This window comes from Melozone crissalis, unplaced genomic scaffold (assembly GCF_028551555.1).
Source record: "Melozone crissalis strain CALT ecotype California unplaced genomic scaffold, PUWL_Pcris_2 ptg000029l_1, whole genome shotgun sequence".
Lineage (NCBI taxonomy): Eukaryota > Metazoa > Chordata > Aves > Passeriformes > Passerellidae > Melozone > Melozone crissalis.
In genome coordinates, this window is record NW_026535807.1 from 18,987,481 (window position 1) to 19,130,466 (window position 142,986).

The 142,986-nt window shown below is 45.8% G+C and overlaps 4 protein-coding genes across 6 annotated transcripts; 2 read left to right on the forward strand and 2 right to left on the reverse strand.

Moving 5' to 3' along the window:
* Positions 1–19,001: 19,001 nt before the first annotated feature.
* TSEN2 (tRNA splicing endonuclease subunit 2) lies at positions 19,002–29,134 on the forward strand. The gene is made up of 12 exons (XM_054280984.1): positions 19,002–19,066; positions 20,005–20,194; positions 20,914–20,995; positions 21,957–21,993; positions 24,332–24,821; positions 24,918–24,995; positions 25,427–25,477; positions 26,116–26,254; positions 27,228–27,264; positions 27,934–28,045; positions 28,427–28,516; positions 28,929–29,134. Exons 2-12 carry the CDS (start codon positions 20,021–20,023, stop codon positions 28,986–28,988), a joined length of 1,350 nt encoding a protein of 449 aa, XP_054136959.1. The 5' UTR covers positions 19,002–19,066; positions 20,005–20,020; the 3' UTR covers positions 28,989–29,134.
* Positions 29,135–29,440: 306 nt separating this feature from the next.
* MKRN2OS (MKRN2 opposite strand) lies at positions 29,441–34,121 on the reverse strand. The gene is made up of 4 exons (XM_054281077.1): positions 33,925–34,121; positions 33,011–33,060; positions 32,331–32,493; positions 29,441–30,312 (listed from the first exon to the last, which is right to left on the reverse strand). The coding sequence occupies exons 1-4, from the start codon at positions 34,119–34,121 to the stop codon at positions 30,063–30,065; spliced, it is 660 nt and encodes a 219-aa protein (XP_054137052.1). The 3' UTR covers positions 29,441–30,062.
* Positions 34,122–34,204: 83 nt separating this feature from the next.
* Positions 34,205–45,416, forward strand: MKRN2 (makorin ring finger protein 2). Its single transcript, XM_054280976.1, has 8 exons — positions 34,205–34,288; positions 34,984–35,112; positions 35,805–35,950; positions 38,991–39,307; positions 41,428–41,642; positions 42,959–43,069; positions 43,506–43,650; positions 44,733–45,416. The coding sequence occupies exons 1-8, from the start codon at positions 34,263–34,265 to the stop codon at positions 44,883–44,885; spliced, it is 1,242 nt and encodes a 413-aa protein (XP_054136951.1). The 5' UTR covers positions 34,205–34,262; the 3' UTR covers positions 44,886–45,416.
* Positions 45,417–47,759: 2,343 nt separating this feature from the next.
* RAF1 (Raf-1 proto-oncogene, serine/threonine kinase) lies at positions 47,760–90,256 on the reverse strand. 3 transcript variants are annotated; one of them, XM_054280856.1, is made up of 18 exons: positions 90,235–90,256; positions 78,192–78,247; positions 69,190–69,405; positions 68,408–68,520; positions 67,318–67,420; positions 65,568–65,725; positions 64,564–64,662; positions 62,985–63,138; positions 59,841–59,868; positions 59,623–59,750; positions 58,452–58,569; positions 56,298–56,382; positions 55,045–55,221; positions 53,944–53,990; positions 52,278–52,396; positions 50,546–50,677; positions 49,906–50,040; positions 47,760–48,946 (listed from the first exon to the last, which is right to left on the reverse strand). In XM_054280856.1, exons 3-18 carry the CDS (start codon positions 69,394–69,396, stop codon positions 48,806–48,808), a joined length of 1,944 nt encoding a protein of 647 aa, XP_054136831.1. In that variant the 5' UTR covers positions 69,397–69,405; positions 78,192–78,247; positions 90,235–90,256; the 3' UTR covers positions 47,760–48,805. The 3 variants fall into 3 exon arrangements, with proteins under 3 accessions (XP_054136831.1, XP_054136830.1, XP_054136833.1); XM_054280855.1 differs by lacking the exon at positions 90,235–90,256 and adding an exon at positions 89,619–89,719; XM_054280858.1 differs by lacking the exons at positions 64,564–64,662; positions 90,235–90,256 and adding an exon at positions 89,619–89,719.
* Between the last annotated feature and the right edge of the window lie 52,730 nt (positions 90,257–142,986).

The window sequence follows — 142,986 nt, forward strand, 5'->3', positions numbered from 1 at the left end:
TTTGACAGAAAGCAAAAGGACTGGGATTTGATGCTGTTCTGTGGAGAAGAATTCATTGATATCCACTGAACTAAACAAGAACTTCCTGCTGCATTGCTTACATTATGGTCACCGTGGTTTAAAGGCCAGAAATTAGAATGGATTTTATTTCTGTCTCTGTTTATGTCCTGTGGTCCCAATGACTCTTTTTCCTTGCTTGCTTTGGTTTTGGTTGCTTTACATCGTTGTTGTAGCTTTGTTTCTTCTTCCTCAGGAGTAAGGCCTGAGAGCAGGCCCTCTCCATGGCCTCACAGGAGGGTGGAGAGGAGCAGACCCTCCATGCCATCACAGGAGGGTGGTGGGGTGGCGATCTTCTCCCTGGCATCACAGGGGGGTGGAGTGGAGCATCGAGTTGACCAGATCATCTCCATGGCCTCACAGGAGGGTAGAGAGGAGGAGCAGGCCCGCTTCATGTCCCCACAGGAGGGCGGTGAGCAGCAGATGTTCTCCATGGCACCACAGGAGGCTGGAGAGGACCAGACCATCTCCATGGCCTCACAGGAGGGTGGTGAGGAGGAGCAGACCTGCTCCTTGGGCTCACAGGAGGGTGATGGGCAGGAGATCTCCTCCATGGCATCACAGGAGGATGGAGAGGAGATGGCCTCACAAGAGGGTGGAGCGAACCAGACCACCTCCAAGCCCTCACAGGAGGGTGGTAAGGAGCAGTCCTTCGCTATGTCCTCACAGGAGGGTGGTGCCTTCTTCTCCACGACCTCACAAGGTGGGCAGGTCTCACAGGGGGGTGGAGAGGAGGAGCAGGCCCTCTCAATGGCATCACAGGAGGGTGGTGAGAAGGTAGGAGAGGAGCTGTCCTTCTTCGTGGCCTCACAGGAGGGTGGAGAGGAGGAGCAGGTGTTCTCCATGGCCTCACAGGAGGGTGGTGAGAAGGGTGGATAGTAGCAATCCGCCATGGCCTCACAGGGCGGTGGAGAGGAGGAGCAGGCGTTCTCCATGGCCTCACAGGACGGTGGTGAGGAGCAGGCCTTCTCCATGGCAGCAACGGAGGGTGGTGAGAAGGATGGAGAGGGGCAGACCCTCTCTATGGCATCACAGGAGGGTGGAGAGGAGCAGGCCCTCTCCATGGCAGCACAGGAGGGTGGAGAGGAGGAGCAGGCCCTCTCCATGGCCTCACAGGAGGGTGGAGAGGAGCAGTTCTTCTCCATGGTCTCACAGGAGGGTGGAGAGGAGCAGTCCTTCTCCATGGTCTCACAGGAGGGTGGAGAGGAGCAGTCCTTCTCCATGGTCTCACAGGAGGGTGGAGAGGAGGAGCAGTCCTTCTCCATGGCCTCACAGGAGGGTGGTAAAGAGGAGCAGGCCTTCTCCATGGCAGCACAGTAGGGTGGAGAGGAACAGGCCCTCTCCATGGCCTCACAGGAGGGTGGAGAGGAGCAGGCCCTCTCCATGGCCTCACAGGAGGCTGGAGAGGAGCAGGCCCTCTCCATGGCCTCACAGGAGGGTTGGCCTTGCCAGAGGTTTCCAGAGAGCACCCAGTGCCACCCTGAGAGAGCAGGGGCACTGCAGGAGGCCACACAGGGAAGCTGCTCTGGCAATTCCAGCCCAGCCAGGAATTCCCAATTATCTCCCATCCAGCCCTGCCCTCTGGCAGTGGGAGCCATTCCCTGGGTCCTGTCCCTCCATCCCTTGTCCCCAGTCCCTTTCTGTCGCAGACATCTTTTATGAAAAATCCTTCCCTTAGGATTTTTCCTCCTGAGAAGCTGGAAGCCTCAGGAACAAAATGTAAACAATGGTTATCTGCTGCTGTGAAATGCAACAGGTGCATCTGTGATTGGTCTCATGTGGTTATTTCTAATTAATGGCCAATCACAGTCAGCTGGCTCGGACAGAGAGCTGAGCCACAAACCTTTGTTATCATTCTTTCCTATTCTATTCTTAGCTTAGCCAGCCTTCTGATGAAATCCTTTCTTCTGTTCTTTTAGTATAGTTTTGATGTAATATATATCATAAAATAATAAATCAGCCTTCTGAAACATGGAGTCAGATCCTGGTCTCTTCCCTCATCCAAGAACCACTGTGAACACCGTCACACCTCTCCAGCTCTCCTGCAGCCCCTTTGGGCTCTGAGCTCTCCCTGGAGCTTCTCCTCTCCAGGTGAGCACCCCCAGCTCTGCCAGGCTGTGGATGAAGCTCAGTGACCAAATGTTCCCTGCTGAGAGCTCAGGGGACATTCCCATGGGGAAGGACACGATGGGCTGGGTTTGCAAACACAACTGGAAATAATGGAACACAGTGAAGACAAAAAAACTTAGGTCAAATCATCAGGGAATGCTGCAAGACCATAAATCAGAGGATTTTTTTTTTTTCCCATGAAGTTCTGTTTCTTGGGATCTTAAAAGAAAATGTCTCCTGGTGTTTAGGGTAAACATTAAAGTCACCTAATCTTCCTGAGGTGCCCCTTTCTTACACAGGAGTTTCTCATAACTGGAGAAGGCCCTAAAGAGGAGTCAGGGGTTTGTCCATTGCATGGAATTCCTGACATTTCTCTCCTTCTTTTCTCTTCAGTCATTTCTCTGCCCTCAGATTATTCCCTCCTTCCTGGCAGCCATGTGAGGAGCAAATCAATGTTTCAGAGCCAGGAAGGGTAAAGGGCCCAAGGGTGGGATTGTGCTGGCACTGCCTGTGTCACATTGAAACTCTAGGAAGCTTCAGAAACACTGAAGTTTTCTTTATGGCAAGGAACTCTTCTAGGATTTATCATTCTATTTATGTTCAGGTCAAAGAAATACACAGAGGCAGATTTTGAAGCCTTGAAAGAAGCTTAAAAAAGCTTCATAAAGGCAGAGCAGGAGATGATCCAGATCAGGTTTGCTTTCAAAGTCCTCTGTGATTTTCTCAATTTTAGCAGAAAGGAGGAATTCACTTCAGCACCATCAGAAAATTTAGTTTGAGGACATATTGACATTAATGATCAGTACAGACATAAAGAGACCCAGCAATTTTACTGTAGAAAACTGCCCTGTGTGGGCTAAAAATCCTTTTTATCCCTTTCACCTCTTTTCTGCTTGTAAACATTGCAGCACTAGTTCCATAAAATGAACATTCTGGACCCTTGTCTGGAAAAACATCTCCTAGAATTAATGCCATCACCGTTGTTCCTGTGTTTTAAAGCATTCATTTGCTGTGACTGCTTGGATTTTTGAGAGCAGCTGATGCACCAACACTCCCCTGAGGACTGGGTTTACTCCAGTTTCCAGATCTGACTGGAAATTCTGCAAACAGGTGGGAAATCCCAGGTCCTGGTGATGCCACCAGGGGATTTTGCTGTCCCTGTGTGTCCGTGGCACTGCCCAGGTCAGCACTGAGGGAGCTCCTGCTCTGGCAGCTCCTCTTTGTTTTGGCTGTGCAAGGATAAGATCCAGCACACTCCTGGTTTGCTTGGGATAACTGGGCACCTACTGCCTGCTTTCTTCACTGAAAAATAGAATTTAACTGTGAAAAAATGGTAAAAATGGTGTTTCACAGAGCATCCTGCACAGCCACCCCTGAACTCCAGTTCAGCAGCCTGGACTTGGCCGTCCTGGTGCAAACAGATGTTGTTGTTGTATCTTGAACAGGAAAGTCCATATATTTAAGCTATTTCTGTGCATTGGCATGATTTCACATTGCAGAGACTAAACAGTGGGGTTTGCCTTGAGCTCCTGATATGGGGAAGAAGCAGGAGTGAGATTAAACTGGGCAGTCCAAATTCCAGTGAGGGGCTGCAGATCTTCCCTGCCCCTAAATCTCCTGGCTGAAAAAGGAGAGGCAGAGCTGAGCTGGGTGCCAGGCACCTTTCAGGGCTGGGTGGATCTCCTGTAGCCCTGAGTGAGCAGCTGGCACTGCAGGGAGGCCACAATTCCCAAATCCAGCTGGGTTTGTGGGCACAGAGCCTCTCCTGCTGCATCCATCCAGAGCTGGCAGCCAGGGGAGGATTGTCCCCTCTGAAATGTGGGGTAACCTGGCTGTTGTTGGGTGAGAACGAGCTCAAACCCAGGCACTTCAGGCCTACTTGTCAAATTTCACTCATTTCTCCCACAGCCTTGGCTCCCATTCTAGCAGACAGAAATTTCTGCAGAAATGCAACATTTGACATTCATTTTTCACACCTTCCTTTGAAGCAGGAGGAAAGCTCACACTGCAGGTTAGGTGAAGGTCAGGGAAGGTGCAGAAGCATCACCTGTGCCTGCATGTCAAAAGGTAGAAAACACTCAAAAACCACCTTTAAATTCCACATCTCAGACACTCAAAGCAGTCCTACAAGATTAGAACTACCTGGGCTCTAGTACAGTTTAGTAATTTCTAAAATTCCTAACTTCTTTTTTTTACTTTTTTTTTTTACTTTTTTTTTTTGGCACATTTGAATACTTCAATTTGCCATGCATAAAAATCTGGATTTCCATGGGAAGACTTTGATTAAAAGTGCTTTAGAGAGCCTTTTCAAATTCCTGCTGCTCGCCTAGGAGAGCAGAGCATTCCTTATGGAGCAGGGAGGTTTATAGGCATTTTAAATGTGCCTTATAGATTTTAAATGTGCACTATAGATTTTAAATGTGCATTATTACATACTTAACAGGTTGAAGGAGTAAATTTGCATTTAGTTAGATGCCACCATTGCTGTGAGTACATAATCACTTGGAAATTAATTTTTGGCAATTAATTGCTTTCAAAAGAGTCTTAAAAGGAATTATAAGAAATAATAAGTCTCAAATAACACTACTGTTCTCTGTTAATACCAAAGTTAGTGGAATGGGAGTGACTTCATTCCTTTTTGCAAATAGAGGAGTCAGTAACTGAGGTGTTCCTCATCCAGTGCCTGTCAGAATGGGCAACAGGACCCACAATTCAGATTTTTCATCTGCCTAGACTCTGGTGCCTCTAAAAGCCTGCTGGAAAGGTGTCAGAAATGTGGCATTTTTGTGAAAGTCTGTGAGGAAAGTGTACAGGCCTTGCACAAGAGCAGTTGCTGGTTTATTTATCCCAAGTCCTGGAGTGGAGCCACATTTTAATCAGCCCCTGCTCTCCTGGGGGCTCAGGCACCCATTGCAGGAATTGCTGCAATCCTGCCCCACTCTTGCAATGAGCTGGGGTCAGAGTTTGCAAGAGTTCCCTAAATTCCCATTTCTGCCATCAGGCTGTCACTGGGTAACCCTGCTCGTAACACAGATGGGATCCAGCACTCGCATCCCAATTTTTTTTGCCTGAAAACAAGGATATTTCCTTTGTATGGTTCAGGTTTCCTTTGTATGGTTCTGTAGTGATTGGCACATCACTGTGATGGGTGTTAGAAGACAATAATCACATATTTATGTGTATAAGAAATTACACTGAGCCAGCACTCACATCCTACTTTTTTTGCCTGAATCCAAGGATATTTATATGGTTTCTATAGTGGTTGACACATCACTGTGATGGAGGTAAATAATCACATATTTATGTTTATAAGAATTTACACTGACCCAGCACTCACATCCCAAGATTTTTGTCTGAATTCAAGGATATTTCCTTTGTATGGTCCCTATAGTGATTGACACATATGATGGAGGACAATAATCACATATTTATGTGCATAAGAAATTACACTGACCCAGCATTCACATCCCAATTTTTTTGCCTGAATCCAAGGATATTTCCTTTGTATGGTTCATATTTCCTTTGTATGATTCTGTAGTGATTGACACATCACTGTGATGGGTGCTGGAGAGCAATAATCACATATCTATGTGTACAAGAATTTACACTGACCCAGCACTCACATCCCATATTTTTTTGCCTGAATTCAAGGATATTTGTATGGTTCTGTAGTGACTGACACATCACTGTGATGGAGGTAAATAGTCACATATTTATGTGTATAAGAATTTACACTGACCCACCACTCACATGCCAATTTTTTTGCCTGAATCCAAGGGTATTTGTATGGTTCCTGTAGTGATTGGCACATCACTGTGATGAGTGCTGGAGAACAATAATCACATATTTATCTGTATAAGAATTTACACTGACCCAGCACTCACATCCCCAGATTTTTGCCTGAATCCCAGGATATTTGTATGGTTCTATAGTGATTGACACATCACTGTGATGGAGGACAATAATCACATATTTATTTGTACAAGAATTTACACTGATCCAGCACTCGCATCCCAATTTTTTTGCCTGAATTCAAGGAAATTTCCTTTGTATGGTTCATATTTCCTTTGTATGGTTCTTGTAGTGATTGACACATCACTGTGATGGAGGTAAATAATCACATGTTTATAAGAATTTACAGTGACCCAGCACTCACATCCCCAGATTTTTGCCTGAATTCAAGGAAATTTCCTTTGTATGGTTCCTGTAGTGATTGCTGGAGAACAATAATCACATATTTATGTGTATATGAAATTACACTGACCCAGCATTCACATCCCAATTTTTCTGCCAGAATCCAAGGATATTTGTATGGTTTCTATACTGACTGACACATCACTGTGATGGGTGTTAGAGAACAATAATCACATATTTATGTTTATAAGAATTTACACTGACCCAGCACGCACATCCCCAGATTTTTGCCTGAATTCAAGGATATTTCCTTTGTATGGTTCCTATAGTGATTGACACATATGATGGAGGACAATAATCACATATCATATTTATTTGTACAAGAATTTCCACTGACCCAGCACTCACATCCCAATTTTTTTGCCTGAATCCAAGGATATTTGTATGGTTCCTGTAGTGATTAACACACCACTGTGATGGTGCTGGAGGACAATAATCACACATTTATGTGTATATGAATTTAACACTGACTACAGACATTGCAGAAACTTTTTGGTTACCAAAGCCTGGCAAGCTTAACTTGGGTTCTGGAGCACAGGAGCAGAGTTTTCCAAGCTCCCTGCATGTGCCCAAAATTAAAAGGTTCCAGAGGTCAGACTAAGCCCTCAGATTCCTCCATGTCAGCAAAGCCTGGTGACCCACCTGCCACAGGGACTTTGTGCAGGTGTGGGTGGCAGCAGCTCTGTCTGCAGGCTCAGGGGGTGAGCTGAAACCAGCAGTTGTGTTAACTCTACACTGTGAGAAAAAAAATTGACAAAAATCCACTTATGAGCTGTCCTGAGGCAGCAGCACTGAGAGCTGACTTGTTTCTGAGGGGAGCTGCACTTCAGCTGAACCAAGCAGCTCCAGGTGGATCTCAGGGGGGCTGGGGAGAGTTCCAGCCCTGCTGAGAGCCAGGTGACAGCAGAGAGGATGCTCTGTCCCCTGATGCTGTGACAAACACTCCAGGCTGACCACCCAGCATTGCTTGCAGTGTTGATTCAAGGGGATGGGAACAAGAGGGGAAAGCAGAGGCTGGAGCTGGGCAAATAAAAACCCTCCCCAGGAGAGGAAAACCATGCAGAGAAAATCTGCATCCCATGGATCTCTCCTTTTAAAATAAGGGGAAAACAGCCTGCTCAGAAAAACTGCACCAACAGCCTAAAAAAAAATCTGTATTTCCCACCTGGTTCCCAGGCTGTCATTGGTGGAGGTAAAACTTTTGTGAGGTGTTTCCTGTGTCACACACCCTCTGATATTTCAGTTCTGAAAGGGCAGAGTGGGGGCTGTGCCCACCCTCCCACACTTCCACAGAGAATAAATAAATAAATAAATGAATAAAATAATTAATTGATAAATTGATAAATTAATTAATAAATTAATAAATAACAGCCTGTGCCAGGCAGTTCTGCTGTGAGACCTCTACCAGGCAAGGAAAATGAAATTCCTGCTCGCTCTGAGTCTCACACCAGGAAATTAAAATCCTGGAGCTGCAGAAGTGGGAGACGCTTTCAGCAAGATGAGAGCAGCTCTGAGGAGCTTCAGATGGGATTTCAGAGCCCCTTGTGACAGAAAGGAGCTGAGCCACAGGAGATGGATGAGCTGACAGCCAGAGTTCAAGTGTGGGGAAGTTTATTTGGCCTGCACACGTCCTGATTTCCAGCCTGCTGTCCATCCCCTTCTTGGGACTAAAAATAAACCTCCAGACACAGTAAAAAAGGCATTTGCTGGCACTTGGGCCTGATTTAAGAATTAAAAAAGAAGGAAACATTAGTTGCATTTCTGGAAAAAGCCCTTAATCAGCAAACCAGAGTTCCTTTAAAACCTCACTATGGTTAATTCTCCTTCCTTTTACGAAGCAGTCTTCCCCTTCAAGCTTCAATAATAATTTCTTTTCCCAACAAAAGACAGAAATAGTTTCAGAACAACTTTTACTCATGTTTACTGTGGCATATCGTGCTTATAAAATCTTTTTAATCTGTAACCATTTAACTTTTCTTGGCGAGATAAATCCGGGGCCATACAGATATTTTGTAAACACCACTCCAGCTCAGCATCTGAGTCAGAGCAGATGATAAAAGAAAGTGGCATTTCAGACAGCCTGGGGCTTGCAGGGCAGCAGGACACATTGGGAAAGAATTTGGGGACGAGGCAGAGTTGAGAGTTCAGGATGTTGTGCCCTGTGCTGCCATGGGGGCATCTCTGAGCTCAGCAGCCCTCCCTGGGGAAGTGAGTCAGCAGCAGCCTCAGAGATTTCAACACCTTTGGTATAAATTCCATCCATCTGTCATAGGAACTTTACAAAACTCCAGCTGACTCGGGGGCTGTGAGATTTCCAGGGAGGAACTGTGAAAATGCCCCAAAATCTGCATGGCAGCAGCCCTGGGGGCTCCTGCAGCACCAAGGTTTGAAACCCACCAAACTGCTGGGGTTGGAAACAGCCCCTGGCCCACAGAACAAAGCCTGGCTCTCTGAGCCTGATCTTCACCTCTGATTTTGCTGTGCCAGAAATTTGCTGTGTGGCTCAGGGAAGGTGCAGAATCATCACCTGTGCCTGCACCTAAAAAGGCAAAAAACACTCAAAAATCACCTTTGAATTGCACATCTCAGACACTCAAACCAGTCCTGTAAGGGCTGGCAGATTTTCAGATATTGATTATTGCCTCTCTTACTTTTTCTGATGTTTTCCAAATTATTATGTGTTTTGTATTCACTTGTAGGAACACACAGAAAAAGCTTTCCAGATTTTTAGTGGGTTTTTTAAATCTTTTAAAATCCTCCCCAACTCACAATCAGGGATGTGAGATGCTCCCAAACCCCACAAAAGCCCCACAACTCTGCCCATTCTTTCCAGCCTGCCTGTCCTTTACACAGCTTGATAGATGGAAATGAGATTTCCCTGCTGTTTGCACTTCCTTTTATGAGTTATTTACTTTTTCTTTTTTTTTTTTTTGAACCTGGAGCCTGGGTTTGAGACACTCCTGTGCCCACAGTTGTGCTCCTGGGGAATCCAGTCCGTGGCTGTTTGTGGTTTAGTCATTGTTTAAACAGCCCCACATCACACAGGGCTGTGTGAAGAGAGCTGGTCTGCTTTATTCAGTTTATAGCTCTGTCCTACAGAAATAAAACTGCTTATTTTTGACATTATTAGACTCAAATTTGCCACAGTTGCTGCATTTGCCACAATAAAAAAGGCAGGGCCAAAATAAGTTCAAACACTTCTGTGAGAAGATTTGAAAGCTCTTTGCCATTATTTCTTCCAGAGTCCATTCCAAGGAAAAATCAGCCCTTCAGTTCCAGGTTTGTGACAATATTCAGAATATTGTCAGAATATTCTGAGCTGGAAAAAGCCCACAGGAATCACCAAATGTGGATCCAGCAGCAGATGGGTGATAAACCTTCAATCCCACCTTCCCAACCAAGAGCAGCAGGTGATGGGCAAATGGAAAAGGGGAATTAAGGGAAAAGGGGATTTAAGGGAAAAGGGATTTAAGGGAAAAAGAGATTTAAGGGAAAAAGAGATTTAAGGGAAAAAGGGATTTAACCTGCCCTGGAATTCAGGAGGAGCAGAGCACAGGAAGGGCAGAGCCAAGGAAGTGCAAATGAGACAGCCAAGGCATCAGGAGCTGCTCCCTGGGTTTATGGCAGCAATTGTTTGCCTTTGTGTGCTCATAAAGGCATTTCAAATAAACAGAACATTTCCTACTATAGGCCACGGCACTGTTTTCTTCCTGGTAAAAGTTTCAAGAATACCAGAGGAATATTAAGATGCTGACATGTGAAACTCAACAAAAGAAGCAACGAGCCTTTTCCTGTTATTAAACAAACGGAAAGTAAATATTCCAGATTGGGATAGATTCCATAAGAGGATGTTCTGGGTGGTTTTTTTTGTATTTAAAAACATATATACCTTTGGCAACAAGTTGGTTTATTTATTTCAGTTCTTAGAATGTGATGATTTGGGGGTTTTCCTTGATTTGTTTGTTATTTTGTCCTTCTGTCAGCCATGACAGATGACCCTGGAGAGCATTTGGGATGAGCTCTGAGACACATTTCAGGTAAAATCTGAGCTCCACAGGATTGTTGCTGTGCAGAGAAATCTTAAAGCACATTCCTGGATCAGGCACAGTCCAAATCACATGGAGTGACACCAGATTTTGGTTTCATTCTGTAATAAAAGAACCTAATCTGCTTCCTTAGCATTGTAAATGAGGTAAAAGTTTTGGAGTCAAATTCAGTTTTAGATGTTGCACTCATAGCAATGGGAATTATAAATCACCAGAGCCTCGTCTGCATGTGGTCCTGGAAGCTGCCTCCAAATGCTCTGGCACACAGCATTCCCTAAAATTCTAAAATATTAAATATTCTTTAACAAAAATGCCTGGGAAACCAGAAGAAAAACAGCAAAGAAAAAGGAAAAGAAGAAAAAGAAGAAGAAGAAAAAGAAGAAGAAGAAGAAGAAGAAGAAGAAGAAGAAGGAAAAGAAGAAGAAGGAAAAGAAGAAGAAGAAAGAAAAGAAGGAAAAGAAGGAAAAGAAGGAAAAGAAGAAGAGAAAAAGAAAAAGAAAAGAAAAGAAAAGAAAAGAAAAGAAAAGAAAAGAAAAGAAAAGAAAAGAAAAGAAAAGAAAAGAAAAAGAAGGGAAAAAAATAAATAAAAATAATAAATGAAATACACAAAAAGAAAAAGAAAAGAAAAAAAAATTGAAAGAAAAAAATAAAAATAAGAAAATCTGCTGGGTTATTCCTAGAAGGGAATCCAGTAATCTTAAATAAATCCTTATTTACAGCTCCTTGGAATTCCCTGGTATCTGAATGAAATCCCTGCTCTCTGGCCTCTTATTAATGAATGGGGTTGCAAATGACAAAAACAAGCAGTGAAAAACACCTTCAATAAATGAGCACTAAAGGCTGCTGCCTACAGTTTGTTTGAAATTGGGAGCATGAAAAAGTCCCTGAGTGCACAAAACTCTGCCTGCCAGCATCCATTAGACAGCCAGGAAAAGTGGGTAAATATTAGGCATCAATATTTGAAGAGAAATGTAACGAGCAAAGCAGTTATTTGACAATTAAGCAGGTGCTTCTAAAATTCTGAGTCGCTGCTTTAGGGCTCTGTGCTCACCTGAATGCAAAAAAAAAGGCTGTGCAGAGAAAAACTGGAAGTCAAATTAAAAAAGACTTTAAAACCCCTCTAAAAGCCTGGAAAGGTTTTTCTGTTTGTTCCTACAAGTGAATACAAAGCATGTAATAATTGGATGTGGAATTCTTGCAGGATCCATCCCAGAAAAACTGGAAGTCAAATTTAAAAAAGACTTTAAAAACCCACTAAAAATCTGGAATGCTTTTTCTGTTTGTTCCTACAAGTTAATACAAAGCATGTAATAATTGGATGTGGAGTTCTTGCAGGATCCATCCCATTATCCTATCCCATCCCAGAAAAACTGGGAGTCAAATTAGAAAATACTTTGAAAACCCCACTAAAAATCTGGAAAGCTTTTTCTGTGTGTTCCTACAAGTTAAAACAAAGCATGCAATAATTTGGAAACATCAGAAAAAGCAAGAGAGGCAATAATCAATATCTGAAAATTCTGCCAGCCCTTGCAGGACTGGTTTGGGTGTCTGAGATGTGCAATTTAAAGGTGATTTTTGAGTGTTTTGTGCCTTTTGAGGTGCAGGCCCAGGTGCACCCCTGACTGATATAAAATCTATCTCCCATTTCCATCTGGCAGTGGAGCAGAACAATTGCTGTGCATTCTGCAGGGCTGAGTGGAGCCCTAAATGAAAATTGCAGAAACATGGACACCTAGTGGAGACTCCCAACCCTTACTGTGCCCTTCCCAACTGGATACACACCCAAAAAATGAACTTTTGCTGCTCATCTTGCTGGAACCTGGAGGGTTTTGTGCCCAGCTGTGTGCTGAGCCACACGAGGTGAAGGTGAGGGAGTCAGGATTTGGCCAAAGAGAGGATTTGCCTCATTGAGCAGCTCAGCCAGGGACTGATGGAGCAGAAAAACTAATGAGGCACGCAGAAACAAATGGTTCTGCAGCTAAAGGTAAATAAATGTGGCACTGGAGCTGCAGGGCTGGGAGAAAATCAGCGGGTTTGAGTGCCCTTAATTCCCCTGGAGTGGCCAGCTCAGAGCTTTGGCGTTTGTTCCCAGGGGGAGAAGGGAAGCAGGGGCTCTGGGGGGCTGGGGCAGAGAAAATCAATGTTCACATCATTTCAGTTAATTAATGGTCACATCATTTCAGTTAATTAATGTTCACATCATTTCAGTTAATGTTCACATCATTTTCAATTAATGTCCACATCATTTTCTAACACATCTGGAACAGAAATTGAGGGCAGGGAGTGACTGGGATGGCCTCAGAAGGCCCAGATGGGATGGGATAATGGGATGGGATGGGATGGGATGGGATGGGATGGGATGGGATGATGGGATGGGATGGGATGGGATGGGATGGGATCCATGGGATCCATGGGATCCATGGGATGGGATGGGATAATGGGATGGGAGGGATGGGATGGGATAATGGGATCCATGGGATGGGGTCCATGGGATCCATGGGATGGGATGGGACCCATGGGATCCATGGGATGGGATGGGATCCATGGTATCCATGGCATCCATGGGAGGGGATGGGATAATGAGATCGGATAATGGGATCCATGGGATGGGATGGGATGGGATCCATGGGATCCATGGGATGGGATAATGGGATGGGATGGGATGGGATGGGATGGGATGGGATGGGATAATGGGATAGGCTGGGATGGGATGGGATGGGATGGGATGGGACGGGATGGGATAATGGGATGGGATTGGATTGGATTGGATTGGATTGGATTGGATTGGATGGATGGGATGGGATGGGACAATGGGATGGAGGGATGGGATGGGATAATGGGATGGGATAATGGGATGGATCCTGCAAGAATGCCACATCCAAGTGTGTTTAATTTCCAAGAACCCACAGTCACTGTCCATGTCTGAAGCAAACACACCCATGCCATTCTCATCTCCAAAATCCTCTTTTCTCATGCTGCTCCCTTCACTGCCATCCTCCTCGGGATTGCTGCTATTATGGGATTCCTCCCTGGGTTGATGCTTGGCCAGTATTTGACTTCTCTTTTTTTGTCTCCTGTGAAAACCATCTGAAACTAAGCAGAAACCAACCTTGATTTATTTCTTTAATAAACAAAATTAAGATGCTGCATGTTAATAAAAATGAAAAGTATTCCCTAGTTGTTGGTGTTTTTTTAAAGTTTCCAAAAACAGTCCCATATCTCTGTCAAAGTTAATGTAACCAGAATTTCCATGGGAATTTCTGTCAGTCTGGGGAAACTGGAGCTGGCTAATGTAAATAACTACAGCCCATCCTCCCACTGCTGTCTGCATCACCTTGTGAGAAAGAAAATCCAGAAAGGAGAGTGTCATCATGGGGGCTTTGTGGATTGCAACACGGATGGGATAACAAAATTTTACAGGAACATTCTGTCAAAGCCAGACAGAAATTATTACAATGACAAATCATGACTTGAATTTCATGCAAAACCCTTTTATTTCTTGGCACGGATTCCAAAATTACCTAAAGACACTGTAAGAACAGATCATTCTTTTATGATTTTATGAGTGGCTTTCTGCATGGGCAAATAGTTTTACAGGCTGACATTTCTGTTTCTTTTAATAAGCCTAAGCATGTAAAATATGTATTTAAGGAGTACCTGGCCTGTATGTTTTGGCTGAGATAGGACTGAGAATTAACTCCCAACTGCCTCTAAAACCCCCAAACACTCAAAAAAACCACCCTGGATAACAAAACCTCCCTGTGCCTTCCTGCACATGGCAACTCCATTTTACTGGTGTAGAAACTTCACAGCACAGCCCCTCGTTAATATTAGCTGTTAAATATTAGTTCATATAATATAAAATGAGCTCCTGTTTTATAAGGGGAATATTTCTTCCAGATGGGCTTCACAATGAAACAGTGCCTGTGGAAAGACACAAACCACAGGCAGGCTGAGAGAGCAGCGCTGCAAATGCTGTGCGGATTTTAGAGGAAATCACCACGTGTGTGGTCACAGGAGGAGTTCAGTGAGCCTGGCAGGGACATCGTGTCCTGCCACTGGAACTGGTTTGCAGCTCTGTCTGAGAAATCCTGGGGCAGCACAGACAGGAGCATCCTCCCCTGGAAAGGCACTGGGAGTTCAGAGGGGTTCCTGTGGATCTGACATGGATGCCATAACACATCTGTATTTATATCCATATTTCTGGGATTTATATCTGAATTTCTGGGGCTGGCAGTGCAGACAATGGGGCATTGAGAGTCAGGCAGCAAAGGCAACTGTGCCAGGGTTGAAGGGTCGCAGCCACGGTGGTTTAGGGGAGAGTCCTATCAGCCTTGGCAGGAAGCTGACATTGCCTTGGACCTTAATTTAATAATGCAATAAATCAGCCCAGTATCAAGAAATGCTGTGTGCAGTTCTGGGCCCTCAGTTTGGGGAGGACATTGAGGGGCTGGAGCACATCCAGAGGAGGAATCGAGGCTGGAGAGGGGCTGGGAACACAAAACAAACCCTGTGAGGAACCCCTGAGGGAGCTGGGGGTGCTCAGCCTGCAGAAAAGGATGCTCAGAGGTGACATCATTGCTCTCTACACCTTCCTGAAGGGAGGTTGTGCTCAGGTGGGGTCGGGCTCTGACAGAAGCAGAGGACACAGCCTCAAGTTATGTCAAAGAAGGTATAGGTTGGATATCAGGGAAAAGTTTTTCACAGAAAGAATAATAAAGTGCTGGAATGCTCTTCCCAGGGAGGTGATAGAATCACCATCTCTGGATGTGTTTAAAAAAAGACTGGACATGGCACTTGGTGCTACAGTACATTTGAGGTGTTAGGGCATGGGTTGGACTTGATGATCTTGGAGGTCTCTTCCAACCTCATCATTCTGTGATTCCGTGATTCTGGGATTCTGTGATTCTGAGATTCTGTGATTCTGGGATTCTGTGATTCCGGGATTCTGTGATTCTGGGATTCTGGGATTCTGGGATTCTGGGATTCCATGATTCTGGGATTCTGGGATTCTGGGATTCCAGGATTCTGGGATTCCATGATTCTGGGATTCTGTGATTTTGAGATTCTGGGATTCTGCAATTCTGGGATTCTGGGATTCTGGGTTTCTGTGATTCCATGATTCTGGGATTCTGTGATTCTGTGAATCTGTGATTCTGGGATTCTGGGATTCTGGGATTCCAGGATTCTGTAATTCTGTGAATCTGTAATTCCGGGATTCTGGGATTCTGGGATTCTGGGATTCCGGGATTCTGGGATTCTGTGATTCTGGGATTCTGCGACATAGTGAGCAGTTGAATGCTGTGGTTGAGAGCCCTGAAGCAGCCGGGACAGCAGGGAATTCCCTGTTCCCGGTGCCATTCCCAGCACAGGGAGGGGCAGAGCAGGGATGGCAGGGCAGGAGCTGCACCCTGCAGGGCACAGCTGGAGCGCTCCAGGGAGCAAAAACTCGCCCTGAAAACAGCCAGCAAAGCGATCTGCAGGGCTTTTAGCGCAGCCCCGTGTCTGGAGGCAGGATGAGCTTTATTTGTTCTGCTCCTGAGTGTTTGTTCAGCCTGTGAAAAGCCCCGGTGAGGGACACAATCCTCACTCACAGGTACAACATTGTTTTGCTCCTCCCATATCCCAGTGGTCCTGCAGGACCATGCAGGTCTGTTCACATATTTACTAGGAACAAACATTTAAATCCCATTTTACGTGTTCTTTTTTTTTCTCTTGACTTTTTTTTACTTATTAAATAATTAAACCATATATCCCTACATTATCCAAATCATTTATCATCAATTGTGACAGTGTTCACAGGGGTTCTTGGATGAGGAAAGAGACGAGGATCTGACTCCATGTTTCAGAAGGCTGATTTATTATTTTATGATATATATTACATTAAAACTATTCTAAAAGAATAGAAGAAAAGGTTTCATCAGAAGGCTGGTGAAGAATAGAATACCAAAGAATGATAACAAAGGTCTGTGGCTCGGCTTTCCGTCCGATTCAGCTGGGCTGTGATTGGCCATTAATTACAAACATCTAAGATGGGCTAATTAAAGATCTACCTGTTGCATTCCACAGCAGCAGATAACCATTGTTTACATTTTGTTCCTGAGGCCTCTCAGGCTTCTCAGGAGGAAAAATCCTCAGGAAAGGATTTTTCATAAAAGATGTCTGCGACAATCAATACACTTTCAATTAACCTTCCTCTATATTTCCTAGTGTCAAAAACAACAACCAACCATCATCATCACTCCATAACCACCCCAAAACAAACATAGAATTAACCCCAGAACTAATCCCCCCCCAAAAAACCAAACAAAAATACAAACAATGGTCATAAATCATCAACCAATCACACACCAAATTTTACATTCTTGTAACTTATAAAAAGCAAGACACTGAAGATGTCAAGAGGCTGTCACACACACCCAAGGACAACAGACTTAGTCCTAACCTTATTGTCAGTTTTTGCTAGGTATGTACATGCAAGTATCCATGCTCCAGTGTAGACACCCTGGACACCTTAATTTCTGTACAATTTCTAGACTGGGTGATTTCAGCCTTGTGCTGTTGTGTTGAGACACAGATTCTTTCATTGTGGCTCCTGACAGCCGGGTGACATTCCTGGCTTCCTGGTGACCTCGAGGGCAGAGCCTGTCACTGGGTGCTGCCTCATCATCATCAGCAGGGACATGCAGACACTGCTGAGAGTGTCTGCACAATTATTGATACAGAAATTGATAGATAAAGGAAACGAGGTGTGACTCATGCAACGCTTGTCCTTCAGACAGCAAGTTCTGGCTGCAGCTTATCAGGGACGGGAGCAGATAATAGGTGAAGAAACAGGAGTGTGAGTGAGTTAATTGAGGGGCTGGCCGTGGGTTCTGTCCAAGGCTGCAGGCTGATAAGGAAATGTGAGTGGCCTGTAGCTCCTCGTGTTTTGTCTGCTTCTCCCTGCAGGGAACGTCTCATAGTAAATGTGTCTGCACAAAGAGAAAATCCAGATATACTAGCAGAGATAAACCTGCTTTCATTCAAGTGAGACTTGGTTTGACCAATTTAGGAGGAATTTTGAATCAGAGTGACATCTTTGATGCTGGGTCACTTTCATTTTGTTGCCTGGAATATTTTAATTCGGGTATTTCAATGGCAGAGCTCTGAGAATGAACCTGAAGTTGCCAGAGCATCTCTGTGCTTTGTGACAGGAACACATCAGGCCCCTCCGAGGTTTGGCTTCAACACTTTTTATGCAAATCAACATCAAAAAAGCCCTGAGCTGGTGTATCAAGCACACTTCTGCAGGCAATAACTGTGAGAACACAAGCTGAGTGTTCCCATGTTTTGTGCAATAATTCCTGTCTGGCCTTGTAATCGCTATTGCCTGCCCTTTGGCTCACCATAAAAAAGCAGGAATGAGATAAAATACCTCCTAAAAGGATGTATTATTGCAGCTTTTCATCCCTGGTCTCTGCTGGGAATCAGAATTCTCTGCTGAGTGTCTGGAGCCAAATTGTCTCACTCCTCTTTGGTGACAGTGGCACCTCCCAGGTGCTTCAAACAGGAGCAGGTGAAGGTGTGACCATGGGTTTGTCAAGCAGGGCTCAAGGTGTAGAAAGAGACCTAAATAGTGAAAATGCTTTGTATTTCATTCAAGTGCTTTTATTTTATAGCTGCACAAGCCCGTCGTGCCGAGCTGGCTCTGAGCTGCGGGATCAGCCTCAACTGGTGGGACAGCGGTGCCTTGTCCCGGGTGCCACCGAGCCACGGGCTGTGTCCCGGAGCCAAACGAGCAGAACATTGTCCCAATCTGTCTCTAACTAATCATCTCCGTGTGTGCCTCCTGCCTCTGCTCACGGAGCTCATCTCTCACTCCAAAAGCTTCTCTCACTTTGGTCACACTAAAGCCTCCAATGTGATTTGTCCCCGGGAGGGACATCAGCACATCCCGGGAGGGACAGCCCCGCAGCCCGTCTGGGCAGCCCGGCAGCGGAGCCGGGAGCACATTCCCGGTCCTTCCGTGCCGGGAGCATCCCTGGCTCGGGGCCGGCAGCCGGGGCCGGACACCGCGTCCCCACCTCTGCCGGGGCGGGACACGCGAGCGGGACCGGGCCCGTCCCGCGGGGATGGAGCGGGACCGAAACCTCCATCCTGGACCGGGGATGGAGCGGGACCGAAACCTCCCCTGGACCGGGGATGGAGCGGGACCGGGGTGAACCAGGACCGGAACCCCCCGGCAGGGACCGGATCTCCCTCTGGGCTAGGACGAAGTGGGACCGAACCCCCAGGCGAGAATGGAGCGGGACCGGGGATGGAGCGGGGCGGGGGGGGTTAGATCGGGACCGGGAATAGTGCGGGACCGATGGGCGGGGATGAGGTGGGGCAGGGATGGAGAGGGACCGAGGATGGAGCGAGACCAGGACCGGAAGCGGGACCGGGAGCGGGACCGGGGCGGGGGTTAGATCGGGACCGGGAATGGAACGCAAAATGGGGACGGAGGGGGACGGGGGATAGACCGTGACTAGGGATGGAGCGGAACCGATGGGCAGGGATGGAGCGGTACCGGGAATGGAGGGGGGCGGTACCGGGGGCGGAGCCGGGGGCGGAGCCGTTCCCGCGCGGGCTCAGTGCGCAGGCGCGGTGGCGGCGCGGCGGTGACGGTGACAGTGACGGTGCGTGGCGCGCGCGGGCGGCGGGAACGGCCCGGCTCGATCTGCCCGAACCCACCGGGACCGGACACTGCCCCCCAAACCCACCGGGACACCCCGGGACCGGACACTGCCCTTCAAACCCACCGGGACACCCCGGGACCGGACACTGCCCTTCAAACCCACCGGGACACCCCGGGATCGGACATTGCCCCTCAAACCCACCGGGACACCCCGGGACCGGACACTGCCCCTCAAATCCACCGGCACGACCCGGGACCAGACACTGCCCCTCAAACCCACCGGGACACCCCGGGCCGAGTGCGGGTCTTGCATCAGGGTCTGGCTGTCCCGGCGGGGATCAGCTGTCCCGTCAGCCTTGAGGGGATCCATGGCAGCCCTGAGGGATCCCAGCGGAGCCCTGAGGGGATCCCGGGGCAGCCCTGAGAGATCCGAGACAGCCATGAGGGGATGCGGGTCAGCCTTGAGGGTATCCCAGGTCAGCCCTGAGGGGATCCCGGGTCAGCCCTGAGGGGATCCCGGGACAGCCCTGAGGGGATCCGGGGCAGCCCTGAGGGATCCCGGCGAAGCCCTGAGGGATCCCGGGTCAGCCCTGAGGGGATCCCGGGGCAGCCCTAAGGGGATCCGGGGCAGCCATGAGGGCATCCGGGGCAGCCCTGAGGGGATGTATTTTACTCCTTTATTTCTGGAGTTTCCTTCATAAGCTCTGGGCTGAGGAGCAGCCCTGTCCGCTGTGCTGGGGATGCCCCAGAGGCAGATCCGAGATCTCCAGCACATCCCTGCCTGTTTGTTTGGTGACAGAATTGCAGAATGAAACCTGTGTCACCCTGCAGCATCCACTGAGAATGTGCTGCTGTAGGAGTATTTTGTATTTGCTGAAATACAAAAAAATGGGCGAACCTTAATTCCCAGGTGTTAAATCTTTTCTTTCCACTCCTTAGGAGGATAAAATAAGACATGGCAGAAGCAGTTTTTCACCCCCCAAAAAGGAAAAGAAGAGTTTTCGAGTCCTACAAGGCTCCCTTTCCTGTAGAAGTGGGGGGGAAGGATTTCAGACTCTGCCAGGCTGAGATCATCAACAACAACGTGATTGTGAGGAACCCCGAGGATATTGAACAGCTCTACAACAAGGTGCTGCACCCTGTTTGCACAATATTTGTAGTGTTTTTAATGCAGGTAAAACACAACACTGGTTCAAATCTGCTGCCTTTATCTTATCTGCTCCTTCAGCCTCCTGTGATTCTCCATATTTCCTTTCTCTCCTGAAATCACTGCAAAAAAAATATATTGTGCGTCAAATGTGAAAAGTTTCTTATCCAAGGAAATAAATGTTGGAATGAATTGACATTGTGAGCTAAGAAACAGCTGCAAAGCCTTCATGTTTATGTCTCCTTTCAACATTTCATGCAACTTTTCAAAGCATTTTCTTGTTTTTAAAGATGAGGAGGTTGCAATATTAATGTTTTATAAGTGCTTGTATAATTCTTTTAACTTCAGAGTGATTTATTCCTGTGTGAAACAAGCTGTGTTCAGTTTTTTGTGTCTGAGTACCATTCTAATGCAGTGCTATCTCCTTGGTTTCAGGTGTTGTTTTCAAACATTTCCTGGGAGGTTTTAGATATTTAGAGTTCAGGGAGAAGACCCAACACTCTCCAGGCTAAATGGGATTTAAACACTTGTTTAAATCAGGTTTAATACTGAACCAGCAGCTAAACAAGCTTTAGGCAGGGCTGACATGCTGCAGGAGTTGAGCTGTTTGTTCCAGCTGATGCCACTATTGCACAATTTATAAGTGGGAAGAAGTTGATGTGTGTTCCATGAGGTGATTTGGGGTTTTCTGTCCCTTGCAGGGCTATTTTGGCAAAGGGATCCTCTCCAGGAGCCGCCCCGTGTTCAGCATTTCAGATCCTCAGCTGGTGGCCAAGTGGAGAGGTAAGAGGGGGCTGTTTGTAGCCCAGCACTGCTCTGGGAGCTCTTCTCACCTATTGAAGGCATATTTTTATGAATTACATGCAGAATAATTTGCTGGATTGGATCAGGTGAAGGATGTCTGTCTCTCCCCTCACTCGTGCCTAGGAAAAATCCAAGAGTTGGAATCCATGTGGATAATTCCTTAGTGCATTCACCCAAACCTTCACTGAGCTGTTGCTTGGGAAGATTGAAGTAAAGGGATCATCCTGGGGCTTTTTTCCCCCCTATTTTCCTTGGGTATAATCTGCAGCTTTTGGTGTCCCTGAAATGATGAGGGAAGGATTGGTGAAGGTTTCAGTCACACCCAGCCTGCTCTCAGCTGTTTATGTAAAACTCATTTTGTACTCACCTCTGCCATGACACTGAAGTCCCAGAGGCCATCACTGGATTTTATCCTGTCCCTCCATAACTGTCTGGAGAAAAAAGTGTATTTAATTCTCCTCTGTGCAGGCTGTGACGTTTGTGCCTTTCTGTCACTATAGTACACAAAAAACACAAGCTCACACTGCTGCTCTCAAGGTGAAGGAAAAGGGAAGTTTATTTTCTGATTCCAACATTTATAGATTTCCAAGAGTGACAGCGTATTGGAGGGTGACAGTGCCACCTCTCCAATGACACTGGTCAAACCAACAGCCCATCAACTTTCTCCTCCTCCGTAAAAGAATGCAAAGCAATGAGTTATTTACAGAAAGTGTGTGAGAAAGTTCACTACAAGAATGTCAACATCAGAAAGCTAAAAAATCTTTAAAAAACCAAAACAACACTTTCCTGGTTCTGCTGTGTCCCTGCTTGAAAAGTGGCACCAAAATGGCTTTGAGGGCTGAAAATGGGGACAATTCCCAAGTGCAGATCACCCAGTGACCAAAATCGCACAAAACCATTTTTCTGTTGATGAAACAATGTATGGTTTTTCTTTACACAGGTGTTAACACAAACATGCCCATAATTACATCCCAAAAGTAAGTGAATTTGCTTTTTTTGGTGTTTTTAGGAAACAGATTGTTGTGGTTTATATTTCTCACACTGGGTTTCAGGTTCTTGGCTGTATAAATAATGAGGTTGACTTGCTTCCATTTCTTTTCTGATTATTTCATTTATAAATCACTTTAGAAGTATAAATAGGGCAGGGGATGATCCTCAGGGTGGTTTTTCATGCAGGCTTGTAGGTGCTGATTGCTGAACAGCAGCCAAAGCTCAGTGCCTGCACAGAATGGGTAATTAATTAATAACAATTACAATTAATTAATAACAATTACAAGCATAATAGACATTCTCCAGGTGAGGAGCAGGAAAAGAAGTTTCTGGGGCAGGCTATTTAAAATATCTCTTCTATATCGGGTTTTTATCTTGAACTTTTACAGTACTTTGATATTTTACCTTTTTTAAGTCTCAGTTAACATTGGTAGTTTGTACACTTAGCAGAACTTAGTGTTGGACCACATATTTATTTTTGTTCTGCTTAAATAGTGTATAAAATATTAAGCATGTGCAGGTGAGTTACTCAGTTGGTTTTAATCTTATGATAACTAAAAAACTTCACTTAAATTTGAAAATTTTGCTCTCAATTTTAGGTAAGAAAAACAGTAACCATATTATTACTAATGCTGCTACAGCTACTGCTGCTTGCAGAGGCTGAGCATCAATAAAGGTGTGATTTGATTGGTGCACAAAATGTTCTGCAAGTGCCAATTAAATGGTAATTAAATGATAAGACAGAGAGGAATGTCCTTTATATAACAAAGAGCAGAGCCCTGAATCATCCAGCTTTATCAGGAGCCTGCACTTGTGTTTGTGTTGACACATGGAATTTGCATTTAATGTCCTTGTTACCTGGGCTGAAATTACTGCCTGAGGATTTTGTTCAGGGAAATCAAAAATGCTGTACAAGATTTTCACCTTCACAGAGTGAAGAGTCATGTTTCGACTGACTTCATGTTATTTTAATAACATTGAATGTTATTAATAATTAATTAATGTTATTTTCCAAGAGAAGGAACTGAAAAGGTGCTAAAAACTCTGTCATGATTGAAAACTATTAGAAGTAGTAGCTGAAAGTTGTAAATATGTCAGTGGTGGAATTTTTGTAATTTCTGAGGGATATAACTGAGGGGTTTGGTTCCAAAGGGTGGTTCCTGCTGGAGAGTTTTCCACTGCTGTTCCTGCTGTGCCATTGCAGTTTCCAGGGCAGTTACAGCAGAGTTTGCAGCTCCTGCTCTCAGTCCTTGGCTGTGTAAAAGCTGAAGTGGGAGGGTTCTTGGTCCATGTTTCAATCCTGCAATTCCAATTCCAAATTTGTGGGGAATTCAGCCCCTGGGAGAAGGGATTTTCTCCCTGGTGAAGCTGCTGCTCCTTGAACCTGCCCAGCACTTGGCAGGGCTCAGCAATGCTGTTTGCTGCCAGGGAAATGAAAAGGCCAAGCAAAGTCACAGCAGGCAGCAGAATCCTAGTGTTCATGAGGCTCCCTAAAACACTGGAGCCCCACAGCATGGATCCCATGTGTGCCCACAGCTGCTGGGGATGTTTGTGCACTGTGCTGAGCCTTCTGGGGTTTGCAGTGTTGATTAAAGGCTCCATCCCTGCAATTCCTCACTTCTGTGTTCAAACTGAGGGGTTTAGTTCCAAAGGGTGATTCCTACTGGAGGATGGTGTTTCTGCTGTGCCATTGCAGTTTCCAGGGCAGTTACAGCAGAGTTTGCAGCTCCTGCCCTCAGTCCTTGTGTAAAAGCTGAAGTGGGAGGGCTCTTGTTCCATGTTTCAATCCTGCAGTTCTAATTCTAAATTTGTGGGGAACTCAGGTTTAAGGCTTTCATGGGAGAAGGGATTTTCTCCCTGATGAAGCTGCTGCTCCTTGAACCTGCCCAGCGCTTGGTGCTCATGAGGCTCCCTAAAACACTGGAGCCCCATTTGTGCCCACAGCTGCTGGAGGTGTTTGTGCACTGTGCTGAACCTTCTGGGGTTTGCAGTGTTGATTAAAGGCTCCATCCCTGCAATTCCTCACTTCTGTGTTCAAACTGAGGGGTTTAGTTCCAAAGGGTGATTCCTTCTGGAGGATGGTGTTTCTGCTGTGCCATTGCTGTTTCCAGGGCAGTTACAGCAGAGTTTGCAGCTCCTGCCCTCAGTCCTTGGCTGTGTAAAAGCTGAAGTGTTCATGAGGCTCCCTAAAACACTGGAGCCCCACTGCACTGATCCCATGTGTGCCCAGAGCTGCTGGGGGTGTTTGTGCACTGTGCAGCACCTCTGGGGTTTGCAGTGTTAATAAAGGCTCAATCCTGCAGTTCCCCATTTCTGTGTCCCCAGGTACCAGCGGCGTGTGCGGTGGGCTCAGAGTGTGCTGCAGGAGCAGGGCCTGGACAGCTGCTCCATCAGCAGGATCCTGGAGAGTTACACCCAGCCCCTGGGGCTGCCCTTCTGCACAGGGGATGGGGATGGACAGGCTGGGCACAGCTGCACCACAGGGAGCCCAGGAAATGCAGAACTGGGCAGGAAATCTGCTGGCAGGGAGGGAGCCCAAAGCCCTGAGGGACAGGACCAGCACTCCCAGGAGGGAGGAGATGCAGCCCTGGATCCTGGGAGAGCCTCCAGGGACCAGGAACAGGAGCACCCCAGGGAAATGGCTGAGGATGCACACCCTGCTGTGCCCTGGGGCTGTGAGGGGAAGCAGAGCCCTGAGCAGAGGGCTTGGGAGGAGATGGACTCAAGGGAATGTGCTCCAGAATATGTGCTGGTGCAAGAGGAGGAAGAAGGCAGCTCCTGTCCTGAAGATGACTCTACTCATGCACAAGAGAATGTAAGAAAAAAGATCTAATCTTTCAGATAAAGCTACTTTCAGAATTCAATATTTTTTCCAGTTCAACATATTAATACTAGCCAATTTTTCTTGTAGCTTGTCAAGAAGGAAGTATTAGTATGCAGAAAAAACCCATTTAGGATTTTTGAGTACTTACAACTCAGCTTGGAAGAGGTATGTGTCAAACACAGTGCAAGTTAGTTTGCTTTTCATCTGAAAAAGTAAACCTTAATCTATGTCACACTGCCATTTAAAATATGTTTCTAAAATACAGAGTCCTGTGTCTCCTAAGGACCTGGATTGTCTTAGTCATTAAACTTGGCTTTACTATGCTGTGCTAATTACATGAGGTGGTTAAAAAATAGAGTCCAATCCTGTTTGCTTTAGGTGAGTAATGCCACTGACACAGAGACCTGTGACAGGACTGGAATACAACATTTGTATGAATCCTCTTTCAATTCTGCTGCTTCTCATTATATTTATGTGTCAGTTTTAATGACATTGTAGGAAATTAATGATTGAAGCCTTTGTTCTTGCAAGACTTTGTGTATAAACTACAGGAGGAATGTAGCTGTCACTTAAACTGCCTCTGTTTGTTTTTTCAGGCTTTTTTCTTGGTCTATGCTCTGGGATGTTTAAGTATTTATTATGGTGAGGTAAGAGATTGGATTCATTTGGGATTACTGGGGATGCTTTTCTCTGGATATGGTTTGGTCTGAATCTTCCCCTGTGTGGCAGTGATTTGTGCTGGTAATTCTGGAGAAGGAAATACCAAACACAGGGATTGGGAAGGTTTTCTTACAACTAATGGTATTTCTGTTTAGGAAATACAGCTCTGAAAGCTTTAAGTTTACCAAGACAGATATAATGAAGCTGTCTGTCTGCAGAGAAAGGATTTTTGCTGTAACTTAGGCAGGAAATACAGGAGAAATAATATGGTAAATAATCACACCTGACATGGCAAAATTGCTTGGAGTTTTAGATATTCATTCTATCAAGCTATTATTAATGTAATGCCATCATAATTCAAACTTGTGCTTTTAGTTGAAGATTTATCAGCCTTTCCTTTAACAGGAGTGTTATGGGACTGATTGTGAACTGCCTAAAAGAGCCACTAAGTGGAGCAGCAAGGCCTGCCTTGAATGCAGGGGTTCTGTTTCACTGCCTGCAGTTCCTGCTCTGTGGCTGTGTCATTTGGTATTTGGTGCTGTGGAATTTGGTGTTTGTCATGCATTTGTGCAGCAGGGCATGGCTGGTTTCTCTCAGTGCAGTGACCTTGCTGTGTGCTTTGCAGGAGCCCCTGAGCATCGTGAAGCTGTGGGAAGTGTTCAGTGAGGTGAAGCCTGATTTCAAAACCACCTACATGGCCTACCACTACTTCAGGGGCAAGGGCTGGGTGCCCAAGGTGGGGCTGAAGTATGGCACGGACCTCTGTGAGTACCTCCCCAAAAATGGGGCCATTTCCTGGCCACCCCTCCTCCAGGGGCAGAACTCCAGAGGGGGGTTCAGTGAGGAGCTGCCGGACTGGATGGAGCAGCCTTTGCTGCTTGCATTGGCAGGAGGACATTTGGGTTAGCAGTGAAGTTGGGATGTGAGTGGAAAGGAACATCCCATGTCCAGGAGGTGAAGAGAGTTTGGAAGGCCTGGTTTGCTTCATGAGGGTCATAATTCCTACAGGATTGCACTGAAATTCCCTTCCCAACTTTCTCTGTCCTCTCCTAAACACATCTGCTGCAGTGTTAACAGAACAGGTTTGAGTCCAGATCCCAATCCACACTGAAGTTCATGCACCTCATTCACCCAGTTCAGAGCAGCTGAACTTCTGCTGAACTCACTGCCAGGATTGTTTCTTTGTGTGGGGTTTGGGGGAGCTAGAAATGGACTTGGCTTTTTTCTGTTATTGGTTGGGGGTTTAATATTCCCGAAGTAATTAGTGGTGTCCTTGCTGAGGAGCCCAAGAGCTCCACTTGGCTCATGTCAACACAAGCAGTGCAGCAATTCCAGAACATGCACTGAAGTCAGGTGTTTATGGATGTGTGCAGCCCAGCAGGTGTTTTAGTGCTGCTGAAGTGGTGACACAGCTTGGGGGGTGCTCAGCAAGTCCTTTAGGTCAGGGTGTAGCTCTGGCTGAATTCATCATCCCTGCCAAAAAATCCCATCCTAAACTTTCCTACAATTGCCAATTCCTCTGGTTCTGCCTTGCCTTTGACCTGCCTGCCCTGAGTCACTCTGCTGCTCTTCCTCTCTCCACTTGCTGGGACAACCTAACTCTGAGCAGAATTCACAAGAGTTGAGGTTTTTTTCTCATGTAATTAAAATTTACAGAACATTTGACAATTTTGATGGGCCCTGGTGTTAAACCCATTTTAACTCTGATGTGACTGAGGTGTTTCTCTTTCGTTTCAGTGCTGTATCGGAAAGGGCCCCCGTTCTACCATGCCAGGTTTGACACTCCTGTTTCTGCCTCATTTCCTTCAGTTAAATTGCACTCACACCAGTTTAGCATCTTCACTGGTTCAGCACATACTCATCACTCACAACATACTGTGTTCACACCGGGAATGTGAAAATCCTTTCAGCAGAGGAGCTAAATGACACCATTTCTTTGAATATAAATAACAGGCATTCAAAATCACAAGCTGCAGTTGTGATTTAGTTATGATTTAGTACTCATGTGATGATGGACTCTGAAAAATAATTGGATTTTGTAATAGTGACTTAGAAAAATACATGGTCTGGGTAATTTGGGAGAACTTTTAAGGGATGATAATTGTCTTTATTTGTTGGCTAGTCAGGTTGAACTCCTAGGTAATAAATTGGTTACAAATGTCAGCTTGGCATTAACAAAGAGAATGCTACAAACATCAGAAGGGTGGGAGGGAATGCACCACTGGGCACATGCACAACTTCAGTATTTCTCCTCTTTTCCTTATAGAAAGACTCAATATCACAGCTTGCAAACTGGCAGATTGTTTAAAGCCAGTTTTTGGCCCCTAGTTCTTGAGTTGTCCTCAGAAAATGCCAATTTCCTTTCTGTGACCTGTCCTGCCTGCTGTGTTTTCAGAAAATGCCAGTTTCCTTTCTGACTTGTCCTGCCTGCTGTGTTTTCCAGTTACTCTGTCATTGCTGAGCTGGTGGATGATAATTTTGAAGGTTCCCTTCGCAGACCCCTCAGCTGGATGTCGCTGTCTGGCCTGAACAGAACAAATGCAAATGCTTCCAAGGTACAAGCTCTGGGGTAAAACCAGCCTTGGGATGGTAAAGTTTGGCTCCAAAGGGCAGGGATTTAACTGAGGCTGGGAAGAGAATCCTACTGCTGAACAATATGTTGAGCTGCCAGTGGGAGAGAAGTTTCCAGGTGAATCCTGGAAGAATTGTTGTTAAATAATAATTATGAAAGTTAGCCATTTGTAGGAATGTTAGAAGTTGTGTGAGGAACAGCAAGACCTGAGGGACCCTTGTTTCCCGACTGCCACTTGTGTTTTTAAAGCCCTTTCCATGTCCCAGGATTTTCCTTTTGAGACTGGGATTTCCCTGACACTGTCAGTGTGAGCTCCATGGTGCCTCCATATCCACTGAAATTCTGTGTTTGCTCCTGCCCACAGGAGCTCATGCTGTGCTACTTGATCAGACCTTCTGACATGACTGCAGAGGAGATGGCAACCCCAGAGTGCATGAAGAGGATCAAGGTTCAGGTGGGTGCTTCCTGCCCTTCCACAGCTCCCTGGGAGAACTGTGTCTCCTTCTTTGCCTTGAGTTGGGTTTTGCACATAAAATCAAAATCCTTCATGCCCCAAGTCATGCAAAGTGCTTTGCAGGATCTCTGTAAGCTGAACATCTCCTGTGTGAATGGGAATGTTGCTCACAGTGCATGCAAACATTTAGGGAATCCTAAAACCCTGTGGAGATGGCAGGGCTGAGCTAAGGTCAGAAATAAAAGGGGAAAGTGTGAGAGTTCAGCTCTCTTCAGGAGCAAACAGAGTCATCTACTGAAACACCTCAGTGGCCACATAACGCACATAATCAGTTTTACAGACCTGTCCCCATCCCTCACTGATTTCCTGCAGCTTTTGGGGTTTTCCTTCCTAATTGCTGGGTTTGTTTCAGGAGCTGATCGTGTCCCGTTGGGTCTCCTCCCGTGAGCGCAGCGAGCCCGATGAATTTTAACTGACTGCACAAGAAAACCTTTTTAAAATCCACTTCTTGGTGGTTTTCACCTGATCTCATGATGAACTGCTGCCTCAGAACATTTTCCACCAACATAAAATGGTGTGTATAAATGCTGTTTAAAATGAGGTGTATCATGTTTACTGGAGAGAATGTTTTACTGAAAAATGCACATGAACAGATGAAAAGCTGTGTCCCAACTCAAAATATAAAAGATAAAAAGGTGCATGTTTGAGTGGTGGTTACACTGCAGTCATTAGGAACAGTATTTCTGATATTATGGCAGCACAAACCTGACTTCAGTCTTGGGGAATTCAGATTGGGATTTGGGACCCTGGAACTTACTTCTACAATCACAGCTCAGAATTGAGGAACTCTTCCCAGAATTTAAATTTATTCTGGGGCCTGGGCACCTTTCCCCATCTGAGTGAGAAGTGTTTCTTCCCTTGGGATTTGCAGCTTCACACTCAGGTATCTGAACTCCACCTTGGCTTCTTTCCTTTACCTTTATTTTACACCTTGGCTTCTTTCCTTTACCTTTATTTTACATCTTGGCTTCTTTACTTTACCCTTACTTTACACCTTGGCTTCTCTACTTTACCCAGTTCAGAATGGAAAAAGAAATCTGACAGGCAAAGAGGCTGGATTTATTTGTTGGTACATTTATTAGTAATTAACAGACAGGAAAGGAAATTAACAGTCAGACAGGGATGGGATTTAGCAGCACACAAACACATGTTCCCTTTTTTCACTCAGCAGTAAACTATATGGCAGAAAAGGCCATTTTGGTCTGCTACAGCTGAAGTTCCCACAGTTCATCTGTAAATCCCTGAACTCCACAGCAGTTCTGATTTCTGCTGTGAAGTGTTTTTGCAGAACAGAGCACACAGTGAATGCTAAATCACAAAACATTTTTCCACAGGAACAGTTCCATGGAAATTCCCTGTAGTGTGTACATTGTGTGTGTGTGACTTCCCTGAAATGCACAAGCTCAGCACCCTGAGGTGCAGGGTTTAGTTAAAGGTGTTTTTACCCACACTAAACCTTAACCCCTGAGCTGCCCCTCCTTTCCCATCACTCCTGCAGCGGGCCGTGGTTCCCGGGCAGGCCCTGCTGCTCCTGCTCAGCCAAGGGCACGATGTGGATGTCGCTGTGCTCCAGCAGCCGCTGCAGCCGCAGGTAGCGAGCGGCCTCCCGGGCGCGGGGCAGCACGAAGCGCTCCGTGAACTCCGCCCTGCTCAGCGCGGCCCCGCCCCGGCCCTGCCGCACGCGGTTGATGAACGCCAGGGCGAAGGTGAAACAGTTGTGCTGCTGCTCCTCGTACCTGGGGAAACGCCTCACTCAGCGGGGCAGTGTCACTGTCACACCCCTGAGCGGGGCAGTGTCACTGACAGACCCCCTGAGCAGGGCAGTGTCACTGTCACACCCCTGAGCGGGGCAGTGTCACTGTCACACACCCCTGAGCAGGGCAGTGTCACTGTCACACACCCCTCAGCAGGGCACTGCCATTGTCACACCCCTGAGTGGGGGCAGTGTCACTGTCACACCCCCCTGAGCAGGGCAGTGCCACCCACCACCATCCTAAGGAGCATTTACTCCAGGAATACTCTCCAGTTACTCCCCCTCCCTCCCAGTGCTTCCATATATTCCTCACAAGTGGCACCTCCCGGCCTGAACTCTGTAAAAATGAGAGCTGCAAGGCTTGACAACAACCAGTTCCTATTTTTTTATACTTTTTTTTGGCTTTTACCTTGTTAACCTTTGCTCTTCCAGCGATTGCTGCAGCCCTTTCCTGCAGCCCCAGAGTTAACTCTGTGTGTGCCACCACGGGGGAGTGGGAGCTCATTTCAAACCCTACCAGTGATTTCTCTGCCACCCTGCAGTAAGGGAAAAGCTCTCCAGAAAACCAGATTGGGCTTGGCCTGAACCCAAAAAGGAGTTACAGGAGTTACAGTTCCTGTCCACTGAAAAAATAAGCAGAGGATTCAATTAAAATTGTTTTCAGTTCAGTGGTCACTGGTGTGGCTGTGGGAAAAGGAAAAGCAGGGAAAGCCATGAGAAGGCATGCGCACATGTCTGCCCTTCTGCCAGGGATCTTTGGGTGTCAGGGCACTTTTAATGTTACTGGGGACTGTAAAAGTGACACAAGTTCTGTTGGTTTTACCACCTCTGTAAATATTAGAAAATTTGATTTCAAATAGAAATTTTATCTTCTTTAGGGGGGTAATGTTTGATCCCTGAAATTTTACAGTCAGCACATAGAGAATTGCTTAAAAATGCTTTTGATTTGATTTTTTTTTTCTTTTATGGTTGCATTCATTCAGTGGCACCCAGGCAGGCTCTGAGGGACAATCCCAGGAGTGCTGCTTTCCTGCTCTGTCACCAACAGAGCAGAAATCAGCCTGCTCTCCATCTCTCACCACAACATCAAAAACAACAACTGGGCAAGAATGCATCACTGTGCTCAGATTTTAAATGCAAATATACCTAAAACTGCCAGAAAAATAATTACGGAGTTGTGCCTGGACTTTGGTACTCAGCAGCATGCAAGTGATGTTTCACTGAACTGGGGCTTTAGTGCAAAATTCCCTAAACCTCTTGCTTTAGAGCTTTTATGTTCCAGCAGCTGTTGCAGTGTGCTGTAATGTCCCATTTTAGACTTCCAGGTCACCTCCCAGGCGTGCCTGTACCTCTTCCCCCTCGCCCCCTTGCTGAGTGAGTCCTGTCAATCAGGCTGAACATTCCAGCAAGGCGTCTGTGGTTGGTCAAGTTCAAAGGATGCCCCTCAGGCCTGGGGGTCATTGGCCTGTCTAGGTGTCATTGTCCCCTGAGACCCTGCCCCTCTCACCTGGTTGGTGCTCACTTGTACCTCCCCTCCCCCTGTCCCTGAGCTTAAAAGGTGAATCAAGCCATGTGCTCGAGATTCTGTTGGAGCAGTTGCTCACATTCAGACCTCGGTAACCATGGAATAAACCTCTGGATTTAAACCCTCCAGCAGAATCCATCTCCTTTTCCTCCTCACCATTCGCCTGAAGCTTTCCTCCTGAGGTAAACGAGTTCTTAACAAGCCTGGACTTGTTCAGTGCCCAGCTGCAATCTCCAGCAAGCTAAAGGTATCTCTGGGGTGATTCACCACAGTGCTGCCTTTGGCCCAGCAGCGAGGGTCAGACTGGCCCAGGCACAATCTACTTGGTAATATTGGGATCCATATTCCAATAAGCAGCTGAGTTTTACCTAAAGTTCAGCCCATTCTGTGCAGGCAGGCCAGGCTGGGCTGCCAGGAATGGAGTCCTGAGTGAGCCCAGAGCCCACCCCAAACCCAGCCCAGCTGCCAGCACACACCTGTGGGGGAGCCAGGCCTCTTCCAGGGAGAACTCCTGCAGGAGGCTGTCCCAGGGCTGCAGCAGCTCCCCCACGTCAGGCTGCAGCAGGGGGACGCTGATGCACTGCTCCCAGCCCCTGGCATCCCTGTGCACGCCCTCCTGGTCGTAGCTGTACACCACGCCTGCAAACACACACACACAGCTTTCTTCTCACCCAGCTTCCCAGCAGCAGAGCAGGAAATGCAGCCCTGGCTCCCAGCAAACACCTGGGCTCGTTCTCACAGCGTGGTTTGAAAAAAGGGTTGGGTCTTTTAATAATCAGAGCAACAATCAGGCTTCATTTTTAACGCCCCAAAGGAGACAGGCTTTGTATGAAATGTACATCTGGAATGATGTTGTACAGGGTGGGCCTACTCTAGGTAGAGCCCAATAGGATTTGTAATGTGGCTTTTAAAAATGATTTTTAATTAGGGGTGTTTTAGAATTAGCAAGAACTGTGTTAAACTCAATTAAAGTGTAATTCCTTTAAAGCAAGCCTAGCCTTTCATTCCAAGGGTGGAAGGCACCTGTGTATTCCATTCAGTGCCTGTTCAATCCATTGAGGGGAATGGATCTGCTCTGGAGCTGTGCTGCAGGGTGAGACCATTCCCAATGAGCCTATCCCGGGATATCCCGAGCTGGCACACCCGCGCTGCTCACCCTGCGAGCTGCTGATGCCCACGTGCAGGTCACTGTGCCCGTCGTAGCCGCTGCGGGAGGGGCAGAGCGGCGCTGAGGGACAGCGGGGTCCGGCACAGCCCGGCAGGGCTGCCCCGACAGCTGCAAGGGTGACTGCCTTCCCCAGAGCTGTGAGCCCTGGCCCACCCGCTCCCCTTCCTCCCTTCCCTTCCCTTCCCTTCCCTTCCCTTCCCATTTCATTTCCTTCCCCCTTCGTTTTCCATCCCCTTTTCCCGCCCATTCCCTTCCCTGCCCTTTCCCTCCCCATTCCTTCTCACGCCCGCCCCTTTCCCATCCCTATTCCCCCTCCCCTTTTCCCTCATTCCCCATTCTCCTCCCTCTTCCCCTCCCGTTCCATTCCCCATTCCCTCAGTGCCCGCCCCTTTACCAACCCCTTTCCCCCTCATTTCCCTCTCAGTGCCCGCCCCATTGCGATTCCCCATTCCCTCCCCGTTCCCGTCCCATTACCCTGTCCTTTTCCCTCCCCATCCCCTATTCCCGTGTCCCGCCCCGTTCCCATTCCCCATTCCCCTTCCCTGTCCCGCCCTGTTTCCGCCCCGTTCCCATTCCTGTTCCCGCCCCGTTCCCTTCCCACTCCCATGTCCCTCCCCGTTCCCTCCCCATTCCTCATTTCCCATTCCCGTTCCCATTCCCCATTCCCCATTCCCACTCCCCTGTCCCGACCCATTCCCGTTCCCATCCCCTGTCCCGCCTCATTCCCATTCCTCATGTCCCTCCCTATTCCCCGTTCCCGGTCCGCCCCGTTCCCTCCCCATTCCCATCCCCATTCCCACTCCCCTGTCCCGCCCCATTCCCATTCCCGGTCCCGCCCCGTTCCCGCCCTTTCCCCTCCCGTTCCCGCCCTTTCCGCTCCCTCAGCGCCCCCTGGCGGTTACTCCAGGAAGGTGCCGCGGGTGGGCCTGACGAGGAAGGCGCGGGGCTGCCCGTGGCCGTGCCTGAAGGGGCTGTCCAGGCGCACAGGCGCCGAGGCCAGCCCGGCTCCGCGCAGGTCCCCTCCGCACGCGGGGCAGCGCGGCGGCGCGCGCCGGCAGTACAGGAGCGCGCGACAGTGACGCACGCGCAGCACCGCCATGGCCCGGCGCGCCGGCCTAAACCGTCCGGCCGGAAACGCGGCCGCGGGGCGGGGCGGGGCCTCGACCACGCCCCCCCCCGTGCCGCGGAACCTCCGTGCGCGGCGTGAGGAGCCGGGCGGGCCGGACAGTGCGGCGGCACGATGAGCACGAAGCAGGTGACGTGCAGGTGAGCGCGGCCCGACCGGGCCGGACCCGCAGAGCCCTCAGAACCCAAAGCCCTCACGGCCCGCAGAGCCCCCAGAGCTCTCACGGCCCCCACGGCCCTCACAGCCCTCACGGCCCGCAGAGCCCCCAGAGCCCTCGGCCCTCACAGCACTCACGGCCCTCGGGCTCCCTGCGGCACCGCCTCCGCCCCTGCCCCGCGCCTCGTTCCGCTCTCACGCCCCCCACGTTCCGCCCGGGCCTGGGGCCCTCAGACCCCTCAAACACCGGCCTGGCCCCTGCCCCGCTCCTCACAGCCCTTCGCTCCGCTCTCCCCCGTCAGGACCGGCCTGTGCCGAGCTGGGGGTCGTGGTTGCCCCCTTGTCCCCCCCTGTCCCCTCCTTGTCCCCAGCCCTGCGCTCCCCGGAGGCTGCCCGGGGTCCCGGCCGGGGGTGCCCGGGGAACAGGCGGGGTCAGCAGGGACGGCTCCTCCAGGGCTGCTCGGGGAGTTTTGTTCATGAAGGGGCGCTGGGGTCCCGAGGGGCCGCCGGGCAGTGCTCATCCCTGGCGGTGCCATGGGCGCTCTGCTCGGGCACAGCTCGGGCTCCGGGGCTGGGAGTGCTCTGCCAGCCCCGCTGCTTCTGCACAAACAAAGCGCAGCAAAGGCGAGCGCGGCGGCAGCGCCCGCCCTGAGCGAGCCGCGTCTCTCTCTCTCCGCAGGTATTTCTTGCAGGGCGTGTGTCGGGAGGGCAGCAAGTGCCTGTTCTCCCATGACCTGGCCACCAGCAAATCCTCCACCATCTGCAAGTACTACCAGAAGGGGCAGTGTGCCTACGGCTCCCGCTGCAGGTGAGCACCGAGCCGGGCACCGCGGGGGCTCCTGGGCAGGAAATCATTTCCTAAATGTGAGTTTTGCCCTCAGAGCCTGAAGCAGCTTTCACCTGCAGCGGTGCAGTTGTGGTCTGGCTCAGTGTCAGGGCGTGTTTTGCTCTGTGGGAATGGAGCTGTGGGGGAGGGCTCAGCAGTTCCACAGCTCTCCCTGGGGTCTGCAGGTAAAACTCCCAGGGGAACGCTCTGAGGAGAACCAGGCATGGACTGATCCCTGCAGCTCCCTCAGCTCCCTGCCTGGTCTGACCCATGTGCCAGGCCGGGGTCAGGCCCTGGAGCTGCTCTGGCTGCTCCTGAGGGCTCAGGGAGGGCCTGGCTGTGCTTCTGCTGCCTGGGGCACACCTGGGGAATATTTCTGTCCCCTGAAAATATTGCACACTTGGCTGTGTCCATGGAGCAGCTCCTTCACTCCTCTGGCTGCTCCTGCTCTGCTGCTGCCTTGTGTCCCCAGTTCTGCTGGAATGTGGCCCCATTTTCCCTGCTTTCCCTGGGCTGTGTCCCCCCAGTTTCCCTGCAGGGTGTCCCCAGTTGGCTGGAATGTGTCCCCCCGGTTTCCCTGGGCTGTCCCCCCGGTCTGTCCGGGATGCCATCCCCCCCTGGTTCAGCCGTGTGTCCGGTGTCCTGGTTTGTTTCCCGGTGCCGTTTCCCCGCAGGTATGACCACGTGAAGCTGCCCCCGGGCGGAGCCGCGGCCCAGCCGCCCCCCGCGGCCCCGGGCAGCCCCCGGGCACCCCCCGAGCCCGGCGCCGGTGCCCCCCGCAGCCGGAGGGAGAAGAGGACGCTGGTGCTGCGGGACAGGAGTGAGTGAGTGGGAGCGGCTGTGCCGGCCGTGGGTAGGGAGGGACAGAAGGACGGAGGGAGGGAGGGAGGTGCTGTCCCCGGTGCTTATCGGAGCCCCAAGGGCAGCCCCAGCCTTGGAGGTGACAGCTCCCACCGGGCTCCCTGGGGGAGGGAGGGAGGGAGGGGAATGTTCTGTCCGGGGGTGTCAGGCTCTGCTCCCGGAGCTGTGTGAGCCCCCAGGCCTGGGGAGCTCCAGGCTGGACATCAGGAAGAGTTTTGGCATGTTGGGGGTGCTCAGGCATTGGGATGGAGCCCTCATCCCTGCAGGTGTGCAGGTGTCCCCTTCAGTGAGAGCTGATGTCTCCTTTCTCCATAGTATAGTTTTAGTATAGCATTTCTTTCAGTATAATAGCATAAAATAATAAATGTGCCTTCTGAGAACATGCAGTCACATTCTCACCTCCCGCCTCACCCTGGGCACCTCAGACCCCCCCAGGCTGGGCTGGCAGAGCTGCCTGCAGGAGCAGCAGGGTGCCCTGGGTGTCCCTTGCTGCAGTTCCCTCCATCCCACAGCCCTGCAGGGCAGCTCTGCCCCCTCTGCCCTCCCTGGTCTTGTGCTCAGGGGGCACAGAGGGCTCTGGAGCAGCTGGGGCCTGGCAGAGCTCTGCCCCTTGTGGGAATGCTTCATTTCCTATTGAGAATGGGATGCTCTCATGTGGCAGTGTCCCTGTGTCCCAGTGCTCCCAGTGTCCTGCTGTCCCAATGTCCCTGTGCTCCCAGTGTCCCTGTGTTCCCTGTGCTCCCAGTGTCCTGCTGCCCCTGTGTCCCAGTGCTGACCAGCAGCCACAGACCCTTTAGGACACCTGTGCCATGAGGGGCTGGAGCAGCTGTTGTCCCTGCAGTGCCACCTCAGTGAGGGGCTGCACTCAGAGCTCCCATCTTTTCCCATGGATGTGCTTCATTCTGGGCTTTCTCCCTCAGGTACAGCTCCAGGTCAGTGTCCCACTGACCACACTTGTGCCTGTCTCATAAATGCCTTTATCTTCTGGCTCCACAAAAAATGGGTTCCAAACATGCTCCCCCTCCCAGAGAATCTAAAACATCCATTTAGGGAAGTTTCCTTCTTTGAGCATCTCAAGTTACAAACATGCTGAAGGAAAGGTGGGGAATATTTTCAGTCTTCTACCCAAACAGTCTTTTCTGCACAACTTTTACTCCAAATGTCATTGAAGTGACCATCAGTTCAAAAGGCTGAGACATCTTAATTTGTGTTCTTGGCCTCCTGCTGCACTCCCAGAGCAGAGTTTGTCTCTGCACAGGGGAGCAATGATAGAATTTGTTTTATTTTTAGGGTTGTGCTTTGTTTTAGGGGGTTGGCAGTTGCATCTAACCCCTCCCTTTATTACAGGGTGCTGGGGCTGGTTGTAGCAGCAGTTGCAGGGTGTGGTTGACTGGTAAATTTGGGGGTTTCTTTTGTCTCCTTGTGCTTGTTATGGTTTACTTAGGGGGGGTTGCTCAAGTTCAGAAACAAACACAAGCCCTGGGTGCCCTGAACTGAGCAATTCCAACTGGAACTCCCACTAACCACACTTTCACCTGTCTCATAAATGCCTTTATCTTCTAGCTCCTCAAAAAATGTGTTCCAAACATGTTCCCCCTCCCAGAGGAGGTGTCCTGGGATGCTTGGTCACACCTGATGATCTCAGAGCTCTTGTCCAGCCCTGGTGATTCTGTGGTTTCCAATGGGTGTGTGACAGAGCACCCCTGAACAAATGCTGAGCTCCTCAGCAGGCAATCCCTGTGATCCACGAGCAGAGGGGTGTGATGGTGTTCACAGGGGTTTTCAGGTGAGGGAAGAGACAAGAATGTTGACTCCATGTTCAGAAGGTTTGATTTATTATCTTATTATATATATATATTACATTATAACTATACTAAAAAGAATAGAAGGAAAAGTTTCATCTCAGAAGGCTGCTAAGCTAAGAATAGAATGGGAAAGAAAGGAATGATAACAAAGGCAGCTGGCTTGGACAGAGAGAGAGAGAGAGAAATCCAAGCATCTAGAGGAGACCAATCACAGATGCACCTGTTGCATTCCACAGCAGCAGATAACCATTGTTTACATTCTGTTCCTGGAGCTTCTCAGCTTCTCAGGAAGAAAAAAATCCTAAGAAAGGATTTTCATAAAAAGATGTCTGTGACAGCCCTGGGTGCCCTGAACTGGGCAATTCCAACTGGAACTGCCACAAAGCTCAGTGCTAACGTGGGAGGAGGTGTCTGTGCTGCCTGAGGTGACAGATCCTCTTCTCTGGGGAGGATTCTCACTGCTGGGGCAGTCTGAGGAGGGTTCCAGTGTGGGGAGGTAGCAGAGCATCTCTGTGTCCAGGGCTGTTGGGTCACACCTGGTGATCTTGGAGGTTTTGTCCAGCCCTGATGATTTCCAGTGGTTTGTGACAGAGCACAGCTGCACAAACACTGAATGTTCAGCAGGCAGCCTGGGGAGATCCCTGTGATTCATGAGCAGAGGGGCTCAGAGATGAGACCCCACTGGGGAGGAAGCTTTAACCCTTAAAGAGTCAGGCACTGCTGGGGCTGAGCATGGTGCCTGTGCTTGTCCGAGTGTTTTGCAGAGACAGCCAAAAACTCCACAACTTTGTGAAAGTTGTAAAGCCGATATGTTTATTACAGCGCTGGACGCGTGTGGGAATCATTCCCCTAAAATGACATGTGTACTTCTGGGAACTTCAGGTCTCTTCTTATCCCCCTCTCAAATACACATGCATACAATTTCACAATGGGTTCATTCATATTCATGTTTACGAATTTCACGTGACATTTGCTGCTAGTTCTTTATCAGAAAGAATTCCTAGGTCAGGTTGATCTGCTCTCATAGTAGTCTCCCTGTCTATCACCCTCTGTCTCCCCCCACCCCCTTATCTCTGTCCATCATGGAAGCAGTTTCCCTTGAGCCTAGGCCTTGCAGTCAGGCTACGCAGATTTAAAGACGTACATTTCACCTGAATCAGAATTGAGGAGAGTCTCTGCCGTGTCTCCCGGCAGAGCTGTGCGGCTCCAGCGAGGAGCAGGCGCCGCCCTCGGCGGCCGGGGCGGTGCCGTGCTGCCCCGAGCCCGGCGGTGCCGAGGAGGAGGAGCTGCCCAAGCCGCACTCGTACCTGGAGGCCATCTGCAGCGGGCTGGAGGAGGCGGCGCCCGGCGGCTGCCCCGGCGCCCCGGCCGAGCAGCTGTGCCCCTACGCCGCCGCCGGCGCCTGCCACTTCGGGGAGCGCTGCCTGTACCTGCACGGGCAGCTCTGCGAGATCTGCGGCCTCCAGGTGCTGCACCCCTTCGACCCGGAGCAGAGGAAAGCCCATGAGATGGTAAACGGGGAGCTCAGGGCAGGGCTGGGGCTGCTCTCAGAGTAGGATGAGTACAGCAGTTAGGAACAGCATCAGGTGGGTGAAAAGTGTTGTAATGTAGGAGTCTGAGGCCATATATCACCTTGTAAACTGTAGGATTGTCTTGGTTTGCAAAGACAGGAGTCTGCCAAGGAAGGAGAGCCTCTCCGGAAATGGAGAATGTAAACCCTCCCCACCCCTCCAAATTGTATAAATTTTAAATGAAGGGGCTCTGAGGCAAAATATGGCAACAGGACTAACAGTTCTTAAATAGGGAAAGGAAAAAAATAAAGGATAAAATAAACAATGCAGTGCACTAGAGCAGCACTGACAGAGTCAGAACCCAACCTAACACCCTGTGGGTCAGGGTGTTGGTGGCAGTCCCATTGGAAATGTGGCTCAGCCCTCCTACAGTGTCAGGGGTGGTTCTGTTGGAGCAGGGGGATCTGTAGAGAAGGATGGATTCTTCCTCTGAAGATCCAGTGGAAGAAGAGGCAGCTGCTGTTCCTCTGGGGAATCCCATGGAGAAGCCGTGCTGGTGTCTCAGAACCTCTGGATTGTATCTGGGTAGCAATGCTTGGCTCCTCCCTCTGGATTGTATCTGGGCAGCAATGCTTGGCTCCTCCCTCTGGATTATATCCGGGTAGCAATGCTTGGCTCCTCCCTCTGGATTATATCTGGGTAGGAATGCTTGGCTCCTCCCTCTGGATTATATCTGGGTAGGAATGCTTGGCTCCTCCCTCTGGATTATATCTGGGCAGCAATGCTTGGCTCCTCCCTCTGGATTATATCTGGGTAGCAATGCTTGGCTCCTCCCTCTGGGCTCACATCTCCCAATGGGATGCTGTAGTTCTTATCAGTCATGCAGTGACATTCAATAGCTGTTATCAGCAATGTCCCCTCCCCAGGGAGGTGTGAATGTGGTCACTCAGAGAGAGATAGGGCAAACTGCCCACTTGGCAAAGGTAATCTGCCATACAGATGGGAATGGAAAACATCTTGCATTGCAGTCTTCAACAAGGGTAGATCATGGTAGGAACAGTGCAATGGGGAGGAAGGTAAGGGAGTAGAAATCTGTTTTTAGGCTGATGGGGATTCTGAAGTTTATAATGAATTTTCATTCTCAGAAGGAGGTGAGGCTCTCTGTTCAGAGCGGATGGAGATTGCTATTTGGATTAGGCTGATTAAGAAGGAGGTTTTGTGTTTGTAATTGTGCTGGGGATGTTCTTGAGGCTGTTGGAGAGAAGTGGAAATAGGATGGGGGTGGAGGGGGTTGCCAGGGTTAGGAGTATGAATGTGTTTAGGACTGGTGAGAGCTCCAGCTCAACGTGGAGCTTCTCCCACAGAGCTCCTGCTGTGGTGCTGGGTCAGCTCAGGCCTCTGCAGCTGAACTGGCTGCAGGCAGCCAATGTGGGTTTTGCCTTTTCATCCTCATCAGAGGCTGCCCTGCAGCCCTCTCCCACAGCACCCTGCAGCTCCCAGGAGAAGGGCTGTGGGAGGTCTCTGAATCCAGAACAATCCAGAACCCATTCCCACCAGCTCACCCTGCAGTGCTGTGGCGGTGGGAAGGGCTCTGGATTGTCACTGCTGGGCTGAGAAGTGCTGGAGGAAAGCTGAAATAAGAGACTAATTCCTTACCTGGGTAAAAATGAGCATCTGGTGAATGAATGTGGCCTTAATTATAATCAGAGCAACACCTTGAGTGTGGCACCTATTCAGTGAGGTGTTCTTTGGGGATATTTGAAGCACCAAATAATTCAGTACCAGTTCTCTGACAGAGATGCAGAAAGGGTTGAGTGAAGCACCCTGGCATCTTTATTTCTGACAGCTGAAGGCTGAAATAGATGTTTGAATTTAATGTTCTTTAAATGAAACTGTGCCAGTGACAGGTGGGAGTGGTGCCCTCAGTGAGTGCTCCATGCTCTCCCAGAGGGAGCTGGCTGTGCCAGGCTGGCATTGGTGCCCTCAGTGAGTGTTCCATGCTTTCCAGAGGGAGCTGGCTGTGCCAGGCTGGCACTGGGTGCCCTCAGTGAGTGCTCCATGCTGTCCCAGAGGGAGCTGGCTGTGCCTTGTGTCCCTGACAGTGCCCTGTCCCCTGACAGATGTGCATGGCAACCTTTGAGCACGACATGGAGAGGGCCTTTGCCATCCAGGCCAGCCAGGACAAGGTGTGCAGCATCTGCATGGAGGTGGTCTATGAGAAGGCCTCAGCCTCAGAGAGGAGGTTTGGGATCCTGTCCAACTGCACCCACACCTACTGCCTGTCCTGCATCCGCCAGTGGAGGTGTGCCAAGCAGTTTGAGAACCCCATCATCAAGTGAGTGCTGCACCTGCCTGGGGGGTGGGCTGCTCTCACACACAGGGGCTGGAGCTGCTCTCACACAGGGGCTGGAGCTGTTCTCACACAGGGGCTGGAGCTGCTCTCACACACAGGGGCTGGGGCTGCTCTCTCACACAGGGGCTGGGGCTGCTCTCACACACAGGGGCTGGGACTGCTCTCACACACAGGGGCTGGGACTGCTCTCAGGGGGCTGGGACTGCTCTCACACACAGGGGCTGGGGCTGCTCTCACACAGGGGCTGGGGCTGCTCTCACACACAGGGGCTGGGGCTGCTCTCACACACAGAGGCTGGGGCTGCTCTCACACAGGGGCTGGAGCTGCTCTCAGGGGGTGAAGCTGCAGGTGTCAGAGCTCAGCAGAGCCTGCCCCAGCTCTGCCAGGCCCAGGGCTGTCACCTTGGTGTTGGCTGAAAAATCCCTTTGCCAAGATGTCTTCTCCTGGGAAGCTGAGAGGCCTCAGAAAAGAATGAAAACAAAAATTATCTGATTGTTTGGGAATGTGGTCTGGAAATCATTTACCAACAGGTCAATGTTTGATTGGTTCCATGTGAATTGTTTTTAATTAGTGACCAGTCACCATCAGCTGTGTCAGACTGAGTCAGGAGCTTTCATTATCATTGTTGTTTAGCCTGCAGTGCCACCTCAGTGAGGGGCTGCACTCACAGCTCCCATCTTTTCCCATGGATGTGCTTCATTCTGGGCTTTCTCCCTCAGGCACAGCTCCAGGTCAGTGTCCCACTGACCACACTTGTGCCTGTCTCATAAATGCCTTTATCTTCTGGCTCCACAAAAAATGGGTTCCAAACATGCTCCCCCTCCCAGACAATCTAAAACATCCATTTAGGGAAGTTTCCTTCTTTGAGCATCTCAAGTTACAAACATGCTGAAGGAAAGGTGGGGAACATTTTCAGTCTTCTACCAAAAGAGACTTTGCTGCACAACTTTTACTCCAAATGTCATTGAAGGGACCATCAGCTCCTTGCATTTCAAAAGGCTGAGACATCTTAATTTGTGTTTTTGGCCTCCTGCTGCACTCCTAGAACAGAGTTTGTCTCTGCACATGAGAGGAGTGTGCAGACTTTTGCTGAAGTCCAGAAACAAACCCCAGCCCTGGGTGTCCTGAACTGGGCAATTGCAACTGGAACTGCCACAAAGCTCAGTGCTAACGTGGGAGGAGGTGTCTGCTGCCTGAGGTGACAGATCCCCTTCTCTGGGGAGATCCTCACTGCTGGGGCAGTCTGAGGAGGGTTCCAGTGTGGGGGTACCAGAGCATCTCTGTGTCCTGTCCTGCAGGTCCTGCCCCGAGTGCCGTGTCATCTCCGAGTTTGTCATCCCCAGCGTGTACTGGGTGGAAGAGCAGGAGAAGAAGAATGAGCTGATTGAAGCATTCAAGCAGGGAGTGGGGTAAGTTCAGCAGCCACCCACACCCCTCACGTTGTTCTTTAGCTGCTCTAAGGCTCAATCAATTGCTGAGCCTTTATTTTTAAACTTAATGTAATTACAGACCCCTCTGCAGAGAGCTCATCTCTGCTCACAGCTTGCTTCACTCTCTGCCTGTGCAATTGTAGGTCAGACACTTAGAGATGTTGAAAATGCTCAGAAATGTTGAAGCTGCTTCAGCTCACTCCACTCCACAAGTGTGGAAGCAGCTCATCCACACTTGGCTCTGTGTGGATCCCTCAGCCATCACTGCTGGTGCCCGAGGGAAGGAAAATGGAAAAGTGTCCCTGCTCTCAGCTCAGTGGCTGTGCTAGCAGAGCACCACTGGGGCTGTGGGCATAAGCTGCACCTCCTTCCCTTGCAGCTGAAGGCAGTAACCTGTGTGTTGTGCTTCCCTCAGGAAAAAGCCCTGCAAGTACTTTGAGCAAGGCAAAGGCACGTGTCCCTTTGGGGGGAAGTGTCTGTACCTGCACGCCTACCCCGACGGCACCCGCGCCGAGCCCGAGAAACCCAGGAAGCAGCTGAGCTCCGAGGGCACTGTCAGGGTAAGAGAGCCCTGCTGCCCCCCTAGAGCCCCCCTGCAGCCCCACACCCCCTGCAGCCCCAGCTGTGCTGCTGCCACTGCTTCCTGCCATGCAGGACAAGTGCAAAAAGCCCCTCAGTGTTCCTTGGGCAAGGGTTTGTCCTTGGAGACAGAGTGTCTCTCATTGTACCTGGATTTTACAAATTTCTCTAGTTATGAGCCAAATGCGTATTTCTGACCAGTATAAACTGACTCACAGACTGACTGATGTGGGAGGCATTGTACTGTATGAACTCTGGAGCAGTTTATTAGTTGTGCATGATTCTTGCCTCAGGCAGAAGGGAGCTCACCCCTTTAGGCTCTCTGAGGGGCTTCATGCCATGCTGTCCAGTACTCTGGGGCTTGGACAGAGTTCCTGTCTTAAGCACAGCTGAAGTTGGGGAAGCTTTGGTTCATTTTCTTCTTAGTGTGCTGCAGACAGATAATAGTCCTACTAAACTTTGGCTGAGTCTGTAAAGAGCAAAAGAAGTGCTTCTGAACATGTTTGTTTTTGTGACCAGTCCAAACCTTTCCTCACAGGGATTCTGCCCTTTAAGCTTTCACCCACAGTACTCACACCTCTCTGCTGTGCTGGCACTCAGGGCAGCTGAAAGGGGCAAAACCTCGTGTCCCCTCCCCTGGCACACACAGCTCACAGCCAGCTCTGGGGCTGGTTTGATTGGGGAGGTGCCAGCCCAGGCCAGGCTGTGGGGGTGTTCACAGGACAGGGGAAGAGATGAGAATCTTGACTCCATGTTTCAGAAGGCTGATTTATTATTTTATGATATATATTAAAAGAAAATTATATACTAAAGCTGTACTAAAAGAATAGAAGAAAGGATTTCATCAAGGAAAGAAAAGGGATGAGAATAAAATCTTATGGCTGCTCACAGCCTTGACACAGGTGGCTGTCGTAAAAACAATTCACAAGTTGGGTAAACTAAGCAAAACATGGAGAAGCTGAAGTTTCTCAGCTTCTCAGGAGGAAAGATCCTAGCAGAAGGATTTTTTATAAAATCTATCAGTGCCAAGGGGTGCTCAGGCTGCTCTCTGTCTCTGCTGCAGTTCTTCAACTCCGTGCGCCTGTGGGATTTCATCGAGGACAGGGAGAGCCGGAGCGCGCCCGGCGCCGACGCCGAGGTGACGGAGCTGGGGGAGCTCTTCATGCACCTCTCTGGGGCTGAGGAGGAGCCCAGCGAGCCCCCAGAGCCCCTCTGAGCCCCCCGAGCTGCCTGCCAGCCAGGCTTTTATCCCTGCAGCACAGGTAGAGCAAAACGTGCCCTGCTGGTCACTTGTGCAGTCCTGGTAAAGTTTTCAGATAGTTTTTATATGGCAACAACAACAAAAGACTAAAATATATTTAAATGAAAAACAAAAAAAAAAAATTGGCTGCATGGAAAAAAATCCCTTAATCCCAGGAGGGTTTTGTCCCTCTCTGGCCTAACATATGCTGTCTTGTGAGCTGAGTGGTAGTGTAAATACAGGTCCAGTGAAAGCTTCAGCTGGTAAAAACTGTTGCTAATTAGAGTTTGGGTGCTTTTGGGTTTTTTTCTCCACTAAATCAGCTAAATGTAGAAGTAACCCACTGGGAATAATGGTCAGTGTAGGGTTTTCTCCTTAATGATACCTCAGGTAGTACCTGGAGCTCAGAGTGGGGGCTGGTGGGTTCTCTGGGCAGGCCTGGCTCCCCAGTGCTGCCAGGGGAGCCCCCAGTCCTGTTTTACACTAATTACAGTGTAATGAGCCTCTTTTACACTAATTACAGTGTAATGAGCCTGTTTCACAGCAATCCCAGTGTAATGAGCCTGTTTTACAGCAATCCCAGTGTGATGAGCCTGTTTTACAGCAATCTCAGTGTGATGAGCCTGTTTCACACTAACCCCAGAGCTCAGAGGCAGCAGTGGCTCCTGCTGCACAGCAAATGCAGCTGCTCTGGTTCCTGCACTCACTGGAGCTGCAGCAGAGGAGTGAGGTGTCTCACAGAACTGGTACTGAATTCTGCTTTGTTAGAAATGTGATTTCTGTTGGGTTGTGAAATCTGGTACCAGGAGTTCATTCTGCCAAGGCAACTGTTCCAACTTGGAATTTAAACCAAGAATTCAGTGAGCACTGCAGCAACAACAGCATGGACACAGCTGAGCAGGAGCTGTCACTGACTCAGCCTCTTGCACATCACTGAGCAGTGTTTGTAAACACCAACAGAGATGTGGGGTTTGTTTTAGAACACTTGAGTTGCCATGGAAGGTGTGAACTCCTTTGGTTGTTATCTAAAGCAATATAAAAGCATAAAGATAATACTTTAAAATGTGTAAGAGAGAAAGGCCAAGGACAGGAAGGTTTGTAATCAGGGGTGGGAAATGATGGAGCAAAATGTGTTCGGAGAGCCCTGAGCACACAGGGCCAGCCCTGGGGGTGGCAGCAGGCTCTGGGAGGGAGCAGCAGGAGCCTCAGCCTGGCATTCCAACACCCCAGCTGGCAGCAGAGCAGTGATCCAGGATGATCCTCTCTCTCAGCTGCTGTTGGCACTTCTGGCTCAGGAGCTCCTCCCCTGTGCCAGCTGTGCCCCCTGCTCTCACTGGAAATTGAACTCCCCATCATTTCCCCCTGCAGTAACTGTGGCAGGGCTCACTGCAGTCAGGGCTGGCCTTGCATGGCTGTAACTTCAATTCCCTCTCTTGGTAAAGCCGGCCCAGCAAAGGCTGAGGTCCAGTCAGTGCAGTTGGTCAGCACTAATTACAAAGCAGGTGAATTATCCCTGAGAGGATGTCACACACCCAGATCAATGGGTCAGGGACACCCAAACACCCTTTCCATCCCAGAATACTTCCCAGCCCTCACCCTCCCACTGAAGCTCATTCCCATGTGCCCCTCCACCTAAATTTTTTTTGCCAGAAAGAAATATTGTCAGGAATACACTTAAAAAAAAATCAATGGAGAGGATGTTCTTCACCCTAAACAGAACATTCCTGATTTACTCTGCCCCAAGAAGCCATGAGGGATAGTCTGAAATTAAAAACATGACTTGTTTTACAAAAGTACCAGGGATTTACCATGTCTGGGTTTCTAAGTTCTTCACTCAGCACCTTTCCTTTAACTGGACATCAAGTGCTGGTTAAAATAAACCTACTTATCCAAAATACTTCATTTTTTCAAGAGACACATGATCTGGTTTAAAAACCACAGCTTAATGGTTCCTTTTGGGAATTCAGAGTTAAAGTAAAAGCAGCTTACCTCTTCTGGGATTTTTCCTTCCATGTTTTCAGCTTATAATGAAGTGACAACTAGAGATAAATAATGTTTAGAGTTGCAGTCCAAATACAATAATATTGATAAAAACCATGCAGAACAAAATGGAGAGTTCAAGTCCCAATTTCCTGTTGAGGAAGCAAAGCTCACAGCATTCTCAGTTATCACCCAGGATTCACATCCTGCCCTTCACATCCCTGTTCCAGAATGTTCTGAGGCCAAACTGGAGCTGGTGTCTGGGTCTGGTTCTCCGTCTCCCAGGAGCTCTGTGGGTGCTGCTGCTGCAGAGCAGAGGCTGCAGGGGCTGTGTGGCCATTCCAGGGCCTGTCCCAGCTCCCAGCAAAGGCAGCAGCTCTGCCCAGAGCTTTGGGGTGCAGAGGGCACAGCCACCCCTGACCCCCAGTGAGGCAAAACCCCAAATGAGTTCCCATTGTGCCCTAATAGCCACATTTCACATTTCACCACCTGCTCTTTGAAAAAATCCATGTTTAGCTTCACCGACCTGTTCTGTCCTCCTGGAGTTCAGCCAACACAAAACCCTCCCTTGCACCTCAGTGAAAAGAAGAGAAAATGGAGCCAGAGCGGGGCAGGGCAGGAGCCTGGGAGCTCATCAGGGTGTCCAAAGCAGCTGCTGCTCAAAGATCACTACAGCACACAAACTGTCTTGTCATGACTGGAAACGTACAGGTTGTTTTATCAAGTGTGTTTTTACTTGCACTGCTGTTATTTATCAGTTACTTTTTAAAAACCTATTCAGAAATGTCATTTCTTGAGTTTTCCAAATGCAGATGTCCCAGTAAGAACTGTGGCTGACTCCATTAAAATGATGACATTGAATCTTAAACCTAAAATTTAATTTATTTTATTAAAATAAGATAATCAAGAGGAACCTTGGCTTACAATAAATGCATTTTCTCAGGAGCAATAAAAACAAAAAAAAAATTAAAACCCAAATCAACAAGAAAAACTGTATATGCTCAGTTTCCTCTTGCTAGTGCATCTCTTGGACAACAGCTCCTGCTGGATGCAGCCTCTGCAGGAGGGGGAACATCCTCAATCCTCAATCTCTGCAGGAAGGGGGACACCCTCTGCAGGAGAGGGGACACCTCAGCCTCTGCAGGAGAGGGGACACCCCCAGCAGGAGAGGGGACACCCCCAGGCTCTCCCAGCCCAGCCCTCCTCACCCACCCTGCCTGGGCTGCACCAACAGCAGGTCCATAGTACCAAAGGCAGCTGGGAGGCTTCTCAAGATGACCAAAGCAGGACTGGCTCATCTCCTTCTCTCTGAGCAGGACAATTCACGACAGATTCCATCCTTTTGCAAGAGTTTTTCTTCTATGTGCAAAACTATTGCAAAACTATTTTGTGTTGAATTAGCATTTGAACTTATTTCATTGGCTTGGTGAAGCTCTTAGGCAGGAGCTGATTTCCAGAGTTATTTCCTCTTCCCGCTCCAGGCACAATGCCCAGGGTGAGGTGACACTTGGCAGGGGCAGTCAGAGCACCAGAACATCCCCTGTCCCCAGAGCCCCTCACTGGGCCCAGAGCAAAGCCAGCCAGAACCACTGCCAGACAAACAGCCACCGCTTCTGGGAAGGGCAAAATAAGGCTCAAGTGCATCTATTAAAAAAATAGTAATAGATCTCTTGATTTGTAGTCTGTTACCTCTCCCAGAACAAGAGATGGTAGCAAAGGCAATGAGGAGCTGTGTCCCTGCAGGCTGAGAACTGCACGAATCCAGAGCAGCTTCTTGGTGGCGTGGGACACGGAGTCCTGCCGGAGGAGCCTGGACAGCTCGAGTTCCCCCTGCAGCCCCAGCCTGGAGCAGGGCAGGAGAGCTCGGAACAGGGGCAGAGCGCTCGGAACAGCCTGCTGGGGGCAGGGCAGAGCTCTCAGAACACGGGCAGCCTGCTGGAGGTCAGCGTGCACGCGTTGATGTCCTCGGTGTGGGCGGCGCGGTGCAGGGACGGCTCCGAGGCGCTGCGGTTGATCTTGGGCAGAGAGTGCTGCAGCAGCTCGATGGAGGACAGGATCTGGGGAAAGAGAGCTCTGAGAGGCCTGTGGGACCTGCAGCTCCCTCTGCTTCCATTCAAACCCTCCATTTAAACCCACACCAGCTCTGAGAGGCCTGTGGGGCCTGCAGCCCCCTCTGCTTCCATTCAAACCTTCACTCATTCATTCATTCATCCATTCACTCACTCAGTTCTTACCCAGTTCAAGTTTCACATTAATGCTCCATGGGGCACTGAACACAGAGTGGAGGAGCCCAGCTCTGCCCACTCTGCTCTGTCAGTGCTGGGAGGGCCTCAGGGGGTTCCAGAGGTTGGGAGGATCAATTTCATCAATTTTCATCAATTCACAGATAATCAGGAGCAATTAATGAGCATCTAAACCACCCTCCAGCAGAGTAACTGGGAAGGAACTGCATCTTCTGCCTGATGTTCAAAAAGAACTTTCTAAACAATGCTTGACTGCAACAGCAGGAAGGTATTTTTCCAGAACTGCTGATGTTTAATTAATTAATTACTCATAATTAATGAGTATAAGGAAGTCTATAGTCCATCCCCATAGTGACAGGAAAAGGTAAAGCATCCCTTGTAGAAATACCAAGAATTGCTCCAGGAGTTTACACCCCCCAGTGGATTTTGTTTCCTTGTTCAGAGTTGTGGGGAAGGAAAGGAGCAGTGGCCTCTCATTTCCCTCAACTCTAAAATGAAAGGAATATCCAGAGATAGATTTCACTCTTCTGGACTGAGGGGGTTTGGTTTGTCTCTGGGCAGGTGAGGTGATGAATGCCCAGCACAGCCTCCATGGACTCCCAGTCCCAGAACTGTCAGTCCAACCACAACACAGCCCAGAGCTGCATTAGCAATGAACACAGCACCAGGGCAAGGCTGCAGTTCCTGTTAACCACAATTTCCATCTGAGCAGGTCCTGTGTGCCAAGGGCTCCTCACAAACCCTCACCCCTCAGGGGCAGGACCCTCACTCACCTGTGGGAACAGAGGCCTCTCTTCCCTGACTTTCTTCAGGCAATCTGCTACCAGCCTCTTCATGGCCTTGGGGCAGTTCTTGTACAGCTTGCTGAGGTCTGGGGAAGCGTAGCCCCTGCCAACCATGAAAATGATCTGCAAAACAACCACCCACAAAAACCAGGTCACACAGGGGGCTCCCTGGCTGAACCCAGTCCCACAGGGCACTGCCCTGCAGGTTGGGCTGCCTAACAGCACAGACCAAACACAGATATTCAATATTCCAAGGCTGGACAATAGTTACTGGGTTTTTCCCTTAATAAAAAGCACCAAATCCAATCTTCCTGACGTAGCAGCAGGATATTTAACACCAAAATGGGAATTTCCTGTAACTACAACTGTATAAAGCAGTATTTTACTGTGCACCTGGGAATAAACTAACAGGGCACTTCAAATGTTTATGAACAGGGAATTTTCTCCTTTGAGTACCTGCCCTGTCAATCCTGAGGTGAACTCACATTCACTGCTGACACCATGCAGGCTGTCAGCACCACCTCAGCTGGTTTAACAAATAATAAATTTCTATTTTCCCCGCATTTCTCCAGGCCAGGGGATGTGCCATGGGCAGAGGTGAGCTGGGCTGCCCCCAGGGGGCTCCTACCTGATCCCTGTTGTTGATGTGGGAGTAGGGCAGCTCCCCTGTCATCAGCTCGTAGAGCACTATTCCATAGGAGTAGACATCTGACTGGAAGCTGAAGGGGTTGCTGTCCTGCATCCGGATCACCTCGGGCGCCTGCAGGGAACAAACACAAACAGAACTCAGCAGCAACACCAGACAGCCAAGAGAGCATTTGGGAAGCTCAGACAGTGAGCTCAGCTGGAAATCAGTGAGCAAAGGGCACCCCAAAGCCTGATGAGTTCACCTAAGGCTCTGGGGAAGCTCAGGCTACTCCACATCTTATTATCAATACAACACACCAAAAAATCAATGCTTTAACTGAACAAGCATTTTGCCATTAGAAAAAATATTAATATTTGGATTTGCAACATTTATTGACTCCTGTTACACCTTACACAGAACTGAGCCTGAGTTTCACCATCAGTTCTTAAACTGGAATCAAGGTTAAAAGGGAAAGTACAAAACTCTCATCTCTTGTAAACTGATACCAAAACTTGGTCAGGAAATGTGAAAGCCAAACACAAACCAGCACATACTGAACAGATCAGGGAAGAAATGCAGGAACATTTTAACATTTTGCATATTTCCCCGAAGTTTGATGAGGTTACCTAAGGCTCTGGAGAAGTTCAGGCTACTCCACATCTTATTAAAAATATCAATACAGTACACACACACAAAAAAAATCAATGCTTTACCTGAACAAGCATTTTGCCATTAGAAAAAAATATTAATATTTGGATTTGCAACATTTACTGACTCCTGTTACACCTTACACAGAACTGAGCCTGAGTTTCACCATCAGTTCTTAAACTGGTATCAAGGTTAAACAAATATAATATATATTTATATATATAAATATATAAAAATACATAAATATATATTAAAAATATTTTCAAAAATAAAAAACCTCTCATATATTGTAAACTGATACCAAAACATGGCCAGGAAATGTGAAAGCCAAACACAAACCAGCACATATTGAACAGATCAGGGAAGAAATGCAGGAACATTTTAACATCTTTGCCAATTATGAAGCTTCTTAAAATAAACACTGTCAGATGGCTGAGCAAAACAAGGTGTGAACCATCAGAAGAATTTTCCCCATTGGCTGAGATATTTTCTCCCTCCTAAAGAATCCCCTCAGAATTATTAAGGAAAGCACTAAAGTACAATAAGAGATCTCAGGAGCTTCCAAGGAAACAGAAACAACCTTCCCTCCTGTGACAGCTCAGCAAACATGGGCTACAAATAACTAAAATAAATATATTAATTTTTTTAAAGCCTGCAATAAGCAAATATGCAGGGTTTTCTTTCCCAAGGTCTGTTTTATGTACACAAACACATTGCATGCCATTGGGTGAATTAGTTTTAAATCCTTATATGAAAAGTTTTTTAAAATTTGGCTTTTTGTACAATTTTTTTACAGAAAAGAACATTTCTGCTTCTGGATCTCTGTTTCAGGTGATGTGTGTATTTTACAGAGCACAAAGCATCCTGACATTTTTAATGCACATTCCCAGGTACACTGACAGCCCTGAATATTTCAAATAACTCACAACCCCAGTGGAGAGTCCATGGGTGCCTGGTGCCTGCTTTGCACAATTCAGCCCCAATTTTCCCTTGTCCTAGAGCTGAACAAAAGCCCAGACAGACTGACAGACCTGGGTGTTCAGGGGCAGGTGCAGAGCATTGAAAGCAGGGAATTTGTGCTCACCATCCACAGGATGGAGCCCGTGGGCTGCTCCACCTGCTGGGACCCACTCCACCTGGATTTCACAGTTGCCAGACCAAAGTCTCCTATTTTCACTGTGAGGCCTTCATGAAGAAATATATCTGTGGCTTTGTTAAAGAAACTGCACAAAACTGAGTCAAACATTGGGTATTTTCTGACCTGACTGGCAAGTGCTGCTTGTTTTATTGAAACCTGCTGGGAGCTGTATGGCAAACAAAGGAAAGGGATTTTAAATTAACATTTAACACCAAACCAGAGCAATGTTCAGCAGCATTTGTAGATTTATCTTTATGGTGAGCCAGGACAGAAATCAACAGTTCACTGCCATCCATGGCTGCAGCTCCTTACATAACTGAGAAAGGGAAACAGCTCAGAGGTCTCAAACTCAGAAAAGAAAATTAAAAAAAAACAATTACAAGGAGAAATAAATATCAAAATAAAATCTATTTCCATAAAGTTCTCTGGCAGATCTGCTGAGGTTTAACTATGATTCTAACTGGAAAGATATCCACAGTATTTATCATTATCTCCTTCATGGATCTGTCACTGATATCTATATTTTATATATATATATCTCTATATCTATCTATCTATCTATAACCATATTTATTATATTAAATATATAACCATATTTATTATATTAAATATATAACATATTTATTATATATATTAAATATATAATAGTACAATATATATTAAAATAACCTCAGCACCTTCTTTGCTGGGTTTTTTTTAAGAAGTTTTCATTTAATGATTCCACTTAGGAATGCTGCAAGTTCAAGAAGATAATTCAGAAATATAAACATGACTGACTCTTTCTCATTTCTATGTCAGGAGCAGAGCTAACTTTCCTATACTTTTGGCCTCTATACTTTTACAGTATAGAGGCCAGAAATTTGTGATTCCTAGTAATGATTACTAGGAATCACAAATTTCTGGCCTCCTATACTGTAAAATAATTGAGTTTTTTTAAACTGAAAATGGAATTCACTGACACTGTGGAACTCCTGGACTTGGCAGATTTTTTATGATGACATTTGCCAAAACATCCTGGTCACATCTGATGGAAGGAAGCCCCAGTTCCCATCTCCAGGGATGTTCTGGTAATTCCAAAATCAGGCATTTCCAAGGCGAAAGAAACCAGCTCACAACATTTTCACTCCAGATGTCTTACTGAATATTTATTTTTGCACAAAATATAATAGTAAAAGGCTGCCTTTTCTTGAGTTTAAAGTAAGACTTTTGGCTTCATTTCTGCCAGCTATGTGAGGAGTTTTAAACATACTAAAAACACCCAAGAGACAGAAACAAACTCATATGTGCACACAGAAGAACGCACAGCTCCCATCAATGAGAGCAGCATGTGGCTACCAGAGGACTGAATAAACCTCATTTCAGTAAAATAAGAGAATTCTGGAGCACAACTGTTGCACATCTTTATCCCAAGTGTGGTAAACAAGCACAGCTGTCCTGTGGAAGTCCTTGCTAGCTCATCAACAGGGATTGCCCATTAGTAGTTATATATATAAATATATTTTAAAAAGCTGCTGCAACCCCCACAGAAAGCAAGCTCCAAATCACCATTAAGAAATCCCTCCCTCCCTCCCTCCCTCCCTCCCAGCAGAGAATGGAGACTCAGGAAGGATACTATTGGATTTCATGTCTCTGTGGATGATGTTCTTTGCATGTAAATAGCTGTGAAGGGAAAAGCACAAGAGCCATTAGCAGGGCTGCTCACAAACAATCAGCATTTTCATTGCCCCCAGACAGTTCATTCAGTTTATCCCACACCCAACCCCTTCTGGCTTTCCACAAATCTACTTTGGGAACAAAGACATGGAGCTGTGCTCAGTGCAGAGAAGAAATGCCAGGAAGGAGTGGCACAAATTCATTAACCCTGGGAACCTGGGGCTGTGCTCACAGCCATGAGCTCTGTGCCCTGTGCTGGGGCTGCCTGCTCCAAATGGGCACTGAAACCTGCCCAGATCCTGGAGTCTGCTCCAAATGGGCACTGAAACCTGCCCAGATCCTGGAGTGTGGCTGCTCCAAATGGACATTTAACCTGCCCAGCTCCTGGAGTCTGGTTTGCAAACCTGGGCCTTGAGCTCTGCAGCTGCTCCTGTGCTCTCAGCATCAGAGCCAGGGCTGAAAGCAGAGCTGGAAATGCTTCCAGAAACATCTGGGTGAGTCCTGGGGAACAGAGCAGCCACCCCTCAGCCCACAGAGCGTCCATCAGTGTGTGTCAGACACTGCAGGGTTACACTAACACAGGGAGGAAAAGCTCCCTCATTCTGAATTTGCAACAGCATTTCATCTGCTCACTGCAGCAGAGCTCAGGCTGGACAAGCAGATAGGGAAAATGGGAGGAGGGAAAGGGAAAGAAGGGGGAAAAGGGAAAGAAGGGGGAAAAAAGGGAAAGGGGGGGGAAAAAAGGGAAAGGGGGGGGGAAAAAAGGGAAAGGGGGGGGAAAAAAGGGAAAGGGGGGGGAAAAAAGGGAAAGGGGGGGGAAAAAAGGGAAAGGGGGGGGAAAAAAGGGAAAGGGGGGGGAAAAAAGGGAAAGGGGGGGGAAAAAGGGAAAGGGGGGGGAAAAAAGGGAAAGGGGGGGAAAAAGGGAAAGGGGGGGGGAAAAAGGGAAAGGGGGGGGAAAAAGGGAAAGGGGGGGAAAAGGGAAAGAGGGGGGGAAAAGGGAAAGGGGGCAAAAGGGAAAGAGGGGGGAAAAAAGAAAGGGGGGAAAAGGGAAGGCACTCACTCCATGCCCTGGGCCGTCTGGCGGGCGATGTCGATCAGCTGGAACATCTGGAACTTGGTCTCCTGCACGTGCAGGTGTTTGTAGAGGCTGCTGCCCTCACACCACTGGGTGACAATGGCCAGGTTGTCCTTGGTCATGTAGCCCATGAAGAGCAGGATGTTCACGTGCCGGGTCTTCCTGACAGAGGAGCACCAAGAGAAATCAGTGGCTGCACCCAAAGGGTTCCCCGGGGCTGCTCAAAGGGCACTCCTGGCTGGATGCACCTCACTCATCCCTGCAGTCCCAGCTCAGGGTGGGAGTGAAATCTGGGCTCACAGATAATTAAAATACAACACAGTTGCCATTTTCTGTTTATCAGCTGGTCTTTTGTATTTTAGTTACAATGCTCCTTTTAGTTATTTGAAATCAACATTTAAGAAAAGGATGCCTGAAAACCCAAATGGTTTGACATCAACAAGCAACAGCCACACTTGCAAGTGGGGTTAGAAGTTACTGGAATGGCAGAAATCACCCTGGAAGCTGGGGCAAATCCCAGCTTTAGGTGGAAGACTAAAGACTTCCTTCCAACCCCCAATTCTTCCCCATTCCCAGCTGGTTTCACAAACCAGAACTTTTCTTTCCACCCCAAATTTTTCCCCATTCCCAGCTGCTTTCAGAAGCCAGAGCTTTTCTTTCCACCCCCGTTTTTTCTCCATTCCCAAATGCTTTTGCAAGCCAGAGCTTTTCCTTCTATCCCAACTCTTCCCCATTCCCAGCTGCTTTCAAAGACCAGAGCTTTTCTTTCCACCCCTGATTTTTCCCCAAGAGAAACCAAAGGATGGCTATAAACCCTCAAGGAATTATCAGATACAGAGATGGGTTTTTTATGTATCTACTTGGTTCATTTTCAGCAGTAACATCACAGACACTAAAAAACCTCAAGATCTGAAAGCAGAGAACAGTTACACTGAGCAGTGCATGTGCTTCAGGAAAAAAAAATTATTGTGCTGCAATTTGAAGAGGAACTTCAACACTTGAAGAGTTCAAATGTGGTGAGAATTAGGGCAGAATTTATTAATGTCCACCTTCACTGCCCAGTGTGGTCTGAGCAATGTGGGTGTTAGGAGACCACAAAAATACTCTGAAATAGGATTGTCTTTTTTATTTTTCTCTGGAAATCTGCTTTTTGTGCACAGAACATTGGGCCAGAAGGCTCCAGGGAGGCAAATGCAGCAGCTGGAATATCAGAATTTAGCAGTGCAACACCAACTCACCTCAGGACAGCCACTTCATTCCTGAAAGCCTGGAACTGCTCTGGGGTTGGGTCTACAACCTTTAGGATCTTCACTGCTACATCCCCTGGAAATACAATTACCACTAAAGTTACTGAAAATGCAGCTTTGCTCTCCTCCTCAAATTAACATTAATAAACAATGTAATTAAAATTCCTCATCTGTGCACAGCACACCTCTACTAAAGGGTCAAGATTTCCCTGCAAATTCCTGTGGTATCAAGCAATTAATTGAGCTGAATTTCAGTCTAATGGAAAAAGCCATTAATTAATTATTTACATACTTCCCTTCTATTTTTAAGGGAAAAAATTCCCTTAAATTTTTATTCTCTCCTCCTTTTTGCAGGACATATGTACACACACCTTTGTGGTTTTATTATCAAATTTAAATATTGAAGTGTTTTATATATAAACTTCATCTGAGCACATTAGAAAAACCCAACAGCTCTCCTTCATGCTTTCATTAATTATCTAATTCTTGAAGAGGTGTGAATGTTCTACTAAAATAAATCATAATATGAATTTAGTTTTTATTACAAAATCTGATTGAAGTAATTTTTCCTCTTGATTTCTGTGTCCCATAATGAAAATCAGAACCTGTTCATGACTTTCAGTGTAACAATATTGCTTCCCTTGCTGCTGACAGCATCTGGACTTTGAGACATGCAAGTATTTACTCATTAAAAGTAGAGGGCAGCAGGTAGGTTTCCAGATTTGTTTTTTTAGGGTTTTTTTTTCTGACAATTCTGCCATTTAAATTAAAGCCTGGAGGGGTTTCTGTATGTTTCTGTTCAAAATCACAAGTCATGAATTTGGAAACAAATTCTGCAGCTTTGCAGGGTGCCTGTTTTCAAAATATTCCCATTACCTAAAGATCAAACTCTCATATTAATCATTTTTTCATTGAAAAACTCCACAATTTATTTATGCTGATTTCCTTTCCATGCTTATTAAACCACCAAGGTTTTAAGAGAAGCTAAATATAATTGAAGAGCAGGCTGTGGAATTTCCCAGCTAACAGAAAATAAACCCTTTTCAGAAAGCAAACTGGACTGGAACATGGGAGTGAAGAGATCAGAGCAGTGAGAATGGAGAGTTGTGAGATTGAGGTTTGGTGTCAGCTTTGCTTTAACCCCAGGGCTGCTCTTACACAGCAGATCCTGGTTCTGCCTGGGCCTTGGGTGAAGGATGAGCACCCAGCAGCAATAAATCCATTTTCCCTTTGGTGAAGGATGAGCACCCAGCACCCCTAAATCCATTTTCCTTTTGGAGGCAGCTGAGCATCCAGCACCTCAATATCCATTTCCCCTGTGCCCTTGGTGAAGGATTAGCACCCAGCACCCCTAAACCCATTCTCCCTTTGGTGGCAGCTGAGCACTCAGCAGCAATAAATCCATTTTCTTTTTGAAGGCAGATGAGCACCCAGCAACAATAAATCCATTCTCCCTGTTCCCTTAGTGAAGGATGAGCACCCAACAGCAATAAATCCATTTTCCCTTTGGTGGAAGATGAACACCCAGCACCCCTAAAACCCATTCTCCCTCTTCCCTTGGTGAAGGATGAGCACCCAGCACCCCTAAATCCATTCTCTCTGTGCCTTTGGTGGCAGAGCACCCAGCAGCAATAAATTCATTTTCCCTTTGGTGGAAACTGAGCACTGAGCACCCCAAAATGCCTTTTCCCTTTGGTGAAGGATGAGCATCCAGCACTCCTAAATCCATTTTCCTTGTGCCTTTGGTGAAGGATGAGCACAGAGCACCCCAAATGCATTTTCCCTGTGCCTTTGGTGGCAGATGAGCACCCAGTGGCAATAAATCCCTTTTCCCTTTTGTGGCAAAAGAGCACCCAGCACCCCTACACCCATTCTCCCTGTTCCCTTAGGGAAGGATGAGCACCCAGCACCCCTAAATCCCTTTTCCATTCGGTGGCAGATGAGCACCCAGCACCCCAAGATCCCTTTTCCCTTTGGTGAAGGATGAGCACCCAGCACCCCATAATCCATTTCCTCTGTGCCCTTGGTGAAAGGATGAGCACGCAGCACCCTAAATCCATTTTCCCTCTTTCTTTGGAGGCAGCTGAGCACCCAGCACCCCAAGCTCCATTTTCCCTGGGTGCTGCCCCCCAGCTGCAGACTCACCGTGCCACTTGCCCTTGTAAACTGTCCCAAAAGAGCCTGAGCCTATCCTGGTGGACAGCATCACTTCACTGGCTTCTATCTCCCAGTAATAGCTGGAGTCTCTCTGTCCACGAGGCCTCTGCAACAACAATTCACAGGGATTTCATTTGTAATCACCTGTATTATACACACACAAATAAATTAAATAACTTCCTTCACACAACTTCCCCCTGACACCTTGAGGGGCTGGCCCTGCAGTTTGGATTTTTGTTTTTCTCCTCAGTTTGGGAGGGTGGTTGGGGTTTTTAGCAAAAAACCCAAATAAAAAATCACCCATTTTCATGGATGTCTTGAACTGTTTATCATGAAGGTCTGCACTAGAAAATTAAACCCTAAGGAACATGTATTTTATGTTCTGTCTGAACATAAAATACATCTGAAATATTTAAGAAAGTGGTTTCTTCAAAAGCACAATGCTAAAATTCTGTATTAATCCTAAATTAAATAACATATTTAAATGGAATAAGTCAAACAGATAAGAACAAAATTCCCAATGTGTAAGTGAGCTAAAACTGTGAATCCCACTGAGCAACTGTGTTTTCCTTGTGAAAGCTTAGAAGCCTTCAAAAATTTCAAGATATCAAGATATTATTAACTCTTCTTTCTTTCCCCCACCTCTAAGTTCAAATCAAACCTTTGAGGGAAAAGCTGCATTTTGTAAAATCTGTTTTTCCCTGAGACATTTGACTGTCCAAGGGAAATGAAGGCATTGGCAATGGAAATGAAGGCACTGGAAACACATAGTTCAAACAGGGCTAATAAAGCCAATTTTAAATAAATTAAAACTGGATCAAAAGGATGTAACCTTGAAAGATTTAAAAGGAAATCCTTGGACCTGCACTGACAATGTCACACCACTGCCTGAAACTCATTTGCAACCCAGAACACTTTGTTCTGAGCATTTATAACCCATTTATAACAGTGCCATCATTCCCCAATTAATGATAATAAATTGCTCCTCTATACACAGTGCAGAGCAATCCAAGATTATTACTTTTCAGTGCAGAAATTCATCCCTGCACTTTTTAGGGCAGAAATTCATCCCTGCACCTTTCAGGGCAGAAATTCATCCCTCACCACTCTCCCAGCAGGGTGTAACTCATTTTTTAATTACAACAAACACCATACTTACAATTTTGTTTTTTTCTTGTGTGTTAGATGCAGGGGCTCTCTCTCTTTGGGCTGGGACTGGGGTTTTAGGCTGAGACCAGCCAGTTGGGCTCATATTGTTAGGACTTCCAGACAGAGCAGAGGGTGAGGCTTTGAGACAGAAACACAAGAAAACAGTTGATGAACAAAAAAACAACCAAATCAAACCATATTAAAAATGTTTTATTTTTGAAACCATACCTGATTCACTATGGCTTCGAATTGCATCCTGCAACAGAGAAAATAGATAATAAAGTTAATAAAGGAACAAAGAGCACACAAAGGAACAAGCAGGGCTGGAGTGGAAATTGCTGGGCCAGTTTTAGTGCAATGCAGCACTGGCCAGCAGCTCCAGGATTGGGGATCTGCTCATCACACCAATCCTGCAGGAAACCCATGCAACTTGTGAATTCTGACAACACAGGGAAGAGTCACAGCATACTGAAAGGACTGCTACCAAAAAGGAAAGAGAAAAGGGCACAAAACAAGAAGAACCAGCAGCAACACTGCCTGCATTCCCCCTGCACCTCATGCTCGTGTTCCAGGTGTGGACAGAGCTCCTGGCACGGCTCTGCCCCAGGGGACAACTCCCAAACAGCTTCTGGGTAAAGCAGGACTTTAACCCCCCCAAATATTCCACCTCAACACCCATGTGAAACAGCTGTACATACTTCAACCCCAAAAAAGCTACACAAGTGCCCCTACACAAAGCCCTCTCCTTTTCCAAGCACATTCCCACAGGGAATTTGGCATTTGAGCAGTGTTTCCCACAGGTCACCAGGACAGTGCCACAAGTGTCACCTCATGCCACGGGCACAACACAACTCTAGAGCCATGCACAAGAGAGAACTAAGCTCTGACAAACAGCACTGCACAGCTTTTCTCACCTGCCTTTGGCATTATCCCAAAGTACAAACAGCAAAGGGAAAATATCCAGGGACTGTGTGAGTACAAAGCAAGAACATGCACTACAGAGAGGTTAAACACTGTCAAAGTTAACAGAAGTCAATGCAAATTCTCTAACTAATTAGTAGAATAATAACTGTAAGATTTCATAGGAGGACAGAACAAGCCCACATTGCACTCCACAGTTTCAAATTAAGATTATCCTGAGCAAAGATTCAGTTATGAAATACATTGGTTTAGCTAATTAGTTGCATTCACCCAGGCTGGACTAAGTGCAGCATTCTTGCAGATTGCCACTGCTCCACACCTGAGTGGATTAAAATCTGCATGGACAACCAATGAAGAACTCCTCAATTCCATTATTTTGTTCAGTTTAAGGATAATAAAGCCTTTCAGAACCCAAATCACAAGTGATTGGTTTTGTACATCAGCCTGAGAATGTAAGTGCTTTCAAGGAAGCTGGCAAAGGATAACTAAAGAATTCAAATTGTTTCTCATACTTTTATCTATGTGGAATTACTTTGAAAAAGTATTTTTGAGCTTCAATCCTGATGTGAATATTTGTTCATTTGCTTCTGAATTCAACAGCAAACAAACCAAACCCCCTGTTCCTACACAAGTAACACCATCCCCAGGGCTGTAGTTTGTCAACTTTACTTTGATGGGAAATAAGAACAGTAAAATTGTTCTTAATCTCAGGGCTTTGGATGGGGACAGCCACTAAAAACCATTTCCAGAGGGAAAAGCCACCCAATGGATGTGTTTTGAGAAGGTTTTGTTTAAAGGCTGTTTAATGCATTCTAATCCAAGCCTACTCACACTCAGAGAGGATGAATTCAACCAGATAAACTGAACATGAAGCTCTTTATCAATTTGCCTCTTCCAATTAACAGCCTCAATACTTGAGTATAAACATGCTGGCAAGATTCTCATCAGCCCAGGTCCAGATTAAACACTGCAGGTGGACACTGCCATGGCTCACAAGTCCCAGCAATGCTGTTAATGACAAGGAAACAGAAGGCACCAAGGAAATACCTACTCTTCCCCTCAAACAAAAGCGTCTGCACCAGGAGCTGGGAGAAGCATTCAGGCTGTTATTCTAGGCCAACACAGTAAGAGATAAAAGAAAAGAACAGAGGAAGTATAAAAAAATATTTCTAAAAATTAAATGTTAGGCTAAATGAAAGAAAAAGTAAGCTAATTTGCTTGATAAACGATAATTAAGTGCAGTAAAATTTTGAAGTATTCCTGCTCAAACCCAGAGGTTCACTAGGATCTATCCTTGGCTAAACCATTTTTTATTACAGTTTTTCTCCTGGTTCATTAGAAAGTCTCTGCTACTTTCTTTCTGGATTGCTTTGGGGCCTTTTAAAAGCCTTTAGGATGTAACAACTATTTTTATGGTAATGTGAAGATCCAGAATAGAAAGTGTTTGTCTTTACTGCTCTGTATAAAGAATAAAGAAAAAATGTCTCCTTAAAGACTCATCACTCTACCCAGATCAATAATTCAATTTTCTTGAGTGCTCCATTGTGGTTTGTGCCATCAGAACCAGCAAAAAGGGCTGGGAGCCAAAGAACCCAGAGAGAAAGGGAGGACACAAACCCAGCTGACACAGCCTCTGACCAAAAATGCTTCCTGGGCTGCAGGGCACTCTTGCTCTGCCGCCAAGGGCCAGAGGAACTCTCTCATCCCTTCAGAGGATCTTCAGGTTTCACACAAGTCCATAAATCACAGCTGAAGATGCAGGTGAGCTCAGCAGTGAAAGGCTTTTGCTGGGCCTCCAGAGTTTTTAAATTATTCCAGAGGCAAAAGCAACAAACAGTGTTTGCTGTCTCTGCCAGGTCCTGCAGTTCAGCATTTCCTGCACACCACTTTGTTAAAGTTATCACAAATCAAAATTAAGGAAACCCAGCCACTTAAGCCTGATTTCCAAGAGTTGTCCCTCACTGCCAGTCTAAGGGAGGAAAATACAAGAAAAAGGTGTTTGAAGGCAAGAAGAGCAGGAATAGTCTCAGCTAGACTGGCTTCAGCCCACAGGCCCAGAGCTGTCATTAATTCCCTTCAGTGCAACACAAAACAGATCCCCAAGAAGCTCTGACCTACTCAGACTCAGGGCACCTTCAGTCTGACTGAAAATTAACACCAGCCCCCCACAAACCCAGACTTTTAAATTTAGAAGAACATTTTTAGACACGTCTAAAAAGCATTCTTCACAAAACTGACTAACTGCTAAACCTCTTTCCATCCCCCTAGAATTCACCATTATTCCAGCCAAGCTGATAAACTGCAAGAATTAACAATGAACTCCCTGTGCAAAGGTGTGTCCTGATGCCTTCCCCAGTGAGGCAGCTGAGGCAGCCAGAGAGCAGAGGGGAGGAAGGCAGGGAAGGCAAGGCCCCAGGGCTGTGGCAGGGCAGGGCAGCCCTGCTGGGTTACCTCAATGATCCTGCTGTCCACGGGCAGGGTGGTGCTGACCATGTGCACGTTGGGGGTGGAGGTGGAGCGCTGCCTTTGGGACAGAGAGCCCTCAGAGGAAGGGTTGGATGGGTTGAAAGTGAAGGCATGAGGTGTAGAATACCTGTGCTGGGAGCTGAGAAGGAAACAGAGACAAAGGGAGAGTTGTGGTTATTTTTATTTCCCCTCCTCTGGCAAGTGAAAAACACTGTTCAATGTAACCTGTCCAAAAGCAATGCACACACAATTCCAAGCAGAGAAAAAGCTGGGATTTACACATCAACTAAACTACATGGTCAGCTGAATCAGTCCCAGTTTAATTTAAGAAATAAATTTGAAAAACTTGAAGATCTTGTCAGCTCATCTATTTAATTAGCGTGTTTAGCTGAGGTCTGGTTTTGCTGTTAGGAATTTTGCCACCTCAATCCCCATCAAATCACATTTAATACACTGACAAAATACTGGCTCTGAGAGATGAATTCAGGACTGTGAAACTAAACAAACTGCTCATTTCAAGCCTGTTAAATGCACAGCTTAAGAGCTAAGCCCTGAATCTGCAAAGCTTTGCAAGACTGTTCAATGGTTTGCACAGAACAGCCAGCAAGGAAGTCATGAAACCCAACACCAGTTAAAAGGAGGCCAAGACTAAAATCCAGCTCAACAAAGAGTTATAAATCACAGCTAAGGCCACTCAGGCCATAAGGATCCCAAAACACAAATGCATCTTAACTGAAATGGGCCAGCCTTCACAAAGATCTGTAAAGTTAATAACTCACTGTTCAACAACACTGGAAATAAGAGTGAGATAGCAAAGATCAATTCCTGATGCAGTTCCCATTAAAATAAAGAAATAAAGACATAGAACCATTTACAAGTCAGCTACGTGCTCTGTGCCTCATTCCTGGCCAGATTGTTCAAATGGGTGCAGAAAAAACAAAAGCTGGCCTGCTCTCTTCAGCCTCTAGAATTTCAAGGGAAAGAATACAGGCACGTGTTAGGGTCAGGGGACAGGCTCCTTGGAAAGGGACACAACTTCCATTTCAGCACTTAAAACTACAGGAAACTTCTCTTTAGGTATCAGAATTTTCTTTAAGAAGAGCATATTTTCAGTTCTCACTGTTCTCTCCTTAAACTCCTATCTGTCATCAGAATATCAGAGCATTATTTTAGTTATGATGTGAATCATCCACCACGAGACACAAACTCTCAAATGCACACTACCTGATCGGATAAAATAAAATTTATTCACAAAAATACCAAAAGGGAGCCTTGGATTTTCTTAGGCAGGAAAACAAAGGTCTCCAAAAAGTCTTTAATACTCTACCTTAAAATTTTAAGGCTAAAAATTGAAACTATGAAATCTGCAATCAATGCTTTGGTGGATCTGAGAACAAGAAAGAGTTGTCTGTGATGAAGTGGTGTTACTGCCTTGCACATTGATCCCAACCTTGTATCAGACTGCTCTGCTTTGGAGGAGCTGGGGGTCTCTGGCTGCTTTGGATGGATTGTTTTGAGAGAAGTGTATTTCCCAAGAGAGAAATGACAGGAAATACAAGCTTACCTAACAGGTATCCGGGAGACAGACTCCCGCATCCGCCTCATTGTCAAGGGAGGTAGTGCAGGGACACCACTGTCACTGATATTTGAATTTGGGAACAATCTGAAATATCAACAAAAACAATTACAACTTCAACTGCTACACTACCTCCTGTACAATGCTCTCGAAAGCTGAAATTTGAAAGGGCTGTTTCTTTGCAGCATGATTAACTTCATGAACACATTCCTGTCTTTACATCGTGTTTTTCCTCTGTGTACAACTGAAATCTCTGCCTTCAGACTCCCAAAGAAAAGTTCCACGTGTTCTTTCCAAACTTGAGAGACAAAATCTTTTTATATCAGACTTCAGATTTTCCTGAAAGGGCACTTGACACAATTTAGCTCTATTAAAACCAGGTAGCACCAAGTGGCACAAGTCATCCTGCACTCTCTTAGAATGGGAAAATGCAGAACCACATGACCAAGTTTAGTTATAAAAAGTTATAACCACTAAGAAACAAAAACAATTACAGGCTTTAACACTTTTGCATAAAAGGACTTCTAACATAATAATTTTCAACTTTTTGTAGCTGGTATTAGGAAAGTATTACCCTCCATCTGCTTTCTCACCATTCACCATTTTCACCAGAAGCTGAGGTGTAGAACAGCTGAACACTAAATTTCCAACAGCTAAAATCCAACTGAATCATGGCCTGGTTGATTCCTAACATGTGCTTGTGAGAGGAATTGCTGTCCCCTGCTCAAAGGGCATTGCAGCAACTGCCTGGCCATTCAAGGTGTTTGTTTGCTTGTCCCAGAACATTAAAACCCAGAGCAAGAACAAACTGCAGCTGATGTGCACGGCCTTTGGGGAACAGACACTCATTGCTGGCTGTTGCATGAGCTCGACCCACAATTCTGCTCACAGGGACTGCCTTCCCCACAGCCCCAAAGGATCTCTGGGATCAGACACACAAAAGCAAGAGCCAGCCAGACTTGCTGGTGCCATGAGAAAGGAGCAGTCCTTACAAGAGCTGCCTGATGTTGCTCCAGTCCACACACATGGTTGGCACCTTGGTGCTGCAGTGCTCGTGGAATTTGTAGCCGCACGTCTGACAGCGGAAGCCATTGAGCAGGAACTTCTGGCAGATGTCACAGAAGGCAAGCTTCAGAAATGTCTTCCTGGCCTGGAAAGCACAGCCAGTGATTATTAATTAACTAATTAACTCTTCATTAACTGACATTTGGATCTTCAGAGCCCAACAGAAATAAATAACCATGGTAAAATGCTGTCAGAGCCCCAGGTTGCTACTGAGCTTAAAACCACACTCAAATATTCCAGAGTGGATTTCCAGGTTGGTCGGACACCTGGGAAGTTTAGAAACACTGAAGGCTTTATTTACAGAACAAACAAACAGAGAGAAAGAAAAGGACAGGTGTTCTGTCAAATGCAAAGCAATTGTTTTGCTCAGCAAGGTGTCAGAGCTGTGTGAACCAAGAGCTGGGGTTTGTGTTTGTTTTCAGTAGCACCAAAGAGGTGAAAGAGCATCAGACTGGAAAGCCCAATTCATTTTTTTTATTAGCCAAAACTCTTGGTGTTTATGACTAACCAGTATCCCTTGCATGAGAAATACATTTCTTAGTAATCAAAACAATAGAAGGAATTTGTACTTTTTTTAAATGGCAGCCTACTTTGTTTTTTTAAAAGCTTGTGAAGTATGAAAAGATATTAAAATGAACAAAGGGGCTTCTTCCTCCAGAACCTACTGGAGAGAAAAGCTCCCAATTTCAGCCTCCTCCAGACCTGGAGAAAAATATTCATTTTCTGCTGAGCAGCTGCAGATGACATTTTCTGTATTTTTTTTTTAAATGTAATGTAGAAGTAAAGTGACTTTCAGGTTTTGCAAATCAATCTTAACCTTTCCAATGGATGTAAATTACAATCCTTTAGGATTTAGATTAGCACAATGTATTTCTAGAACACAAGAAGAAAAAAGCTAAAATATGGGAACAGAGTTCCTTCCCAGGGAGAAGACAGTAATGCAAGGTAAAACAGTTAGAGTTGGGCATTATCTCTGCAAAAAAAAAGAATTTGTAAAAAATTTTTAAAAATATAAAACCCACAAAGCACAAAACCACCTTCTGCTTATTTGTTCTGTGTGGAATAAACACAAAATAATATCAGTAATTTAAATAATCCATTTTTGAGAAGGAACTACAAAGTAAAGCCTTTCATTCACCCACAGAACACTCATGTCAAGGCAGCATTAGCTCACAAAATAATGTCATGACCTGCAGAATTAACAGCACCCATGAATATCCAGTATAAATAATAAATATTGGACCATCAGTCCAGTAAAGCTGTTGAACTTATCCAGCCTTTTTTGACTGATGAGCTAGAGACTGCAAATGGAAATTTTCTGCCTTTTCTGGACTTTAAAGACACGGGTATCTCACCACAACAGTTACAGACACAGGTATTTATGCAAAATAAAAATGGCACTCATCAGATCTGTGAGGAACATGCACAGTGTGAGCTTAGACAGGCTGTGACACCTGGGGATCACCAGGGTAATAAACACAATTCTGGCATTTCACTGCAAATTGATATTTGGGGAATGGAATTTGTGGGAAACAGAGGTGAAGGAACCAACCCCAACCTCTGAAAATCCCTGTGTCCAGAAAGCCAGAAGCTTTCTAATGCCCAAAACATTTTTTGGCCAAATCTGTGGCTAAGGTGATGAAATTCCCAGCAGAATAGAGAGCAGGACAAGCTTACAAAATTGTGAGTGGTGAGTGGGACGTGGTCAAGGAAATCCACTCGCAGCTCCTCTCCAATCAGAGAGGCAGCATCTGTGTTCCAATCCAAACGCACTTTCTTCCTGAAAGAGAACATGGGGACAACAAAATCACTTTGGGGAGAAGTCTGGCCTCAACAACAATTGTGTCTGGTGAGTTTTCTTGAGTAAATTCAAAACAAATACACAAAAAATCATGGCTAACCTCGTACAGTGAGCTCGATAGATCTCAGTGTCTTTCTCCAAAAAATCAGAAGCAAGTCACCTCTTTTTCTGCTCATTTTTATCATGTTATTTCTTTATAAAATATTGACATAAAACACCTGGAAGCTTTAATGGAGTCACAGAAACACCCTTATAAATGTAACAGAAATTATTGTGACAACCTCAGTGACACAAAAGCCACTATTAGGTGTTTGGGCAGGGACTGGTGGCCCCAGAATGGCCTCAGCTGCTCAGAGATGGAGCCCCACAAATGCCTGAGGCTGCAGGGAGCTTTAAGGCCAAGCCTGAGGAGGTGGGAAGTGCATTAACTCCATGAGATACCTTCACTCCCTCAGCTTGTAAAACAATCACTTGGCATTTAATAGCAGCATCCCCAGTCCTACAAATAAATATGGAATATCTGGAGTGAGACTGAAATCCAGATATTGGGAAGTTGTAGAGGAATGCAGAGCCTTAAAACTGAGCACATGGAACTGTTCAGGGCAGTGGGCTAAGAACCACTGACACTGAATTTACCAAGCACAAAGGCAGCACAGAAATGCACCTCCAATATGAAGGAAAGCATCACTTCTTCTAGAGCATGGCAAAGCCCTCACTAAGGGGCTGCAAGCACTAGAGGGAACCCCTCCATTTTAAATATTTTCAATATTTAGCTTTAAAACAAAATTGAAATTGCCAATACACAGGAAGCTGACAGAGTTACCCCAGAAGAAGGCAAAGAAAGCAACACAAAGTGTTCACAACCAAACTGCTTCAAAAGAAATCATCCAGAGGGGAAGAAAACATTACTGCTGCTATTCCAAACCCAAGATTTTTACATTCTCTGGGAGGAAGTTTGACTCTTACCCCTTGGGCTCAGCAAGAAGTCGAAACACTGCACAGCACTCTGGCTGCAGCCCCCTGACCTTCAGCGCCTTCATCAGGCAGTCATGCAGGGTCATCCCATTCCTCACGTTCACCTGGGAGCGAGGGGGACACAACAAAACATTTACACACTGCTGCACAGTCTCTTTAAGCTTTTCCAAGACCATTTTCTCATTTTCAGAAATTCCAGGAAAGCTGCACAAAGTGCACTCCTGCAAAGCTCTGAAGGCATTTTATAACTTCTCTGTTTTTTATAACTTCTGAGTTTCTATGAAACAGGATTTTACACAAGCAGGCAGCCTCCAGAAGGAATAGAAATGCAGGCAAATGGAGCTACCTCAAGTACAGATAAAAATTTAATTTATATTTCAGGAAACTTTAGGTAAGACTATTATTAGGTACACTCAGCTCCAAGAAACTGAACAGAAGCGTTTGCTCAACAAGTTTCACTTCGGTTTTAACCCCCACACTTCAAGTGAGGAAAATGACAGAAGTGTCATGCAGGCATCATTGTTTAGGTCATCCAACAATGACTTTTCATGTGGAACATGCTCATGTGCTTTAGAAAATTCACAGCACTGAGACAGAGCAGCAGAGCTTCTCAAAATACAGATACAGAGCATATTTCAAATAAACCACATCCTCTAAAACCACCCAGCTGCTGACCATCACTCAACCCCAGTAAGAACCTTTTGAAGGAGGGGATTTCTGGTGGTAGGGCCACCCCCAGTGGGGGCAGGAGAGCATTTGGAGCCCACACTCACCACGGTGCGCTGCTTGTTGGGCAGGAAGACGCGGATGGTGTTGCTGGTTTTGGACGTATCCGAGATTTTGCCGTCGTCGGACGCCCGGCGCTGGTACCCAAACTGCTGCACCAGCGTGGGGGAGATGCAGTTGGGGCCATCAAAGACAGAATCCTTCAGGCCAAAGCCATTGCTGATGGTCTTCCAAGCTCCCTGGATGTGCTCCATTGGTGCAGCCTAAGGAACATTGGGACAGTCAGGGAAATGGGCACGTCCTTCACTCTGCAGTGGGGCTGCGCCCTTCTCCTCACAGAACAAACCTCAGCCTTTTCTGGAAGCTTCTGGAGCTGCCCTGCTTTGGGAGGTGACCAAGCTGCACTGCAGGTACAGTTCACCCCCAGCTGCACAATCAGCCTGCTCCTAAAGCATTGCACTTTTTACACACAGACAGAGCAGGAACAGATGTCTAATTCCTCCCACTACACTTCACCAGCAGGGGAATCCACATGACCAGTGCCTGGGGGGCTTTCAGAGAGGTGGCCAGAATGTAGAACCAGAATATCCTGAGCTGGAAGGGACCCACAGGAACACCCAGTCCAACCCTGGCCCTGCACAGCCACCCCAACAATCCCACCCTGGGCACCCCTGGCAGCTCTGGCAGCCTCGGGGCTGTGCCAACTCCCTGGGCAGTGCCAGCACCCTCTGGGGCAGAACCTTTCCCTGAGCTCCAGCCTAACCCTCCCTGGTGACAAGAATGGAGGCCAGCACAGCAGTCCTGAAAACCAGATGTGCCACACAGGCATTAGCCCACACTGTTAAGAAAAGAATTAATTAATTAATTAACTCAACAGGAATTACAATGAAAAGAATTAATTAAGGAATCTATTTTTATCACTGATTTTGAGGCTTTGGTTATTTGGGTTTTTATAAATATTAGTACAATTTACATAGTGTGAAACAGCAAAAAAAAATATTTCTCAACTTTCACACTCATTATGCTCAGTTATATTTCAGCATAAATAAACCTGGGACAACTGGGATTGTTCAGCCTGGGAAAGAAAAGGCTCCAGGGTGAACCAGCTGAAACCTTTAAGTACCTGAAGAGAGCTAACAACAAAGATGGAGAGGGATTATTTACAATTAACAGGATACAAGGAATGGCTTCAAACAGACAGGGAAGAGGTTTACATGGGATATTGGGCAGGAATTGCTCCCTGTGAGGGTGGGCAGGCCCTGGCACAGGTGCCCAGAGCAGCTGTGGCTGCCCCTCGATCCCTGGCAGTGCCCAAGGCCAGGCTGGACAGGGCTGGGAGCACCTGGGACAGTGGGGGTGTCCTTGCCATGGCAGGGGTGGCACTGGAGGGGCTCTGAGGTCCCTTCCCACCCAAACCATTTTATAATTCATAAACATCTCCCACTGCAGGGACACCAACAGCCCCCTCCCTGCACACATTTCTGCACATGCAGGGACACAGATAAAGGCATCACTGCATTTTCTCCCCAGTTATCCCAAATGCAAAGCAGCTTGAACTCCAAATTGTACTCAAACATCTTACTCAAAATTAGGCAAAACCAAAGCCTGTACAGAAACCCAACAACCTCATTCACAACATCCAACACTGACTGAACGCCTGCCAGCAGCTGCTCAAGTCTCATCTCATGTGTGGTCCTGCACCTCCAATTATCTGAACCCTCCAATACATTTCCTCAGGTTTATGTCAGAGAAAAGCCAACAGTGTTTGTTTCAGTTGAAGAGGTAAAACAATGAAATTCTTAGGTAAAAAAAGATCTCCACTAATGTTAAGTGGCCTTTTCTGGACTTTAAAGACACGGGTATCTCACCACAATAGTTACAGACACAGGTACTTATGTAAAATAAAAATGGCACTCATCAGACCTGTGAGGAACATGCACAGTGTGAGCTTTGCAGTGTGTGACACCTGGGAATCACCAGGGTAATAAACACAATTCTGGCATTTCACTGCAAATTGATACTTGGGGAATGGAATTTGTGGGGAACAGGGGTGAAGGAACCAACCCAGAAGGATCAGCTGAATTTCAGTGTTTTCCTTCACAGCACATTTGCAAGTACCTTTGGTCCAGACCTCAAGCCAGGTCTGAGCAGCAGCCAGAAAGGAAATGGAACAAAGTTCCAGAGAAAGTTTGGTTTAGGTGAAGTCATGACCACCACATGCAGCACCCTCAGCCTCAAAGGGAACTTTCAGCCAGCTCCTGAATATCTCCTGCACTGCCAGCACAGCCCCACCTCCCCTCCTGCCAATCCCTGCCACTCCTCAATCCATCAGCTCTGCAGGTCCAGTTGGCCAAAAGTTCAAAATGTTAAATATCAGTAAGATTTAAACTCCATGCTCAATCATCTAACAGGATTGAGATACTTGGTTTTTTTTTTAATTTTTAAATCCATGGCACATAAATGACAAGAGTTTTATATTTGATGTAAAAAAGGGAATAAGAAGACACTGAGACATTCTGAAAAGTGAGAGGTAAAAGTGAAAAATACAACCAAGTTCACCACACACCTCACAATTCCTGGGCACCAGAAAGGTGAAAAACAAGTTGTGTTCAGTTACAACACCCACATAATGCACATGGCAGCTGAAAGAGTAACTCCTGAGATGGCAGCAATAAAAACTGAGATAAACTCTTAGATAACAGGGGAAAGATGAAACCCAGAGAGCTTCTCTGAACTTAACCCCTATGGGAAACTCCTTTGTTTCACTCTTCCAGGTAACAGATGAAACTAAACAAAAATAGGAGCTCAACTTGATTTTTCTGCTGAGCTGAGCTAAGGAATTGCAGGACAGCCACCAAAACCTCCTTGTCCCTGCTGACAGAAGCTGAGAACACCCCAACCTTACATTTATACTTAATATTTTGATATGCTGCCAACATTTCCTGAAAAATTCCAGAGAAAGCAGGAAATGACAAAGAATTCACACTTGCATTTTGACAAAAGATAAAAATACCCTAAAAGTGACTTCCCTGCTCTCAGGGCATTCTCTCCCCAAACCCAGCACACTGAGGCACAGCTACCAGGGAAGATCACAGCAATGTATTTTAGGGTTGTTGCACACACAGAAACCACAGACAGCAACTGCTCTGAGCCTGTGTAGATCCAAATGTCAGTTCTATCTTTAATTAGGCATTCGCATCCTTCTCTCCCAGGATCTCTGCCTCAGAACAGTGTCAGAACAGGCCATGTCTGGCACAGTCCCCCCTCCCAGCACTGCCCTGCTCTTTCCTGCCATCACTGAGGGTTTGCCACCCCTTTTGGCTGAGGTGGGTTTGCTCACAGGAGTTCTTTCCCTAGCAAATGGATGTACCACACTCACCATCCCCAGCTCTCCTCCTCCCCACACAGGGAGGAGCCAGCACCGAGGAAAAGATGGGAACAGAGGTCAGAGCTGGCCTGGAGCTGCCAAAAACCTGCCAAGAGGCCTGAGGGCGGAGGGGCGGGGGAGAGAAAGGGAAGTTTACCAGATCTTCAGTCTGCTGGGGAGAGACAGGGAATCCCTGCTGGAAAGATGCTAAACCTGCTCTGGCATCCACAGGAAAGGTGGGGCTTGATGGAGAAACCCAAACTGTCCTGCAGCTGACTCCTGCAGCCATTCAGAGCAGCCCCCTGAGGGTGCCCGAGGCTCCACAGACCCCTCCTGACCCAGGCCACGAACAGTCTGGCTGAGAACACTCAAATTCTGGCTTCACTTCTCAAGCCTTACTCCAGATTATTCTCATGGAAGGACAGACAGACAAAACTGCTGCTTAGGAGATGATTTCTGAATGAGTTCCACCTTTCTCCTGCTCTCCAGTGCAAAGATATTGATATAAATCAATACAAAACCATCCCTTGGAACTGCAGCAGCTCGGGGAGGAGAGGAGAGCACTCACATGGCACCAAGGGAGCAGCTTGGGGCTGACAGAGGTGACATTTAGTGACAGCCCAACACTGCACATCCACACACATGAGGCTCACTCAGAACCCTGCAGGGGCACAAGAGCAGAGCAGAGCAGGGGGAACACCTCAGGCACGGGTGTGAGTGCACCTGAGCAGGAAATTGGTGTGCAGAGCACAGCCCACCTTGCAGGATCTGGAACCTGGCAGCAGATTTATTCCCTTTGGGCATTTTTCTCCCAGCAATAATCCATTAAAGGCATTTTTACTCACTACACCCAGCTCCCACAACATCCACACCAACTCACTCCAGTGAAAAGATGCTTGAAACTCTGTTCTGAAGAGAAATTTAATTGTAAAATCTTTCCTCCTTCATTTTAAATGATGCCTTCATAACTATGTTCTTCTTAGGTTTGTCTCTTCCAGAAAAAAAATTGTTTTTCTCTCTTTAAATTAATTACAAGCATATTTCTGCAACATAATCATTACCAGATACTGGATTTATGTTTATGCCATGCTCAAATAATCCACTGCCAGCTGGATGTTTTCATGTATATTCCTAAAAGTTTTCTTGAAACCCTTTTCTTCCTGCAGCTCATCACTTTCACGAAAAAGGCTGTTTGAAGTCATTCTCCAAGTGACAAACTGCAACAGCAGCATTCAAAGACTATTTTGAGATAAAAGTACATCAGAATATTTGAAGAATATTTGAAGAATATTTGAAGAATATCTGAAGATAAAAGTACATCAGAGTATTTGAAGAATATTTGAAGAATATTTGAAGAATATTTGAAGAATATTTGAAGAATATTTGAAGAATATTTGAAGAATATTTGAAGAAAAAAGTACGGAAGAATATTGGAAGAATATTGGAAGAATATTGGAAGAATATTGGAAGAATATTGGAAGAATATTGGAAGAATATTGGAAGAATATTGGAAGAATATTGGAAGAATATTGGAAGAATATTGGAAGAATATTGGAAGAATATTGGAAGATAAAAGTACATAAGAATATTGTAAGAATATTGATTGTAAGAATATTGATTGTAAGAATATTAAAGCACATCAGTCTCCTTTTAGATCCAGGACTGCAGGGAAACTGACACTGATTGGTTTCATATTAAATGTTCAGCCTAAGCACAAAATTAATGTCATTTAGTGCTGCAAGTCCCCCAGGAGCTGTGCACACTGTGCCCAGGAGTGCACTTTTCATTAGTGCTTTTTGCACACATCACAGTTCTGCTAATGAATCACTGCACCAAGAATTCAAGCAAAAGCTCTGGAATGTGCACATCTGACAGGAACACATTCCTGGAGATCAGTCACTCATGCACAATCAATACATTCATGGCATTCATGCCAGCTCTAAAGGTATTGGGAGCTGCTCTGACTTTTCCCATCAGCAGGATAAATCGCTGGTGGGAGCTGATAAAAGTTTCACTCTGCCTCCCTAAGAAATGCCAAAACTGGCACTGAGTGAGGCTGAAGGCTCACATGGTACCAAGCTGAACTCTCACTCCCAAGTTTGGGTACTTTGGCCTTGCTTTTTTCTGGAACAAGCACCCAAAGTTTTGAAAAACAAGTCAAAACAGTTCCCCCTGCCATTTTTATCCGCACAAATTCATGGAATTTTGTGTTACAAACACAGAACAGCACAGACCAAAGTCCAGAATCCATTTCAAGCTGAACACTTCTGTCAGTAAACAGAAGCTTGAAAAGCTGCTTAGAAACAAAGTTTTCATCTCTGACACAAAAAGATCAATGATCTTATTTAACTGTGACTTTTCTTCTCCCACACAGTAATTAATTGATCTAATATTGCTTGGGTGACCAATTAGCTGGGGGAAAACCAGAAATTCAAAGCAGACAAATCCCTGTTGGGATCTACAGCAGCATTTTTAAAAGCAGATTTCAGAGCAGCAGAGGATAAATCTGGACTCATTCCTATATGAATAAATAAAGCTGTGATCTATGGAAATATGAATGCAGGGAATGAGTTGGGATCAGTGCAAGAACCCAGGCAGATCCCTCTCACATCTCCAAGGTTGGTGCGTTTCCTTCATTTGTCCTTCATTTTAATGCCAAAAACCAAATTCCTCCCTTGGACAACTGACAGAAATTAAAAATTAACAGAAGGAAATGTCAGTGCTCAGGGAAAAAAACAAACAGAACAAAAACCAACAGAAACACATAGAATTTTACAATTTCTGCCTCTGCTGTTCTGATCTTGGAAGTATCATTTCTGCTCTTTTTCTTTATTTATCAGAATTATTCTGGTTTCAGCCTTCAGGGAAAAAATAACAATGGTTTTCCAACAAGTGGGCCCTGCAGTAAGGAGGACAAGCAACACAACTCTCAACCTGCTTTCAGACTTACTCATTTTAGACTTATTCATTTATTATTCATTCAAGATCAGTATCTTTTTGTATTTAAAAGCTGCTGTCAGATAAACTCTGGCTGGTAAGCACAGCCCAAGTCAGACTCCCAGGCTGCAGCAGGCTGTACTTTGGGCTCTGCTCAGCAGGAATTTGTCACCAAAACAATCTGCACCTTTGGCCACCCTGTGCCTGCTCCCTGCTGGCTCTAACAGCTCAGGGAACTGTTACATATTAGATTATTTATTATATTATTATTATATTATTACTCTTCCCAGGCAGATCCCAGAAGATCTGTTTGCTCTGTCCTTTCCACACAGAGCATTCCATGTCAGACACCCATTGTTTATCACATGATATTTCTATGAAATTCAAAAGTGGAGCTCTGATTTTCCCTATAAAACCACAATTCCTACATTAGAGAAACAGGAGCACTGAACACCCTGCACCTAAGAGAGGGATACAGAATCCAAAGCTTTGCCTTTCCCAAAAAACCAATCCCAGGTAAAAAGTAAAATGCAGCAGGGGTTTCAAACCAGTCAGAGTGCTTTTAAATTGGATTTAAGTACAGCTGCAGAGTTTATATAGATTCACAAACAAGTTTATGCAATTGCTACTGAAACAGTAACTAGGAACAACCGAGCAAAGTGCTCATAGAAAGGAAAGGAACAAGCAAGCAAAGAAAGTGCTGATAGATTTTGTAAAAGTTTTCCCTACAAAGCACCAGAACTCTGTCATCAAATAAAATTTCCACTTTTCTTTCTAGTACAATATTCCATAATCTTTTATCTAATCTGCTCTTAACATTATAGAAACCATTAAAGCTGAAGTGATGTTTTAAAGTCATGCTCCTTTAATTCAGTAAATCAAGCTCAGTAGCAGAAAGAAAAAGCACTGAACACTGCTTTTTATAGCCGATGGTATCAGGATCACATTATGTGACAGTGCTGTCACTCAGACTTCTTGTTTCTGTGCCACAATGTGGAATTCTGTCCGGAGAATCCCCCAAAGGGAGATTTACAGAGAGATCTCTTTAACACAGGCCTTGCTCTGCAGACACAAGTGGGACTACAAATGTTTTGTCTTCCTTCCCATGGCCAAAACACTGGAGAAGCCTTTTTTCTCCCCCAAATCTCTCAATCAAGAGCACATACCTTCCCAGCCATGTGCCCATTTGCATTCTGCACTTGCTCATGCCAATTGTTCCCAGCCTGAAAGCCCCAAACTGTGTTTGCAGTTGTCTGGAACTCATCCACTTTACAGCAAGGATGAAAAAAAGTTGCTCAAATGTCAGCAATCCACCAAATGCCCTTCCCACACGAGTTCTCGAGGATTAAACAACAAAGTGACTGAGAACCTCAGCACAAAGAATGCCTGGCTCTGTCCTCCCTCAGCCACATGGAGGAAATGCAGCAGCACTGAGGGGAGCAGCACTGAGAGCACCCCAGAATGAGCCCGGGGAGAAGGAACAGCCTGAGGGTTATTAAAGAACAATAATCTGGGAGCTGTGCTCACATCTCAGCGCCCAGAGAGCCTGCAAGGTGCTGGTAATGCTGAATTCATGATCTGCACACCCAGCCTGCCCAGGTGCTCCCTGCTTTCACTGCAGCAGTAAAAGATGTGATGAAATGTGGGCTCTGTGCCAGCCCTGCAGTGCCACGTGGAGGTCAATAATGTCACTCCAAGAGCTTGGAAACATCACCCAGACGGGCACAGGGCAGGGCAGGGCACACAGCACCTTGAGAGATCCTCTGGAGGAGATGAACAAAGGGCTCTCCCCTGGATTTTAGAACAAGAGGCACCTGGGAATAGCTGAGCTTATCCTTCTTTATTTCCATGGTTTGCATGCACCTGTACTTGCCAAGAAACCTGAATAAAATGGCAAATAAAAGCAGAATGTACTTAAAAACCTAAGAGTGTATACAACAAAAGACTGTATACAATATATATAAGACTCTAATATATATACATATATATAGACTGTATATATATACATACATAAGACTGCATATATATACATACATAAGACTGTGTATATATATATACATATAAGACTGTATATATATACAGTCTTATATGTGTATATATATATACATATATATATGTGTGTGTGTGTATATGTATGTATGTATATATAATATATATATAAGACTGCGCACAACAAAAAATACTTAAGACTATGTCAAACATCTACTGTCCTGAGAGCCTCCAAAAGAAATTATGCTCCATTTTAACATTATCTTATTAAATACACCCATGAAATTACAGTTCTGCTTTGGGTGGGTTTTTATTTAAAGTGCCACAGCAGCCTTGTTGTTTCAGAGATAGAGTTTGAAGATAATGTCACAGACAGATTTACATTAGGTCTGGATTAGTCCCAACAGAGCTGCACTTGTGTGCAAAGGCAAATGGTGTTTGGAGAAGACAGGTAAATATCAAGAGCTGGAGTTCTAAACTGAGGAAGGGCTTTTCCCCTGCAAAGTAAATAGCCAGGGAGACTGACTCAAGCAAGAGCTGAGTTAAATACACACTTCTGATAAAGCAAATCCTGTAACAACTGCAGCTCCAGATCGATTCTGTGGCATTTTGCAAAAAACAAAAAGTGGATTTTAGCAGCAGTGCAAGAATCCAAGCACAGAGGGGCTGAGCTGAAGGGAAGGTCCAGGAATCTCCAAAGAAAGGAAGGGCAGGAGAAGGAGGAAGGGAAAGATAACAAGAGAAAGTTATTTATACCTTTAGTTTTCCTTTCAGCAAATGAAGTCCTATGACAAAAGGATGAAGCACATCATCTGTGGAAGACAAAAAAAACAGGAGATATTTACATTTTAATAGACAAACTTATGTATATCAAATAAACAACAAAAAAAATTACAGCAGTGATAAATTATCATCCTTTTACTTTCAGAGTTCTCAGGGTCTTCCAAGCTTTCATAATTTCATGCAGCATTTCAGGGTAAGAGACACAAAGTGCACAACAACCAAATGTTACCCAGCTCAAAAGCATTTCATTCTTCTTCCAGAACATCAGAAAAAATCTTTTACAGCTAAAAACTCACTGAAGTAAAAAATAAAATTAAACAGGAGTTGAATAGTCCCGTCTCAGACGTCACCTCCTCACTCAGACAAACACCTTGCTGACTCACAGATGTTGACAAATCTTGGAGACAAAACAAACAAACAGTAACGAGCAGCCAAGCCTCTGAAGGCTCCCTGTATCTCACATAAAAGCACCAACTGTAAGAGGGAGAATTCCTAGGGAAGCTGAAGAAATCTTGATGGGATCAGCCCCCACAAAGCTTTCTCTTCTCCAGACCAAGAAGTCTCAGACTCCTCAAGTCTTTCTTAAAAATGCAATAAAAAAAATCAAGAGATCTTATATTGGCAGCTCACTTCTGGTTAGAGGTATCTTCTCTTCTGAATGGGGAAAAAACTAAAATTAATAAATAAAAAGAAGCTGCAATGATTTTACCAAAACAGCAAACTCTGAAAGCTTAACAAGAAACCAGATGAATGCTTTGAGACCTCCACCTTGAGCCATGTTCAGTCATTTTAAAAGTAAAATCCACTGACAGTCTGAGCTGTGGATTTACCCTGCTTACACCTAGCACACCTGTCTCCAACAAACACTAAGGAATGTGGCACAGAAAATACTGTAAATATGCTTTCCATCATGGAAAAAGATAAGCAGGGAGGCTGGGGACAAGGAAGGAATTCAGGTTTTCTCCCACCACAGGAAAAGGTGAGAGCTTTAGTTCTAACCAAATACAAGAGATGGCACTAAAATGGATAATGTTACATGAAAAAAAAAGAGAGAAAACTGATGTGGAAATTTCATTTACAGAATGAAAACCCAAAGCATTTTTACATAAAATCTGTAAGAAGAAAAAGAAATCTCATGCATAATTGAAGAGACAGCACAGCATAAAACAAGTGTGATGGGCTGAAGAAGCAGGTGCAGAATTCTATCTGCCACCACAGCAATAGTTATAAAGCAGGAAAAATTACTCATTTTTCATGACAGATAAAGAGACACATGACAAAAAAATCAGTAAGAACATCTGCTAGCAGAACTGGCAAGCACAAGAGTTTAAGGAATGAGAGTTGCCAAAAAGCCCAACTTTAGTGCAGATGTGAGATTCAATCAAACCTGGATAGAACTGCTCAATGAGGCAATGGCAGAGCAGAGGGAGAGGACAATCCCTGAGTCCTGCAGGATTTCCACCTGAGCTGCTCTGAGGAGCAGAAGGAGCAAGGCCAGCACACAAATTCATCACTCATCACACCTCAGTGTCAAAGCACTGCCTTGGAAAGGTTCTGCCCAAACCTGCTCCTAAAGGCACCAAGAGCCAGCACAAAAGCTTCAGGCTTGGGTTTCAGTGTTGTCAATCACTTCTGAACCATGGATTGATGGCTTTAGAAAATACACCTTGTATTTGGGGTAAGGAAATCCCAAATGTGAGACACTTCAGCAGCCACACCATGGATTGATGGCTTTACAAAATACATCTTCTATTTGGGGTAAGGAAATCCCAAATGTGAGACACTTCAGCAGCCACACCATGGATTGATGGCTTTAGAAAATACACCTTGTATTTGGGGTAAGGAAAACCCAAATGTGAAACATTTCAGCAGCCACACCATGGATTGATGGCTTTAGAAAATACACCTTGTATTTGGGGTAAGGTAATCCCAAATGTGAAACATTTTAGCAGCCACACCATGGATTGATGATTTTACAAAATACATCTTCTATTTGGGGTAAGGAAATCCCAAATGTGAGACATTTCAGCAGCCACACATCCCCACTGGATACCTGTGCCACTGAACCCCCTGTGTCACTGTCAGGGCATTCTTGCTGTTTGCTCCTGCATCCACCACAAATATTTGGATAGATACAGCATTTCATCACTGTTAATTTACTCCCAGAAACAAATATTAATTTCCTGTAGTGTGTAGGAATACAAAATAAAATGTAGTCAACACCAGCTGGTCTTTTAGAAATTAAGACAAAAAACTGATTCCTGGGCTACATAATCCCCATCTTTAAAACTCACACTGCCTATTTAAGGTCTCCACATGAGAAATTGAGAAAGACAAAATAATCAACATACAAAGGAACCTAAAATTTAAAAAAATAAAAACTCTGCCAGACATAAAATATTGAAAAAAACCTGAAAGACTCTCTTGTAGTCACAGTTTTGTGCTGACAAAAGAAAAAATATTTTTCAGCGTAAGACAGTTTCAGTGTCAATCTGCCCAATTTTACTGAACATTTTCTTCAGCACATACAGCACTTTGTAACAGAAAATTATTCCAGGTACTGTCCTGTAATTGAACATCACAAGGGCAGATCTTACTGGAATAGGTAAAAATAGCAGCAGGGAACATGCCAAAGGACAGTCTTTCCACTGCAGGGGCAGTGCTTACATTGCAACATCAGCTGGCTCTCTTTTTATAACCTCTGCATTGCCAGGGAGCCACTCACACAGGCAGCTTCAAAGGCTGCAGCAAGCCAAGAGTGAGCTGTGCCCTGTTGTTGAGAATTTAGCTGCTAGAGACTAGAAAATTACAAAGCTGTAGCCAATTCCAAGTCCTGCACCTGTGAGATAGCGTGTCCTTGGGCCTAGCTGTAGTAAGATAACAAATAGTGAAAGAGACATGAGAAAAGAGAGATGTAACCCCTAAGGAATGAAGAAGAATTCATAGTATAGTTTAACCAATAGATTGCTTGGCTTACAGAATATTCATAAGTTTATTATTTACTGTATAAGTGTTTGATGCTTTCTTCAATAAACTGGACCTGTGATGAACCACCTAGTATCCTAGTCCCCTTCCTACGGCACCCTGTCTCTGAGCTGAAATCAATGCCTGCACCACTGGCAGCCCAAGGCTCTGGGGCAGCTTTCTACCTCCTCAAAGCACCCAAGGATGATGTCCCTCAGAATTCTGTGTATTTCTTGTCAAATGGCAGCACAAAATCAGAGCCTTGCACACTGCAAGCTCCTCCATTTACCCCATTCTCCAGATCCACCCCTCCACACCTCCTTTTACCCCATTTCTGCAGCCTGGACAAGCCCTCCCCAGCCCTGAACCCTCTGTGGGGTTTGCCACGTTTGCACACAAAGATAAGAGCCCCCCAAGCTGAGCGCTGTGAGCCCAGGGCTCACACCAAACGCTGTTTCACCACACAGACTCTGCCCCACAGCCAGCAGCTCGGCTTGCAGCTGACCCAAAGCGCTCAGCTCTCTAATTAGGCACCAGGGAAAGCTGCACCTCCCACCCCAGCACCACAAACAGGTTCCTGCCTGCTCCTCCTCCACAGCATGGATGGGACACAGCTCCCAAAGCCATGGGAGGCACAGGGAGAGGAGCAAAGCCTGGGAACAGCGGCTCACTGAGCTGCACAGGTGCTCTCACACGTTTCTGCCTCAATTGAAGGAAACTGAGTGATCATCATCCTTAAACCTGCCAGCCCTGGAGTAATCAGAGATGTTTGCTGCACTGTGTGCTTGTTTTAAAAACTAAGCATCAGCCTCATGCAAAATCAAAAGTAAAGACAGTTTAAACACTTCAGCCGTACTTTGAATGCATGAATTTTATAATGCAAGTTTCACCAACAAAAAAACCCAAACACATCAAATTAAAACACAAAAACTGAAAAAAAAAATATTTTAATGGGGTTATGCAATAGATTGGACCTGAAGGAATTCAATTGCTATCAGAAATCATCAAAATAAGGCAAATAACCCAACAGCAGCCTTGGAATCAGCAATTACCAGGCAAGTTCTGAACTTCAGGAATTGAAAGAAAATATCTTCTTGCCCCTGAAGGTGGAGTCACATCCTGCGCCAACTTTCAGAGAAACTTTAGAACAAAGTTTCTAAAGCAAAGTTTAAACAACCCCAAATTCCCATGTGTCAAAATACACCTTTGCAAGTAAAAGCTGCACAGGCAATTACAGGCACTCTTACCTCCACATTAAGTGGAATTAAAATCCACTTTACTTTCTCTTTTAGAAGAAACTTTTAATAGTGTACTTTCTATGGTAATGATTTGGAAACAATATAAATAGCATTTTTTTGGGTAGCAATAAATTAGGAATTTAAAAAAAATTAAAGTATGATTAACCTGATTTTTGATTATTATTTTTTTCTTCCCAGCAACATTTCCAATCTAATGGTCTTCCCTACAACTGCTCTGCTTTTCAGGATTCTCTCTTTGTGTTCCTACATTTCTGCAACAATTCCATGCACACAAAAGAGAGCACACACATCTTCACCTGCCCACCACACTCCTTCAGTTTCACCAAAAATTCTTACATAAAACCTCAAGTTTCTTATACACAAAGAAAATCTGAATAAAAAAAAAGAATGATAATTTAGTCATCTCTGCCACAGGTAGCAAGTGAGTAAAAAGAGCAGTGCCTTTTGTGGTGTGCTAATAGACTGAAAAACCACCATAAAATACTCAAAGTATGACCAGACTTTGAGCAAACACTCTTAAATGGCTGAGAACAAGAAAAAGGAATATGCAAAAGCCAGCAGAAATTACTGGTAGAGCTGACAGGGACATACACTGGAAGCAGACTAAAAGACATTAGAGAAAAAGGAAAATGGGCCATATTTAAAATATTAAATATTTCACTAAATTGTATTGTTTAAAATATTAAAAGAATAATGGTTAAATTGTTCCAATAGAATATCTTAAATGTTTTCCCTTATGAAAGCATTAGAGACATCTTTCTTCTAGTTCTGCACTATCCTGGACCTCCCTCTTGGTAATCTTCTTGGTAATCTGTCAACTCAAAGTTCCAAAATTCCCACTTTCACAACTCCAGCTCGTTCTACGGTGACATTTATGTAACAGAAACCTCCGCTGGGGGCCCAGAGCCATTTCTTAGCGCCTGAACCTCTGAGGCAGCTTTAATTAACGCAGTTAACCCACGGCACACCCAAGGGCGAGTTAGGGAAGCAATATCCCGGCTCTGAACTAAAAATACCCAATGGCTCATGGGCACTGCGATCCTGGCTGCCCATGGGAACGGCCCGGGCTGCAAAACCCCGGCGGCAGCTGCTGCACAACCAGGGGAAACACGGCAGTACAAACCGAGCTGAACCTGAGGGAATACTGCAGCACCAGTGATCCAGGCACAGGCACAACACGGGCTGAGAGCCCACAGCTGTGAGGGGAAACACGGCAGTACAAACCGAGCTGAACCTGAGGGAATACTGCAGCAACGGTGACACAGGGACAGCACAGAGGGAGAGGCTGAGAGCCCACAGCTGTAAGGGGAAACCACGGGAGGTACAAACTGAGCTAAACCTGAGGGAAAACTGCAGTGCCCAGTGATACAGGGACAGCACAGAGGGAGAGGATGAGAGCCCACAGCTGTGAGGGGAAACCACGGCAGGTACAAACTGAGCTGAACCTGAGGGAAAACTGCAGCACCGGTGATCCAGGCTCAGAGAGACACGGGAGGGGAAACCACGGCAGTACAAACGGAGCTAAACCCGAGATAGAGGGAAAACTGCAGCACCAGTGATCCAGGCACACAGAGACACGGGAGGGGAAACCACGGCAGTACAAACTGAGCTAAACCTGAGGAAAAACTGCAGCGCCCGGTGATCCAGGCACAGCACAGAGGGAGAGGCTGAGAGAGACACACGAGGGGAAACCACGGCAGGTACAAACTGAGCTAAACCTGAGGGAAAACTGCAGTGCCCAGTGATACAGGTACAACACAGAGGGAGAGGCTGAGAGAGACACGGGAGGGGAAACCACGGCAGGTACAAATTGAGCTGAACCCGAGATAGAGGGAAAACTGCAGCACCCGGTGATCCAGGCACAGTACAGAGGGAGAGGCTGAGAGCCCACAACTGTGAGGGGCAGAGCCACGGCAGGAACAAACTGAGCTAACCCTGAGAGGGAAACTGCAGCGCCCGGTGACCCAGGCACAGAACAGCACAGAGGGAGAGGCTGAGAGCCACACGGGAGGGGAAATCATGGCAGGTACAAATTGAGCTAAACCTGAGATGAAGCAAAAACTGCAGTGCCCAGTGATCCAGGCACAGCATGGAGGGTGAGGCTGAGAGCCCCCAACTGTGAGGGAAACCACGGCAGGTACAAACTGAGCTGAACCTGAGAGGGAGAACTACAGCACCCGGTGACCCAGGCACAGGCACCCCACAACTGCCAGGGAAACCACGGCAGGTTCAAACTGAGCTGAACCCGGTGACCAGGCACCGGGGAAAATAAAAATAGTATTATGCTCTCTAAACACAGTAGGGCTGCAATTAGGTGGGTTTGGTGGAAGGCTAGGCCTAGGCTGCTTAGGGTGAAGGCTGAGTAGGAGCTTAGGTGGAGGTAGGACATAAAGTAAGTTGTAGGGTGGGAGCTATAATTTGTTGAGTCAAAATCAACCGTCTTAGTTAGACTAACTTTCTGTTATTCTGCTCATTCTAATCCGCCTTGAATTCATTTGTATACTAGTCCTAGGGTAAGGAGGAGGATAAGTGAGGACCTTCAGGTTACTGCAGCGCCGGGTGATCCAGGCACAGGCACAGCACAGAGGGAGAGGCTGAGAGCCACAACTGTGAGGGAAACCACGGCAGGAACAAACTGAGCTGAACCTGAGGGAAAACTGCAGTGCCCGGTGACCCAGGCACAGCACGGAGGGAGAGGCTGAGAGCCCATAACTGCGAGGGAAACCACGGCAGGAACAAACTGAGCTGAACCTGAGGGAAAACTGCAGTGCCCGGTGACCCAGGCACAGCACAGAGGGAGGGGCTCAGAGGCGGAGCTGGACACAAGGTCCCACCACAGTGCCAGGGGCAAACACGGCACGGGTGCCACAGTCACCACCTGCACTCGGGGTTTGAAGGCGATTCTGCCTCAAGTGAACAGCTCTGATTTAACCGTGCTGCTGCTCTCCTCTGCTCCCTTGCTCCAGAGGAATGACACCTGCACACAAACCCCGCAGTGGCCATCCTGCTGTGCCACACAAACCCGGAGTTCTGCTGCTAAAATCTCACAGTTCAATCACATGGACTACATCACTTCAAAGCCTGACAATAGCATACTTATAAACATGCTATTTATTAATGATCAGTTCTAATTCCTAGCTCTGAAAATGCTTTTCTCTTTTACAAACGACTCCAGAGCAGCACTTTGTTTATCCTCATCTGCTGTGTGCACTGCAGCATTTCAGTACACAAATGACCATATTCTATTAAACTGTAAAAGGTCAGTACACAGTGCTGCAATAAAATCAACTCTGTGTAAAACAGATGACATTTATAGTACAAACACAATATTCAAGTCACTAAAGGAATAAACGTGAGCCAGCTGCTTTTCAAAGCAAAAGCGTTGTTTACGAAAAAACAGCGCACGCAGCAAGAGCCAGCAGAGCTCGGAGAATTCTTCACAGAACTCGGGCCAAAAGAGACTTTCTCTTCAGAAAAAATAAGAACATCACTAAACATGGGTTACTACACAGAATAAATTGTAACTGCTTCATGCTGTCTCAAAAGCCATGAGCTAATGAATGCTCATGGCTAAAATACCTTGGTAATTTGTCATAAATTCTGAATTTTTAGCCAAGTCCCTACTGTTACATCAATTCCTCTTTCAATTAATTTGTAAAGCTGAGCAAATGTTTCCACAACCTTATTCAATACACAGTGGATGTATTTCGTACTAGAAAACACCAAAGGGTTTTGCATAAGCAATTACACAAAATCAATCAAAATCAATACAATGTAGATGTAAACATGTCTGTTTACAAATTAAACTTATGTGAAACTTACTGAAACCATGCTTCAATCACACTGCTTGGTAAATCACAAGTTTTCATTATATTTTGATGACTTTTGTTATTTCCCCAAATAAACATCACAAACTTATGCAATTTAATGATTATAAACAGAACTCTAAATACTATTGTTCATTGCATACTTTTTAGGTTTCTGTGCTTCTAATTTAGAAGATGGTCCAGGAATTTATTTGTTACAGCACAATCATCCTGCTCAACCACTTGTGCACACAGAGGCCAAACACTCATTTGTTTCCTGAACTGCCATGAAAGTTTTGGAAATGCAGCTGCACAAATCCCATTATCCTCGTGCCCTGGGCACCTGGTGGCACCAACTGCCCTGCCTCTCCTGCAGCAATTCCTGGGCATTCCCCATTCTTAAAGCCAGGCAGGGGCACAAAGAACGGGACATTCCCACAGGATACAGAAATAGGAAGCTGAGGCGTGGGGGAATTCCCTGCTCTCCATCAGCCAGGGCATCCCAGCAGGAGCACATCATCCCCAGGAGGAGCCTAAAGCCATGGAAATCCCTCCCTCCGTCTGTCCTTCTGGGAGGCAGGAGCAGAGCGGTGACAGCACGGGAAGGGGAGGAGCAGAGGGGAGCTGCAGGTGTGACACAGGTGTGACACAGGTGTGGCAGCACAGGGGAGCTGCAGGTGTGACACAGGGACGCACTCTGGCAGCACAGGAGAGCACAAATGAACTCGGCTGTGAGCAGAGACCCAAACACCAACCTGCACTCAACTGCCCGACTTCATTTGCTCCACGAACTTAATTAGCAAAATAAAAGCCATTTAAACATCCTGAATCCACAACATCAACTCCTGCACTGAATCTTGACCGAAGGCTCCTTCATATAAAATAATTCCACCTAACAGCTTTTGCTTCCCATCTCCTGCGGGAGCCTGGAAACCAACAGCTCTGAATTTAAGGAAAACGTGGTTTTCTTCTCAACTCCTGCTTTTCCAAGAGCACAAAGAGCCACATAAATAATCTGGAGGGAGGGAGGGAGGAGGGGAGGAGATGTCCCAGGAGGAATTACTGCTGATGTAGCGTACAAGAAGTGCTGAGCAATGCTTTCCGTGGGTCATGTTTGTGGCTCACAAAATGAGCTCCTTTAATAAGATAGAGTAGGTCCAGCCCTGAGACAGCAGTGACTTCATATGTCATTTGAACAGAATGCACTCTTGGTTAAGAATCAAAAATGGAAAAGGAATTAAACTGAAAAAAATAAGGTTTAGATCTTCTTTGGACAAAAAAAAGGCTTTTTTCCTGCTACTTTCAGCTTTTCCTTCAAAGCAGGTTAATCTGCAATGTTGCACAATAAATTGCCCAGTCCTGACAATATTAATAGCAACAAACCATATGAAAAGCATACTGCAGGGCTCTGAAAGCATCACTGCCCCAACCCAATGATGCTACTTCACTTCTGATTTAATAATCTAAGATTAAATTGCTTACTGCATTAATCAGTCACCATATTCATTTCATGAGCACACACAGAGATCCCTACATCTTTCATGATTAATTGCAGCCTCAGGGTTTGCCTGCAGAAAATTCTCATTAAGACAAACCAAACTAAAGCTACTTCCATTCTGAGTGGGTGTCCCCAGAAGAGATTTAAGAGAATTGCCTGGAATTAACTCTCACATTCATCAACTCAACCTCTCCTTCTGCACCAACACTGCAGACACAGCCTGAAGAATAAGCAAGCCCATTCCATTTTGGCAATGGGATCCTTCAGGCAATAGCTGCAGATCAGTTCTTCTGAAGCATTAAAATAAAAAACATCTTCAGATATTTTAAGCTGGCTTCAGTCTTGGAAATACCCTGAGTTTTACACCACTGCAGATCCTTCTGCACACCTACAAGCTGCAGCTGGAACACAAAATGTGCTGCAGCAATCCCACTGCAACTGGTTCTGCAGTCCCTGCATCTCTGGCTGGCTAAGAAGGGAAGCAGTTCTGCACAAGTCATTTGGCCTGTCACAGGTGAGGTGACAGCAGTGGGACAGGCAGGTTACTGCTGTGTGCAGGCTGGAGACAAAGAGAGGCAGAAACGGACAGGGCTGGGGCTGCTCCTGCAGAGCACCACTGCTACAGGCAGGGCTGAACAGCTGACAAGGACTCGGAGCAATCTCACCCCTGTCTGCAAATGTCTAACGGATTGTAACTTGCAAAAAATGATCAAGCAAGCAATTCAGAGCAAAGAGTGCCCAAGCAGAAAGAATTCAGTTGTGCTGATACACCTAAAGGTGTTTTCTACTCCCAGTTCAGCAGACTATGGGTGACACTAACAGGAGGGTCAGGCTGGAAGCACAGGAGGGACAAAGCCACAGCATCACAGCGGGGACCTGGGGAGAGCAGGACAGCACAGCGCTGGCTGTGGGCAGGGCACGGCTCCAGCTGTGCGGAATGCTCATCCTCCTCATCCTCCCTGCACAGAGCACGGCCCCAGCAGTGCGGGATGCCCGCTGTTCACCCTCCTGCACACAGCACGGCCCCAGCAGTGCGGGATGCCCGCTGTTCACTGTCCCTGCACAGGGCACAGCCCCAGCAGTGTGGGATGCCCGCTGTTCACTGTCCCTGCACAGGGCACAGCCCCAGCAGTGCGGGATGCCCGCTGTTCACTGTCCCTGCACAGGGCACAGCCCCAGCAGTGTGGGATGCCCGCTGTTCACTGTCCCTGCACAGGGCACAGCCCCAGCAGTGCGGGATGCCCGCTGTTCACTGTCCCTGCACAGGGCACAGCCCCAGCAGTGTGGGATGCCCGCTGTTCACTGTCCCTGCACAGGGCACAGCCCCAGCAGTGCGGGATGCCCGCTGTTCACCCTCCCTGCACAGGGCACAGCCCCAGCATGGCCCCAGCAGTGCGGGATGCCCGCTGTTCACCCTAATGCACAGGGCACAGCCCCAGGAGTGCGGGATGCCTGCTGTTCACCCTCCCTGGGCAGAGCACAGCCCCAGCATGGCCCCAGCAGTGCGGGCTGCTCCTCCGGGCGCTGCGGGCCCACCCCCGCGGCTCCGCGCTGGCGCTGACAGGCGGCGGCCACGACCCAGCCCCGCTGCCCCCGACCCTCGGGCACCCTCGCCCCGCCCCGGCCCTCTCGGCACCGATCCGCCCGGCCCGGCCCGGGCAATCCGGCCGCGAAGCTCCGCAGGCCTGAAGTCGCCCGGTTCTCCTCGTCCTTCCCCAGTGTCCGCCGGGGCCGAGCGGCCGAGGCGGCGGCCGGGTCAGCGCACCCGGGGCCGAGCCCGGAGCGCCGCCAGCGCGGAACGCGGCGCCGCAAAGAGAGGAAATACGGGGAACGGTTCTCCCGCTCGGCCCTGGCGCTCCCCGGCCACCCGTACCTGTGTCCCGGGCTCCCGGCGGGTCCCCCGCGCCCCGGTGCCGCCCGGCGCCGCTCGTTCCGCGCCTCAGAGAAAATGGCGGCCCCGCGCCCAGGCAGACATTTATCCCCGCCCATCGCCCGCTCGGCGCTCGACGCCGTCCCTGCGCCCGCCTGCCCGGCCGCTCCCGCCTCCCCGCCTGGCGCGGGAGCGCCGAGCCCTGGATCGGCCGCTCCGCTCCGCCCCGCCGCCATTTGGGAGCGGCTGCGGCGCCGCGGGCTCGGCGGCGGCAGGAGGGAGGGATGGAGGCGATCCCGCCGCCGCCGCGCCTCCAGCCTCCTGCCCGCCACCCGGCCTGCGAGAGCGGCATGAGCGCTGCCGCCGCGCCGCTGGGGCGGCAGAGCCGGCTCCCCTCAGGGCCGCCTCACAGGCATCCCCGCCCTCAGCTGCCGAGCCGGCCCGCAGCAGCGCTGCCCCGGTCGAGCCCTCGGCAGATTGACAATTAATTTGTAATTTGACAATTAATTAGTCAATGGAGCAGCCCCGGTGCTCGGGTCCGGTGCAGCAGAGCGGAGCCCTGAGCTGTGGCCGGGCAGCGCTGCCGTACCTGGGCTGAGGCAGCCCTGCCCGCTCCTACCTGCGCTCAGCGGAGCCCGGCTCTGCACCGAGCAGGCAGCGATTCCCAAGGGGCGGTACGAGCTCAGGGGTGGGGTGTGAGCTGCTGGGAAAGGTATCTGGGGAGAAATAAAAAAATAAATAAAAAGAAATAGCGTGCAAGCTCTGTTCCTGGAGGAGACGGGGACCAGCTGTGAGGCAGCAGTCCCTGTGTGACTCCGCACAGCCTCCGCGGGAAAGCGGGGGTACCAAAGGGCTCTGCTCGCTCTTAACTCATTTTAGCTTTGAAAACATACAGAACGGTACATCAAAATAATAAACAAATTACCACCCCAAAATCCAGCTTCTAAGGGTAGCCGTTGCAAAGGAAACCATTTCTCCTAGAAGTGTTTTTAAGGAGCATTACACGTTTGCATTTACAGTCATGTAAGTTACATTAATTGTTAATTAAATAAGCTTACTCTAAAAAAGAGCCTCCAGCAAAATTCTCTGCCTTATTTTGGATTTCTCTAAGGAAGAAAGTTCTGATATAAACCAAAACCTGAGTTCAGCTAAAGTCAGTTAACCTCAGAGAGGCATAGCAAGGACAAGGCAAAGCAGCACTCTTGGGTTTGCCTCTCCTGAGCAACAAATAAGAAAAAATCCCAAAATTCAAGAGAGTTCTTAGGTGCTGGTGCCCCCCAGGAAGAGGTGTGGTTCCAAGGAATAGGGGATTGGAATGGGGATGGCAACCAGGAGCTCTGGAGGGCTGAAACAAAAGTTTCCATGTCTCCAAAATGCTGATTCCCACCTGTTCTGAAAGTTACCACTGATTCCAGTGTAACAATGCTTCAATTTAGAGGATATTGCTAAAAGAGATATTTAAGCTTTTATAGCACCTTTTAGAAGACAAACCACACTGAGATTCCAGCTGTTAAGACCTTACTCTCTAATTTTCCTCTTCCCCATTGCCATCAGCTCAGACCTACCAGGAAACCAAATCCAGACTGAGGTGGGATCCACTGAGGGCAAAATTTAAAATCTAAATCATTCTTTACAAATTCTTACAGACTAACACCTCAATGCCACATTTCAACTGAAGAAGTGCCATGATGCACAGATCCAGTTTATTTATACAATTTGAACAGTCATATCCATGTATCTGACTGCAAAACTTAGCCCAGGAGGAAAAAAAATCCAAAAATCCACTCAAAGCAGCGTGTACAATAAACATTCACATGGCTTTAGACTCAGCATGTCCATGTAATATGGTAGAGTAGTACAGATTTTAGCAAAATATGCAAAAGGATCTTTAAATACTGCAATATAAAATATAAACACCATGAGGAGCTTGAAAAAGCAGGAAAGGAGGGAAAACCACCTCACAAAGAGGAGGTTTTGCCAAAGACCTTTCAGAAAGTTTTAAACTGCTTTTAAAAGAGCAGAACAGTGAAGGAGTGTAGTCATGGAGCAAATAAACACAGACCTGGAGGAAGGCAAGCCAGATTTCGGAGTTAAACAATGCAGCACATGCAAAGGAAGACAATAATTGCAAGAAAGAAACAGAAAAGCAACCAGGGAAACTGAAACATTACAGCAGTGGAGCAGAAGGGAAACAAAAACTGAACAGACTTTGCAAAATAAACTGAAAATTATCAGCATTCTTGCCCAGGCTGATCTGGTGTGTGTTTGGGGTGAGGTGTTTGAAGTGTGAATGTCCAGGCACACAATCACCACTGCACTTTCACATCTGCAGGGTTCCTACCTGGACAAAAAGCAGTGATCAGAGGAGAATGAAAACCCCTGGGCTTCAGGCTGTGACAAAATCCTGGGGATTCATTAATTCCCTCTCCTCCTGTGGGTCTGTCACACAGGCAAAGCCACCTCAGCCCCCTCATGGCAGGGATGCTCCATCCCCAGCTTTTAGAAGAGTTTTCACCCTGCCTGCTGGAAAGGAGCATGGAAAAATTCCTTATTTGTGGTGATTCCATTTGCTGTATGCAATATTCCTGTGCTCCCAGTCTTGGGGATTCTTCATAAATATCAAATGTTTTAAGTGCCACCAGATCACCTTAATTGTGTCCTTAATGCCTCTAAGCCTCAGAAGAATGAGCAGCAAGAATTAGGAGTGGAATGCTGGCTGGGAAAAGGAAGAAATGCATATACACACTTTATTATTACAGAATTTTGTGTATCAAATCTTCCTCCCTCCCTCCTCAAGCCAAGGATTGCTGTAGACAAACTTTGTCATTTTATCCAGCCACAGTCCAAGCTCTGTCCTTCTGCAAGGTTTGATTATGCTACAAATTATCCTCTAACTCCTCAATAAGTTTTTTTGGTTGGTTTTAGCCACCTCAGCCCCCTCATGGTAGGGATGCTCCATCCCCAGCTTTGAGAAGAGTTTTCACCCTGCCTGCTGGAAAGGAGCATGGAAAAGTGCAACCTTTCCTTATTTGTGGTGATTCCATTTGCTGTATGCAATATTCCTGCGCTCCCATTCTTCACTTGGGGATTCTCCAAAAATATCAAATGTTTGAAGTGCCACCAGATCACCTTAATTGTGTCCTTAATGCCTCTAAGCCTCAGAAGAATGAGCAGCAAGAATTAGGAGTGGAATGCTGGCTGGGAAAAGGAAGAAATGCATCTACACACTTTATTATTACAGAATTTTGTGTATCAAATCTTCCTCCCTTCCTCCTCAAGCCAAGGATTGCTGCAGACAAACTTTGCCATTTTTTCCAGCCACATTGTCCTTCTGCAAGGTTTGATTGTGCTACAAATTATCCTCTAACTCTTCCATAAGGTTTTTTTTGTTGTTGTTTTGTTTGTTTGTTTTTAATTACTTAGGAAAAAGTTTAAGTCAGGTTAGATACAAAAGAAGTCCAGCATACAGAGCCCATGAAGAAAGTGCCTTGAACAAATCAAGCATGAGCAACCTAAAAGAGAAGCCAAATAAGGCATCTCTTATGTGTATGATGATGCATAAACTATTTATATTTTATCATCCAGCTGAAAGGCTTTATTATTTCCCTGTGTCACTAAAGTGTTCAAAGGAGTGGAAATACAGTTTTTAGTTTGGGTTTTTCATGCATTGAGAATTTAAATTGCATAAATTACCTTACAACAACAGGACACCTCATATATGAAGCTGTTAACAGTGCAGTTAACTTGTTTTGCTGAAATGAAAACTATCATTTTTGTTGCTTTGTCCTGAATAAATCATCAATTTTCTACATTATTCATATCCAAAGGTGGTTGCTGTTGGGGTCCAGCAGCTTTTCAGCCAAATCTTGGGAGCCACATCTCTCTCTTCTCTTCCATATGAAAATAGAAAGGCACCCAAGAACCATATAAGTAGGAACATCTAATAGATTATAGTATGAGATTATAGTTCTATAATCTATTAGATGTTGCTGCTTATATGGTTCTTGGGTGTCTTTCTATAAAATTAACAATAAATATGTTGGATGAAAATATCAATTATGTAGATTTTCAATACCAGTTTGTGTGGGAGCACTTCAGAGTATAAGTTGAAACAGCTTTTCATTAAGCCTTGCAGTAATTAAATTATTCTGAGAGTGCAGCTCTACAAACAGTAAACAACAATCTCCTACTGAAAAAACAAAGTTATAGCAGCCCTTCCTTACTGATAATTTTACATTTGGATTCTCATTTGCAGCACTTCTGCCCAAGATTTCACTTTCTCCTGGTGTGAAACCTGAGCTGCCCAGTGCAGGTCCTGCTCCCAGACAATTCTCCCATCACCCACCCAATCCTCTGGGTCCTCTGCTGTTCCACACCTCGTTTGCTCAGATAACTGAGAAAAAGCAAAAAGAAAATATCCCCAAAGGCACGTGGCTTCAAAGTGCTTTCTGTTGTGTCTGACAGGTACAAATTTATTTTATCTGGTGACTATAACTGGTTTTTCCCCATAGCTGGGAATGTGTTGGAGGAATAGCAGTTAAATTCCAGATGATTTTTGAAAGGACTGAGAGCCTGGGTAAATCTCCTTTCAGAACACAGGAAGTTTCAAAGAGCACAAGACAAATGCACCAGGTCAGCTGGGGTAGTACTGGATGCTGAGAATATCAAAGCATGAAAATAATTTTGGAATAATATTTCATAAATTTAATGTGGAGATGCTAAACTGATGAGTGCCACCTGCACAGGGAATAAAAACTCAGACTGAATATGCATTATTTGAGCTCCAAAAAGAGGACACATTTTTTAAAAACTAAAAATCTAGGCTATAATTTGTGTCTATTTGAACAGCCATTCCTACTGCAGAGACAATAAATACAGCACTTTGATTTACACGTGTATTCTATTTTTGAAACCTAACCAAACTGGTTTATTTGGTTTATTTTGACTTTCTGAAAAAGCCTAACCACAACAAAATCTCTTCAGAGCTAGGTACTACAGTTTAAAAATAACAAAGCATAAATAGCTCTTTCCTGACAAACATTTTTAGAACCCAGCCTGAACATTAATGAAAACTCTTCTTCAGCAGAGCAGAAGAGTTTTGTATGTATAGAGAGCCACATAAAGGATTTATCACCTGATTCAGTGTGACATTAAGCTGTGCATTGACAATTTCTCATGGCCACTGAACTCCACTCAACACTCAGTTTCTCCCCAAGCAGAAGGATTACAGCTGTTCATTGTAGTAAGGTAAAGGGTGACAGCAACATTTCATTTTCCTGCAAGGAATCCTGAGTAAGGAATGAGTAGTGACAGGGTAGGATAGGAGGCTTCTATCAGACTGTAGCTAAAGAATACACAAACCTTCCTCTATCTCTTCACAGATCATTTTTGTTCTGTTTCTTCATCAAAAAGCCCAAGTGGTTTTTACAGTTGTGGTGAGAAGGCTGCTCTGACTGCGATGTGTTGGTGCAGAGATCCTCACTCCTGCCCTGCTCACGTCACTCTGAGCTCTCATCAAAGGCGGATTCCAGAGACAAGGAACCCAGAGCAGGCACTGGATCCATCCTGCTGCCCTGAGCTCTGCCATGCCCAGATAACACAGCTAACTACCATGTGCCTATAAGGCCATAAATACCTGCTGCACTCTAAGGTTCATGCAGGCAGCACAAAGACAAAAGTCCATTTTAGCCACGTGCCTGCATTCCTGCACTGAGAAATGCAACTCTCCTTAGCTGCATTCTGGTACAAAAAGCAGTCCAAAATAAGAAAAAAAAACCTGTCTGGCTTTCAGCTCCAGCCTATTTATCCATTGTCTTTCAAGTTCATCTCAAACATTGGGATAAACAGAGATAGGTGATCAAAGGGCTGTGTTACTTTTGGCAACACGCCCCTGCTGCAGCCAGCCTTTGATTCCTGTCCTCCGTGTCCCACAGAGCAGTTTGTGCTTCCAGGGCCAGCACAACCCAGAGTCATGTTGCAAGCACCTCCCTTCAGAGCAGGGCACCCGTGAGGATGTGCAGCAGGGCAGGATTGTGGCCATGCAGCTGCTGAGGGTTGGTGGCTGGACAAGGGGAAGCTCTGAGCAGCCCTGCCCAGAGCATGGGGCATTCCAGGGCTGCACAGGGAAATTCACTCTGGACTGATGCACCCATCCTGCACAGAGCATGGAACATTCCAGAGCTGCACAGGGAAATCCATTCTGGGCTCATGGACACATCCTGCACAGGGAAATTCACTCTGGACTGATGGAGAGATCCTGCACAGAGCATGGAACATTCCAGAGCTGCACAGGGAAATTCACTCTGGGCTGATGGACCCATCCTGCACAGGGAAATTCACTCTGGGCTGATGGAGACATCCTGAATAGGGGGAATTCACTCTGGGCTCATGGACACATCCTGCACAGAGCATGGAGCATTCCAGAGCTGCACAGGGGAAATTACAGGAGGAATTTCACTCTGGGCTCCATGGACACATCCTGCACAGGGTTCAGCACAAGGATCAGGAGATTCCCCCTGGGAAGCTCTAACATGACTCACCAGTGTAACAGTGCATTTTTACAAACTTCCATACATACATGGCTCATTTATGATGATAAAGGTGGGGGATGTTTTTGTCAGATATTTAATTTGTTAAGGAGTTTTCTTTCATTTCTCAGACTGGCCAGTGATAATCAGGTTGATTACACTTATCAGGATATACTTCTGCTTCAACAGAAAAGTCAACTCTGATTAAATGAACGATGATGTTCACTTTGGTCTTATTTTTGAGCGAACTTCTTTTTTCATTTCTTTCTGCAAGATAATAAAAACCCAAAACAATGCTATGAGCAAAACAAGTAAATTACTTGAGCAGTAATTAGCAAAGACATCAGGCCAAAGGAATGCAAACATACAAGTCTCCTGCTGGAGCTCAGAGCAGAGCCCAGTGTGCTGCGTTAGGAGATTTGTTCCATCTCTCAGCAACTGCACAGAAATGAGTGTGGACATGCCTGCTTGTACCTGAGTATTTTTAATACTTTGGAGATACACATCAAATACTCACAGGTATTCACATTCATTTATTCAGACATTCCTCACCTCCAAACCTATTTCTGGTGGAGACAGAAGCTTTGCATTGGCAGCAAATTATGCAAGGCTTTCTTCTGCCCTCCACAGAAACAGAACAGTGACACAAGGGCTTGGGTAACTGCTGGAACATCATTGCTGAGACATCTATTTGATGCCATAGTGAGGGCAAAGAAATACCAAAAAAGCAAAATTAGAGCAAGCTAAAGCCTTTGCTTTTCATACAGCAAGTATTTGTGACTTGGAATAACTGATTCTGTGTTCACACACTAAATTCTAGACAGAAAATGATAAAAAAAAAAAGGTTATTTTTTTCCTCCTTATCACATGCAAAGTGGAATGGATGGAAAGGACTAGCAATGTTTTGTTGCTAGTATGTACTAATGTATTTATTAATAATTCCAGCTTGGGGTTTGATGGCTGCAGCCTGCCCCCATGTCAGTCCTAGCATGGAATTGCAGCACAGCCAAAGCTGTCCTGGGGCAGGCAGGGTGAAACTCCCAGGCATTGTTTCCATCTGGGAGCTTCTGTGCTCAGACATCTCCCCAGGACACACCTGACAGATTCATCTCTTTCAAGGCTGTCTTGTGAAAATAAACCGAGGTGGATTTTCTCCTCCTCCTCTTGGGAAAACCTCTCCCTTGTAAATAAGGAACAGCAGAACCAAAAGTGCCTTATGTTGGGGCAATCTGCAGATGCTTTGCCCCAGCACTCTCTGGGTAAATTATTTAATTTCTTGTAGCTTTTAGACTTCAAAATTACCTATTCAAACTAAATTTTTGGGTGAAACATTCAGTACAAAGCAATAAATTATTTCCTCAAGAAATGGATTTTGATGTATCAAGTTTTCAAGTAGGATCACGCTCTTGGCTGACAAGAATGCAAGCAAAATTATTTGCCTTCTTTTTCCCCCTCTCTCTCTTCATTTATCTTTTGATAACAGTCAACTGCACTTAATATTAAAGAAGTATTGATGGTTGTAGCCATAGTTTTATTCAAAATAAAAATTGCATAATTTATATGCAAATTTAATATATCAAATATAATATACAGTATATGTATTATTATATATTAAATAACTATTTTATATATAAAATATTATATTTATTTATATATAATTATATAAAAAGGTCACCTGTGCTTTGTTTATACCAGGAGAGTTCAGGATATTTCCATCACAACCAAATGTCTAAATTCAGATTTTTAGTGCTACCAAAGTATATTATTGGGATTGTATAAAAACAGACCTGCTCAAGAGGAATTGCCATTTCTGGAGCAATCCTTGGAAGTCTTTGAGTAAGGATAAGAAATAGGGTCCGTTCTCCTGTTTGACACAATAAAATATCATGCATTTATTTAGTTTAACAGAATGTAATTCACTTGAGTATTTCACTTAAGCAGGTGGAAAATCCTGGTTTCTCTTAGGGACAGGAAATAGACTCAAGTGATTAAAAGTCTTTGGTTACTTTTCCTGGTAGCTTTTTGTTGCTTGTTTTTGCAGGAAGTTAAGAATTCTCTGAGGAAAGCTCCGAGCTGTTTGTGTGGCTCTGTGAGTAATGGAAAGAATTTACACAAAATATGCCACTGCTGGGTAGTGATATGGAACAATAAATAATAAAATAGGCAAGAGGTAGGAATTGCTCTGAGCCCCTTTCTGTAAAATCCCTGTTCCTAGAGGAAAGTGGAGCAGCTCATATGAAACAGTTGGGATGATAATTACCAGGGAAGGCTGCTTTGGAATTTGGCAAGGAGCCATAGTGCCCTCATTACCTTTACTCTGCAGTTTTGGGTCTGGAAGTAGCTGCTATTGTAGAATTCACTAATCCAGAGCAAATGGGATTGTTCTGCTGCAGCAGAAAGCTGGGCAGGCTTTCAAAAAACAAGAATTATTGAAAATACTGTTTTGGAAAAGACAAGGATATAAAATCCTAGGTAGCCAAAGTTGAGCGGCATTGTAAATAATTCTTAATGCAGGCTATTGAAATGAACAATTATTTTCTTATGAAAATTGGTAGTTTTCCATTCAATACCATGGAAACAGCAGTCCCAAGAAAACTTTTATCACAGAAGGCAAGAATATGGAATGATCCTTTCACAGCAACCTCATGCAGCAGAAAACTTTCAAAGCCATCAGCCCTGTAAATACCATCCTTCCCACAACTATTCACTACAAGGTACAGCAGCCCTGCTCCTCATTAAATTTTTAAATTTATTTTAAATTAATGACTGCCATCAGGACAGGCAGTGTCAAGCACAATTCGCTGCACGGTGAAGCAGCTGTGGCTGTGCCACACATTTACCTTCTCCCAGCCCCAGCTGCTGGGTTTCTGAGCCTCCCCCGAGCTGGTGACTGTGATTTCCTGGCTGATAGTGCCAGGAAATAAAAGTAAAAAGTAAACAAGCAGCTGTTATCAGCAGCCCGGGGCAGAGTGTGCCAGGGCTGCTGCCACCAGCAGCTCCCACCAGCACCCACCTGGGCTGCCCTGCTCAGCGCTCAGCTGAAAGGCTTTGGTGAGTAATTCACACGATCTCGCAGATTCACTGAGTCAGGCTTCGCGTTTCCTTAAAGAACTGTGAGGTTTTTGGCTGGATTTCCAGGCACAAGCAGCAGCAGTGTGGGTGGGATCCAGCAGTATCACTCCTCCCAGGTGATGTGCTCACAGCATGCAAGGCTCTGTCAAAGGCTCAAGTTTCAGTGAGAAAACCAAGATGTTGTGTCTGCTTAATTATCTTATCATAAAAAAAAAAAAAAACAAAAACTAAACAATATTTAAGGTAGCAGCAATTTTAATTAAATAGTTTAGAAATATATAAATAAGGGATAATTTGGTTCAAATAATAGCACATAAGCAAAAACAACCGCGGGGTACGGAGGGCAGGGTTCAATGACCCTTGCCACTTCACGTACAAGCTTGCTAAGTGAAAATTACTCTTTACATGCCATGTGTTAATACCATCTCCTTTTATTTTCGGTTCGTCACTTTTTTGTCTCTGCTTTCATTTCCACTTTTACCACGCATGCGCCACCGCTCGGTTTGGTGGTCGCACAAGTCTTTGGGGATCGTCACTGATGAAGGCCCTGTAGTCTTCTTCGTTGTCCTTTAATTCACCTTTGGGTTACACATGCGCACCAAGCCAGTACAATGTAAGCCAAGAATAAGGTATCACTGCATCTACATATCAAGGCAATAAATCCCTTATAATTAGCATTTTTTGGGACTGAACTAGGTTCTTGGTCATTTTTAGCAACGGTATCTTCAGCTTCTTTCTTGTGGTCCTTGAAGAACATCTGCTGGGAAGGGGGGGTGGAGCCCCTCCTCTCTCTCTCTTCCTTGGCATTACAACTTTTAACTATTAACTATTTTATTATTCTCAAATATTAATTATTGTGTCAATATTGATTACTGTTTCAATTTTTATTAGCACAAATCATACCTATTTATCACAAAGATTTGGTCAAGAAAAGAGAAAAGCAGGGTTTGGTTCAATTCTCTGAAGCTCATCTTTTCCTCTGGGAATCAACAGTAGGAGCAGTGCTGTGCTTTTAGGGCTGAGGTACAGATTCACATGTACCTGTAATTATATCCTGAGTAATTGGATTGTTTCTGCAGCAGAAACCTGCTGGACACTCTTTCAAAAAAATAAGAGCACACCGGAGATAGTATTTTGTAAAAGCAGACTTGCCAAGGATGTAAAATCCAACGGGTGCCAAAGGCACAGCCCCTTTCCCCTGCAGCCCTCTCTGCCCGTCTCACCCTGGAGCAGCGCTCACACCGAGCCAGATTTTATTTGTTATTTATTTTTCCTGCCTGACAGCAGCCCAGCTCTCCTTGAGCAAGGCCAGCGCAGGCCGAGGTGTGCAGGCACTGGAATCTCCCCATTTGGCAGCGGCCCACGAGCAGAGTTATTGGCTGGGAACCTGCAGCCTGAGCAGCTGGAAACTGAGCCCACAAAGAGCAGCTTTGCATATGCAAAGTGCATCTCAAAGGGCAGCCCTGCTTACTCAGCTCTTTATCACACTCACATGAGCAGCAATATCTAGATACAGTCAGAGCTGAAGACCTTAATTATTTTTTAATCTCTTGTTCAGAATTCCATGTGCATTATAATTCATTTGCCTGCCACAGGTATCAGCAGGTTTGAAGAAAGCCCACGTGGCTTCTTCAAAATGTTATAAAAAATAACAACAGCAGTAAATTGGAAGGCAAGAAAATTTGCTGATAAACAAAATTTTCAAGATACTTGAGATTAAAAGACAGATGTTGAAAAAGTTTAATATCAGATGATGAAACTGTTGATTACACCTTTAGAAGTGGATGCAAAGCAACAGTCTAGGAAAAGACAACATTAACTAAATTCTGTGTGTGTGTGAGACCAGTCAGGGGTTCTGGTTTAGCTCTTGTCAACCAGACAAAGACAGGTGGGATTTACTGGGAAGAGCTCCCTAAAAATGCCAGCTGAGTGCTCAGCAATGCTTAAAACAAGAAACAACACCAGGAGTTTAGATGGGAGAGAGATGACAAGAAAACGGAAGAGAGGATTTACCTAAATTGCAGAATTTAAGGATGTGCCCACATTTTGAACATAGCATGAAGGAGAGTTCCTGCGCTGCCATTGGTATGTAAAAAGTTCAGAGGAACAGAAAAGAAAAGCAGAGATTTGGAGATATCTAAACCAGCATGAGAAGCAGCTAAAGGCATTAGGACTTTTCAGCTGTGGAGAGAAAAGGATGAGAGAAAAAATGGAGTTATTTTCACAAGACCAGCACCTCTCACATGCCCCATCCTGTAGGGACTGAGGAGATTTGAGTAAGAGAGAGCAGGGGCTGTGCTGGGGGTTTGTGGAGATTCTCCATCAAACCAAAGCAGGGATCAGGCAGGTGCTGCAGGCAAACACCAAAGGGCATTTCTGCCACTCTGACCTCCAGTGCTGTCACAACCCAGGAAAGCTTTTCCTCAATTGGAGGCTGATTTTCTATTTCTGGGCATTTGAAATTCTCTCCTGATTTCTCTAAATTGCCATTTGGGGTTTGTGTGCAGCTTGCTATGATTTTATATTTGAAATACCAAAGCCAAGAGCTTTTAAATTGTCATTTAGAAACAACTTGCACTGTGACAAATTGCTTCTTGGCAGCTAACCCTGCTCTTTGTTAATCCTGCTTAGATTTGGAGGGAAAGATCCTTTTAGTTATTTTTTTTTAAAATAAAAATCTCTAGATTATGTTGAGTCTCTGAACAACCTGCAAGCATTTTATCCTTTTAGCTGTTACTTCAAAATGCAGATGTTGATAAAATCAGTAATCTCTTATTGAAAAACAAGTAATGTGTTATTAATACACATTACTTGTGCATCTCCTAATTTGAGAAGTATTTAGGACACAAGATTTAGATGCAGATCAGTTCTCCAAATGTTCCAGAGCTGTTGGAATCTGCATCTGCCAAGCCAGGCCAGCCTAGGATTTTCAAAATAATTATGGCACAACTTTAGTGATGCTCTGGTTCCCTCTCACAGTCCTGGAGAGCACGTTTTGCCATGCCTGACCTTTGTTTAATTAAGTAGGATAAACACAGAGTTGTTTCTCCAACACAGAAAAAATACCAATATGTCATGTCAATATTTAGAACTGTTTTGACAGTAAAGCAGAAAACCACATAGTTTAATTGGAAGGGTTAAAAGCTGTGCTGTGTTTACAAAAATTCTACAAATAACTTGAAAAATCCTTGACAGGTAAACCCTAAAGAAACATTTGGGGTGTTAATTCTGGGATAAAGGTGCAGAGAGTATATAAAAAGATGTTGGACTCAGAGTTTTTGTTTATATAGAGCTTGGCAACACAAAGCCCCATGAATGTGTGCAAGATGTTTTTAAAAAGCAAGTTGAAAGGGTTGTCATCCCAGATTTCTCACAAATAAATAAAATTAAGGGGGAAAAAAAGAGAGAGAGAGGATGGGAGAGGAAAGAGAAATAAAATAACATTTTCCCCTGCAGATATTCTGGAGAGAACAGCAGACTCAACCCAACAGACAGTTTGCACAAAGCCAGGCTTAAAAGAGAAGTAAAATAAGGAACTCTGCAATAAAAAAAAACCCAGAAGTTCCCCAACTAAATAAATGTTCAGTGCTAAAATTTATCAGGCTGATTCTAGGAACTCAGTGATATCACCACAGGCTACAAAAATAACCCCCAAGGAGTCACATGGGGTGATGTCATGTCAGTGTGGGATAAATCCTTGCTTTTTTTAAACTGAAAAATTTACATTCAGGCAAACTCTAGGAAAAAGCAGGAAGCACAGAGAGGGCAGTGGGCCAGGTCAGGGCAGTTCAGCTGCGCCCTCCTGATGCTGCAGCTGTGTCCTGGGCAGAACACAGAAATCTCTGCATGCAAGTGGGGGAACTCCTGGATTTGGGATTGAATGCAGGATCACAGAGAATTCCTGCTGCTCCTGAGGGATGGACATGGAGTGTCCACCTCAGGAATTCACCCCATGACTCCTCAAAGGCAAAGGAGATTTTATTTTCTCTGGTGTTGGGAACAGAGGTACCAGGAGATGAGGGTGCAGCAGGGGTGGCATTGCAGCCTGGCCAGGCTGAACCCGCAGCAACGGGCTCCAGGACAAGGGTTCCCAAATTCTGAGCTATTCCCAAGAGCCTTTAGTGAAAATATGATCCTAAACTGCTTCTGAGTGAGCCAGAAAGAAAATACAGTGACTTTTGAGACTTCCGTTAGAATACACTGGAAAAGAGCAGAGTGCTGAGCTGTGACTGGTTAAATATAATTTTAAAAATACAACAACTTTTGGGATTTCCATTAAAATACGCTGGAAAAGAGCAGACTGCTGAGCTCTGACTAGTTAAAAATAATTTTAAAATACAACAACTTTTGAGACTTCCATTAGAATACACTGGAAAAGACCAGAGTGCTGAGCTGTGACTGGTTAAAGAAAATAATTTTTAAAAATACAACAACTTTTGAGATTTCCGTTAGAATACACTGGGAAGGACCAGAGTGTTGAGCTGTGACTGGTTAAAAATATATATATATTTTTTTTAAATTAGAATTCACTGGAAAAGACCAGAGTGCTGAGCTCTGACTGATTAAAAAGAATTTAAAAATACAACAACTTTTGGGATTTCCATTAGAATACAGTGGAAAAGAGCAGAGTGTTGAGCTGTGACTGGTTAAAGATAATAATAAAAAAATAATTACAAAAACTTTGAGATCTCCATTAGAATACATTGGAAAAGACCAGGGTGCTGAGCTGTGACTCTTAAAAATAATTTTAAAATAATTTAGAATGCACTGCAAAAGACCAGAAAGCTGAGCTGTGACTGGTTAAAAATAATTTAAAAAATAATTTAGAATGCACTGGGAAAGACCAGTGTGCTGAGCTCTGACTGGTTAAAAATAATAATAAAAAAATAATTGCAACAACTTTTGAGATCTCCATTAGAATACACTGGGAAAAACCAGAGTGCTGAGCTGTGACTGGTTAAAAATCATTTTAAAATACAACAACTTTTGAGATTTCCATTAGAATACAGTGGAAAACATGAGAGTGCTGAGCTGTGACTGGTTAAAAATAATTCAAAAATAATTTAGAATACACTGGAAAAGAGCAGAAAGCTGAGCTGTGACTGGTTAAAGATAATAAAATAAAATAATTTAGAATACACTGGAAAAGAGCAGAATGTTGAGCTGTGACAGGTTAAAAATAATTTAAAAATACAACAACTTTTGAGACTTCCATTAGAATACACTGGGAAAGGCCAAAGTGCTGAGCTGTGACTGGTTAAAAATAATTTTAAAAATACAACTTTGGAGATTTCCATTAGAATCCAGTGGAAAAGAGCAGGGTGCTGAGCTGGTTAAGGATAATTAATGGCTGGATGCAGTGTGTTAATCACTGATGGCAGCAGAGAGCATCATTCCATTGCCCTGCTGCATGAGATCATTGGCCAAGTGGGTATTTCTAACCACATGAGAGAGGCATTGCTCCTTCCAGCATGGAATATAGCCAAAAATGGGGGGAAAAAATTAAGTTTTAGAATGTTCTTTATGAAAGAACAAGCAGCAAAGTGGCTCTGCTGTGAGCTGGACATGATGTGCCAGGTCCATCTTTCAGAACTGATGTTGAATTGAAATCAGCAATTGAATTGATTTCTGCAATTGATCTGATTCTGCAATTGAATTTATTCTGCATTTTCCCCCACCATGGCAGCAGGGAGGAGCTCAGCAGCAGCCTGGTGTGGCTGGAGCCTCTCACAGCCCTGCCTGCTGAAGATAATTGTGAAGTTATTCTCATTGCCCAGCTCCATCCATTCCAGGCTTCCTTTCTACAATACCTGAATATTCAACTCTGATGCTTTGTGCCACTTAATTCTCTTCACAGAGCTGTGTGTTCATAAGGAAATGTTGTGGTTTTGAGACAGAATGCACAATAAAAATATACACACAACAACATCGTGGCAAATTTTAGATGCTAATGAGCAACAACTACAAAGGGTTTGGATTTCAGGCAGTGAAGGGCTCAAATTGTGGCTCTGCCAGAAACTCCTCAGCCAAGTCAAGGAGTAATTGAAATTAGCAGCTCTGAAAGGTTTTACTGGCTCTGAGATGAAGCTAAAAGCAATAAAGAGATTTCCAAGAATGGCAAAATGGCTTTGTTAGTGATAGTGGGAACCAGTTGGGAAGCAGTGTGAAGTGGCAAGGAATGAAAACAGGAACTGCCTGAATTTTGTACATCTGCATTGTATTGTACACCTGGAGCTTCCAAAGCATCAAATCAGAGCTGTGAGATCACACTAAAATAAAAATAGATAACCCTGTGTTTGGTCCTGTTTGTTGTTCTGCTCTGTGCCCAAAGGACAAGGGGATATCTCAGGTTATGAGCACCACTCTCAGGTGAAATTCAAGAGCTCTTCTTCTCTTATAAATATAATGAAATCAATAAAATATATAAATATGAATATGAATATGAATATAAATATAAATATAAATATAAATATAAATATAAATATAAATATAAATATAAATATAAATATAAATAGCTCTGGGTTATTTATTCTGCTCTGTGCCAGCCTTGCTGCTGCTTGCAGGGTGCAGCAAGAGGAAATCAGCATTTCACAGGGTCCTGTCCTGTCCTGAGCTGGGCTCAAATCCCCAGAGGAGCTGGAACTTCTCAGATCCTCACAGGAACCATCCTCACATGACCCATGGAGGTCACAGGGCTAGAAAGGCTGAGCTGGAGCCTCCAGCTCTGCTAGGAGTTTGGTTTTGGTTTGCTTTGGGGTTTTTTTGTTTGGGTTTTGGGGTTTTTTTTGTCTTTAAGTCTCTCCTGATGGAGCTGGTTTACTTTGTATAAATCCACAAAAATAGGAGCAAAATCCTGGAGCTTCTTTGTTCCGAGCAATTGGCCTGGACTGTGTGATAATTTGGAATGAAGGGACTTCTCATCTAAAGCAGAAACTTGGAATTAGAGCTCTGAGACCTTCCCTTACAAAAGCTTCACCAAAATAAATTGGTTTCCATGCAGAACTGGGTGTGAATCTCATTTTCCAATGAAAAAGCATTTTGTCAGAAAAAGGTCCTTGATGAGGTCTTTTTCTGAAGAAATCCTTTTTGAGTAATCACTCTGTAGGCCAAGGAAACGTTTGACACTCATGAGCTCCATCAGTGTCATCCAACATGCAATTTTATGTCAGCGATTAACTTGACAAACACAGAATATTCTCCACTGGCTTGCAGCTATTTTCAGGCAGCTGCAATTTATTGATGGGTGCTCTTTGCATATGAATGGATTTTGATCTGTGCATGACTAATTCCTACTTCTGAAAGAGATTTACCATCTTTTGCTTCCTGCTGGAAAGCAATTACAGTTTCTGTGGACAATTCAGCATGGAACACCACCCTGAGATTGGAAGCTGGGTTTTATTCTCCACTTGTTTGCTTGCTTTTGATATTGCCCAATAAATTCCACTGAAGCAGAATCTTGAAGGCTCATCAAGTGGTAATTTATGGGACTCTGAGTACTGAAATTAGAGGAACACAAGAGAATCTGAGTGTTTTGTATTATCCTTGTGCTCCCTTCAAACCAGATACATGAAGAGGCTTTTTGCAGTGGAATGCTCACAATTTCTGCTCCACTGCAAGAGAAGATGTGATCACAAAATGGCCCTGCCAGGTTCTGCGCAGGGAGATGGGGTTAAAGGAACATTTATCATGAATGTCAGCCCAGACAGCAGCTTCAGTGTGTACAGCTGTCCTAGGGGGCAATGCAGGATGTGCTGGGGGTGTTTATTCTATTGCCATCTGTCAGAGGTGGGGCAGGTATCTTCTGTTCATTGGGCAGTTTTCTTTATCTCTCCCACAAACCCATCCTCCTTCCAGGAGACATTTCCTGTTAATGGGCCAGTGAGTGTCCCTGCGGGGCTGATGAAATTCCATCATCCCATGGGGAGAAGCTCCGCCCAGGGGAGGAGCCAAGCATTCCAAACCAGATAGAATCAGAGATTAGGAGCACCCCAGCAGCCTTTGCCCCCTGCATTGCCAGAGGAGCAGCTTTCTGCTGCCCTGCACTGCCAGAGGGAGCCCAGGCCCATCTGCAGCAGCCCTGGAGCTGCAGAGGAAAACTCCCCCCTTGTGCAGGATCCCTGCTGCAGCAGAGCCACAGCTGGCACTGCAGGAGGGCTGAGCCCCCCTGGGATGGGGCTGGGACACCGCCCTGACACACAGGGGACAGGGCACGGTCTGACTCTGGCAGTGGGTTTTGGGTTTTTTTAATGTACTATTACATTTGAATTTTTAGTTTTCCTAGTAAAGAACTGTTATTCCTATTCCCATATCTTTGCCTGAGAGCCTTTTAATTTCAGAATTGTAACAATTCGGAGGGAGGGGGTTTACATTTTCCATTTCAGGGGAGGCTCCTGCCTTCCTTAGCAGACACTTGTCCTTTCAAACCAAGACAATAATATATACCTGTTCCCTGCTACACACATTCCCACTCAAGATGACTCCAGTGAGTTTTCCTGACCTCCAGATGGAACAAGACCAAAGCTGAGCTGCCTCCACACAAGGAGGCTTTGCTGGGAGTGTTGAAACACCCTCCATGTGAAACTCCAGCATCTGGAGAGGTTTGGTGCTGGTGATGAAGGAACAGTGCCGGAATTACTGCCAATGGAATTTCCTGCTTAGTTCAGCCTCTGGGCACAGGTACTGGCCCTAAGATTTGGGAAATGCATTTTTCTTGGATGATTTCTGGTCACCATTTGCATAAAAGTGACTGTGGACAAGACAAGCACCATAATTCCCAGGTTTTCAATGATTTTCCGGGAAGGGAAGGGAAGGGAAGGGAAGGGAAGGGAGAAGAGAAGAGAAGAGAAGAGAAGAGAAGAGAAGAGAAGAGAAGAGAAGAGAAGAGAAGAGAAGAGAAGAGAAGAGGAGAGGAGAGGAGAGGAGAGGAGAGGAGAGGAGAGGAGAGGAGAGGAGAAGAGAAGAGAAGAGAAGAGAAGAGAAGAGAAGAGAAGAGAAGAGAAGAGAAGAGAAGAGAAACCACCACACCTCTGCTAACATGGCCAAGAAGTTTTCATCTCCCCTTAGGCCTTTTTAAAATCCAGCACAACAGGGGTGTACAAGCTACAAATATTGAATTAAGAGTTCCACAGCTGTGTTCAAAAGAGCTGTGAAATGCTGCATTTTCCTTGTTGAATAAGGAAAAACAATTTCAGTCCACTGGTGGCTGGAGACACTTCAGCAATGAGATCATATCTTTTTATGATCTCAGTTTTCAGTGTGTAGCTGAAAGCAGGAGAATAAAAAGCTGATGACAGAATGTCTCTGCTGAGTGTGCATCCACTCACACTGGGAGTGCAGGATGCACAAAGGTGGCACTTGGAGCAGTTTGCCACAGCCAGAGGGGCACAGAGCAATCCATCAAGGGACATTTCATATGAATTGATAGCTGATAATATAAAGGTGTGGGAAATAGGAAGAGAGGCAAGCACTGGATAAGAAGTATTGGTGGGAAGGATTCATTTCACACAAAGGATTCATTGCAGCTGTATCAAAGAATGATGGCCCTGCTGACTCCATGGTTCATCCCTGGTATCTTTGTCCATAAATAAACACTTCAGTCAGTAATCACTTCATTTCCAGTGATCCTGATCAGATATCAGTGTTTATTCTGTGCCTTGGCATTTATTTACTCTTAACAAAAGTGGTGTAACAGCCACATCTGAACTAGGACAATTCCATAAACAACATTGCACAAGTTTCTGATTAAGACAGAAATGTGTAAAACTTTGTGTGCCAGTAGTTCTTCCTTAGCCTGCACTCAAGAATTTGAGTCATTCTTTGGTGAAATAATAATAAACAAATTTCCCACAAGCCTTGTTAGCACATCAGTTTTGAGTTGAAGTGGCACCTGCTCCTCCATCAGCTCCTGAACCAATATTAATTGGTGGAATTCCCCTGTCACTGCATTCCTTCAGCTCTGTGCTGGTAGAATTGGCTCAGAGAGGGAAGCAGGAAAAGGTAAGCAAAGCATTCTTGTGGAATTTTGAGGATTTGAGGAAAGAACTGTGGGATTTTGGCAACGGGTGAAGGAACACAAAAGCAAAGCCCGTGAGAGAAAGCAGATCCACAAAGGTGCTGGAAAACTGTGGGAGGCAGGATGGGAGAGTGATGAAGCCCAGGAAGGTGGCAGGGAGGCTGAGGGGGGAATTCAGTCAGGTTTGGGGCTGTTTCTCACAGCTCCACCCTGAGCTGGCTGTTCCAGCTGAGTCCTGGCCATGGCAGTGAGCAGCAAGGCAGGACACTCCAAACTGGATTTGGGGACTGAGGGCTGCCCCTCTGCAGAGGTATCTGTTTCCAGGCTGGCTTTTTAGCCAGGGGAAACCCTTCCTTCAGATTGTGGCTTTCCCCAGCAGGTGCTCGAGTCACAGCTGGTCCAGCTGCACTCCTGCATCCCTTGGCTGCAGCTGCTGATGCACAGGAGAAAGGAGCAGCCTTGGGGAATAACACAGGAGCAGGACACCTTAAACTGCCCTAATGGGATCTCAGAGCTCTGGGGATTTTAGAGGGTCCTCAGAGAAAGGTTTGTGTGGAGAGAATAGAGAATTTGTTTTCCTTCATTGGCTCACACACAAAACACTGCTCTGGTCTGGTTCTGAACTCCTCTGGAGAACTGAATCCTGTGAAAACCTAAGAATAATAAATTAATAATGAAGTAACATATCATGAATTTGATCATTTTTAGGAGCCTTTCAGACTCCTTCAGTTGAATCAGGAATGATTATCAAATCTATTGGGTTTTTTAATCTCAGGACACAGGAATGTCGGCTCCTGTAATACAATCTGGCATTTTCTCAGGAATAAAACTGCTGCCAGAATCCCCTCTCCCCTGTGCCCATTCCCTCCCTCAGCATCACCCACCCCTCAGTGTTGGGGTGGAAGCTTTGATGAAGGAGTTAATTTGGGCAGGGGAAGAGCTGAAATAGCCAGTGAGGCTGCACACCCCTGGTGTGTGAATTAATGCAGGGGCTGGGTCCATTCCCCAGCTCTGCCTGCCCAACACAGGCTTCAATATTTATTTATTAGGCACTATTTATTTATTTATTTATTTATTTATTTATTCTGTGAGCTGAATGCCTTCAAAAGGGACACAAAACCCTGCACTAAGCACTATTTATTCATGTTTGTTTGTTTGTTTATTTATTTATTCTGTGAGCTGAATGCCTCCAAAAGGGACACAAGGTAGGCAAGAGACCCCTGTCCCAAGGGTCCCTTGCCTACCTTGTGTTTGCACACAAAGAACTGAGCTGTCTCCAGTCCATGTTCAAAATTAGCTCTGGTATTTCAATGCTTTTCACAGCTCACACAGCCACAGTTAATCATGCATTAAATGGTTTTCTCAGGACAACAACCATATATATTTGTACACACCAATATATTATATACTGTTAGTAAAAGTAAAGCCATGTCCACGTGTTGAAACAACCAAACAAGATTTAGAAATGCATATCCAACTTTAACATATAATCTGGAGAGCGGAGCTCCTCCTGCTCCTTGAAAATTTCACCTTTGATTCAACAACGATTACAATCTTCCCTCAGATAAAACAATATGTGTGTGTATATATTTATGTGTACAATTTCAAAATCAAAGCCTTGCACTGGATGTCACCTGCTGGCCCTGGGAGCTGATGCCAGCCCCCCAGAATGCAGCCTGGCAGGAATTCCCCTCCTGCTCCTCAGGGCTCCCTAATTGCCCTGGGTTTTTTCCCCTTTTGAACTGCCTCACTGAGCTGTAATTTCTCTGCCACCTGCCCAGAGGTAAATGAAGGATCTGGTGCACCCAAGGAATTCCTCACCTGCTGCAGGTGACTTCAGAGGGGAGGGATGGATTTCCACTGGCAGGTTTCAGTAACAGCCCCAGGCAGGAGAGCTGCTCCTGCTCCCATCCTTGCCCTGCTCGTGGGCTCTGAGGAGAGGAACAGCCCTGGAGCCTCCTCCTCCTCTGAGCTGCAGCACAAGATGGAAACTGGGAGAGATGCTGATCATTGAGCAAGTATTGACTTGATTTAATAAGGCAAGAAGAGCCTCAGAGAGCAATTGCTGCTGCTGCTGAGCAATTCTGCACCTTCAGCCTGACACACTTTTTGTTCCCCTTTTTGGAAAATCAGGGCTGTTCTTGCTGTAGGCACTTTGCACTTGGGCAAAGGCATTGCCATGGATCCTCCCCTGCCTCAGTTTGGGAAGATTTGCCGTCCAAAAGGAGCTGGCCAAGGCCAATGCCATGGGAAATATGAAAGTCACATCAGCACAGAGTGACCATGGGTCTGTGACAACCAAAGAAAGGGCTTGGATTGAAATATGAAAATACCAACTCCTCTTCTTTCCCTCACTTTGAGAAACTCTTCTCCCTGCTGGCATCCTGCTGTCAGAGCCCCTCTTTCATTGTGGCCCCTGCCTTGTCCCATGTGTGACACCAGGAAAATCCCAGGAAAATCATCAATCCCAGCAGCTGGAGTTGGCTTTGGAATGCACAGGAAGGACAGGACCCGTAACAAAGTCTGGGATAACCTTTACCCAAACAGCAGCACTGCTTTCTCTGCCTCAGCAGCCCAGCTTCTGCGCCCAAAACTCCTCCCTGGCCTTCAGTGCTCAGAACTGCAAAGTTCATTTCAAATCCACTGAAGATTTCCTAACAAAAAAACCAAAAACCCAAACAAACAAACAAACAAAACTAAACAAAATCAGAAAACCAAAAAATAAAAAAAGAAACTATTTTCTATGTGAAACTTCTGGAAGGATACTCAGGTTTCAGCCAGCTGGTTTAGGTATTGGTGGATTGGTGGACAAATAGATTATAAACTAAAGTGAAACCAGTGAAATTATTCTCATGCATGTGCTAAGAAATGAAAGTGAAAAAAACCAAGCCAGTCTGTGAGGTGACTGTGTGTGCGTGTGGTGCTTCCATCAGCACTGGAGACAGTGGGTGGAGAGGCTGGAGGGGGTGTGGAGACACTTTACAGAAGCAAAAACAACCAACAGGTGCAGTTAAAAATACTCTGCTTCAAATTCAGTCACCAGGTTAAAAATGCCAGTGCAGTCCCAGAGTGTGAACCTGGCAGCACTCATTAAAAATGTTTATTCTCTTTTCCCTTTAATACAGCTCCTTCAGTAATTATTCCAGTAATTAAATACTGAAAGAGTTGGAGAGCTTGGCTCCTGTGGAGTGCTTCAGCTTTTAGATTCTCTTTTTCTCAGTGTACACAAATTTATTTGTATGCAAACAATATTTGTGCAGGTGCCTCCCTGGCGTGTGGGGCACGCAGAGCCAGGGCTGGCAAAAACTTTGCATTTTTTGTTTGTCCTTTTGTTAAGCAAACAATCATTTCACATTCCAGAGTGTTTGGGCACCAGAGGGATGTGTTCTGTATAAAAATCCACATTCTTTATGGAGCTGTCATACTTTATTCTTGCTAAGGGGAAAAGAGGGATGGGATGGGATGGGATGGGATGGGATGGGATAGAATAGAATAGAATAGAATAGAATAGAATAGAATAGAATAGAGCAGAACCTTGTGACAGAATTCTGGACTCTTTCTCTGCAGCCTCCAAAATAAAAAGGTTTCTCTTTTGGCCCCCCAATTCATTTCCTGCTGCCAGAGTAACAGAATATTTGAGGCAAGGAGAAAGAGTGATGATTCCTGTCTGGAAATATCCAGATGAGAGAACAAGCTTGGGATCTTCAGACATGAGGTTCTTCAAGCAGGGACTCCTGGACACCTTTTGGGATCAAAATGAGCAAGGTTTAAACCCGAGTGTCAGACTGAATCTGCTGGTATTCAACTGACTGCAAAAGCCAATATCATCCTGGGCATCAAAATGAACAAGGATTTAATTAAACTTCAGGGCACTCTGATGAAAAATGAAAAAAGTTCAAACACATATTTCATGGGAGAGCTGTGTAACTACAGCAGGGTTTTGTGCAAGTGCAGTGAATTTTGATGTTCAGTGCAGTGAATTTTGGAGTGGATGCTGCTCCATCCTTGGGCTTTGCTGGCAGCTCTGCTCCTCCTTGGGGCTCTCTCTGGCCCCACCAGGGGAGAAGTGGCAGCTCAGTGCTCAGGAGGAGAAGCACAGCAAAATTCTCATGTTCCCCAGACTGAGGAGGGGGCACAGAGCACACCCCAGCACAATCCAAACCAGAGGGGGTGAGAAAAACTGGGAAAATGTCACATTTGGGCTTCAGAGGTGAGGGAGGCAGCGAGCACATCAACGAGCAGAGAGCCCAGAGCAGCAGGAGCTGAGGGAGTGCTGCCCTCACCATGGCAGGGCAGGGAGCCTACATTAATTAACTGCAGCAATTAACCACAGTAATCCATCTTACAATGCCCAAAACATTCATCCCAACCTTTTCCCTTCAGATTGTGAGGAAGCGTGGGATACCTGTCAGTGAAGGGAAATGCAGCAACAGAACATTTGGGGAAATAAATTAATGCAATTAACTACATTGATTAACCACAGTAGTCCAGCTAAAAATGCCCCAAAACAATCATCCCAACCTTTTTCCTTCAGCTTGTGAGGAAATGTGGGATACCTGTCAGTGAAGGGAAATGCAGCAACAGAACATTTGGGGAAATAAATTAATGCAATTAACTACATTGATTAACCACAGTAGTCCAGCTAAAAATGCCCAAAACACTCATCCCAGCCTTTTCCCTTCAGATTGTGAGGAAATGTGGGATACCTGTCAGTGAAGGGAAATGCAGCAACAGAACATTTGGGAAATTAATTAATGCATTTCCATTTTGTTGTTCTTTCTCCCCCAGCCTGATGAGTGGCAGCTTCTTAGGGATTTGGATTGGGAATTGACATTAGGTTTAACTTGTAAACTCCTCTTTCAAAAGAGAGGACAAAATGTGCTCCATTGTCCAGCACAAGCAGGTGTCTGTGCCAAGAAAAAGGACACTGGCCAGAGGGGTTCTGATGGCTGTTGCTTGGCACAGGTCTGTGTTTGTAAAATCCTCCATTTCCAGTCATCTGGGTGGGGAGTTTTTATGGAACAAGCTTGATTAGGTTGCTTTCCTAAGGAGAGGAAGCTTATGTAATGGCTCAGTCTATCTCTGCTCCAAATTTCATACATATTTGACACATGAGTCAAGGACTCAAGAAGAATTAATTTTCTAAAGTTTCTTGGAAGTCAGCAGCTGAAGACAGAAAAAGGAACCATGTTCATTCCTCAGCTGAAGGAGAGAAAGAACTCAGGCACCAAATATTCCTGTTTATGCAGCAGGCTGGCCAGTGCCAACATACCTGAGGCTGAATTTGCCCCAGCATGTGGGGGTTTGCCCTCTGAAATGAGAACCACAGTTAAGATATCCTCATATATATATATATATAAATATAATAATTTAATATATAATATAATATAATATAATATAATATAATATAATATATAGTATATAATAATAGATACTATATAATATATAATATATAATAATTTAATATATTATTATATAATATATAATAAAATATAATACTATAATATATTATTATATATTATATAATAATATATTAATATCTATAAATACATTATTATATATTCTATTTATATTATGTATTATGTATTATATATTATATATTATATATTGTATATTGTATATTATATATTATATATTATATATTACATATTACATATTACAAATTATATATTATATGTATTTGTATATATCCTTTTATATATATCCTTATATATATTTCCTTATATTTTATATTTATATGTATGTATATATATTTATCTTATATATAAATATATATAATTATCCTTATAGCAGAGGTGCTTTAGGGATGAGACCACATAAATCAGTGGTGAAACTGCTTTAGTCCTGCTGTTTGTGGAGCAATGGGTTTAGGGATTTTTTTCCCCTTGAAATGTGCTCTGACATTCAGAACACAGTCAGCTCAGTCTCCTTATACTTAAAAAAAAAACATGGAATACTCAATAAACTGTGCCAAAGATGAGGCACAAAGTAATGAAAGCACTGGGAAATATCCCCAGTGTGCTCGTCCTTGGCCATTTCACTCTGGAATGACTGGACAAGGGTGGGGAATCACCTCTGATTCCCCTCTCTCAGCTCACTTGGATTTCCCCAGCAGCTCTCCCCAGCCAAGAATGGCTGGAGCTGCTCAAGTGCAATCTGTTGTCTCTGATTTTGCTGAGGAATAATAGAGATGCAGTGATATAACTGCAGGAAGCTGTCCAAAAGCATGAAATACCTCACTTTTATTTTTTCCCCCTCATATCTGTGTCATTCCCTTCCCATTTCTTGTTCTGAATTCCTCAGATAACTTTGCTGCAGAGTTGAGTTTTATTGCAGATATGGAAAACTGCCTGGAAGTTCTGCTCCTTGGTTGTTCTGGCTGCTTTCCAGCCTCTGTAATACTCAAGATGCAACACATCCAACTTGCTCCAGCAATCATTCTATAAAATACAGCCAAAAATAAAGGATCCCATACAAAATTAGCTGCCACCTTAATTAATGACTGCAGGAAGCAGTCAAAGTGAGCCTGGCCCAGGTCTGGGGAGGGCTAATTTTAATTCTGCTGGAGAGTTGAGCCTGAAATTCATCAGTGCAGGGCTCATCCTGAGGTCAGTGAGCACTGCAGATTTTCAGGGAATAGTGAGGTTTTCCTGCCCAAAAACCAGAGGATGTTGGTAGCTCGGACTGCACCCTGAAGCTGTTCCCAGCACCTGCTGCAAGAAAATGAATGTGGGGACACCTGAGTTGTAGCAGGCAACTCTTTTAATGAAAACTGAGCTGATTTCTGGGAAACAGAGCTCGGACTGGGAGGAAAAGTCCTGAATAAGGAGTGGAGCTGCAGGAGGCACACGGGGACAGGTTTGGAGCTGCCTGAGATGGTGACACAAATCACACACTGCACATCCAGGGCTGGGATAGCCCTGCCCAAGGGATGCACAGGGGATCTCGGCTGGATGATCTGTGGGTTCCTCCTGGCTCAGATATTCTGTGATCCCATTAAAAACACCCAAATAATGTCAGCAGATCACCTCCAGCTTCCTTCAGAAGGAGCTGCTGTTCTGTTGGTGGAGAACTGTGAAAAATGCATATTTTATGATTGGCTTTTCACAAATATTATATGTGTTATGTTAGAAAGTTATGCTGTATTAATTCTCTTAAGTAGTGTCTTAAATATAGTTTTAGGTTACAACATAATGTTAAAAGAGAAACTACACTATGTAAGATACTTGTTTTAAAGAGAGGAATGAGGTACTCCCACTGAGATAGCAGCCACAGGACACCTAAATCTTTCAGAGAAAAAGAATTTATTGCTCTCCTATCAGAAGAAACTAACTTCTTCCTGCCTCGCTCAGCCCTGAAGACGCCATCAGGGTTGGGAGGAAGAAGCTGACACTGACCAGACAGAATCCTTTGTTTGAATGGAATTTATGCATCATGTATGAGATGTATGAATGTGCAACAGGTTATTGTTTTTAAGGGTTAATTCTCCGTCAATGTGTGTCCTTTTTCCGGCTTATTTTGCCCAGAAAATAGGTACCCAGATGTCTGTAACTCTTTGTTTCTATTGTCTCATATCATCCTAATCCAAATTGTTCAAATTTTTATTACTCTAATTATATTACTGATGTTATAACCATTTTATTATTATTAAACTTTTAAAATTTCATTTTAAATTGGTGTTTTTCACAGAACCAAAGCAAATCCCCAAACTGCACACCAGGCAAGGTGCTGCTCTCCGTGCCCATCCTTTCTGCAGCCCCTGAGCACAACCAGCTCATTTTAAAGGTCTTCTCCATCCCAGTTCATTCTGTGATTCACAAAACCCCAGTGAGGGCCATGATTAAACCGTGGCACACTTGGAAAAGCCAGGCCTTTGCACTCATTAATCTGAGGCATCATTTGGAAACTCCTGACCCACAAGCAGGGAGCTCCGGGGCAGATGGACTCGGGGAGCCCCGGGACTGTGTGGATTTAATCCATTGTTATGCAAACACACAGCTGCTTTTAAAGCTCACTCACACTCCTGGCGGGTTTAGTTTCAAAGCACCCAAAAAGGAGGCAGAGATAAAGCTCCTGCTTTAAAAGAGGCTTCGATTAAATCTAGAAAGGGTTTTTGCAGTCGGGTCAAAGGCAAGCTAGTCTGCCAGGCTGCAATGGAACCGTGCTGCTCCAGGAAAGGGCAGTCACATTCCAAAATATAACTCTGTACCTGGTAAACATTAATCCCTGTAGCTATTTAATATTTAAATAGAAAACAACAATTTCAAAGATTATTAGATTATGATTTGTGCTCAGAAAATGTGGAAATTTCCACCAAATCCTTCATACAGAATTCATAAACCTCCCCTTAGAAACAGCACCAGCACCGGGGCTTTTCCATCTGATTGCAGACAAATTATTTTTACCTTTGGAAGCAGCTTCGGTAAGTATTTAACCCTGACCCTTCAGCCTGGATTCACAGATCCATTGTTCACCTTGCAGACAATTCAAGGTGCTGCAGAAGCTGTGAAAAGCCCATTCCCCCATGAGACCCCTCAGAACTCACCAGAGCCATGTTCCCACACCCAGAACCATCCTGGGGGTTTGGATCCAGGGGGAATCCAAGGCTCAGCCAGGTGTGCCTGGGCTTAGGGGGTGTCACGGACAACAGGTATGGTTCTGCCTCCCAAAAACTCCAAATCTTTCTGTGGTTCGAGTTCTCAGGGACAGAGGGGATAGTTCTGCCTCCCAAAAGGCTCCAAATCTTTCTCTGGGGTTCAAGTTCTCAGGGACACCAGGGATGGTTCTGCCTCCCGAAAGGCTCCAAAGCTTTTTCTGGGGTTAGGAGTTCTCAGGGCCAGCACCAGGGATGGTTCTGCCTCCCAAAAACTCCAAATCTTTCTCTGGGTTCTCAAGGACACCAGGGATGGTTCTGCCTCCCAAAAGGCTCCAAAGATTTCTCCGTGGTTAGGAGTTCTCAGGGCCAGTACCAGGGGTGGTTCTGCCTCCCAAAAGGCTCCAAATCTTTCTCTGTGCTTGGAGTTCTCAGGGACACCAGGGATGGTTCTGCCTCCCAAAAGGCTCCAAAGATTTCTCCGTGGTTAGGAGTTGTCAGGGCCAGTACCAGGGGTGGTTCTGCCTCCCAAAAGGCTCCAAGTCTTTCTCTGGGGTTCAAGTTCTCAAGTACACCAGGGATGGTTCTGCCTCCCAAAAGGCTCCAAAGCTTTCTCTGTGGTTAGGAGTTCTCAGGGCCAGCACCAGGGATGATTCTGCCTCCCAAAAGCCTCCAAAGCTTTCTCCATGATTCGAGTTCTCAGGGACACCAGGGATGGTTCTGCCTCCCAAAAGGCTCCAAATTTTCTCTGTGGTCAGGAGTTCTCAGGGCCAGTACCAGGGGTGGTTCTGCCTCCCCAAAGGGCTCCAAAGCTTTCTCTGTGCAAGCACAAGCACCTGGAGCCACAGGCCGAGCCCTGAGGGCCGCACAGCTGACAGGCCTCAAAACAGCCAAGCCCCGAGGCTTCATTTAAACCGCACCAAAATGTTGGTGCTTTCCCCCCGGGGGCTGCTCCAGCTTTTCCTCCAGCTTTCCTGGAATTTTAATATTCCACTCTCTTCGAGGTTTGTGCTTTGGATGCTTTTATTTTTAGCTGCAGAGCCTGCCTGACGCCAGCCCTGTAACCGGAGCCGGGTCCCTGCAAGCCAGGCATTGCAGGCACACAGCACAAAGCCTGGCTCTGGGCACAACCTGGGAGCTTCAACCCTGGATTTATTCCTGTCCTGGGAAAACTGCAAGGGAACATCACCAGAACACAGAGAAAAGCTGGGGAGGGCTACGGGTGAGCACATAAAAATCAAAGATGCAAGGAGATCTGTCCTGAAAAATCCTTTCACCAGGATTTCGTCTCCTGAGAATATGGGAAGCCTCAGCTTTTCCATGTTTTACTCCTCTAGAATGTGGTCTGGAAATTGTTTATCCAAACATGTAAATTGTTCTTAATTAATGACCAATCACCATCAGCTGTGTTGGACTCGGAGGAGTCAGTCACGAGCTTTCATTATCATTCTTGTTTGACTTTCTAATGCAGCCTCTCTCATTCTTTAGTATAGTTTTGAATAGAATAGAATAGAATATATGATATAAAATATAATATAATTTAAAATGTAATATAATATATAATATATAACATATTATAGATAAGAAATAATATATAACATATTATAGATATATTATATATTACATGCTATATAATATGTAATGTGTAATATATAATACATAATATATAATGTAATATTAAATCAGTCTTCTGAGAACATGGAGTCAAATTCTCACCCCTCACCTCGTCCTGGGGACCTCACAACACCCCAGTCTGTCCCAAACCAGATCTGTGTGAGCTGAGTGCCAAAAGCAGGAGGTTACCAGAAAAGCCAGGATATTTCCCTGCAGCAAGGCAGGCACAGGGCAGGGTGCACAGAGCACAGCCTTTGGAAAGGGCTGCTGGCAGCAAGGTTGGCCTGGGTGGGTAAATCAGGACAGGGCAGCAGGTCACTGCACATGTCCCAGGTCGTGGTGGTTCCTTTTACACACACAGAGCTGCAGCCCCCAGGTCTGTTCCAGATAAATCAGGGCCACATCTCCTGCCCAGCTGTGAGGTTTTTACCTTTCCCTTGCACACTGTACAACTGGAATAAATCTGGCTGGATCACCTCACCTGAACTTACCTTTTAGTTCTCTGTTCTCTAGCAGAGAAGCAAGTGAAGGATTGCCAATTTATCTGATTGAGAAATTGTTCATCCTGACTCTTCCAGTACCTGTAACCTTGGACAATGTGATTGTCCAAGGAAGGAAAACACGGGTGTAGGGAGGCATTTCACTGCTCAGAGGTGACAGGGGCAGAGCCTGGGCTGCAGTGGAGGGTTCAGCCTGCCCACACCAGGGCAGTCACTGGGATGGAGTTCCAGAGGCTGGGAATGCTGCCTCCTGCCCTTGTGGCACTGTGCTGTGTGGCTGTGCTCTGCAGGGCTGGGGTTTGTTGCCAGGAAAGGGGAGGAATCAAGGCAAACAGAAAGCACTGGGCTGGACATGGGACATGGACAGAGCCCCACGTGGGGAGGCAGAAATGCTGGGCTGCAGGATGGATTTCCTGTAGATCCACAGGGTGTGTGACACTGGCATTGCCTGGAAATCAGTTTTTGACATGGCAGCTTCTCTGTCCTTTCACAAGTAACAAATGCAGAGCAAAGCAAGTTGAAAGCAGAGATCTGAGCAGAGCAGCTGTGGCCTGTCAGTTTTCCCCACCCCACAAAGTTTACAGATTTGGGGTTTTTTTATTCCTGGCACATTTAAAACTGGTTTGGGCAAATGAAGTACCCTGAGCATGTTTCCTTGGCACAGTGGCATTATTTCTCATGTGCTCACCTGACTGGAGCAGCTGTGCCAGCTGTCCCTGGTGCCACCTCACACAGGGGCAGGGGGAGTTCTGCCTGCACTGCTCTGCTGCGGCACAGACTGGGAAAGGACTGGGAGAACACACCTCAGGCACCCCCCTGCATCCTCATCCTCTCACTTCTCAGATGCTCTTTGGATCACATCTCGTCCTGGTCCTGTTCATCCCTGATGAACCCTTCATGTTCTTTGTCCAAGTCAGCAGACTCCCAAAAGGAACCACAAGAAAAGTGACATTATTCCCCCTCAGAGCTGCATATCAGAGCTCAGGAGCTGCTGTTGCCACTGTGATCCTGCAGTGCCTCATCTCATCCAGCACAGCTAAAGTGAAAAACTTGCTAATCTTTCATCTTGATGCAAATTTTCCATAGAATTGTTCTTCTCATCCAGATTTTTCCTGAAGTGACCCCAAGCCTCACTTTCTCTTCCTGCTGCTGGCTGGCAGCCTGAGACACCTCCTTGAAAGTGCTTCAGATTCAGGCTTAATGGTGAGCCAAAAAATCGGCAATTTGCTCATGCCCCACTGCCCTGCTCTACTCTAAGGGGTAGAAGAGTAATGGTGATTTGTTAAGGGAATTTCTGATCTGCTCTGTAATTTTTCTGGTTTCTGTCATTCTGGATGCACAGACTCTGCCAGGGAGTGTGGGCTGACCCAGCAGCTGGCAGAGAGCTCTGGAATGTCACAGCTGCCTCAGAAATCTCTCAGCTTGGTCCACAGGGCTTGGAGGAGGGATCAAGGCAGAAAATGCAGTGAGTGCTGAGACTGGGCTGGTCCTGGGCAGGTGGGAGCAGATCTGGGCTACCTGTAGGGGGATACAGCATGAAGGTGGTACAGAATGTAATCTTATCACCCAGAGAGCTGCAGCTGGGCTAATTACTAAAGATTAGGGGCAGGCCTGATCTTAACAGGCCACAGCTGTAGTGAATAAGAGCAAGTGGTATAAAAGAGTGGATTGGTGGGATCTGGAGACAGAGGAGTCAGATGGTTATTGAAAGGATCAGGGAGAATCAGTGCTTAGAGGAGCTCCCTATGAGAAACATTGAGGAGGTATGAAACTCTGGTGATATGGAATCCTTGCACCATAATGATAACAGAACTCTTGATAAATAAGGTAACAACTACCCAGCCTCAGGGAACCCCCTGAGGTGAGCACTGCCCTGCCCAGCCTGGCCTGGGCCTGCCCACCCTCACAGGGAAGAGTTTTTCCTGATATCCAATCTCAACCTGCTGCCTTTCCATCTGAAGCCATTGCCCTTGGTGCTGCCCTGGTAAACAATCCTGCCCCATCCTCCCTTCAGGCACTGGGACAGCACAGTGGGGTCACCCCAAAGCTGAGCAACCCCAACCCCTCAGCCCTTCCTCACAGCAGGGCTGCTGCAGCTCTCTGATCAACCTGGTGCCTGTCACAGACATCTTTTATGAAAAATCCTTTTGCTAGGATATTTTCTCATGAGAAGCTGTGAGGCCTCAGAAATGAAATGCAAACATTGATTATCTGCTGCTGTGGAATGCAACAGGTGCATCTGGGATTGGTCTCATGTGGTTGTTTCTAATTAATGGACAATCACAGTCAGCTGGCTTGGACTCTCTGGTCAGTCACAAGATTTTATTATCATTCCTTTCCTTTCTATTCCTTGCTAGCCTTCTGATGAAATCCTTGCTTCTATTCTTTTAGTATAGTTTTAATATATCATTTTCTTTTAATATAATATATATCATAAAATAATAAATCAGCCTTCTGAAACATGGAGTCAAGATTCTCATCTCTTCTCTTGTCCTGGGACCCTTGTAAACACCACCACAGGTGGCCTCCTCTGGACTGGCCCCAAAGCAGATCTGAGCAGCAGAACAGAAAATATGGGACAGCACGCTGTCTTGCTTGGGAAGAGAACTCCATCAGAATATTCCATGAGAAATTCCATGGATGGCCACAATACAATCCCTTTAAATAGTGTGTTGGTTTGAAAGGACAGGTGTCTGCTGAGGAAGTCAGGAGCCTCCCCTGAAATGGAAAATGTAAACTCCCTCCCTTTGAATTTTTATAATTTTGAAATTAAAATGCTTTCAGGCAAAGGTATGGGAATACGAATAACAGTTCTTTACTAGGAAAACTAAAAATTCAAATGTAATAGTACATTAAAAAAACCCAAAACCCACTGCCAGAGTCAGACCGTGCCCTGTCCCCTGTGTGTCAGGGCGGTGTCCCAGCCCCATCCCAGGGGGGCTCAGCCCTCCTGCAGTGCCAGCTGTGGCTCTGCTGCAGCAGGGATCCTGCACAAGGGGGGAGTTTTCCTCTGCAGCTCCAGGGCTGCTGCAGATGGGCCTGGGCTCCCTCTGGCAGTGCAGGGCAGCAGAAAGCTGCTCCTCTGGGAATGCAGGGGGCAAAGGCTGCTGGGGTGCTCCTAATCTCTGATTCCATCTGGTTTGGAATGCTTGGCTCCTCCCCTGGGCGGAGCTTCTCCCCATGGGATGATGGAATTTCATCAGCCCCGCAGGGACACTCACTGGCCCATTAACAGAAAATGTCTCCTGGAAGGAGGATGGGTTTGTGGGAGAGATAAAGAAAACTGCCCAGTGAACAGAAGATGCCTGCCCCACCTCTGACAGATGGCAAATAGAACACACACCCCCAAACCAAATCTTACAACCCAGGACAAATGCTGAAACCCAAAGCATGATGGGGGGGATATATAACAACCTATTTAACAAATTTCCTTGCTAAAAGTGATGTTAGGTGTGCTCTGTGTTTTCCCAGAGCTGTGCATGTGCAGGGCAGTGCTCTGGGGTGATGGATGGCGCAGAGGTGTTTGTGCTGGGCAGGGGAAGCAGGCAGATGTTCCAGATGTGCACTCAGCAGCCTGAGGTGGAGATGGAGAGAAAAGGGGGTGCTGGTGATGGAACACAGAGTCAGCACTTCTGTCATGCTTCATTCAGCCACTTTTTGCCTTTCTCTCAGCAAGAAATACAAATGAGGGAGCCCCTGATTGCAGGACACACAAGAAGCCTGAAGCTCCTGCCATGTAAATATTTGTACAGCAGACAGTGAGTCCTGTGCACCAGGGGAAACAGAAATTCTGCTCTGTTCTCTACACAGGGGTATTTTATCCAAACCCTAATCTGTGTAGCTGCCACCCAAACCCAGCTTATTTACAGCCAATCTCTAGAAAGAGATTGTTTCCTACCTGCCCGGACATGTCCTTGCTCTTTGCTCTGTTGATTTATTATTTCTTTTCTTGGACATGGGAAAAACCATTAATCTGGGAATCTCTGCTGGGCAGAAGGCAGGATTTATACTGAGGTAGTTGTGGAAGGTGTGGATAATTGAAGTTCAAACCCAAAGGTTTTTATTCAGTGCTGTAACTTCAGAGACAGCAATTTTAGCTTTTTTCAGCAGGGATGAGATTATCCCCACAGTCTGATCTGCAGCATCTGCACTGGGGCTCTCTCATGGTAAGAAGTGGATTCTCACCTTTAATTTAATTTACTTTATGGAAGATCTTCTCTCTCTTTTTTGTTGAGTACAGAGTGTGCCAGGACAAGCACAGCCAAACCACTTTACATTAATTCCTTCAGTGGGAGGATTTTCCTTCAGACTGGGGGGCTGTGATCTCCTCTCTCTGGTTCCACTGGGAGAGAAAAGCTGCTCCTCTGCCAAATGCTGGCCAGATGCAGCTCTCAGAGCTGCTTTGCCCAATCCAGGCTTTTCACTGACACATTTTTCACGTGCAGCTCCAGACCTCAGCTGACAATGTGCCTGTCACTTGTGCCATCAGCCAAAATGTCCAATATCTCCTTTCCCAAGTGTTTCCTTAACAGGGCAAGAAGTGCACCCCTCATTTCTTCTGTATCATGGTCTGGACATAGCCATAAACTGAACATTCATTAATAATATGCACTTTGTACTACATTTGACCTAATTTTATGTGTGCAGGAAAATTACCTTAGTTCACTGATGAAAAAGCATTCTTTATACAAAGAATATTTTCAAGGAGCTCAGGTTCCAATACCAATACCACTCTGTTACTGACCTGGACTTGCCTCCTGAGTGTTGTTCCAGTGTTTTTACCTGGTTTCTTTCTGTTTGGGGTCTGATTTCTGGTTGTTTGTGCAGCTCAGAGGAAAGCCAGTGCTTTCACAAGTGCAGGTCCCCACCTGGATGTCTGCAGCAAACCAGAATACTGCCTACAGCTAAGGATGCCACTGCTAAAATGAGCAAATAAATTCATTTTAGATGGCTTATTACAGTGCTTAAAGAAGTATTTATTTTTCAGAATCAAAGCAGGCCACCCTACCTGGTCTCTTTTTTGGTGAATTTGGGGGACTTTGGGTGTCCCAGGTGGAATTTTGGGGTTCCCAGATGAATTTTGGTGTGAATTTGGGGGATTTTGGGGTTCTTCTTAAGTCGATCTTCTGATTGACTTAATTGCAAGCTTTATTGGTTAAAATATGCCCTATGCCCTCATTCTTGTAGCTTAATACTCAACAAAATTAAAAGGAAAATAGCCAAATCCTGGATTTCTCACAGCAATTGCTGTACCTGGTCACTTGGCCACTGGAGGATGATGCAATAGTTAACTTTGTGTTTGCCTTTCTCACACAGCTCCCACGCCCCTGCAGCCTCCAAGAACCATAAATTGCTTTTTATAGAGGAGACACAGGGAAGCAGGAGCCAAATGTGAGAGGGGAGTGATAATGCTCCCCTGGGACCATTACCTCACTGAGGAGCAGCACCAGCCTCTCTCTCTTCAGAGGAGAGCAATCACACCACATTGCTAAAGAGAAAACTGGATATTTCTGTACATCTGGGACAGGGCTGAGCCTGGAAACCACGCCGAAGTAATATCATTCTGGAGAAAAAAGAACTCTCATTTTTATTCCTTACCTCATAAAAGTGATGACTGGAATGATTCTGATGGTTTGGGGTGAGCTGGGGTGTCAGGAGTTCAGGAGTGCAGCAGGGAGCACTGAACTGTTGGATTTATAAACTGCCCTGACAGCAATCCAGGAGAGGATCCCAGAGTCCTCCCAGTCCATAATTACACCTAAAATGGGGATTTGTGGGAAAGAAATCTGGGCTTTGTTCTCTCCACCACCCCATGCCCATGGATGAATTCTCTGTGATTCCATGATTTATCCAGTGACAGATTTATATAACGATGTCACCCTGGTCAGCGTGGCAAACAGGGCATGGGGCAGCAGGAAAGACACAGGTAAAGGGGATTTTGAGGAATTTCTGCTGGAACCAGGCCTCCAGAGTGGCTCAGCTGTTGGTTCGTGCCCCAGACACAGGAAAGGCAGCTCTGCAGGTGTTTGCCTTCCTGATGCAGGTCAGGAGCCAGCAGCAGAGCAAAGGCAACAAAGGCACTCCTGGCGCTGATAAGGACCCGGTGCTTTGTGGCTGAAACTGGATCGCGGTGCTGGGAGGGAGGAGAGCCCGGCCTCCATCGCTGTTATCAGCTGGGGATGGCAGCCAGGGCTCCATCGCTGTTATCAGCTGGGGATGGCAGCCAGGGCTCCGTCCCTGTTATCAGCTGGGGATGGCAGCCAGGGCTCCATCGCTGTTATCAGCTGGGGATGGCAGCCAGGGCTCCATCGCTGCTGCCTGAGCCGGCTCCAATCAGTGCCCAAGCTGAGCAGCTTTGCTTTCTGCAGGACTTTGAGACTCCAGTCAGAATTAAAATAGCAGTTAGGGTTCAGATCTAAGAATTTAACCACTCAGCAGCAATAAGAACTTTATTTTCTGGAGTCAGGTGCTCTAACTGAGCCACCCCTGACATCTCAGGGGTGACTGGCACAGTTTGTACAGGTGTAAGGTGTTTTTCACCCAGGAATAGATTGTTATGTTAACCAACTGCTCACTCCAGGTTTGCTTTCACAGGGGAACTTGCCAAGTGAAGGAATGACAGGTTAGCTACCAATACAACAGAGGAGGCTGGATTTTATGAGGCCTTTTTCTTATAATTTTTCCACTTTAGTGCAACCAGTCCTGTGCTGAACATCTCTGTCTGATTGTGCTCACAGGGGTTTTGGGATTGGGGAAGAGATGAGGATCTGACTCCATGTTTCAGAAGGCTGATTTATTATTTTATTATATATATTACATTAAAACTATACTAAAAGAATAGAAGAAAAGATTTTATCAGAAGGCTGGCTAAGAATAGAATAGGAAAAAATGATAACAAAGGTTTTTGGCTCGGCTCTCTGTCCGATCCAGCTGACTGTGATTGGCCATTAATTAGAAACAACCACATGAGACCAATCCCAGATGCACCTGTTGCATTCACAGCAGCAGATAATCAATGTTTACATTTTGTTCCTGAGGCCTCCCAGCTTCTCAGGAGGAAAAATCCTAAAATTTCCATAAAAGTTGTCTGTGACATCCCTGGGCAGGCAGAGCTGAGCTCTGGCAGCTGCCATCTGCCATGGAAGGGAATGCCAGCTCCTCTGCAGGCACCTGTGGGGACACAGGGCTTGCTCAGAGCCACCAGTGACTCATTTATTGCCCAAACCGTTTGGGCTGTCTCACACTGGGTCTAAATTCCACAGACACCCACCCCTGAGGCTCTTTTCCTAAAGGGAGCTTGCAGGTATGGCCAGGTGCTGCTGTGCCTGGCACATTCCCTGCTCCCCAGGCAGGCAGGAGAGCAGCTGCTGACTCAGGCCCTGCACTTGGGGCAGCTCTGTGCACAGAGGAGATGCTGGGCCAGTCCTTGGTGAAGAACTGGGGGCAGCTACACTGTCATTGGCACGGCTGGTGATGAAGGGGAAGACGATTTTCAAGCTAAAAGCAATTTATTGCTCGGACAAACATCAGTCTCAGAGGTTTCAGAGGAGCAAGCATTCAGCCATAGCTCAAGAGCAGTCACAAGTTCTTTGTTCCAAGGCAATACAGAACTTTCTAACCCAATGACAGCTGCCACAGGGTTTATTTTGCTTTTCTAACCCATCACCTTTACTCACTTCTGCTGCACTGTGGGTACTTTTGTCCAATGGCTTCTGTCTCACATGCACACAAATGCTTCTGTTATAATGCTGAACTCTCAGCTCACTCCACACAACCCCAGCCCTACACTACAAACCCTTCACCATCTCAGCAGTACAGCTGCTCACTTACTTAAGGCACATTCTTACAACTACAGAACCATAAGTTTATGATTTTTCTGCCTAATATCTGTATATTGTATTTTTACATCAATCCAAGCTTCTCCCAAGACTGCAGATCAAACCCTTCCATGTCTGTGGAAGTTTCTGTTTCTCCAATTCCCACAGCACACCAGGGTGAAGCCTTCACCTTTGTGCAGCATTAAATCAGGAAAGTCCTTCAGTGAGAGGCGTTGCTGCATCTGCGTGCTGCAATTTCATATCCTGGATACTTTATGGTGTATGCAAAGAGCAAACACAGCAGGAGTCAGGTTTACCTTGCAGAGGGAAATGCCCAGAGCCAAGGTGACCTTCACAAAGTCACTGATTTCGTGCTCAGCCCGTGGGGTTTGGGGTCATTCCTGTTTGGAGACAGGGGAGAGCTCCTGCAGCCCCTGCAGGAGGAGGGATTTGCTTTATCTGTGTGCAGGAGAGCAGGGCAGGAGAGAAATTGTGACATCCAAGCCCCAGGGCTTTGTGCCACCCTGGCACTGACCCCAGCCAAGCTGGACAAGGAATTCCAGAGCAACCCCAGCCAGTGCTGCTGAACCCAGAGTCACTGACTGCTGCTGCCCCTCAGCCCAAGCAGAATTCTGAGAACACACCTGGAAGCTGCTTAGAAATGGCAAAGCTTCAGATCTGAGCTCAACCAGGGCACCAGGGAGGAGAAACCCTGCAGGTGCAAGGAAATCCTTCCCAGGTGTTCTCAGGATGCCAAGGGCCTTGCTTGGAGCCCCAGAGGGTTTGGCTGTCACAGCTCCTCAACAAAACACTGACATCCTGGTATGAATCCAGGATTTCTGGCTTGATTCCAGATTACAGCCTGGCCTGGGAAGAGTTAACAATAATTTCCCTGCTGCCCTGAAGGGAATTCTCCTGCAAAATATCTGCAGGGAGCTGGAAACAAGTACCTGCAGAGGTAGAGGAGCATGGGGGCATCTGAGAGGCTCTGTGCAGCTCAGACAAGAGCACAAATTCCTCTGCTGGCCGTGTGTGAAGCCAAGAATGGCTGTGGCACCGTGGGATGGAAAATCGAGGGGCTCAGGATCTGAAGTGACACTCTTTCAGTCTCTCTGACAGAACTTTATTCCTCTCTTTCTCTTCTTCATTCAAACCCTTTTCTAATCTTTAGAAAAGTTTCCACTCTTAGAAAAGTTTCTACTGTAAGAGAGTACTCTAAGAATTAAAAAAGAGAGTAGAAAGTTACTCTAAGGAGTAGAAAAGTTTTCTGATCTTTAGAAAAGGATTTGAATAAAGTAGAGAAAGAGAAATAAAGTTCTGTCACTTTCTCTATTCAAATCCTGCATCACAAAGGCTCATTAATGCTTGAGCAAACAAAAGCAAAGCAAAACCCCAAAGTGCTGAGTTCACTGGTGTAGGGGACTGAACTCAGATGCTGGAGCTGGCATCTCTTGGCCTTAGACTAAAAAATTCCAGCTGCAAGGACATAAAGAACATCAGGGAGCTCCTGCAGCCCCAGTGCTTGCCATCCCTACAGCACAGTGAGCATCTGGGCTTGGGAGGGTGTGGGGGTGTGGGGTGCTGTATGGGGTTTGTGAGGTCCCCAGGACAAGGTGAAAGATGAAAATTTGACTCCATGTTCTCAGAAGGTTGAATATAATATAATATAATATAATATAATATAATATAATATAATACAATACAATATAATACTATATTATATTATATTATATTATATTATATTATATCATATTATATATTCATATCATATAATACATTATATAATAATATATATAATATATATAAGAATATATATAAAGTATATAAATATATAATAAATATTAAATAAATAAATAATTTTATATAAATATATGTAAATATATTTATTTATATATAAATATATATTTTTGTATATAAAATATATAAATGTATAAATATTATGTAATAATATTATATATATTATATATAATATATTACAGTATAATACAATACAATACATTACATTATACTATGTTATACCATATTATATTATATTATATTATATTATATTATATTACATTACATTACATTACATTACATTACATTATATTATATTATATTATATTATATTACATTACATTACATTATATCATACTACATCACATCATATTACATTATATCATATTACATTATATCATATTACATTGTATTACATTACATAATATTACATTATATTACATTATATCATATTACATTATATCGTGTTAATGCTATACCAAAACTATACTAAAGAAATAGAAAGGTTACATCAGAAGGCTAAACAAGAATGAATAACAAAAACTCATGACTGACAGAGAGTCCAACACAGCTGGCTGTGATTGGCCATTAATTAAAAACAATTCACCTGGAACCAATCAAACATTCACCTGTTGGTGAACAATGTCCAAGCCCCATTCCAAAGCAGCAAACACAGGAGCAGCAATCAGCAATGATCAATAATTATTGTTTTCATTCCTCTCTGAGGCTTCTCAGCTTCCCAGCAGAAACTCCTGGGCAAAGAGGATTTTCCAGAAAATGTCACGGTGACAGTGGTGCAGCTCATTCCAGGGCACAGCAGCACCTGGAAGGGACCCTGCACGTTTTGGGGTTTTGGGAAGGGTTTGGAGCCCGTGGGGCTGAGCCAGTGTGGTGGCACAGGTGGCTGTGCTGTTCTGGGACACAGATGCTGTTCAAGGGCAGTTGTGCACCTTGAGCAGGTCTGGGAAACAACACAAACATTTACAAAAACCTCAGCCACTAAAGAAGTAAAAAACCCCCAAAATTCACTGTACCAAATCGAGCTGAATTTCACATTTTGCTCCCCAGCCACAGGAGACAAAGCTGACCCAGCAGTGAGCTCCAAAGCATGAAACCAAATAAATACCTGCTCAAACCAAAAGCACCAGCAGCAAGCAGTTGTCATCAATTTCAAACTGGAGTCTCATTTCTTGGCAGTCCTGTGGGAGCTGTGCCTGCACAGAGGTCACAGGGGCCCTGGTGTGGTGGCATTTGTGGCACTCACAGCCTGCTGTGAACCAGCTCTGCTGGGCTCACTGCATCACCTCAGCTCAGCTGAGCTCATCCCAGGGCTGCCCACAGCAGGGCATGGAAATGGAAAGGAATTCCCTGGAACTCGGGCTCAGTGCTCCCCCTGTCACAGGAAAATTGCTCATTATCAGCTGGGTGAGGATGTGCCACCTCCTGTGACAGTGCTCACAGGGGTCTCAGGATGAGGGCAAAGACAAGGATTTCACTCCATGTTTCAGATTTATTATTTTATGATATATATTACATTAAATCTATACAAAATAAATAGAAGAAAGGATTTCATCAGAAGGCTGGCTAAGAATAGAAAAATAAAGAATGATAACAAAGCTTCTGTCTCAGACAGAGAGTCTGACCCAGCTGACTGTGATTGGCCATTAATTAAAAACAACTAACATAGGCCCATCAAAGCTCTACCTGTTGCATTCCACAGCAGCAGATAACCACTGTTTACATTTTGTTCCTGAGGCCTCCCAGCTTCTCAGGAGGAAAAATCCTAAAGAAAAGATTTCTCATAAAAGATCTCTGTGACAACCTCCAGTACCTTGAGTTCTGAATCCTGCCTGGCTCACTGGGGAAGGCTGAAGAATAATTTAGATTTGGCCACCTCCATTTTCACTGTGTCAGCTGGTTGTCATGAACAAACAAAATCTGGTTGTTCATTAATATATCATCCAACTGAAAATACAGTGCTTTGACTAAATATTTTCCTTTTTTAGGCTGTTTTCTTTAATATTCAGATGGAAACATGTTCACTCAGCTGGTGATGTGTAAAACAGGAGAGCACAACCAAGCTGCAGTGACTTGACTTGGCCTTGCACAAGTAGAGGTGAGTATTTGAAAACAAAATTTCAAGTTATTTTTGTAATGGGAGCCTGAATGATACACTGAATGGAATAATTCTAATGCCTAAATCTCCAAGTTTTGTCAATTTACATTTTCTGCCATTTGCTCTGTTCCAGTGGGTCACAGCAGGATCATACTTAGAATGACAATAAACTCCAAAAGGCAGCAATTGGGAGCATTTGGTATTCATGGAATGGAGAAATGATAATTGGTACTTTCAATGTGACAATTTCAGATGCTGCAACTTTTCCAGACAGGACAGAATCACAGAATATTCTGAGGTTTCCATCAGAAAATGTTGATTCAGTGGAAACTCATTGGACTGTTTCTGGTGGATCCTTGATCTTATCAACTCTCTCCAAGCTGATGTGAACTGAATCCTGTTTAATTGATGGTGTGGGCGGCTCCTTCCTCTCATTTTCTCCTGCACCTCAGGGAAACAGCAGGCTGTGCTGGTCAATATGAAGGTTCAGCTCACTTTTAACAGGAGTTTAAAATGCTGGAGCTCTTTCTTCACTCAGGAGAAGCTCCCAGATGTGAACACAGGGTTGTCAGTGCTCAGTGTGGGTTATTTCCTGCATTCCCTCTCAGCTGACAGGACCAAGGGTGCATTCTGGGGGTCCCAGTCATTGGTTTTTCTGGGTCTGGATTGAAGGCACTTGAGACAGTAATTTCTGTTCAGACTCAAGTGTTTATTATTTCTTATCAGTAAAAACAGTCTCATTACGGTGAGTTTGGCAGCTTTTCATTAGAAGGCACAAAATGGCCAACAAGCTCTTGTTCCAAGGTCTTTTAAGACTAAACTATCCAATTAAGAACTGACACCTAGATTATTTTCCCTTTTAACCCAATAACTGATCCCAAAGAGCCTGCAATGTGGACTTTTCTGCCCAATTACAAAATGCCACCCAAACCCATGAAGAAGGAGGAAGAAGAAGCATGGAGAAGAAACCCAGGATGACACCCTGTGCCCTCCATCTTGCTTTCATCCACAGCATACTAAAAATCCTAAAACTAAATTTCTCACCAAGTGATATAACTACACTACTCTCTATAATCTGTTTCACACTTTTGTGGATTCTAGTTTATCTTGAAGTGTAGGAAACTTTCTCCATGAATGAGGGTCAAAGTCAGAGCTTCCCTGGGGGTCAGGGCACCCCAGAGCAGACAGAGAAATATTCCTGGTGCCCTGGGATTCCACAGTGTATAAATTGGATTATTGCCATTTACATCACCAGAACCTTCCTCTGGCAAGTGACACCTGAGCATCCTGAGAATCTGTCTTGGTTTGGAAAGACAAGAGTCTACTAAGGAAGACAGGAGCCTCCCCTGAAACAGAGAATGTAAACCCTCCCCCAATTGTTATAAATATTAAATTAAGGGGGGCTCTCAGGCAAAAAATTTGGGAGCAGGAAATAACAGTTCTTTAATAAGGAAGAAAATAAAAGTATAAAATAAACACTGCAGTAAACTAAAACAACACTGACAGAGTCAGAATACAACCCGACACCCAGTGGGTCAGGGTGTTGGTAGCAGTCCAAGTGGAATTATGGCTGCAGTCTTCCTGGAGTGTCAGGTGTTGTTCTGCTGGGGCAGGAATCCTGTAGAAAAGGGTGTAGTCTTCCTCTGAAGATCCAGGGGAAGAAGAGGCAGCTGCTGTTCCTCTGGGAGAGCCAGTGGAGAAGCTGTCTTGGTGTTCCAGAATCTCCACATTATATCTCTGGCAGGAATTCCCTCTGGGGCAGAGCATCTCTGACTGGGATGCTGTAGTTCTTATCAGTCATGCAGTGACATTCAATAGCCTGTTATCAGCAGATGTCTCCTCTGGAGGGAGGAGTGGCTGTGGAAGAGATAAGGAAAACTGCCCAATGAATGGGAGACAGCTGCCATACAGATGGTAATAGAATACATCTTGCTTTGCAGTCTGGGACAAAATCCCACTGTGCATCCTGGGAACCTCACTGAGCATCCTGGAACCCCCCATTCCATCCTGGGAACCTCACTGAGCATCGTTGGGATCTCACTGTCCATCCTGGAAATCCCACTGTGCATCCTGGGAACCTCACTGAGTGTTGCAGACATCTTTTTGTGAAAATCCTTTTCTTTAGGATTTCTTCCCTTCTGAGAAGCTGAGAGGCCTCAGGAACAAAATGTAAACAATGGTTATCTGCTGCTGTGGAATGCATCAGGTGGATTTTTGATTGGGCCATCTTGAATGTTTACAATTAATGGCCAACCACAGACCAGATAGCTCGGGCTTTCTGTCCGAGCCACAGATCTTTGTTATTCATTCTTTTCTATTCTTAGCTAGCCTTCAGAGGAAACCTTTCCTTCTATTTCTTTTTAGTATAATTATAATGTAATATATATATATATATATCATAAAATAATAAATCAAGCCTTCTGAACATGAAGCCAACATTCTCATCTCTCCCCTCATCCAAGAACCCCTGTGAACGCTGTCACAACTGAGCATCCTGGGAAACCCCCGTGCATCCTCCTGCTCCCAGGGCAGCCTCTCCCATGCTCTTTCTGCTCCCAGAGCTCCTGGTCCCCCTGGATGCTGCTCCCTGGCTCGGCAGTCCCAGCACAGCCACATCCCTCCTCTCTCCACACTTTGCTCCTTTCTATGTCTGTTTAATACCACAGCCAAACCCCCCTTCTCACTTCCACATTTAGTGCTTTCTGACCTTGTTTGGGCTGCCTGAGGCTGTCCCTGGCCCTGCTGCCCCTCCTGTTGCTCTGTCCCTCCCTGGTTCCTGTGTGGGACAGCAGAGCAGCTCTGCAGCTCCCTGGGCCTCATTAACTCCTGCTGCAGGCTCATATTTCACATGCCACTTACAGGCTTCGGTCATAATCTTCAAAGTGGTTAATGGATCAAGCCCCAGCTGCATGAAAGGCTGAATTTTGATCCGTGAACCATCGTGACAGCTGCATTTCCTTGGGCAAGGCAGATTGCAAGGCCCAGGAGGAAGTGTCTGAAGGGGAGGTGTCGCAGACATCTTGTATGAAAAATCTTTTCTTTAGGATTTTTCCTCTTGAGAAGCTGGAAGCCTCAGGAACAAAATGTAAACAATGGTTATCTGCTGCTGTGGAATGCAACAGGTGCATCTGTGATTGGTCTCATGTGGTTGTTTGTAATTAATGGCCAATCACAGTCAGCTGGCTCAGACAGAGAGCCGAGCCACAAACCTTTGTTATTATTCCTTGCTATTCTATTCTTAGCTTAGCCAGCCTTCTGATGAAATCCTTTCTTCTATTCTTTTAGTATAGTTTTAATGTGATATATATCATAAAATAATAAATCAGCCTTCTGAAACATGGAGTCAGATCCTCATCTCTTCCCTCAACCAAGAACCCCTGTGAGCACGGTCACAGGGAGGAATGAGGTGATCTGAACTGAGAGAAGAAAGGAATGGGGAAAATATTGAGAAGAGAAGATACTGTACAGATGCAGACATTTCAAACCTGAGCCACTGCAAACAGTGATTTCCCCCTCATGTGAGCAAATAAACCTCAGCATCATCCTCAGAACAAATCCTCTGTGACTTTTTCAGCTACAAATTCTGCTTTAAACACAAAGTTCTCCAGCAGCCAACTGCTGGGACATCTCCTCTCCCTTGTCCTCAGACATGTGGCTGCATTCACAGAATGCCCCAGTGGTAAGAGATTGTCTGGAAGCAAAACTAAGAACAAAAATAATGCAAAATATTCCAGAAAGAAACAATCAAATACAGATGAGGAGTCTCTTCAAGAAGTTCTTTCTGTGAAGCTGCTCCTGAATCCAGTGCACCGTTTACTTCTGAAGATAAACCAGAGGTTTTCATGCCCGTTCTGAGCTAAATCAGTGCATTTCAGGCTCGGTGTTTATCCAAACCCAAAGGTCCCGAGCAGCCCAGTGGAACTGGTATAAACACTTTGTAAAGGCTCTTCGTTGAGTTTATGTCAGCTCGGGATGTGTTTATGGCAACCCAAAATGAGCTATTCTTACACTGCGCCACAAATGTCAGCCAACAGCTCGCAGGGATTTGGGCTGCCCGGGTTTAAAATAGAATTTCCCGAGAGCAGCGGCGGATCCAGCCTGGCACGGGGCGCGTCCTCCCTCTCGCGGCCGCCTCGGGAATGGGAGAGCCCCAAAATCCCATCCCGAGCCGGGAGAGCCCCAAAATTCCATCCTAACCCGAGAGAGCCCCAAAATCCCATCCTGAGCCGGGAGAGCCCCAAAATCCCATCCCGAGCAGGGAGAGCCCCAAAATCCCATCCCGAGCCCCCCTGGCAGCAGGGACACGGCGCCACTGCTGTTTCTGTGTTCCAGCATCACAGAGACAGCTTTGTAAAGAGAGAATTGCAAAATAATCGAATTTGTTCATTTGACAAGCTGAATTTATCATCATTTTCTGTGAAAAATGTGTATTTTGTGATTGGCTTTTTGCAAATATTAAAATGAATATTATATGTGTTGTGTTAGAAAGTAATGCTGTATTAGTTCTCCTAAGTAGTGTGGTAAATATAGTTTTAGGTTATAAAAAATGCATATAAAATATAAATATATACAATATATAATATATATTAATATAAATTATATAATATATAAATATATAAAATATAAACTATGCTATGTAGGATACTTTTTTTTTTTAAAGAAAGGACTCGCAGTGAGTTAGTAGCCACAGGACACCCAAATCTTTCAGAGAAAAAGAATTTATTGCTCCATTATCAGAAGAAATGAACTTCTTCCTGCCTCAAAGGCACTGTTAGGATTAAGAGGGAGAAGTTGACGATGACCAGACAGAATCCTGTGTTTGAATGGAATTTATGCATCATGTATGAGATGCACGAATATGCAACAGCTTATTGTTTTTAAGGGTTAGTCCTCCATTAATGTGTGTCCTTTTTCAGCCTTATGCTGCCCAGAAAATGGGTACCCAGATGTCTGTAACTCTTTGTTTCTATTGTCTTCTATTATCCTAATCCAAATTGTCCAAAATTATTATTACACTAATTGTATTACTATCTTTATAACCATTTTATTACTGTTAAACTTTTAAAATTTTAAAAACAAGTGATTGGCTTTTTCACATTTTAGAATAATGTATAACTACTAAATTACCAGTAAACATTGCTGGTGAAGTCACCATAGAATTGATAATGTGCTGGCTGCTGGTACAGAATCCCAGAATCCCAGATTGGTTTGAGTTGGAGGGACCTCAGAGCCCACCCAGTGCCCCCCCTGCCATGGCAAGGACACCCCCACTGTCCCAGGTGCTCCCAGCCCTGCCCAGCCTGGCCTTGGGCACTGCCAGGGATGCAGGGGCAGCCACAGCTGCTCTGGGCACCTGTGCCAGGGCCTGCCCACCCTCACAGGGAACAATTCCCAATTTCCAGTTCCCAATATCCCATCCATCCCTGCCCTCTGGCAGTGGGAGCCATTCCCTGTGTCCTGTCCCTCCATCCCTTGCCCCCAGTCCCTCTCCGGCTCTCCTGACTTCAGGATGCCATAAGGACTTCAGTCCTGCCACCCCAAAGAAATGTAAATGCTGTGATCATTTTTCTGGCACTGTCACTGAGGTTTTTAATTTAAAATATTCCCTGGACAGGCTTGGTGCCAGGTGAGTCCTCTGCTCTCGCTCCACCCTGTCTGTTCCATTCAGGGACAGCAGGAGGGTCAGAGGGCTGGAGCAGCTCCCCTGTGAGGAAAGGCTGGGACAACTGGGATTGTTCACCTGGAGAAGAGAAGTTTTGGGGTGACCAAACTGTGTCCTTGCACTGCCTGGAGGAGCTACAGGAAGATGGAGAGAGATGGTTTTCACAGGATAGAGTGACAAGGGGGAATGGCTCCTGTCAGGATCTTTAGCTGCCCAGAGTGACCCCGAGATTTTTCAAAGTCTCTTTTCCCAGCATGGCACTTGAAGAAGGAGTCAGAGCTCTTAATTTCTCAGTCTCAAGGTTGTTCATTGTATCTTATCTATAAAATTCTTTCTCCTGCCCAGCTGAGGTCCATCCAGCAGGACAGCTCCAGGCACTCTGCCTGCCCCCAGGGCAGTGTTATGTCTTTATACTAAAAACTGGCAGTGCCCAAGGCCAGGCTGGACAGGGCTGGGAGCACCTGGGACAGTGGGGGTGTCCCTGCCATGGCAGGGGGGGGCACTGGAGGGGCTTTGAGGTCCCTCCAACCCAAACCAGTCTGGGATTCCATGATCTGCCCATTCCATATCTGTACATTCCCCAGTGCAAATGGAACCTGGCATCTCCAATTCCTTCTCATTAGGGATGTATCTCATTAAGGCTGTATCTCATTAGGGATGTATCTCATTAGGGATATACCTCATTAAGATCCAGCCCCTCCCAGGAGAGCAGGGTGCCCCAAACTGAGGATGGCTGGGGCACAGGGCTGTCCCCAGGGCCACACCACTGTCAGCAGCACTGCAAGGCTCTTCTGGCAGTGCCCTCAAGGAAAACGTGTGGGGAATGAATTTTTAAAGTTTGATAGAAGTTTACATGGTATGTATTTGTATGTAAACTCTGAGATAAAATAAGCTGAAAATAGAATAAAAGTTTTAAAAAGTTTTTAAAACTGGGGCAGGGACAGGTGACAGAGCAGAGTTGTCCCTGCCCAGCCCCAGTGGGGCAAGGTGGGCACTGACAGCACACATGAAAATGGACAGAACTACTGCAAAGTTCATCCCCTCCCCACCTATTCCTTCAGCCCACTGACACAGACACTCTGGACATCCTGCTCACATGGTTTGCATTAAAGCATTATGAAATCCCAAATTCTGGTGCCAGATGGATTTGGATTGCTCTGCTTCTGTAAAGGGTTTAATTTGGATGCACGGAAAATGTAAAATACTCTGGTAATAGCTTGAGCAGGACTGCACAGCCTGCATTTGCTTTATTCATCAGCCCTGCTGGCTGCCTCCTGCACCTTATATTCCCAGCCACGATAAAACTTCAAAACATGAATTCAGATTTACTGACTTCCCAGAACAGACTCTGCTCTGTAAAATGTTTAAAGGGATTGACGCGAAAGGAAATATTCCCCAAGACCTCTCTGCTGAGAAACCACAGGGTGAATAAAAATAGCTCTGTTTTTCCAAATGCACAGCTCCCAGGAATGCCTGAGCCTGCTCCTGAGAGCAGAGGGGGAAAGGGGCAGTGGGGAAAGGTCAGGCATCAGCTGCTGCTCCTGCCACGAGAGTTCTGCTTGCTCCACTTGCTGAGCTGAATGAGCCTTTCAGCCACTTCTCTCATTTTTCAGATGATCTCTTCTTGGTGGAACAGATGAGCACCAGGAGTTTAAATATGGAGTGAGCCTGAAATGGGATCTGCTGGAATTCACACATCCCATCCTCTGTGGGAGCAGCAGGGTGGAAAGGGCCCTTGCACTGCCTTGGGTCCATCCTGCAGGGATCTCTGTCACATCCTGGGCCACGGGCTCTGCCTGGACTTTATCCAAACACAGAATTGCTGCCCTCATCCAGCCACACCCGAGGGCAAAATTATACCAGTGGCTTTCCAGGATATAGTAATGAAAAGAAGCTGGGTTGTATTTAAGGGGAACTCTCTCAAAGTTACCCCTCAAACAGGAAGTGATTATAAATTTTAAAATGTTTAAATCTATTCGAGATGGGGAAGCCAGTGAGTGGCTAAAGAAAGTCTTTATCTTAGTATCCTCTTTTGTTTTAGAAATAAATTGCTTGTTTTCAGAGACAACACAAAAATGAGGGCATGATGTATGGACAGTGGCCGATTTGTACAGAGGGATCCCCTGGCTCTGCCCAACACCTTTGAGCAGTTCTCACTCACCTTTTTTCCACAGGTATTTTTTTCCTGAGTTACTGTGTAAAACCCAGAAAGAGAGATGTCCCATAGAAAACAAACCAGGAGGTTTAGATCTGATTTTGACAAGTTTAGTATTGCCAAGGAGTCTGGGTTTCCACTTGCAGTGCAACACAGAGACAGAGCATCACTGACTTGAAATTCACCTGATCAGCCTCCAAATATTCTATAATAATTTTCCTATTGAGTTATTGTCACAGACATCTTTTATGAAAAATCCTTTTCTTAGGATTTTTTCTCCTGAGAAGCTGGGAGGCCTCAGGAACAAAATGCAAACATTGATTATCTGCTGCTGTGGAATGCAACAGGTGCATCTGTGATTGGTGTCATGAGGTTGTTTCTAATTAATGGCCAATCACAGTCAGCTGGCTTGGACTCTCTGTCCGAGACAGAAGCTTTTGTTATTCATTCTTTCTATTCTTAGCCAGCCTTCTGATGAAATCCTTTCTTCTATTCTTTAGTATAGTTTTAACATAATATATATCATAAAATAATAAATTAGCCTTGTGAAGCATGGAGTCAGATCCTCATCCCTTCCCCAATCCAAGAACCCCTGTGAACACTGTCACAAGTCATTCTTTAAATAACTAAATAATTTAAATTAAATTTGAATTAATTTTAATTTATTTAAATAATAATATATTTTCTGTTTTCCTATCGAGTTATTCTTTAAAAAGAAAGGGAAACACAGCAAGACCTGTGCAGGCTGTGAGATCCCCCAGGAGGGTGGACAATTCACAGAGGAGTCCTGGCTATGAACTCTGAGCTCTGCTGCCCAGCCCAGGTCAGTCTGGGCTGTCACACATCCCTGGGGCAGCTGAAGCTGCTGCCAGGATGAGGAGGAGGAGGAGAAGGTGGAGGAGGAGGATTTGGGACACAGCCAGGGCGTGGGGCTGTGCCCAGGGTCACTGAGGGTGCCAGGGTGGAGCCCTCACCTGTGCCCAGGGCCTGGCACGGCTCCCTGCCCTGCTGGGCCTGGCTGGGATCCAGAATGAGCCACCAGGCCATGGGTGGGGGCAGAGAGGGCTGAGCATTGCCTGGAGCTGCAGGACACATCTGCAGGGGTTCAGGATGTGTGCTGGCAGAACTGCTCTGGAGCAGGCCCTGTTCCAGAGGAACGATCAGCACAGAGACACTGGCGTGAGAAGTTTGTTACATTAAAAACCTTGTTGTTCAGTCCCTGCTGTAGCAGTGTCACTGTGTTACCACAGTGTCCCACTTTCACAGCTGGGAGGGCAGGAGTTGCCCTGTTCTCAGCCCCATCTCTGGCTCTGACTGCCCTGGCTCCAGGCAGGCCAGGACTGACACAGCACTGTGGATTATTCACCATTGTTCTCCTCTGGAAGACTCTGGGCTGGGTTGCTCAGGACTCTCCCAAATTTGAACCATTTTCATACACTTTTTAAGGTGAATGTGTGCCCCCCCACCTGGTGAGATACACATGTTGATTTATATACCAGGAGTTCTATGCAAAGGTTCTATATCTCCAGAGTTTCATATCTCCTCATAGGCAGCTCCTCTAAGCACTGACTGCTTCTTCCTCAGAGCACAACCAACCAACTGCATCGCCCCCAATCCACTCTTTTATACCACTTGTTCTTATTTGCTACAGGTGTGGCCTGTTAACATCAGGCCTGCTCCTAATCTTTAGTAATTGCTCCAGCTGCAACTCTTTAGGGGATGAGATTACATTCTGTACCACCTTCATTCACCCACACTGTATCCCCCTATACAGTTGGCTAACCATGAGACAGCCCAATAAAACTGATCCAGCCATTTCCAGGGATGCCCCTTGGCTCAGAAGTTCCTGTGAGTTTTCCCTGCTGACTCCAGGGGTAACTCAGGGTTAGGAGCTGCTGCCAGCTCTGGTCATTTCTCACTGCTGAGTGTCTCCTGTGCAGAGCCCTGGAGATGAAGTCCAGCTGGCACAAACCCACTGCCCCCACCTGGGAAAAGGCTCTGTGTGGCAGAGATCCCACCTGAGATCCATCACACAGGCAAGGACAGAGTTCAGTTACCCTGGACAGGCTTTGGTTCTCTGAGCCATGGAATTGTCCTTTCCCTCTCCTGAAGTCTCCTTGTGCCTCTCCCAGCTTCTCCAACAAGGTGAATGTTCCATCAGCAAACAACCCTGGCTGACTCCGAGGAGGTGGGGAAAATCAGCCCTGAACTATTTCACTGAAGGCTGTTGTAATTCTGCCCACAAGGTTCCTAAATCAGGGCTGTAAAAACAAACTTAACCCTAGCATGTCCCAGTTTTGATCTGTGTTCTGGTGTACTCTAATAACTGTGTTTTCTGGATGAGATTTTCTGGGAATTCACAGGCTTCACCACCACTCTGCAGGTGCAGCAGTGCTCAGGTTTGAGGAATAATTAAATATTTTATCACCAGCACCAAGGGACTGGCCCAAAGCCCCTCTCCTCCCTTTGTAGCAGGAGGTTCCATCTCATTAAATGAGAATTTAGAGGAGTGGGCTCAGACATTCCCTTGATACCTGTACAGGGTATGGGCATCACAGAGACCCCTGTGAGGAACAAGGGGCTGCTGGATGAGGTTCTTCCCTCAGCCTGGAAAGCTGCCCAGAGCCCCTTGGGGAGCTCAGCCCTGAGCTGCAGCTCAGTCCTGTTCCCAACACCCCAAATTCTCCTTGCTCAGAGCAGCTCCTGCCCACAAACCTGCTGATCAGGTTGGCCCATGGGAGTGTTTGTCTCTGAACGCTGCAGTGTCACCCTCCCTCCCTGCAGGAACCTGGGAACAGCCCAGGAGCAGCCAACACCCAAGGTCATTCCCAGCCCCAAACATCAAAACACATTCTTGAGGTGCCTCCCATTTGTTTCTGCTCCTATCACTTCGCCCAGTCTGAAGCTGGCTGGGAGCTGCTTCCAGGAAAATAACCAGAGCAGATAATGGGTTTTGTCCTGGGATACACTAAAGACAAAAATAAGTGATAATTTCTGCAAAATAACAGCTTCCTTCTGTAAGGAAAACAAACCCAAATAATTCTATTTATTCTTCAGTTTTCAGGGACAGCTGATTTTTCTCCTAATTTCACACACAACCTCCTTTTCCCTATCTTTTGCTAGATACCAGTCTTGTGCCATTTTCAGGCTCCCATGGATAAAACATCTCTCTGGATGACTCCTTCCATTAGTGTGACCAACCTTGGAGACAGATATTGATGATATAATGATGACTGGGCTCCCAGCTGCCTGAATCTTTAAGGAAGAATTTTTTTAAAGACTTTAATATGAAGCATGCCTGTTAAAGCTGGTGATAATATTAATAATATGAGTCTCAGATGAGTTATTGCATATTTAACTACTGTATTATCAAAATAGGATGGCAGTGAGGAAAAACAAGCCATACTTGTGAGCCATGACAAGCTTTACACCTCATTTTATTGAATAACAAATGCTGGAACCAAACGCCATCCTTTTCTTAGGTGACTCTATCTGCTTTTATAGTGTTGACATGAATTCCAAAACAG

Coding starts and splice junctions, on each gene's coding strand:
- MKRN2OS (XM_054281077.1), bottom strand. CDS start 34,121: ATGGCGGTGCTGCGCGTGCGTCACTGTCGCGCGCTCCTGTACTGCCGG. Junction 32,494..33,010: donor GGGCATCAGCAGCTCGCAGG/GTGAGCAGCGCG, acceptor GTGTGTTTGCAG/GCGTGGTGTACAGCTACGAC. Junction 30,313..32,330: donor GAGGCCTGGCTCCCCCACAG/GTGTGTGCTGGC, acceptor GCGTTTCCCCAG/GTACGAGGAGCAGCAGCACA.
- TSEN2 (XM_054280984.1), top strand. CDS start 20,021: ATGGCAGAAGCAGTTTTTCACCCCCCAAAAAGGAAAAGAAGAGTTTTC. Junction 28,046..28,426: donor CAAATGCAAATGCTTCCAAG/GTACAAGCTCTG, acceptor TCCTGCCCACAG/GAGCTCATGCTGTGCTACTT. Junction 28,517..28,928: donor TGAAGAGGATCAAGGTTCAG/GTGGGTGCTTCC, acceptor GGTTTGTTTCAG/GAGCTGATCGTGTCCCGTTG.
- RAF1 (XM_054280856.1), bottom strand. CDS start 69,396: ATGGAGCACATCCAGGGAGCTTGGAAGACCATCAGCAATGGCTTTGGC. Junction 67,421..68,407: donor CTTCTTGCTGAGCCCAAGGG/GTAAGAGTCAAA, acceptor GTTCTCTTTCAG/GAAGAAAGTGCGTTTGGATT. Junction 50,041..50,545: donor ACATCAACAACAGGGATCAG/GTAGGAGCCCCC, acceptor GTTGTTTTGCAG/ATCATTTTCATGGTTGGCAG.
- MKRN2 (XM_054280976.1), top strand. CDS start 34,263: ATGAGCACGAAGCAGGTGACGTGCAG. Junction 34,289..34,983: donor ACGAAGCAGGTGACGTGCAG/GTGAGCGCGGCC, acceptor CTCTCTCCGCAG/GTATTTCTTGCAGGGCGTGT. Junction 35,951..38,990: donor GCTGGTGCTGCGGGACAGGA/GTGAGTGAGTGG, acceptor GTCTCCCGGCAG/AGCTGTGCGGCTCCAGCGAG.